The sequence below is a fragment of the Canis aureus genome, chromosome 5, assembly GCF_053574225.1.
Source record: "Canis aureus isolate CA01 chromosome 5, VMU_Caureus_v.1.0, whole genome shotgun sequence".
Lineage (NCBI taxonomy): Eukaryota > Metazoa > Chordata > Mammalia > Carnivora > Canidae > Canis > Canis aureus.
In genome coordinates, this window is record NC_135615.1 from 69,425,838 (window position 1) to 69,569,084 (window position 143,247).

General features: G+C 41.8%; 4 protein-coding genes, 2 long non-coding RNA genes and 3 pseudogenes across 25 annotated transcripts; 6 read left to right on the top strand and 3 right to left on the bottom strand.

Moving 5' to 3' along the window:
* The first annotated feature begins 1,153 nt into the window (after positions 1-1,153).
* Positions 1,154-19,836, top strand: SYNC (syncoilin, intermediate filament protein). Of its 6 annotated transcripts, none has more exons than XM_077898623.1 (6): positions 1,154-1,319; positions 6,859-8,002; positions 9,174-9,242; positions 16,679-16,803; positions 16,978-17,054; positions 18,481-19,836. In XM_077898623.1, the coding sequence occupies exons 1-6, from the start codon at positions 1,267-1,269 to the stop codon at positions 18,489-18,491; spliced, it is 1,479 nt and encodes a 492-aa protein (XP_077754749.1). In that variant the 5' UTR covers positions 1,154-1,266; the 3' UTR covers positions 18,492-19,836. The 6 variants fall into 6 exon arrangements, with proteins under 6 accessions (XP_077754749.1, XP_077754753.1, XP_077754750.1 ...); XM_077898627.1 differs by lacking the exon at positions 16,978-17,054 and adding an exon at positions 17,732-17,786 and having other exon boundaries at positions 1,155-1,319; XM_077898624.1 differs by lacking the exon at positions 16,978-17,054 and having other exon boundaries at positions 1,159-1,319.
* On the bottom strand, positions 19,647-42,134 carry RBBP4 (RB binding protein 4, chromatin remodeling factor). 2 transcript variants are annotated; one of them, XM_077898630.1, is made up of 12 exons: positions 41,967-42,134; positions 41,229-41,376; positions 36,403-36,548; positions 28,241-28,414; positions 27,757-27,872; positions 27,479-27,639; positions 27,251-27,377; positions 27,023-27,100; positions 25,377-25,453; positions 25,212-25,269; positions 25,009-25,119; positions 19,647-20,632 (listed from the first exon to the last, which is right to left on the bottom strand). In XM_077898630.1, the coding sequence occupies exons 1-12, from the start codon at positions 41,980-41,982 to the stop codon at positions 20,567-20,569; spliced, it is 1,278 nt and encodes a 425-aa protein (XP_077754756.1). In that variant the 5' UTR covers positions 41,983-42,134; the 3' UTR covers positions 19,647-20,566. The 2 variants fall into 2 exon arrangements, with proteins under 2 accessions (XP_077754756.1, XP_077754757.1); XM_077898631.1 differs by lacking the exons at positions 19,647-20,632; positions 25,009-25,119; positions 25,212-25,269; positions 25,377-25,453 and adding an exon at positions 26,657-26,758 and having other exon boundaries at positions 41,967-42,132.
* Positions 40,225-41,488, top strand: LOC144314484 (uncharacterized). The gene is made up of 2 exons (XR_013380393.1): positions 40,225-40,280; positions 41,100-41,488. It is a non-coding gene; the product is annotated as an uncharacterized LOC144314484 (long non-coding RNA).
* LOC144315045 (U4 spliceosomal RNA) lies at positions 40,284-40,367 on the bottom strand (annotated as a pseudogene).
* On the top strand, positions 41,571-65,538 carry ZBTB8OS (zinc finger and BTB domain containing 8 opposite strand). Of its 10 annotated transcripts, none has more exons than XM_077898652.1 (9): positions 41,571-41,676; positions 42,545-42,864; positions 47,633-47,743; positions 56,206-56,230; positions 56,504-56,625; positions 57,054-57,136; positions 58,094-58,146; positions 59,790-59,826; positions 64,635-65,538. In XM_077898652.1, the coding sequence occupies exons 2-9, from the start codon at positions 42,732-42,734 to the stop codon at positions 64,824-64,826; spliced, it is 756 nt and encodes a 251-aa protein (XP_077754778.1). In that variant the 5' UTR covers positions 41,571-41,676; positions 42,545-42,731; the 3' UTR covers positions 64,827-65,538. The 10 variants fall into 10 exon arrangements, with proteins under 10 accessions (XP_077754778.1, XP_077754777.1, XP_077754781.1 ...); XM_077898651.1 differs by lacking the exon at positions 41,571-41,676 and adding an exon at positions 42,084-42,220; XM_077898650.1 differs by lacking the exon at positions 41,571-41,676 and adding an exon at positions 42,245-42,441.
* A 10,539-nt stretch (positions 65,539-76,077) lies between these two features.
* ZBTB8A (zinc finger and BTB domain containing 8A) lies at positions 76,078-142,978 on the bottom strand. Of its 5 annotated transcripts, XM_077898661.1 has the most exons (6): positions 142,930-142,978; positions 142,569-142,669; positions 128,696-128,798; positions 90,289-91,109; positions 85,210-85,379; positions 76,078-80,165 (listed from the first exon to the last, which is right to left on the bottom strand). In XM_077898661.1, exons 4-6 carry the CDS (start codon positions 91,106-91,108, stop codon positions 79,833-79,835), a joined length of 1,323 nt encoding a protein of 440 aa, XP_077754787.1. In that variant the 5' UTR covers position 91,109; positions 128,696-128,798; positions 142,569-142,669; positions 142,930-142,978; the 3' UTR covers positions 76,078-79,832. The 5 variants fall into 5 exon arrangements, with proteins under 5 accessions (XP_077754787.1, XP_077754790.1, XP_077754786.1 ...); XM_077898664.1 differs by lacking the exon at positions 128,696-128,798 and having other exon boundaries at positions 142,930-142,973; XM_077898660.1 differs by lacking the exon at positions 142,930-142,978 and having other exon boundaries at positions 142,569-142,878.
* On the top strand, positions 88,486-100,870 carry LOC144314486 (uncharacterized). The gene is made up of 3 exons (XR_013380394.1): positions 88,486-88,678; positions 93,825-93,926; positions 99,641-100,870. It is a non-coding gene; the product is annotated as an uncharacterized LOC144314486 (long non-coding RNA).
* On the top strand, positions 131,446-131,780 carry LOC144313502 (SLC35A4 upstream open reading frame protein pseudogene; annotated as a pseudogene).
* On the top strand, positions 132,210-133,176 carry LOC144313501 (putative UDP-sugar transporter protein SLC35A4; annotated as a pseudogene).
* Positions 142,979-143,247: the final 269 nt, after the last annotated feature.

Sequence of the window (143,247 nt, forward strand, 5' to 3'; positions counted from 1 at the left end):
CCCACTTCCGTCTCAGAGGCACACAATTCTACACGCCACGCAACACACACAGTGCACCACCACCCATCATCACCTGTAATAACCACTCTCTACCCTCCCCCCGCCCCCTCAGATTATACAAGCACACAACCACAGGCCCACACACAGACATGGACCTACAGGCCTCACAGACTCGAGCACCGGCACACAATCCCACATTCCCCCCCTCCACACACCCAACCGCGTGGTGTTCACAGCCTGCAGCGGCACGCTGCTCGCCACACACAACCCACGCACACTCAACACAGCCACACCGTTACCCCACCCCGCCCCCTATCAAGGCCTCAAGGATTCAACACACAGTGGGCCCCTCGCTCTTTACAGCGCAGAGCATTCTTGGCCGATCGAGTCAAAGACCTTCCCAGACCGAGGGGTTAAGTTAAGGACAAAAGGCATCAGAGGGGAGAATGCCCCAGGCCGGGTCTGGGTTGGGGCCGCCAGCTCCTGGCTTCGGGAGAAAGACTCCAGTGTTGAAATTTGACCCTGACTCTAATGGGCTAAGGCCTTGGGGGGAGGGCAGGCCTGGGAGTGGACAAAGGAGGGCTGGGTCGGGGTGACAGGTGGAGCGAGCAGAGACACCCCAGGGAACCTCGCAGCGTGGGGGTGGACACTGGTGTTAAATCCGGACTCGACCTTAGAGGCTTCAAGCCCTCCCAACCGCCCTTCCGTAACCCCGGCAACAGGCTCCCGACTGTCCCCAAACGTACGGGGTGCGGCCGGCATCCCTCCTCCCCCAGCCCCTCAGGACAGCTGCGGGACCGGCGCTCGGGCCTCCCCGCCCCTCCGCGGCGCGGGTGGGGATCGCTGGCGAGCTGCGCGCGTCCGGGGGCTGGGACCCCTCACTCCCCCACCCCAAAGCCCTGCCCCATCCCCCCGCCGACCGGGGAGGGGACGTGCTCTTCTGGGGCTGCAGAGCCACCTCCTCCCCCGCCCCCCGCACCTAGGACCCCCCGAAAGGAAGGGTGGACAGAGAGAAGGTTCGGGAAGATCTCGGGGCGGGCCGGTTTGGGAGACGCCGATCGGCCACCCCCCGCCGCCCCCGCCCCCGCCCCCGCCCCCCTCCCTCCTCCCGCGGGCGGGAGCTGGGGCCAAGTGGGCGCGCCTGGCCCCGGGCGGGCGGGATCCGGTGTCGGCGGCAGCTGCCAGTGCGGCGGGCGCGGGCGCGGAGGAGCGGCCCGCGGGGCCGGCTATTAATAACGCGGCCGCGCAGCCCGGGGTCGCGCAGCCATGGCCAGCCCGGAGCCCCGGCACGGCGGGGACGGCGCCGCCCAGGCCGCGAGGTAGGACGTGCAGGGCCCGCGTCGCCGTCCTGTGGGGTGGGGACGCGGTCGAGCCCCCGCCAGCACCTCTCTCCCGGCGGGGGGTGGTGGGCCGGCCGGGGTGTGCCACTGGCGCCGGGAGGAGCCACGGGAGATGGGGGAGGCCCGGGATCCCCGCTGTGACTCCCGTCCGCTGTGACTCTTTATAGGGCGCCCCCCACCCCCAGTCCCGGGGCTGGGTGGGAATTAACCCTTTCAGACCGGTGTCATCAACCATCAAATGCCATTGGACCAGAGTGGCCAAGGACGCTCCTGGCTTCTTTTATGCCTCACCCCAAATGCAGCTGGAGGTGGAGGCCTCCAGTTGCTGAGTTCACCGTGCGAAAGAGACTTGGTGCAAGGCTGGGCGGCTGCCAGCCGGGAGTTAGGAGTCTGTTCTAGCAGCTTGCTTTCTCCTGTTTGGGGCCTGGGATGAAGGGTGGGGTGGGGAGGGTCCCCCGACCCAGACCAGTAGGGGGCCTTGGTTGCAGGAGCCATGCTCTGGAGTGGAGGCCCTCCCCCAGCCATCCACACTGTGGGCTTACCACCGGTTAGCGGAATAGGGTGGCTTGGGGATTTGGGGCCAGTAGGGAGGATTTCTGCCCCAGGTCAGACTATAGCCCTGAAGAGGTGGAGATGCAAATACACACACCCCATCCTCCTTCAGTGTCATACACAGCCCTAAGCTGAGCTTAGTTTTACACATACAGTCACCTGTACTGCCATATACACTTACAGGTACAGACACAGTCAGATACACACCAACTCATGCCTGCACCGGGTCACAGACACTCCTAGCCACTGCCCGGATGCAGAGTTGGGAGCTGCTGGAGTCCTCTAGGGCCAGGGACAGAGTGGCAGAGGCAGGCTGCTCAGAGTCCAAGGACGCCTGAGATCAGGGGCCCCAGCTGAGCTGGCCCCCCTGGCCCCTAGGCCTCCCATACTCTACATTTCCCCAGCTCCTTACAGAGAGGCAGTGGTATGAGGGCAGCATCCAAGAGAGGCCTGGCATCGTAGGAAATGACAGAGGCAACATCAATGTGTGGAGTAACAGCGCTGCCTGGGAATCAGGAGGACAGGGTTCTACTTCCAGCTTGGCCACTCGACCTTGGGCAAGTTTCCTCTTTGGATCCCAGTTGGCTTCTGCCTGCCTTCCTCCTACAAGCCCCACCCTAGGATCCACAGAGAATGAGAACTATACTTGTCCTTAGGAAACTGACTCTCAGGGGACACTGACACACTGCTATAATACAAAGCACTAAGTGCAAAGATGAGCTACACACAGAGTGCCTTGAGAATGCAATAATGGGTTTGTCTGCGAAACACTTCTCAGGAGAGATGAAGTTTGAACAGGGCTTGAAGGATGAGTAGAAATTTGGGAGTAGGCAAATAAGTATATTTTGTTTTTGCTTTTTTAAGATTTTATTTATTTATTTGAGAGAAAGAGAGCACGCACACAGGTAGGTCGAGGGGCAGAGAGAGAGGGAAAAACAGACTCTTCAGTGAGCAGGGAGCCTGATGCGGGGTTCCATCCAAGGATCCTGGGATCATGACCTGAACCGAAGGCAGCTGCCTAATTGACTGAGCCAGTCAGGACCCCATAGATAAATATATATAAAGATTTATTTACTTACTTACTTACTTATTCATGAGAGACACACAGAGAGAGGCAGACACAGGCAGAGGGAGAAGCAGCCTCCCCTGTAGGAAGCCTGATGCAGGACTTGATCCTAGAACCCTGGGATCACCACCTGAGCCAAAAGCAGACACTCAACCACTGAGCCACCCAGGCGCCCCATAGATAAGTATATTTTGAATGCTAAGCTCAGTTAGACCTGCTATAGCTGTTGTACCTGTTTCAGAACTCATGCCTATTCTGAGAACAGAGTGGGAGAAGGGAGCTCCGTCCAGCTTTGGAGCTGGATGCCATCTTCTCTGGGCTCCACCACTTACTTACAAGTCATGGAACTTTGACTGAGTTCTTTACTCAGTGCTTTGGTTTCCTCACCTACAAAATGGGGGTAAAAGATGAGCATCATATAAATGACTATTTGTGTAAAAGACTTGGAATAGTGCCTTGAACACAGTTATGTCATTCCAGGGAGCATGTGAGGGTTGTCTGCTGAGAAAGCAGGGGCTCTACTGAGGATCAGGATGGGTCTGGTTGGCGAAGCAGGTGCATCCTCCCTGACACTAGGAGCTCTAACCTTTCCAGGTAGTGTAGGATTGTTCTCTAATCAGATGTGGTACAATGAGCTGTATTTTCTCAGCTGGAACCTTTAGACAAAGTGGGCTAGGAGTAGGAGGTGTAAAAGTGTTAACGCATGTTCTGGATTGTCAAGCACTGGGTGGGTGGCAGGGTGTGAGATGAGGCTGAAAAGGTATGTTGGGACCACATCTTTAAGGGCTTTGAATCTATGCTAAGCAGTTGGCTGTCTGTGAGTGAAGTGGTGCAACACAGCTACGTTATAGCAAGCCATGGTGCTTAGAGAATAGACTGGCATGAGAAGGAAGAAAACCTGCTCAAAGGCTGCACACTTGTGCAGGTGTGCGGCAATGATTTGGAGGAGGGCCCTGGCAAGAGGATGAAGAGGGGGCGGAAACTGGAAACTTTCTGAGATAGGTCAGTTCTCAGCAACTTGGCTATGTGGGGGAGAGAAAGAGCTGCTTAAAGGTCATTTGCCTCAAGTGCCTGGATGGCTCAGTGGGTTGAGCGTCTGCCTTTGGCTCAAGTCATGATCTCGGGGTCCCTGGATCTGTCCTGCATTGGGCTCCCTCCTCAGTGGGGAATCTGTTTCTCCCTCTCCCTCTTCTCTTCCCCCTGCTCCTGCTGTCTCCTTCTCCCTCTTAATTAAATAAATAATTATTTAAAAAATATTTATTTATTTGAGAGAGAGAGACAGAGATAGTGACAGAGCACAAACAGGGAGGAGAAGGAGAAGCAGACTCCCTGCTGAGCTGGGAGCCTGATGTGGGGCTGGATCCCAGGACCCTGGAATCATGACCTGAGCCAAAGGCAGATGCTTAACTGACTGAGCCACCCAGGCGCCCCAATAAAAAAAAATCTTAAAAAAATAAAAAAAGATTATTTGCCTCATCAACCTGATGTATGGGGATGTACTTCTCTGAGCTGCAGAATACAGGTGTAGCAAGCCCAGGGAGGATGATTTGGGGGCAGTTGAGTTTGAAATGCCAGGTGACACCAGGTGAAGAGATCTAAACAACATCCTTACTGGTAGAGTGATGGGAATGAACCGGGTGACTGTTGAGGCTATATTCAAGTTTTAGGTTTCAGGGGGTTGCATGAGGCCAGTGATGTCCAGGGCCTGGTGAAGCCACACTTATAGTTTCCAGAGGGCCATCGTGAGACACAGAATGGAAAGCCAGGGATTCCTGGGGTGCTAAAGAGGAGGTCAGAATACACAGTGACTTAGAATAAAAATAATCCGAGGGCACCTGGTGGCTCAGTCAGTTAAGCGTCTGACTCTTGATTTTGGCTCAACTCATGATCTCAGGGTTGTGGGATCCAACCCCATGTCAGGTTCTGTACTCAGCATGGAGTCAGCTTGAGATTCTCTCTCTCTCCCTCTGCCTTTGCTCCTCCTACTGCTTATGCATGCTCCCTGTGTCTCTCTCTTTCAAAATAAATAAATAAAATTTAGAACAAAAATAATCTGTAGCGAGGACTTAGAACTAAGATATAGAGCTTAAAACCTGGACACAAGTAAATTCAAGACAGATAAATTCTTCGATACATGGGGCTTTTCATTTATACTTTATATCCAAAGTAAGTTTCTTGAAAACTCCACCCAAATTTAGACTGTTTTATAACTGGTGCCTGTGGAGTACCTGAGTTCCCTTGAGCAAATTAATCTCTTTTAACCTCAGTTTCTTGATCTGTGAAATGGGGATAATAAATATAACTACCTCATAAAATTGTTATGAGGATTAAATGAGTTGATCAACATTAATCATTCAGAGTAGAGCCTGGCACATATAAGACCTTTATAATTGTAATTTATTGTTATTATTTCCATGGTATTTTGTATTTTCAAAGAATTGCTCAGAGATCAAAGGTAGGTAAGATGCATTTGAAACAGGAACTGGTTAAACCAGCAGGCCACTGGCCTCTAGGTTAAGGAGTTTATCAGAATCACAGATTCTGAATTTAAGAGCCTTTGACAGGGGACACCTGGGTGGCTCAGTGGTTGAGTGTCTGCCTTCGACTCAGGTCATGATCCCGGGGTCCTTGGAGACCCCATCGGGTTCCCTGCATGGAGCCTGCTTCTCCCTCTGCCTGTGTCTCTGCCTCTCTCTGGGTGTCTCTCATGAATAAATAAGTAAAATCTTAAAAAAGAGAGAGAGAGAGAGAGAGAGAGAGAGACTGAGACTTGGACAGGCCAGAGGATGGGCCAATTCTAACAAGATGAATGAAGTTTTGTTTTATGTTTTGTTTTGGAGAAGGAGAGAGCGGGGGACAGGAAGGGACAGAGGGAGAGAGAGAGAGAATCTCAAGCCAACTCCACACCCAGCACAGAGCCCGATGTGGGGCACAGTCCCACAACTCTGAGATCATAACCTGAGCGGAAATCAAGATTCAGATGCCTCACCAACTGAGCCACCCAGGCACCCCAACAAGATGAATAGTTTTATAGAACAAGAGATGTGGTTTAAAAGCATTTGGTGCAACAAAGTCTTAAGGCTTTTAGTCATCTCAGCATTTGCAGACAATATGATAGAGCTGCCCTGAGTTGGCAATATTGACCTTCATCAATAAGAATATAGTGTCCAAAGATTCATTGCTCAGAACACACCTGGGTACCGCTTCCAGTACCCATCCCCAAGGAACAGTGGCAATCTGGAGCCTAGTCAGAAAGAGGTGACCCAAATGAGACTAGACACTGGCATGCATGGAATAATTGAAAGATGTTCGTTTTTTTCGGATGTCTAAAGAACTTTCATGAGCAAGTAGTTACATTTGTTTGATGCTAGGAAGAGGAATCAAGTCTAGGTAAAAATTGGAGACAAGGGGCACCTGGGTGGCACAGTCAAGCATCTGACGCTTGGTTTCAGCTCAGGTCGTGATCTCAGGGTCGTGAGATCAAGCTCCGAGTTGGGCTCTAGGCTCGGCTTGGTTGGAGGTCTCCTTGAGTTTCTCTCTCCTCCTCCTTCTGCTCCTCCCCCCATCCTCCCTCCCTCACTCTCTGAAATAAATAAATCTTTAAAAAAATTGCAGAGCAGATTTTACGTCAACACTAGAATTTTCTTATGACAGTGGAACAAATAGTGGTGGCTCAGGTGTGAGTTTCCTGGCCTCAAAGGTGTGTAAGCAGAGACTAGACAAAGATGTAATGTGGATGCTGTCAGGGGAACTGAGCAAAGGATGTACAGGGGTAGAGGGATGGAGTGGAGGGAGCAGACAAGTGCCGTCTGAAATGTGAGATCCAGGTGTGACCCTAATGGCTCGCAAACCATCCTGGGACCGTGGCTGTCCTCTCACTTTGAGACCTTTCTCTTGCAGGGAACCAAGAGCAGAAGCCAGTTCTCCTGTTGAAGAGGAGAGCTCTGAGTCCCTGCATGAGGTGGGGACTTTGGATCTAGATGCTACTCTGTCTTTGAAGGGGACTTTGAACTTAGATGACATTCTCTATCTGGGGGACACAGGTGACCTCGATGAGATACTCTATGTGGAAGAGTTGGAGAAGCCTGAGGAGACGCTGTACATTGAGGAGACCAGGCAGCCAGGTGAAGCCCTGGGCACGGATGAACCTGTGAACCCAGAGGAGATCCTGTATGTGGAAGAGCCCACGAAGCCAGAAAAGATCACAAGCCCAGAGCAGACCAGTGATGAGGGAGAGATGGTCACGAGCGAGGAGAAAGCTAGCCCTGAGGAAGGCCTCAGTGCCGGGCCTAGTCCCAGCACAGAGAGCCTGAGCATAGAGGACCTAGAGTTGCTAGAGGAGCGTTTCCAGCAATGCGTCCAAGCTGTGGCCCACCTGGAAGAGGAGAGGGATCAGCTCATCCACGAGCTCGTATTGCTCCGGGAACCGGCCCTCCAGGAGGTACAGCAAGTCCATCAGGACATCCTAGCTGCCTACAAACTGCATGCCCAGGCGGAGCTGGAGAGGGATGCACTAAGGGAGGAGATCCGGCTGGTCAAGCAGAAGCTGTTCAAGGTGACGAAGGAGTGTGTGGCCTACCAGTACCAGCTGGAGTGCCGCCGGCAGGACGTGGCCCAGTTTGCCGAGCTGCGGGAGGTGCTGACGACGCGGGCAGCTCAGCTCTCAGAGGAACTGGCCCAGCTCCGGGATGCCTATGAGAAGCAGAAGGAGCAGCTACGGCAACAGCTAGAAGCACCTCCGAGCCAGAGGGATGGGCACTTTCTTCAGGAGAGCAGACGGCTCTCTGCCCAGTTTGAGAACCTCATGGCCGAGAGCCGCCAGGGCCTGGAGGAAGAGTATGAGCCTCAGCTGCTGCGCCTCCTAGAGAGGAAAGAAGCTGCGGCCAAAGCGCTGCAGAAAACCCAGGCCGAAATCCAAGAGATGAAGGAAGCTCTGAGACCCCTGCAGGCAGAGGCCCGGCAGCTCCACCTGCAGAACAGGAACCTGGAGGACCAGATCACACTCGTGAGGCAAAAGCGAGATGAGGAGGTGCAGCAGTACAGGGTAGGCCCAATGGGCGTGGACAGGAGTGCAGCCTTTTAGCCTGGGGAAGGAAAAGGTGACCCGGCCTTCTGCGGGGGCCTCTCCTGTGTAGCAGGAACAGCTTATTACTTGGGGCGTCCACTCACTCCACTCTTCATTGCACTCAGTCAGGCCTGTGCCAGGGGCTGAAAAACGTCTGCACTCCTAGTGTACGCAGCCCTCCCAACACCATGGGTCATTGTATCCTCTCGTTGATCCTCCAAATCAAGTATTATCACTTTCATAGATGAGGAGAGTGAGCCGTGGAGTTTTGCACTCTGGTCTTACCAACCCTGAATATCTCAGTGCACTTTCCATGGTACAATTTTCCAATTCTACATGATTCCTGCTTGGGTACAGAGAGCCAGAGGGGCTGAGGCTAGGTGGGATGGTCCTTCTCTCCCTCTCTGCATATTCATCCTCAAATCCCACCTGTCTGATCTCTGCCTGAAGCTTCCCAGTTTTAAAACTGGGATGAGGGACACCTGGCTGGCTCTGTTCAGTAGAGTACACAACTCTTGATCTTGATCTAGAGATTGTGAGTTTGAGCCCCACACTGGGTGTAGAGACTTAAAAAAAAAAACAAAACAAAAGTGGGATGAAATCTATAAAGCTCTATTCATTTTCCTTTTTTTAAGAAAAAAATATATTTAAAGATTTTATTCATGAGAGACACAGAGAGAGAGAGAGAGAGAGAGAGAGAGGCATAGACACAAGCAGAGGGAGAAGCAGGCTCCATGAAGGGAGCCTGACATGGGACTCGATCTTGGGTCTCCAGTATCACACCTGGGGCCGAAGGCGGCACTAAACCACTGAGCCACCCGGGCTGCCCCAGAAAAAAATATTTTATTTGTTTGAGAGAGAGAGAGAGAGAGAACACATGAGCAGGGGGGAGAGGGAGAAACAGGCTCCACACTGAGCAGGGAACCCTACATAGGGCTCGATTCCAGGACCCCAGGGATCATGACCTGAGCCAGAGGCACTTAACTGACTGAGCCACCCAGGCACCCCTTTTTCCTTTTTTGTGCATTATCACCATTTCACTTATATTTGAGTTACTTCTGATTAAGTGTGAGCCAGTTCTAATCTCTTTATAAACAAAGTGGGATATAAATACTAAGTGAAAACAATATTTTGTCTCTCTCTCCCACAGACTGTGAGCTTTCAGAAGGGAGTATGGTTTACTTATTTCTGCCACTCCAGCTCGGAGTTAAATGCTGATGTAAGCAATGCTGACCACTGTGAGAGCCTTTTAGAGGAGTATTTTCATCTTTTGAAACACATAGTCCTTTGGACAAACTTAAAAAGCTTACACCCCTCCGCTTTTGATACATCCTTCAAGGAACAGACTTCTGTTGAAAATGGCTGCATTCACTTCACTCAAGATTATCAAGCTTTCTGGAGCTTGTATTATGAAAGCAATGGGGTTTTTTGGGCTTAATAATGAATGTACGTGGGTACTATCCTCAATCCTCTCTCCCACTGTGTTTTTATTGGTTCACAATCTAGTGAAAGAGCTCCCCTCCACCCCCAAATGAATACTATCCTCAATATCTTGTACTCAGACATTACATTAATAATTATAATGCAGGGGAGAAAATACCACATAATTTAAGAGAGGTGCAGGTAAGAATGCTATAGAAATTATTTTAGTTATCAGTTAAATTAGAGAACATTTCATGGAAGAACAGGTGTTATTTGAGCTGGGTATTGAAGTTTAGGTAAGATCTTGACCGGTGCTGTCCAAAAGAAATATGCACGCCACACGCGGAATTTTAAACTTCTTTGTAGCCACATTAAGAGTAAAAAGAGGGACACCTGGGTGGCTCAGCGGTTTAGCACCTGCCTTCGGCCCAGGGCGTGATCCCGGCATACCGGAATCGAGTCCCACATTGGGCTCCCTGCATGGAGCCTGCTTCTCCCTCTGCCTGTGTTTCTGCCTCTCTCTGTCTCTCATAAATAAATAAATAAAATCTTAAAAAAAAAAAAAAAAAAAAGAGTAAAAAGCAGGCAGCCTGGGTCGCTTGGCGGTTTGCTGCTGCCTTCAGCCCAGGACGTGATCCTGGAGACCCGGGATTGAGTACTGTGTCGGGCTCCCTGCATGGAAGCCTGCTTCTCCCTCTGCCTGTGTCTTTGTCTCTCTCTCTGTGTCTCTCTCATGAAAAAATAAAATCTAAAAAAAAAAAAAAAAAAAAAGGTAAAAAGAGGGGTGCCTGGCTGGCCCAGTCGGTTGCATCTACCTTCATTTGGCTCAGGTCGTGATCTTAGGCTCTTGGGATGGACCCCCTGCACCTGGCTCCCTGCTCAGCAGGGAGCCTGCTTCTCCCTCTTCCTCTACAGCTCCCCCTGTTTGTGCTCTAATAAATTAAAAAAAGAATCTTAAAAAAAAGTAAAAAGAAATAGGTGAAGGTAATGTATTTAACACAACATATGCAAAATATATAGTGACCTTGCTGCATGTGAGAGGTGAAAAACTGAAAGGTGATTTGAACTGTAAAGGTAGGTTGGGGCAGATTATATTGGACTCTGAAATCCAGGAGACTAGGGAATGTGGATTTCATTCAGTAGTCAGCTGTATCAGTAGAGGTATTTGATTCAAGGGAATAACATGATTGCCTCTCTTTTAGAAAAAGTAACTGGTGGCATTTTATAGAATGGGCTGGAGACCTAGAAGCTAGAGGACTAATCAGGAAGCTACAATAGGTAAGAGGAAGAAATGGTAGTGGGAATAGGAGGAAGGAGAGGGATGTGAAAACAAATGCAGGATAATTGTGGCCACTGAATGAAGGGGGCAGAGGTGAGAAGTCACAGAGGGTGCAGAGATCTCAGGCAAGGCTAACTGGGACAGTGGTGCCATCAACAGAGAATCCTCTGGGGGAGCTTTTTAATTTTTTCAAGATTTATTATTTATTTTTTAAGAGATGTTCTTTGTTTATTCATGATAGACACACACACAGAGAGAGAGAGAGAGAGAGGCAGAGACACAGGCAGAGGGAGGAGCAGGCTTCCTGCAGGGAGCCCAACAGGAGACTCCATCCTGGGACTCCAGGATCACACCCTGGGCGGAAGGCAGGTGCTTAAACCGCTGAGCCACCCAGGCTGCCTCTCTTTTTAGAGATTTAGCTCATTCATTTGAGAGAGAGTGCACGCAAGCAAGAGGAGGAGCAGTGGGAGAGGTTGACTCTCAGAAGCAGACTGTGGTGAGCGCCAAGCCCTATATGGGGCTCAATCCCACAATCTTGAGATCATGACCTGAGCCACTATCAAGAGTCAGACACCCAACCCAATCAACTGAGCCACCCAGGTGCCCCCTCTGGGGGAGTATTCTGACACAAAACTTGGTTGTAGAATTCCACCCTGCTCCTGTGTATTTTCATCACTGGATTTGTTTCAGATCTGATGATTGGTGCAGCTTTCCAAAGATCATTCTATTAAAAACACTCGATGAATGTCTCCTATTGCTATATATATCATAAAGTGAGAATCAAGGTCTAAGTGGGCAAATTCTTTTTTCTGAAATGGCTTCCCAATCTGCTTGCTAAAGGTCACTATGGCATCTACTTTTCAAGGGTACACTTCACTCTTGCAGTTGTATACTTTGTCTATCTGTTCATTCAACAGATACTTAGTGCCTACTTACCATGTGCCAGGCAGTGAGTTAGGTGCTGGCAGAAGAGATGAGAAATAGCAGGGGGAAGTAGTTCCTGCTCTCAAATACCTTATAGTCCAGAAAGGATACCAGATAAAATGAATACATTTCATAATATATAAGGCACTTGATTTTAAGATGCACTGTGACCTGAGATGTTAAAATGTGAAAGCCTTAGCATCAGTGAATTAATATTCTTAAAAAAAAAAATTTATTTACGCATGAGAGAGAGAGGCAGAGACACAGGCAGAGGGAGAAACAAGCTCCACGCAGGGAGCCTGATGTGGGACTCAATCCTGGGACTCCAGGATCATGCCCTGAGCCAAAGGCAGATGCTCAATCCCAGCATCCCAAGAATTAATATTCTTCAATGTGATAAGCACTGTAATACTTGTAGGAATAAGGCACAGTACCAGTGAAGTAGGTATAATTAGCCCTGCCTGGGGAAACACAGGGGAAATTTCATGATTAACAATAGCTAGCATGTATTTTTGGTTCTTTACATGTATTGATTCATTTAATCCCTACCCGTCATTAAGATAGGTACTGTGTGAAAAATAGAAAAGAGATGATACAGAGAAGTCATTTGTTCAAGGTTATATGGCTAGGAGGTGATGGAAGGAGGATTCTGACCCTGTGCAGTCTATCTCAAGTTCACATTCAATTTCCACAAGGTGTTTGAACTGAATCTTAAAGATTAAATTCATTGGGTAGACAAGAGAAAGGCATTCCAGGCAGAGGGGACAACTTACCCCAAAGCAGGAAAACAAAAAGACATTAAGGGAAGGGAGTTCCGTGTGGCTGAATCATAAGGAGCGTGAGCAGTAGACTATGTGGCTGGAAAGGTAGATTGGGACCAGACTTTAAAGGGTTTTATGTATTAAGTCAGTAGTTTAAAAAAAAAAAAAAAGTCTGGTTTTCAAACCAACCAACCAACCAACCAACCAACCAACCACCGGATTTCTCCAGAGCCACATACCCTTTTCCCCAAACAGAATTTTATATGGAATACCAATACATAAAACAGGTCAAACTGAGTAGCTACTTTCTAATTGTGGCAAAGGCACTTCAATATGGTCTCCTCTTGGTATTTCATGGAAAACCGTGAAGAGCCACTATCAGCTTTGCCCCTAAAGAGCTGATAGATATGACAGCAACAAAGCAGTTTTAGGGTATGAGCTCTAAGCCAGTGGCAAATCCTGACTACTTTTTTTTTTTTTTTTTTTTTTAAGTAATCTCTACACCCAACATGGGGCTTGAACTCACAACCTCGAGATCAAAAGCTGCTTGAGCAGCCCTTCAGATTCAGCCAGCTAGGCGCCCCTGGCTCTAACACTTCTAACTGGGAAGCTTTGGACAAATTACTTGACCAGTGACTCCACTCCCTTGCATGTAAAATGGGATTAGTAATAATACACATTATAGGGCTGTTGGAAGGTGAGTTAGGTAACATTTGTAAAGCACTTGCAATGGTGCCTGGCACATAGGTACATACTCTTAAAAGTAGCAGTGGGCAGGAGTTGAATGAATTGAAAGAGTCCAGGAAGACAACTTAAACCTCATGAGGGAGAGAGTGTAAGATATGTGAAGTAAAAGGGGTAGGATCTGGTGATTAGTGCAGAAGGTGGTATAAGGAATTGACCAAGAATGTTGTCCAAGTTTTTAAACTGAAATTGGTAGGTTGTTTATGCTAAACTATGGAATGTTTACTATCTACATATTTCACATCAAGGCATTATGCATAGGGTGCTGGGCAGGAACCTACAACCTGGGAGTGAGACATGAATAAAAAAGATAAATAGTAATGTAATATAGCAGATGCCTTCTCAGTGACAGACATGGAAGGAGTAAAGGCAGAGATCTGTGAATGTGTCAAGCTAGAGCAGTGCTGTCCAATAGAAGCATCATGCAAAACAGATGGCATTTAAAATTTTCTAGTAGCCACATTAAAATAACCAGGTGAAATATTTCACTTCATATATACAAATATTATTTCAATATGGAGTCAATATAAAAATGTGAGGTATTTTATTTTTTGGTGCCAAGTCTTAGAAATCTGCTGTGTATTTATACTTAGAAGTACATGTCAATCCAGACCAGCCATATTTCCAGTGCTTGATAGCCATGCGTTGCCAGTAGTGGCTTTTTTTTTTTTTTTAAGATATCATTTATTTAGGGATGCCTGGATGGCTCAGTGGTTGAGCGTCTGCCTTTGGCCCAGGACGTGATCCCAGAGTCTCAGGATTGAGTCTCACATCGGGCTTTCTGCATGGAGCCTGCTTCTCCCTCTGCCTATGTCTCCACTTCTGTGTCTCTCATGAATAAATAAAATCTTTAAAAAACAGAAATAACAAGTGACAAATCCCAAATGAAGGAAATGTCAGACTTTAAAATATCACAAGAGACTTCTTTTTATGACAAGATGCAAATCTTTTTAAAACCTAGGTGAACTGGAACGTTTCCAATATAAATATAACAAAAACAACAACAACAACAAAAAAAAAACTTACCCATTTTGGCCTAAACGGAAAAAGAAAATCCAAACTGAAAACGTACAATAGAAATATAAAAAGTATTTAAAGAGTGTTACTAAGGTTTAAAACAACCCAACAACAAAATCTTTTTTTTTAAGATTTTATTTATTCATGAGAGGCACAGAAAGGCAGAGGGAGAAACAGGCTCCCCGCAGTGAGCCTGATGCAGAACTCGATCCCAGGACTCCGGGATCAGGACCTGAGCCAAAGGCAGGTGCTCAACCACTGAGCCACCCAGGTGTCCCCTAGTAGTGGCTTCCATACCACACAGTGCAGTCTAGAGGAAAGTGTTCACATGAAAGAGTAACGGAGGTTGTAGTGAGAGGTAGGGGTCAAACTAGAGGGGGTCTGAATGCCAGACTCAAGAGGTGGAAAGCCTTTGAAAGACTGAGAAGATAAAGCAATTTTTAGAAAGTTAATCTAGTGGAGCTACACAATATTAGGACTGGAGATTGTCTTTAATGCAGGTCACTCTAGCAATATTTACTTCATTCTTTGTTCCTGTCAATTTATCACTGATGGTACAAACACCCTTCCCCTTGCTGGATTATCTAAGGAAGGCTTGGGAAATTAGGGCACAGACACATGCAGACGCTTCCCTTCAGAAGACAGGCTTAGATGGTAAGGCTGCATCTCTGTGTGGTGCCGAAATGTGGCTAAGGCACTAAAAAAAAGGCCTTTTGACAAGGTTGATGAAAGTTGAGATTCAGACAGAGTATCAAACACTGCAGACTGATGGGCCACAGGTATATCAAGGATGACTCAGAGAACAAATTATTTAGATCCTTCTAATAACAGCATGTACCCAAACTGGATTCCTGTCTTATTATTCTTCAAAATCTGAGGTGAAGTCATTACCCCTTTAAATAGGCCTTCCAACTTCAATCTTCCCTTCCTTCTCCTTCATGCTTCCTAAGGATCCACGCCAACTAGCAACTATGCCAGAACTGATTTGCAGACATCTTCCTTACCTCACTCCTCAGGCATTAATCCTAGGCAGAGACAGTTTACAGAATGTATCCTGTCTGGTTTTGGGAGAATGGGAAGCGGACAGTTATCTGAAGGTGCCTGAGGGCCTCCAGGGCATAGCTTCTTCATCTTCCAACTTAGCACTTTGGAATGCATTCAGTCTTTTAGTGTAATGAGTACAGGATATAGAAAATTAACAATTACGACAGCCAACATCCTAATAAAGCACCTATTTGCATAGGATGTTACAGTTAAGTACTAGGTAGAGCTATCTTGGACTTCAAGGAGGTTTAAATACAAAACTCATTATTTACTGTTTTTCCTGTTAACAACTGGACTTCTAGTTGAACTCTCCTAGAATTACAGTTAATAATGGCTTATAAAGAACTGTTTTTTTTTTTTTTAAGCAGGCTCCACACCCACCATGGGGCTCGGACTCAGAACCCTGAGATCAAGAATGGCATGTGCCACCCACTGAGCCAGTCAGGAGCCCGAAGACTTAGCTTCTTTTTTTATTTTATTTTAAATTTATTTTTTTTTAATTTTTACTTATTTATGATAGAGAGAGAGAGAGAGAGAGGCAGAGACATAGGCAGAGGGAGAAGCAGGCTCCATGCACCAGGGGCCCGACGTGGGATTCGATCCTGGGTCTCCAGGATCGCACCCTGGGCCAAAGGCAGGCGCTAAACCACGCGCCACCCAGGGATCCCTAGCTTCTTTTTTTAAAAAAATATTTATTGGGGCGCCCAGGTGACCCAGCGGTTAAGCGTCTGCCTTCGGCCCAGGGTGTGATCCTGGAGACCTGAGATCAAGTCCCACGTCGGGCTTCCTGCATGGAGCCTGCTTCTCTGTCTGCCTGTGTCTCTCTGCCTCTCTCCCTGTGTCTCTCATGAATAAATAAAATCTCAAAAAAAAAAAAATTAAAAAAAAAATTTATTCATGAGAGACAGAGAGAGAGAGAGGCAGACACAGAGGGAGAAACAGGCTCCATGCAGGGAGCCCGATGTGGGACTCGATCCCAGGTCCCCAGGATCAGGCCCTGGACTAAAGGTTGCGCTAAATCGCTGAGCCACCCGGGGTGCCCACTTAGTTTCTTTTACCTTAAATTGTTTAAGTTGCAGGATGATACAAAAACGGATTATCCTAACAGAAACAAACTTGTACAGAGCCAGAGGTCCAAAAAACTCAGCACACCAACTAAAAGACCAAAATCCTCCCCCACACTTAAAACTGCAAAACAAATTCAAGTCCCTCTGAGCATCCACCCACCCTTTGTAGGATTCTGTTAAACAGTAGTCATCCAAGGGAACAGACAAGACTTCTTTCAGGGAAGTCACCATTTGCAAAAGCAGGATCGCTTTGTTCAAACACCTCTTTGAACCTTTCTCAATCTCCATACCAGTGTGAAGATTAAACCATGTGTAAGAAAGAGCTTCATCAACTTTAACGGACAGTTTGTTTTTATTGTTCTGCTCATTAGAGATGTTCTTGGCCCTCTCACTGCAGGAACAGCTGGAGGAAATGGAAGAACGACAGAGGCAGTTAAGGAGCAGTGTGCAACTCCAGCAGCAGAAGAACAAAGAGATGGAGCAACTGAGGATCAGCCTTGCTGAAGAGCTCTCCACTTATAAGTCAGTTTTTGCTGCTCCTCAGATCTTAACTGACACTGGCTGAGGGGATGGTGGGAAGGGTAGATGTTGCTCAGGGGAAATTCCATTTAACAGGGAAAAGTGAAAAAATGACTTGGAAATGATTCTCAACTTGTGCTCATCCATGACAGATGGAAAATGGTTCTTTTTTAAAAGGGCTATGCTACCCAAGAGCCTGGGACAGGCTGACGTTCTCACTTCTCAGGCAGGTGGAATGGAGACCCAATCTCAAGGTGATCCTTGAGGGTTCAAGAGTGGTGTTTGCATTGTTGCTGCTCCTAACTTAATACTAATGCCTTTAGGAATAACACACGCCTCCACATTTTGCCAGGTTTAAGCATTTGGGGGTCACTTGGAATGTTTCAGTTTCTAGCAGGACCCAAATAAGCTCTAGCTATCACCAGGAATTCTGTAATGGGATGACACACCTGGCCTCTGTACATTCCTTTTCCTTGGCCTATCCTACCCCATCTGCTATTCATAAACGGTTTCCTTAGAATAGCAGAGAAGGCAGTTATGCTACCTAATTCAGACTATGACAAAGAGGCCAAAAGGCTAAATTAATCTAAGTCATAAAAAGGCTCAAGTGGGTGTTGTTTATAGCCTGAGGGACAGGCTATATTATTGGTCAATATATGAAACAATACATCTATCCATTAATTTCTTTGTATACTAATGTTCTTATATTCTTATAAAGTCCTAGATTCTCTTGGATAAAGAAACTAAGGATAAAAAAAGGTCTGGGTCTAAAAAAAAAAAAAGGTCTGGGTCAAGTTGCATTACTAGACAGACAGATGCCCATAAATTTTATTCTTAGTTTCATTAACCTTGTGTCTTGGATACAAACTCACAAATAACACTTATATTTTTCCTAACTTACTAGCATTTTCTTTAACTGTGTTTTATCCAGGCATGACTGATTTGTTTTGTGGGGAGCTTAGAGAACCTTTTAATTGAGGAAAATGGTATGTTAAACCCCTTTGTGTGGATCAGAGGAAAAGTCCAATAGGGAAAGGGCAACAACTCATCTTAAGAAAGCAAACTACAGAATCCTAGTTATTATTAATACCCATGTAAAAAAAAAAAAAAAAAAAAAAGAAAAAAGAAAAGAAAAAAGGAAAAAAAAATACCCATGTAAGATTATCCCGGGCAGAGAAAACCTCTAGTTAGTCCCTCCCATCACCACCACATAGTTTACCATTCATTGTTTTGCAGATAGGAGGCACTCCAATAGGCATTTGGTGAGGGGAAATGCATCCCTTATTATATGTAAACCACACTCCAACAATCTCTCCCCAACTGAGCCAGCACTAATCAAACTTCAGAAGTTCGCTGTGATAGGGACACCTGGGTGGCACAGTGGTTGAGCGGCTGCCTTCAGCTCAGGGTGTCTACTTTTGGCTCAGGGTGAGGTCCCAGGTCCTGGGATCCCGACATTGGTTCCCTGTGGGGAGCCTGTTTCTCCCTCTGCCTATGTCTCTCATGAAAAAAATAAAATCTAAAAAAAAAAAAAAAAAAAAAAAGATATAGTAACCTATATTAAAAAAGAAGAAAAATACTTGTTAAAAAAAAAAAGTTCATTGTGATAAACTTTATACTGTATTGTTTCAAGTTGCACAACGTATAAACTTATTCTTTTTTCTTTTCTCAACCTTACAGGGGCTGTTTAGAAACATATGGCCGAATCTGTAACCCAGAAACAAGAACAAAAAACTTCTTAGCAAAGGATCACTAAGTACCCTTTGGACATACTTTTTTCCAGAGAAGGGAGTGCCAGGGACTTGGCAAGCAATTCACCCTGGGAAAGTTACAAATACTGGCTGACTTGTTTAAAAAGATTCAAAGGCTGGCTGGAGGTAGAACATCATCAGTCACAGATTTAGGTGGAGTCTATTTCATAGGCTGCTGGTACCAATCTCGATGTGCATAGGGATGGAAAAATGACACTTCTGTTCTCTGGCAGTAATCCCCACATGCCCAGACTAAAGGATGGATATATGCACACACTTTAGTGTTGTAAAGAATGTATCTTGGCTTGTGTTGACCCAAAACAAAAATCTTTTTTTTGGAGCACAGGTAGGGTCAAAAAGGCAGCCAATTTTCATTATATGATTTACAATTTGAATTCTTTTGTGCCATGAGCATTGGACTTTAAAATGAATCCTTTTACAAAGTTTAAGTCTGTGTGGGCTCATATGGCTTATTCCTAATTGTGTTGAGATAATTTTCACTGCACTCTTTTAGGACTACAGACTTGGAAAGAGAAACCAATCTGGATTTGAACCTAAAGGTTTAAGGATTTTCCCAAAGATTGTGCTTCATGAAAATGATTTTGGGTCAGGGTGACTGGCAAAAAAACAGGCATTTTATTTGGTTATGGCACTTGGTGATAAAAGCTTGTATTAGGAGCCTATTATATGTAACCTCTAAATACAGGCCCCAGTGAAAAACATACTGGGGGGATTCAACCTCTATGGGAAAAGGTTCAAACACCTTTTCCCCATTTAAAGTTTGCCTTAAATGCTCTCTGCCACATTGCCTTTGACAGTCTTGAAAGTCCAAGTAGTTCTCTAGGGAGAGAAATTTCAAAAAGATGTTATATTAGCAAAGACTAATCCATGTATCTCTGGTTCAGTGTTTTATGTCTGGCACTTTCCCTGGGAAGGAGTAAAGCTCTTTTCTATATAGCTCTGGATCTATCATATTTAATTCTGCTCTTGATAGTCAAAGACCATACACAGTAACTGCCCTCTGAACAACTCTTCAGGAAGCCAGACAGGTGTTTGATGAATGTTATATACCCAATAAAACCCACTGGCATGGGGTTACGTAGAAAAGCAATTTATTCCATTATAAGCACTTACACAGTTAGTCATGGAGAGTAACAGGCCTGCTGGTGAAACAGGTCACCCAAAATAGAGATGGTACCAAACTAGTGGTCAAGGACTAACTCCTAAAAAAAAAAAAAAAAGCAACTCTTATCCAGGATTAATTTAATTTTAAAAACAAATACAAGCTATCAATTCACTCTTCTCAACTCAACTGGACAGTCTACCTGTGGTATAACTGTCAGGTAAAAACATACATCTTTACAACTTGGTGGTCCCAAGTTTTTAAAAAAAACCATTTCACAGAAAGGAAAGAAATATGAAAACAGCTCAAGAAATACACTAACAAGCAAAAATATATGGGGAAAGAGGAACACATAGTTTTGACTTAACTGAAGAAACTGAGAGGAGACTGGTCTACATAGGAAAATGTGCATCCTGGAAAGTCAGGTGTGAAGTTTTTAGAATAGGAATTTATATGACTTGAATCTCCCCTATTTCCTGAATAAAAACGACATCTTGTGGTATTTATACTTCATGGCTCAGACACCTACCTCACTTGGCTCTATTCCTTCCTCACTTTAGCCTTTACTTAAAGGAGTCTGAAAAACTTGGGGATATGGCCTAAGAAGAAAAATAACCACACACAATATTCCCCTTTCTGTGGCTACTTTAGACCTTTGTTACTAGAAAATTCCTGAAGAAAATTTAAATATAAGTCTGTGGCTTTAGTGAATCAAGTCCCCCAGTTAATATTTAGAAAACACCCTCTGTTTGGGCTAATAACATTGTTGATGGTACCTATCACAGAGGGATAGCCAAACAAAGTCTGTGTCTCAAAACCAGTGTTAAATCAATCTCAGGGTTGAGAGGAAAAAAAAAAGGGGAGTCTAAAATCACAAGAAGTGCAGACATATCTAGGACCCTTGTCCTTCTGGATCCACGCTTCCTTCAGGGTCTTCATCATTATAAATGTTCTCTGCCTGCCCAAAAACAAGAAACAGAGAAAAGGGTATTTAGTAAACATGAAGAATCATTCTTGAAGTTAAAGTTTCAAAAACAGACTAGGCCAGGGAGACAGATTGTGAGCCATAATCTCTGTATCAACTATTCAACTCTGCAGTTGCTGTATGAAAGCAGCCATGGACCATCTGAAAAAGAATGGGTATGGATGGCTGTGTTCCAGTAAAAGCAGGCAGCTGGCCCACAGGCCAACTAGATTAGGACATTCCCACAAAACTGAAGTATGGTTACTATTTGTCTTGATACTTAACCTTCAGGTGTCCTTCTACTAGATATTATTCACAAGAGTCAAGAAGTAAAAACAAACACATGTCCATCAAATGACCAATGAATAAAAATGTTACGTGGCAATAACAAAAAGCTAGTCATGTATTGCATTATTTCATTTCTAATAAATGTCCAGAACAGACAAATCCACAAAGTAGACTGGGGGGAAAGCATTCATTAAGAGCCCTCCCAACCATAGGTTTCAAAACTCAATTTATAAATATCTTAAAAAGAAAATTGCTCTAGCATAAAATAAACTATTTCTGTTATTTGATGAAAAACTTGCATCCAAAGGCATAATCTTAATATAGAGAAAATACTTTTACTTGGGCCGAGTTAACTGTTCTTACTTACCATCTACTGTGCACAAATCACGAGGCTATGTGCTACAAAGGATGGGAGAATCTTATCTTTAAAGAGCTTGTGATCTGACTGCAGGAACAGGAAGGAATAAAACCGTGTAATGTTTTTTTTTTCTTTTTTTTTTCTGTGTAATGTTTCTTTCTTTTTTTTTAAGAAAAGTTTTTTTTAAAATTTTTATTTATTTATGATAGTCACACACACACACACAGAGAGAGAGAGAGAGAGAGAGGCAGAGACACAGGCAGAGAGAGAAGCAGGCTTCATGCACCGGGAGCCCAATGTGGGATTCGATCCCAGGTCTCCAGGATTGCGCCCTGGGCCAAAGGCAGGCGCCAAACCGCTGTGCCACCCAGGGATCCCCTGTGTAATGTTTCTTGATGACACTGTCCTTTTCACCCAACTGGGTGTCTAAAATTTTAATTCAACCCTGATACTAACTACACCTGAAAGTAATGTCAGACTCCACAGGTTTAAGGGCCTAGTCCCACAAGACTGTTATCCTCACTTCAGAGGCCTGTGTCAAGCCCTGAGTGTCCAGACTATCCATGCATTTCTGTCCAACTTGGCTATATAAACTCAGGGGTTTCAACATCAGGCCACCCCCCACCCTGCCAGTGTAGGTTTGATAATTTGCTGGAATGACTCTCAGAATCATGAAAATGCTTTACTTACTATTACCAGTTTACTATATAGCTTCCAATTCGGAAACAGTCAAATGGCAGTGATGCAAAGGGCAAGGTGATGAATACGGAGCTTCTCTATCTCCATAAATTCATTGAATCAAGAGATTAAAGAGAGCCTTTTCAAGAGTTTTTACAGCTCAATACCTTCTGTGAAGGGGGCGGGGGTGGGGGTGGGGTGACACGACTGAAGAGTTCTCCCAACTGTTTTTTTCAGGAGACCAATCCCATCCTGAGGCCTTCCAGAGGCCCCAAAGTTACCTCCTTAGCTTAAACTCAGGTATGGCCAAAAGGGGCTCCTTAAAAACAGACTCCTACCACTTAGACAACCTTAAGGGTTTTAGGATCTTGGACAAACACTGAATATTCACTTGTTTAACAATTCTATTGTTCTTTTACCACTATTCTAAAAACACGGAGCAAAAGAACAAACTGGCCTGAAGATGATGTAGTTCAATATCCTGCAACATTCCACAGCAACTAAAATAGGTTTAATTGACAGGCTATCCCAAGGCAGCACATATCACCCTCCTGTCAGAACTCTTAACTTTAGGGGCACCTGTGTAGCTCAGTTGGTTAAAAGACTGCCTTTGGCTCAGGATATGATCTCAGGGTCCTGGGATTGAGGCCCATCTGAGGACATTGGTCTCGCTGCTCAGTGGGGAGCCCACTTCTCTTCTCCCTTTGCCCCCCACCCCACACATGTGTGCATAAATAAAATCTTAAAAAATGTTTAAAGAGCTCTTAACTTTTTATATTAATTATCTATGCATATATTACAAGGAAAAAGGTGAGGTAGATTTTCTGTTTATATGTGTAATACGTATTTATTATTACAAATCGTAATAGTGATAGGTATATAAAGAAATCCAAAGGGCAGCCTGGGTGGCTCAGCAGTTTAGCGCTGCCTTCAGCCCAGAGCATGATCCTGGAGATCCAGGATCGAGTCCCATGTCGGGTTCCCTGCATGGAGCCTGTTTCTCCTGCCTGTGTCTCTGCCTCTCTCTCTGTGTATCTCATGAATAAATAAATAAAATCTTAAAAAAAAAAAAAGAAATAAAAAAACTCCCTAAATATACCAATCTTATGGCAAAGAGCCTCCTAAATAATTACATATAATTAAATTCAAGACTAGCTATAATAATATGAGGGATTATAAAATGCTATTTATTGTCCAACGATCTGCTTTTTTCCCTACTTCATGTCATGAATATCTTATGAAAACGAAGCATATTTCTTTTGGATATATAACATTTCAAAGTATGGATATACTATGTAACTTGTTAATCTCATAAGCCACAAAAACTCATTTTTTTTCTTTTTTTTTTCAAGATTTTATTTATTTATTTATTTATGAGTGACACACAGAGAGAGGCAGAGACACAGGCAGAGGGAGAAGCAGGCTCCATGCAGGGAGCCAGATGCGGGACTTGATCCCTGGACTCCAGGACCATGCCCCGGGCAGAAGGCAGCACTAAACCGGTGAGCCACTCAGGGATCCCCTTTCTTTTCATTTCTTTAACTTTGATTAATAGTGCTATTCTTCAAGAGAGTGCTGATTATTTAAAGTATTTTTCCTTACACTGAACCAAAAATTTTCCCCTGGAGCTTATTCCTACCTCTACATCTACTTTAAAACACCAAAAGCTTTTTTTCCAAATATTTTCATTCATCAGGCCACGATCATTCAAAAGTTATGCAATTAAAAAATGGTGGTAAAAATAAAAATTTAAAATTATAAAAATAATTTAAAAATTATTATATAAAAATTTGCCATCTTAATCATTTTTAAGTGTTCAGTTCAGTGGCATTCACCTGTCTGCAACTATCACCACCATTCATCTCCAGAAGGCCAATGTTTCTTATATTGCTATATATTAGACAATTTAATAAAGATATCTTATTAAATTCCAAGCACTCGGGAAATTCAAAAACGGGTAATCAATTCCCAATTGGGGTAAAAGGGGCAGGAGTATTTTGGGAATCTAGTAACACTTCATGGAGAAATGGCAGTATGTGATTCTGTGCCATTGTGGTAGAAACTGTGCTAGGGGGATGCCTGGGTGGTTGAGCGTTTTGCCTTTGGCCCAGGGTATGATCTCGGAGTCCTGGGATCAAGCCCCACATCGGGCTTCCTGCCTGGAGCCTGCTTCTGTGCATCTCTGCCTCTCTCTCTCTGTGGGTCTCTCATGAATAAATAAAAAAAATCTTAAAAAAAAAAAAAAAAAAAAAAAAAGAAACTGTGCTAGGCATGTTCACAAACCACATCAAAGGAATGATCATTCCCAAAGATTCAACAGCTAGCAAAGCAGGGAAAGCAGGAGGCCAGCAAGGAGGCTATTGCAAGAGTCTAGCAAGTAGTAATGAGAACATGACCAAAAAATCAGGGTGTGTAGTAGAAATAGGAAAGTGGGGTATGTAAGTGGTTTATCTGTAAGGTGAGTACAGATACAAGAAACAATGCAGACAATGTAAAATCTGTTAAGTAAACTAGACTTAGAGGTGAATAAATAATGAAGAACTCGGGCAGCCCCGGTGGCGTAGCAGTTTGGCGCCGCCTGCAGCCTGGGGTGTGATCCTGGGGCCCTGGGATCGAGTCCCACATCAGGCTCCCTGCATGGAGCCTGCTTCTCCCTCTGCCTCTCTGTCTCTATGAATAAATAAATAAAATCTTTAAAAAAAAATTAATGAAGAACTCTTGAATTTTCAAGTTGGATGCGCTGGGGGGGGGGGGGGGGGGCGGGCGGGACACTACACTGGAGCCATATAGGAAACAGGAAAATCGGGAGAAAGGGGGAATGAGGAGGAGGAGAGAAGTGTGGTTTCCTTAAGTCTGAGATAAGCAGTGTGATAAGCAGCTAAAAGCAATGAGCAGGCACTTGAAAATGATAATGTGCAGCAAATGCTAAAATCATACTTAGGAGTAAACTAACCAGAGATGCCAGCTGTATTTGTAAAGTCGATAAATATGAAGTGATACTACATCTCATTTATTTAACTTCCCCCAAATAAATGACACCACTTACCATTTGCCACACTTGCATGATATTATCTTCTGATACAGAACAAATCACCCAAGGTTCATTGGGATTCCAGGAGAAATCAGATATCTTGGCAGTGTGACCACCGTGAATAAACTGGAAGAGAAAGGAAAACAAGACATGAAAAGCAGGTAGATGGCAATAAATTACAGATTATTTCAATACTACTCAACGTGCAAATAACATACCAACAATTCTGGTGGCCCATCTTCTGCGTCTTCTGGGGATTGTTCCTCTCCGATTTTACTAGCACAAAAAGATTTTTAAAGTTAAAAACAGATTTATCCTAAGTAACTAATTTGGAAAAGCATAAATAAAAATACTCCACAAAGAGTAACCAATACAAGACTTACCTTAAATCCCAGACATTCAGTCTGCGATCAGTACCACTGGAAGCCAAAATAGTCTCATTGTGAGGAGACCACTGAACCTATAGGAAGAATGAAGAAAATAGAAAAGTTGTTATTTAGAAAATTGAGGGGAAATTAGCTAAATTTTATTTAACAATTAAAAAAATTTTGTAAAAAAAAAAAAAAAAAATTTTGTAAATAAGAGAGAAGAATTCAAGGTATTTTAGACTTTTTTTTTTTTAAATATTTTATTTATTCATGAGAGAGACAAAGAGAGAGAAAGGCAGAGACACAGGCAGAGGGAGAAGTAGGCCCCATGCAGGGAGCCCAATGCAGGATTCAATTCTGGGACTACTGCAGGATCAGGCCCTTTGCCAAAGGCAGGCGCTAAACTGCTGAGCCACCCAGGGATCCCTATTTTAGGCATTATAATTAAAACTGACAGCTGGAGGTGGCGCCTCATTGGCTCAGTTGGTGGAGCATGCAACTCTTTGATTTTGGGATTGTAAATTCAAGCCCCAGTTTTGGTGTTGAGATTACTTTAAAAAAAAAAAAAAGAACATTAAAATACAACAACAACACAAAACCCCTTGACAGCTAAATAAGATGATTTCTTGTATGAAGTTAACCTATCACTAAATGAAGGCTGTCATCTTTTGTTCTATTTCATCATATATATATTTAAAAAAAATTTTTTTAAAAGATTTTATTTATCCATGGGAGACACAGAGAGAGAGAGAGAGAGAGAGAGAGAGAGAGGCAGAGACACAGGCAGAGGGAGAAGCAGGCTCCATGCAGGGAGCCCGATGTGGGACTCGATCCTGGGTCTCAAGGATCAGGCCCTGTACTGAAGGTGGCGCTAAATCGCTGAGCCATCCAGGGATCCCTATTTTTGAAGATCTGGTCTTAATCTAGTTTTACAAATACTGGCTTCTGGCCAAATGTAATCCAATTCTGACCTTAGAACTAAAGAACAAAACATATACAGTATCTATTCTTTCAAGTACTTACGAACCCAGTATTATATATAAAACTGTTAAGTGACAGGAGTATGGCTCACCTAGAGCTGAATTCAGAGGTCATCCTTACAACACCAAAATGAACTTTGACCACCCTGAAGTTCTTAACACTTAATCTTCTATTATGGTGAATCTGAATGGGCCTCTCCTTGCTATAAATCTGTAAACTCTCTGATAGCAAAGTATATATCTATATATCATATTCTTCACAGCGTCCTGGCAATAAGCATTGAATATAGTGCCACATTTCTTGAATTGAGTCAGAGAGCTTTTTGCATGTTAAGAAAGGAGCTTAAACTGATGAGGCAGAAAACACAGAGCTAGTACTTTAGGCTTCAACTGCAAAATCAATAGACATAGCAAGTTCTGGAAATAAGGGAAGAGACAAGTGTCAAGAACTAGAATAAAATTATCCAAGCACTGATTTTCTTAATACCTCAAGAGTATAAGGGGCCAATGACCAGTTTGAGGAAGTACAGAAATAACAATCCCAATACCTACGGAAATTAACACAGCTATGTAGAAGATTTCCATTACTGATAATAATGGGATAAAACACTAGTGTGCATCCAGGTTTTCCTTTATAATAAGTAGATAGATAAATAAATGTTCGTAGCATTAGTTTCTTACCTGGAATATTTCATCCTTATGTGATTCAAAGGAATGCAACTTAAGTTTCAGATTTCTTAGATCCCACAAGGCAACAGTCTATATACAAAAAGCAAAAAAAAAAAAAAGGAAGAAAGCAATAACAATAATTTTTTATGAGACAAAAACCCTCAACTGAAAGATCTGTGCATTCAAAGGAAGCAAGAAAAATTCACCCTTTGTTTTTTCCTTAAAATAAATCAAACTGACCTTGTCGGCTGATCCTGTGGCAAGAATGAACTCACTATAAGGATTGAAAGATAGGCAGTTCACTTCAGCAGTGTGAGCATCAACTGAGTGGCTTGGTTTGGAAGTATTGTTTGAACGAGTATCCCAGCTTTAAAAAAAAAGGAAAAATAGGAGAAAAGCTTGAAATGGGTAACAATATAAAACTTAGACAACATGGAAAAAATTAGAACATGGTTGGTTTCTACTCACATCATAAGTTTCTGATCATCAGCAACTGACCCAAACAGAGACTCATGAAGCAGATGCCAGGAAACATCTTCTACTACTGCTGTATGCCCTGTAAAGATGGTCTTCGCATCCACAACTTTTCCTTCCTTTGGAACAGCACTGATGTCCCAGAGGCAGATGGTCTTAAATGTAAAATTAACTATTATATAAATGGAAGATTCTCACTTCCCCACATACCCCAGAAAAGAAACCAAATGATAACCAGTCCAGATTTGCTTCAAAATGGGAAGGATACCCACGTGGTCATCTGAAGCACTAAGTAAGTGCCCACTGAGATTTGGGTTCCAAGAAAGTCCATAGCCTTCCTTCTGATGTCCACGGAGACGCAAGTCTGGGTTGCACTCTCCAGAAGGGTCTGCAAAGTAACAGACATATAAAATCTATCCAGAGTCCACTGCCTCTTTGGGTCTACAAAGCATAACGGAATTTTGATGAAGTAGTCTAAAGCTCTTCATATTTATAGCAATACAGACCTATTATGATCAAATATATAGTACTTAAAACATACCATATCATTCTGTTCTGTGTAAAAAAAAAAAAAAAAAAAAAGCATTTTTGGTTTTAACATAGATACAAAGAACAGAGGAAGGATACCCACACATACCAGTATATATCACAAGATGTTAAAATATACAAATAACAAGCAATTAAACTCAGATTGAGCAGAGGGATGTATTCCCAGAGTGACTCATTATCTGTATTTGAACTGAAGAGGGCAGGTACCTGGTTTGGAAGGATGTTTTGTATAGTCAAAAACAAGAACATCACTGGATGGAGTCTTTGTTGCAATGATGCAAGGGTTCTGGGGCATATAACGTGCCCGGTTCACTTCTCCTTCATGGTTGATTTTGATTTCTATTTCAATTTTTCCACTAACTGAGCCAAAACCTCCAAATTCTGTAGATAAGAAATTGTAAATGAGGACAAAGTAAGAGCTACGCTGTCACTTAAATTATGACACAAGCAAGGCTTTTTATCAGCAAACTAGAATACTGAAGTAATTTATACATGTGTTAGTAGTATAAAGTGTTTTCATATCTCTTATTTCATTTGATTTTTACCACAACCCTACATAGTAGGGAAAGGAACACAGGTAACATCCCCAAAAATTCTTGCCAAGAAAAAAAATTTGTGGAGTACCTACATTAATTTGTTCCCAGTGATAGGACTATGGCTGAAAATAATGCGAATTCTCATTTTTTTTCTGATTCCTAGACTCTTTCAGCCATACCAATTCTAGATAATTATATAAATAATAAATCTTATCCTACTATCCAAGAATAAGGAACACTATCAATTCCACTTCAAAAGAAGATTCTCAATAAGCAGTTTTCAGATTTTTATTTTTTAAATTTATTTATTTATTCATGAGAGAGACACAGAGGCAGAGACATAGGCAGAGAGAGAAGCAGGCTCCAGGCAGGGAGCCCCATGTGGGACTTGATCCCTGGACCCTGGGATCACACCCTGAGCCAAAGGCAAACCCTCAACCACTGAGCCACCCAGGCATCAGACTCCTCACTAGGCCCAACACAGGGCCCCATAGGGCCCAATCCCAAGACCCCTGAGGATTAGGACCTGAGCCAAAACTAAGATTTGGATGCTCAACCCTCTATGTCACTCACATGCCCCCTAAGTTACTGCTTTAATGAATTTTAAAGTATACAGTGTGCCAGGTACTAAAGAGAACCCTTTACACCATTTATTTGAAGCTGAGGTTTGGAATAACCTTCCTGAAATAACATCACACTATTGTCTATTCCCTCTACCATTTATCTTAGTACAGTGAGGAAAAACAGAGCCACAACAGGTAGTTCCATTTTCCTTAACCTCCCACTTATACATGCCAACCATAATCCTTAGTTGAAATAAACCAGGCAGGCAAGGACTAGATAAAAACATTTATTCACATTTGACTACTGTATGCACTTAATTCTCCCAAGTACCATTATAAAATGTGTAACAATATAATTTGTGATTATGTAAATCTTGGCAAAGCAACATATAAACAAAGGTGGTTAATGATTAGTCGAATAATTACAGAAGGCAGCATGATAAGATATAAGAGTTGGACCTTGCCCTGATTGCCACTTATTAGAATTTTGTGATTTGGGGAAGGTCTTCAATTTCGGAGTCTCAAATATCTTTCTCTATTAAGGAAAGTTGGGACAGAAACTTGTAAATGAAAATGCTATCAACAGCACTGTTATACAAGTGTTACACTTCGAAGGACAAAAATCTTTTAAAAAAGCAAGGACATAGATGGGTAATATGGCTGGCAGATTAGTCAACTTTCAATTTCCAAGTAACTTTTAAAAGTTGAAATGCAAATGTTTCATACAGGCTAAATATCTAAAAACTCAAAATAGACTCTAAAGGAGAAAAAAAACCATTAAACAACTTTCCCCCAAAACTCTAGACTACAATCATCTACAATGTAAAAAAAATAAGACATAAGATAGGTGATTGCAAGGAACTTTCAGTCCAAACACAGAGAGATAAAATATAACTACAGATGACCGTGACAAAAAAGCCTGATATCCCAGTAACAAGGGAAGAGCAACAGCTGGCACTGAGCCCACAGAGCAAGGGTATTAATTACATAATGTGCAGTATCTTGGTATTGGATACACACTAAGCAGAGGGTCTCCCTAACTGCAGTTCAAATACAGTAATAAGTCAGTTTAGAGGATTCACAATGGAGTTTTATTGAAAATGAAGATTTATCTATTTAAAAAATAATTAGGGGTTCCCAAGTTGAAGTTGATCTATGAAAAGCCAAATCTGAAATAGGAAAAACTGAGGTACTGGGGTGCCTGGGTATTGGCTCAGTTGGTTGTGCATCTGCCTTAGGCTAAGGTTGTGATCTCAGGGTCATGGTATTGAACCCGGCAGAGTCCCACGTGGGCCCTGCAATGGCCCTCTACTGCCCCCCCCCCCCCCCGCCCAGCAGGGAGTCTGTTTCTCCCTCTCTCTCCGCCCCTCCTCCCTGCTTATACTCACTCTCAAGTACATAAAATCTTAAAAAAAAAAAAAAAAAAAAAGAGGTATCAATGCACAATAAATTAATTAAATGACTATCAAGGTCCTGTTGTATTCCTATTTTGTTTGCTTCTCTCCTTATGAAAGTATTAAGAAAACTTGGGGGGGGGGCTTGAGCTATAATGTATTCAAAGTACCTAGCTTGACAAATTTTTACAAATGTATATATACATTAGTGGGACGCCTGGGTGGCTTAGCGGTTGAGCATCTGCCTTCAGTTCAGGGTGTGATCACAGGATCCGGGATCGAGTCCCACATTGGGCTCCCTTCAAGGAGCCTGCTTCTCCCTTTGCCTATGTCTCTGCCTCTCTGTCTTGCTCATGAATAAATAAATCTTTAAAACAAACGTATACACCAGGAAAACCAACACCCAGATCAAAATATAGAACATCTCCACTTTCTCAGAAGGTACTATCATGTCCTTCCCAACCAATACCTGCCCGCCACCAAAACTAGGTAACCAGCGCTGATTTTTTTTTTCTTTAAAAGATTTTAATTTATTTGAGAGAAAGAGCAAGATAGCACAAGTGGGGTGAGGAGCAGAGGGAGAAGCAGACTCCCTGTTGAGCAGGGAGCCCAATGTGGGACTCGATCTCGGAACTCTGGGATCATGACTGACTGATCCACCCAGGTGCCTCCAGCATTGATTTAAAAAAAAAAATTTTTTTTTAAAAAAGATTTTATTTATTCATGAGAGACACAGAGAGAGAGGCAGAGACCTAGGCAGAGGGAGGAGCAGGCTCTACACAGGAAGCCCAATATGGGACTCTATCCCAAGACTCCAGGATTGCGCCCTGAGCCAAAAGCAGATGCTTAACCACTGAGCCACCCAGGCATCCCACCAGCATTGATTTCTATCTCAAGGCCACTCTATGAGCCATAAACACCTTTTTACTAAAAAGAGTAAGCTCTAACAACAAATACTCAATTATCTCATGATTTAATAGGTTTATTTTATACAATTCAGACAAAAGACAGAAGAGTTTTAAAAAAATAGTCTCCAGAAAATTGCTAAAAATAAACTAGATATTGGAAGATCTCAGTAACAGAGTCATAAGTAAAATGTTACACCTAATCTATTTCACAAGGACTTAAAATGTGACTATAGCCAGGCTGACCCTAATATAAACACACAAATTCTTTTTAATGTCAAAACAGGACAAATTCAGTTTTTAGTTTTCACTTGGAAAGTTCAATGATCTTTTGAAGCTGCCATCAATTACCAAAAACCAAATGGAGTCAAGCAGATGGTAACTAATTATCTAGTTCAAATTAGAGTCCAGGACATTTTGAGAGCAAGACAAAACTAGCAAGCCATCTAACAACCACCCCAGAGACATTAGGCTGTTATCTACTTCTTTCATTGTTAAGACCATTCAGAAGAGATTAAGGCACCATTATCCAACGCTCTGAAGATGATGGGTGGGGGGAAGAGGAAGAGAAGTGAGTAAAAGGAAGAGAAAGAGAGAAATGGGAGATAAGCTATATAACCTCAGGGCAAATTAAGAAACTACTGAATATCAGTTTCCCTATGAGAATTAAATTGGGTGATAGTGGTACAAATAAATCACGCATTATTACTGGCATTTTAATTGTTCCTCTATAACTAGGCATTAAGGGGGATAAAGCAAAAATTGGTTAGATGTTGTTCAAAAAATTCAATTAGCAGAAAAAGAGGAGCATATATGTTAGGAAACACCACTCCCATCAACCAGGAAAGAAAACAATTTGCCAACAAATGATACTTTTTTTTTTTTAAAGTAGGCTCCATGCCCAGCATGGAACCCAACATAGAGCTTGAACTCAACAACTCTGACATCAAGACCTGAGCTGAGGGCAGCCCGGGTGGCTCAACCATTTAGCGCTGCCTTCAGCCCAGGGCCTGATCCTGGAGATCCAGGATTGAGTCCCATGTCAGGCTTCCTGCACGGAGCCTGCTTCTTCCTCTGCCTGTGTCTCTTCCTCTGTCTCTCATGAATAAATAAAATCTTAAAAAAAAAAAAAAACAACAAAAAAAAAACAAGACCTGAGCTGACATCAAGAGTCCTGCTTTAAGCTTAACGGACTAAGCCACTCAGGCACCCCCAGCAAACACTGTTTTATTTTTTTATTTTAAAGATTTATTTACTTATGATATATGTGTGTGTGTGTGTGTATATATATATATATATATATATATATATATATATATATAGAGAGAGAGAGAGAGAGAGAGAGAGAGAGAGAGGGGGGCAGAGACACAGGAGGAGGGAGAAGCAGACTCCATGCCAGGAGCCCGACGTGGGACTCGACCCCGTGTCTCCAGGATTGCGCCCTGGGCCAAAGGCAGGTGCCAAACCGCTGAGCCACCCAGGGATCCCCACAGTGTTTTAAAACAATTGCTAACCACTTGTAGGATTGGGAATTTTTTCTGGAGGGCAACTTAGCAGTATTAATTTTACCTGAAAATGTTTTGCCCTTTGATCAGCATTCAACTTAGAGAAAATTATTCTAGAACAAAACTATGCAAGACAAATGATAACAAGAACTGTTATTCTTTTCTTTTTCTTCTTCTTCTTTTTTTTTTTTAAAGATTTTACTTATTCGGGCAGCTCCAGTGGCTCAGCAGTTTAGCGCCGCCTTATGCCTGGGGTGAATCTGGGGACCTGGGATCGAGTCCCACGTCAGGCTGAATGAATAAATAAATGAATAATGAATAAATAAATAAAAATCTTAAAAAATTTTTTTTACTTATTCATGAGAGACACAGGGAGAGGCATAGGCAGAGGGAGAAGCTGGTTCCCTGTGGGAAACCTGATGCGGGACTTGATCTCAGGCCCTCGGGATCACAACCCGAGCCAAAGGCAGAGGCTCAACTACTGAGCCATCTAGGTGCCCCAAGAACTGTTTTTCAAGACAGAAAATTCGAAACCACTTAAATGTCAAAGAAGGGATGGTTAATTTTGACATAGTATACAACCATCAAAAGGAGATACATCTTAACACAAAAAGATGTCCAAGATTCATCAGGCCAGAAAAGCACTTCAGGGATCCCTGGGTGGCGCAGCGGTTTGGCGCCTGCCTTTGGCCCAGGGCGCGATCCTGGAGACCTGGGATCAAATCCCATATCAGGCTCCCGATGCATGGAGCCTGCTTCTCCCTCTGCCTGTGTCTCTGTGCCTCTCTCTCTCTCTCTGTGACTATCATAAATAAATAAAAATTAAAAAAAAAAAAAAAAAAAAAAAAGAGCACTTCAATGCTATATCCCCAGTACCAAGAAAAAAAGCCTGGCGTACAATAAGTACTCAACATATATGCTGAATGAGTAAGCCAAAAAATGGTATAGACAGATAAATCATTCAAAAAACAATTTAACAGCGATACATATATATATATAGAGAGAGAGAGAGAGAGAGAATAGGCTTATAGCAGTGGCAGGGGGCCATAGTTTTCTATTTTTTTTTTTTTAAGATTTTTATTTATTTTTTTGAGAGAGATAGCAAGAAAAACCATGGGTAGGAGGTAGGGAGGTGAGAGAGAAAAGCAGGCTCCCCACTGAGCAGGGAGCTGGATGTGGGGCTTGATGCCAGGTCCCTGGGATCACGAACTGAGCCTGACAGATGCTTAATTGACTGAGCCCCTATTTGTTTCGAATAAAAAAAAAAACAAAAAAAAAACCTTAGGGGATCCCTGGGTGGCTCAGTGGTTTACCACCTGCCTTTGGCCCAGGGCACGATCCTGGAGTCCTGGGATTGAGTCCCGCGTCGGGCTCCCGGCATGGAGCCTGCTTCTCCCTCTGCCTGTGTCTCTGCCTCTCTCTCTTTCTGTCTATCATGAATAAATAAATAAAATCTTAAAAAAAAAAAAAAAAAAAACTTATTACCAGAGTATTTGCTTTGTCACTAAATAACCAAAAATCCTATTTATCTTCATTTAATAGAAAGGAAATTGACGCTCAGAGAGGTTAAATGATTTATCCAAAACCACACAGAGAGTGGCGTAACAGGCTATCAAACCTAAGTCTTTGGATCCTTAAGTTCAGGGTCCCTGCCCTACACTAATGCTCACCCAGAGAATAACTTCCCAATAATTTTATCACACACAGTTAGGTGACACAAAATCATGTCTGTGGACCTTTATCTTTAGAACTTACTACTTTGCATTCTGTATTACCCTAAGGCAAATATGGAGTGATCAAAAGATTAACTGTATACATAATCCTGGCAAGTAACAGGAGCTCAAAAGAACTTAGATAAAAGAATGGGGGATGCCTGGGTGGCTCAGCAGTTGAGTGTCTGTCTTTGGCTCAGGGCATGATCCCAGGGTCCTGGGATTGAGTCCCACATTGGACTCCCTGCATGGAGCCTGCTTCTCCCTCTGCCTATCTCTCTGTGTCTCTGAACAACAACAAATAGGTAATTCACCCATTTCTACCTCTATTAAGAGAGAAAGAGTTAAATATTTCATCAATAGTTAAGCCCTTAAGGTTATCTCCTAAAAATAGGATATAATTAAATGGCTCATTTAATTTTTATATACATACTATGCACCACGTTTAAGTCATTTCTACCACTTCAAAATGGAAAGGGTAATTTAAACCCAGTGTTTCTCAATCTTTTTCTCCCTCTAAAAAACTTTGTAAGATATCATTTCTGACAGTCTTGATGAAATTTTAATACTACAGATATCCTGTGTATACACATTATCTGTGCTTTATACATTTATTTTTTTTTTAAAAGATTTTATTTATTCATGAGAGATCAGAGAGAGAGAAGCAGAGACATAGGCAGAGGGAGAAGCAGGTTCCATGCAGGGAGCCCAATATGGGACTTGATCCTGGGACTCGAGGATCACGCACTGGACCAAAGGCAGACACCAAACCCGTGAACCACCCAGGGATTCCCTGCACTTTATACATTTAAGGACTTTCACACCCTGGGCTGAAGGCAGGCACCAAACCGCTGAGCCACCCAGGGATTCCCACATTTTTTTTTTTTTTTAATTTTTATTTATTCATGATAGTCACAGATAGAGAGAGAGAAAGAGGCAGACACACAGGCAGAGGGAGAGGCAGGCTCCATGCACCGGGAGCCCGATGTGGGATTCGATCCCGGGTCTCTAGCATCGCGCCCTGGGCCAAAGGCAGGCGCCAAACTGCTGCGCCACCCAGGGATCCCCGGATTCCCACATTTAAAGACTTGTTCTCATACATCCCCCTCTCCAAGAACCAATTTTAACCCCCCATAGGGGCAATTATCTCCCATGCTGAGAAAGAATGCATGCATGCACAGCAATAATAAATGGTGGACTTTGGGGGCACCTGGCTGGCTCAGTTGGTAGAGAACATGACTCTTCATCTTGGGGTTGCAAGTTCAAGCCCTATGTTGGGTACAGAGATTACTCAGAAATAAAATCTTAAAAATAAACAAAAATAAAGGGGCACCTGGCTGGCTCAGTCAGAAGAGCACATGACTCTTGATCTCAGGGTTGAGTTCAAGCCATACATTGGGCATTGGGCATTGGGTGTAGAGATTACATAAATAAAACTTAAAACAAAAAAAAAAAAAAAAAAAAGAAAGGAACAAATGGTGGATTTTGTCTTCTTTCAATTCTAGAAACTACCCTCCCCCCCAATTTAGGAGAGGAAGGTTTCTAGAAAAGGCATAGAACCAAGTATGCTTTAACTATGTCTTCTGACATCTCAGTTTGCACCTGTATTACAAACTCGGGTTTTCCAGAGCTCAAAATATTACTACTAACTTAACAAACTAATTTATCAAACTTTACGCCCTTTTCAAGTAAATTCAAAGATATGAAAGATACTACCCATACATCATTCCTTCTTTCACTTTTAAGATTCCTACCTCCTTTCTCACTGTCGTAGTGTGAAGCATCAAACTGAGCATCATCGTTAGGGAGCTGCACACTGGCTATCACAAGATGGTTTTGTTCATCCGACGTGTGTGTTCCCAGGACAAGTCGATGAATGCTGAAGTCTTTCCCTTCTGGTCTGTAATAGCAGTATATGATCACTATTCAAATTATTAACACTAAGAGAGACAATGAGGTCAGTGATACACATGTATGGAAAAAGCACTATTACAACCAGGTTTCGAGAAGAAAATCTTATTAGAGGAAAGAAAATAATGTCAGGTAAACTAAATGTTCAAATATTTACTGAGTGCCTAATCAGTGGACAAACTGCACCAAATACTATGAAGTACAAAAATGATTAAGACGTGATTCATGCACTCAAAAAACCGGGGCAATTAGATAGTCATGTCCATAAATAACAAAAATATAAGCCAATAAATACATTAAAGGTACACAAGATGGGAATTTAGATAAGAAAGATTACTTCTGGAATTAAGGAAGCATCCGTGAAAGAGGCAGATGTCAAAATGAGATATAAAACCCAGAAGAGACAAGGGCTCTGGAAGAGAATTCCAAGGAAAGGGAATTGAGCAAGGGTAGGCCCACAAAATGTCAGATACCTAAGTACTTTACAAACTACGTATCACTTAAAGATGAATATATTTGAGGTTTATGAAAATGAGGCAACCTGCCTAAATAAGATCACATAACTACTAAGACTGACACCTCAATCTGACTTTGGATGTGGGAAATGAAGTCAGAGAGAAGGCTAGAAAATAGATTCTAGTATACTGAATGCCATCTTAAGGCATTCACAACTCTACTGTAGGGAAAACAAACAATCATGGAAAATTTCTAAGGGATCTAGCACCATCTGAATTACCACAGAAGAATTAACCCAACAGTGTAAAGCAGAGGTTCTTCAAGTGTGGTATCAGGACCGACAGCATTAGCATCATCTAGGAACTTCAGCTAGAAAGGCAAATTAAATTTTCAGATTCATCCCAGACATAATAAATTAGGAACTTGGGATTCGGGGTACAATGATCCATCTTATAATCCCTCCAGCTGATTATGATTCATGTTCAAGTTTAAGAACCTCTGTTCTAGGGGATCCCTGGGTGGCTCAGAGGTTTAGTGCCTGCCTTCGGTCTAGGGTGTGATCCTGGAGTCCCGGGATTGAGTCCCACATCGGGTTCCCTGCATGGAGCCTGCTTCTCCCTCTGCCTGTGTCTCTGCCTCTCTCTCTGTCTGTCTCCCATGAATTAAAACAAAACAAAACAAAACAAAACAAAACAAAAAACAAAAAAAACCTCTGTTCTAGAAACGATATTACCCAAATAGAATTCATTGGAGTTATCTATGCACTGTCAAGTGGAAAAAAGAGAAAAACTTAGGAAACATCAAACCAAAGTCAAGTATGATAAAGAGAAATAGGAATGATAGGCGAAAGCTAGGGCGGGACCTCTATGCAAAGAATATACTCAGTTTGGAACATGTGATGTTGGGGAAAACAGATACTCCAAAGAAGATACCAGTAGGCAGCTGTAAATTCAGGAAAAGCTCAGAGGTTGGGTCTAGAGATAACCAATAGGAATTCCTCTGTACAGAGGCAATATACATCTATATCCTACATAGAAAAATAGAGGAAAGAGAGCCATCAATGTAAAACTGAGAATGCCTGCATTTAGAAGGTTAAACAAAGAACCAGAGGAAATGAGCAAAGAAGGTTATAGAATTGTAATTGTATTTTTTAAAAAAAAGATATGAATACCACTACCGTCACTACCACAGACAAAAATTTAAACACTTGACATTAGGTATGCTTGTTTCTAAATAATCTTCATCTTAGAAAAAACAAATTAAAGAAATGTCTGGGTGGCTCAGTTGGTTAAGGGTCTGCCTTTGGCTCAGGTCATGATCTCAGGGTCCTGGGATGGATCCTCTCCCTGCTAAGCGGGGCGTCCGCTTCTCCCTCTCCCTCTGCCCCTTCCCCCTGTTCGTGCAAATGAAATGAGCTCTCTCTCTCACAAACAAATAAATAAAAGTCTTTATAAAAAAATTAGTATCATTGGGGTGCCTGGGTGGCTCAGTTGGTTAAGCATCCAACTGGTGATTTCTGCTCAGATCATTACCTCATGGGTCATGGGATTCAGCCTTGCATGGGGCTTCACACTCAACAGGAATCTCCCCCTCAAAATAAAAAAATAAATCTTCATTATGTATAAGGTACAAAAAACAGAAGATAAAGAACAGGAATTTGGACCAAGGTCAGACCCTGCAAAAAGGTTTATTTACCTAGTTCCACTAAATGAGAAAACTACTAAGATAGATTTCAACGTTGGTGAATTTAGTTAATTCACTGCTTTCTAGGTTGAGATCATTACAGAATTATATAGGAAGATTTTTAAAAATACTGGCTCCCAAATGACTTAGTAGGTGGCCAATATATTTGGGATCCACTGATCCAGTATGATATAGCTCATGACCATGGAATCATCATTCAACTATTTTTCATCAAATACGCTGCCATCAGTTTCTTTTTTTAAAAGATTTTATTTATTCATAAGAGACACAGAGGCAGAGACACAGAGGGAGAAGCAGGCTCCCCTTAGGGAGCCCAATGCAGGACTCAATCCTGGATCTCGCCCTGAGCCAAAGGCAGATGCTCAACCACTGAGCCTCCCAGGCATCCCTGCCACCAGTTTCTTTCTTTCTTTTTTTTAAGAGTAATTTTTTTTGAGGATTTATTTATTTATGATAGACGGGGGGAGGGGCGCAGAGACACAGGAGGAGGGAGAAGCAGGCTCCATGCCAGGAGCCCGACGTGAGTGAGAGCCGGACACGTGGGACTTGATCCTGGGACTCCAGGGTCGCGCCCTGGGCCAAAGGCAGGTGTTAAACCGCTGAGCCACCCAGGGATCCCCCCTGCTACCAGTTTCTAAATGATTTTACTATCACTGAGAACTCCTGACAGAAATGACTCCACTTAACCTGAACTCAAATAAAATAAATGTATTTTCTTAAAAAAAAGAGAGAGTGCAAGTGAGTGCAAGCCCAAGGGAGTAGAGTGTGTGGGGAGGGGTAGAAGTCTTCTGTACAGAGTGACAGGCTCGATCTCCTGACCCTGAGACCACCACCTGAGCTGAAACCAAGAGTCAGCCACTTAACAGACTGCCACCCAGGCTCCTCGAGCTCAAGCAATTCTGATGACCCATAGGTGAACATGGATCATGATAAAGCTTCCAACTCTACTTCTTCATTTTTTAATGCCACTGTGAAGGTAGCAACCTGTTTAAGTAATTAATAAAATTTCTATTACTTGTTGAGCTGAAACATAGCCTAATAACCATATTTTGAACTCGAAAGAGATGAATTTCGAAGGAATTTAGTTATTCAGCACACAATATAATTTTTAAATGTTACTCTGAATGGTGAAGCAATTTTATAAAAGAAAACCCATTATTCCAACAGGCACTTTGGTCTTGATAAACCTTTAATTATTTAAATTCACCTTCATCTTTGCATTGTCACTTTCTCCTGGAAGCCTTTCATGATACCCTAAGTTGAGGTGATTTTTCCTTCCCTTGATCATTTTAACTGTGCTACTCTTATGATACTTTTTACTGTAATACAGTAGAAAACCCCCATCCATGGTTTCAGTTACCCACAGTCAACCACGATGCCCTCCAGAAGTAGATGATCTCCCTTCTGATTTATCAGGTAAATAAGTAGCTTAATACTTCATCACAATGCCCATGTCATTCACCTCACTTCATCACACAGGCATTTTCTCAACAATATTACTTGAAGGGTGATTACAGTGAAACATTTTGACAGCAAGAGATCACACTCAGCTTTTATTATGGTATGTTGTTATAACCATTGTTTTATTAGCAATAATCGTGCCTCGGATAAACCTCATTGGCTACGATACTGCCCCCTGCACAAAGCTATATAACCATTGTTCTATTAATCTTTTACCGTTTCTAATTTATAAATTAAGCTTTATCACAATTATGTATGTTCAGAAACATAACAGAGTTCAGTACCATCCGTGGTTTCAGACACCCACTGGGGATCTTTGGCCATACTCCCTACAAATAAGGGGGGTGGTAATCTACCATACTATATACACAAGAAATCAAGGCAGGGAAGGTGTCCATCTAAACTTGTACACCCTAATTTATAGCACCTAGCAGACTAAACAAATGGAAAGTAAATTAAGTACTATTAAGCTTACCTTCTTAGAGGTAAGCTTGTCACATTTAAGACCTTCCCTACATGTGATTTCTCTCTCACTATGCATAATTCCCTTATATAAAACCCCCAAACCACCCCATCTTCAGTTCTTAGTTCTAAATATCCTAAGTATCTCTGTAAAACTGCTTTTAGCATAGGTTACTGTAATTATTAATTTACATGGGCCTCAATTACACTTGTGCTCCTTGAAGGCAGGTACCATGTCATATACCTCTTTATATTAACCAGCTACTACCTACAATTCAAATATTTTGCTGAAAGAACTGAAATCATAGCTTTTTTTGAAAACTGACACATTTTACATTATTTTCCAACTGTAATTATAACAGGCTATTCAATTCGTTATCAGGAAAAGAAAACAAGTTTTCTCTTATCAGGTACATTGCAAAACTATTTTTACATTTTGTATTATTTTTTGGCCTAGGAAAAAAACATCACCCATAGGTTATCATTACGTGCCCTCTTCGGGTGACTGGGGGAAGACAGGGAAAAATCAACGTGAGAAATCAACGCTGAGGAGGACACAAGATAACGTTCAAGAGATTCACATCACCTGGTTACATCTGGAAGCCACTGTGCAGTTAGGCTAGGCCACTCCAGAGCATGGGTCATCACCAAATCGTAAAGAAAAGGGGTGTTCTTTTTCCATATTTTGTACTCTTCGTTGATCACACGTTCCTCTACTGCGTCATCAAAGGCTGCTAAAAAGTTAAAAAACAAATTAAGTTAGCGAACACAAATGGAAACCGAGCCAACGCTTCCAAAGCTACCGGCACTGCTTATTAAGTCAAGATTCTGAAATGGAGCAGATATGTCTAAATGTCCCCGAGGCGGAGCGACCTGCACCCCTCCCCGCCTCGCGGGCCCGCAATTACTCTCGGGCTAGCGGGGCGCGTCACTCCCGTTAGCGGTTCGGGCGCCGGCGCCGGGCCTCGGGAGCACGCTCGCGTTCCCGCTGAATCGACGGAACCCGCGCGGAGGCCCGCGCACCGGCCCCCGGGGTAGGGAGCAGCGCACGCAGAACGCGAGAGGCGGGCAGGCCGACAGCGAGCGCGGGGAGGGCCCAAACACCCGCCGGGGCCCCCCCACCAGCTCCACACCGCGGCCACCGGCCTCCGTGTCGGAGGAACTGGCGCGCCGTTAGCCCGCCCCGCGGGGCGATTTCTCCTCACGCCTTCGATGGTGGGGACAGCACTCAAGAGTCGGGCTTGCCTTCACTGCTAGGCCCTGTCGAGGCCGCGGCGCCAGCCCGGCACCCCCCGCCCTCCCGGGGCGGCCCCGGCACCCTTACCTTCCTTGTCGGCCATGGCGGGCAGGCGAGCCGGGGGGATCCCGGGGTCGAGCGCTGCGGGAGGGGCGGGGAGGCTACAGGCGCTCGCTCTGCGCGCGCGGCCTCTATTGTTTCCTGCTGCCCCTGCGTGAGGGCCTACTCGCGCACCTTCGCGCCAACACCGGCCAATCGCAGCGTCCCGAACGGCGGGGTGGGCGGGGAAGCCGCGTTTGCAGCCTATCCAGACGCGCAGAGTCGCTTTCTGCGGTGCCGAGGTGCGCGCCCCTCCCCTGCCCCGACACGGCCGGGAGCCGACTTCCTACGATTGCGCGCGCGCGGACCCGGTGGGAGTGCGCGCGTCGGGTCACGTGAGAGGTTTAGTCCGCACTCTCCAGGGGGCAGCCATTTTCTTAAAAGCTGTGCAGCTCCCGACACTTTAAAAGTACTCAGATGAGAAATCTAGGGTGGCTTCGGGTGTAGTTATCGACTCTGTGAGGTAAAAAGAAAAGGCTTCTCACCACCCAGACAAGCGGGTATTTAGTTCTAAAGTGTCTCCCTCCTCCCACGTCCTCCAGTGTGTATGTTTCCTTTGTTCTTAGAACGGATGAAGAAACGCAGAAATAGGGCCGAAGCCTATTAAAGATGTGCTTCCGGCAGCGAGTCCTAGGACAGAAGTGTTAACCATATAAAGTCTATCTGCGAGAATGGGGTCCTGGTCCTTTAAGGGCGCGTGCCAAGGGGCGGAGTCTAGAGCGGAAGTTGTAAATCAGGGCTGAAGTCCAGCTAATGAAGGGCGGAAGTAGAGTGTCCAGTGCGGCAATTATGGCGCAGGAAGAGGAAGATATTCGAGATTACAATTTGACTGAAGAGCAGAAGGCGATCAAGGCCAAGTATCCTCCAGCCATTCGGAAGTACGAGTGTGAGTAGATGGCTCACTTCTCTCATGCCCTTTCGCCTTGCCCAGGTCTTCCGGTCTCGCCTTCCGCTTTGCCCCTGAGGTGCTTCAGCCGGGAGTGCTGAAGGGAACAGCCACCTGGCCTGAGAGTCAGAAAACTGGGCTGCCACTTTTATGGTTCCTTGAATTCTTTCTACATTTACCTAGTCCCATTACCTCGTGGGAATTTTACCAGTGTCTTCATTCTAAAGATAAACGTATTTTCAAGCATTTGCCGGGTGGTCGCCCGTATGTGTTTCCCAACAGTGGGGTGGTTAGAGTATCATTAGGTTAGAGGACTTAGCTGAGTAGGGGACATGTAATTTGGTGTTTTACCTGGATCGTGCTTTTAGTAAAAAGACCTGGTTTGGGGATGCCTGGGTGGCTCAGCGGTTGGGCGTCTGCCTTCAACTCAGGGCATGATCCCGGGATTCGGGATTAAGCCCCGCCTCCGGCTCCTGCGAGGAGTCGCTTCTCTTCTGTGTCTCTCGTGAAGAAATAAATAAAATCTTTAAAAAAAAAAAAAAAAAGACCTGGTTTTGCCATGAACAGCTTCATAACTTGTGGCAAGTTATATAATCTCTCATGGCACCATAGTTCCTTAACTGGGGAGTAAATGAGATAATAGTAAACACAAAAGTATAGTACATATTCTGATCTTCTATTTAAACATTTAGCTATCATCCCTAAAGATTGCTATGGTTTGCGGAGCACAAATCTGACTTCTATTTTTCTACTCTAAAATCTTATTAATTTTCCATTGTTCTCTGTAGTTTATTTACTATGGCATACTAGGTTATGAATGAACCCTTTTATTTTTCTCATAAAAGCAAATTTTTAAAAAGATTTTATTTGGAACAGAAAGAGCACGTGGATGGGGAGAAGAGAATGGGGGAGGGGTAGATGGAGAGGGAGAAGCAGACTCCCCACTGAGCAGGAAGGCCTAGGCAAGCATGAGAGGACCCCTAGATCATGACTTGAGCCAAAGGCAGATGCCCCTTAACAACAATTTTTTAAAATTATTTTTATTTTTTAAATTTTTTTAAAGATTTATTTATTTATTTATGATGGACATAGAGAGAGAGAGAGAGAGGCAGAGATACAGGAGGAGGGAGAAGCAGGCTCCATGCCGGGAGCCTGACGCGGGACTCGATCCCGGGACTCCAGGATTGCGCCCTGGGCCAAAGGCAGGCGCCAAACCGCTGAGCCACCCAGGGATCCCCTAAAAATTATTTTTAATAAGGCTTGTATCTGATATATCTGAATAAAAAAGTACAACAGGTGGGATCCCTGTTCCGCATTCATTGTTTTGCACACGTACAGGTGTATCTATAAATTTACAGAAGTTAAACTGCTTTGTCAAAGGATATGTGCATTGTTAATCTTTTTTTTTTTAAGATTTTATTTATTTATTCATAGAGACACAGAGAGAGAATGAGAGGCAGCAGAGACACAGGCAGAGGGAGAAGCAGGCTCCATGAAGAGAGCCTGACTTGGGACTCGATCCAGGGTCTCCAGGATCACACCCTGGGCTGCAGGCGGCGCTAAACCGCTGCGCCACCAGGGCTGCCCTGCATTGTTAATCTTAGCAGTTATTGCTAAATTGATCTCCAATGAGGTTGTGCCAGTTTATACTCTGACTAGCATTGTATGAGTGTGCCTCTTTCCGCACATTTCTACCTATTTGCTGCATAACCATACTTTTGGGTCTCTTCCCTTTTTTTTTTTTTTAAGATTTATTTATTTACTTATTTATGATAGACATAGAGAAAGAGAGAGAGAGGCAGAGATACAGGAGGAGGGAGAAGCAGGCTCCATGCCAGGAGCCCGACATGGGACTCGATCCCGGAACTCCAGGATCACGCTCTGGGCCAAAGGCAGGCACTAAACCGCTGAACCACCCAGGGATCCCCTTTTGGGTCTCTTCCAATTTAAATATCTTGTCATATTAGTTGCTTTCTTTTTATTATAAGTGAGGTTGAACATATTTCCGTATGTGTGGAGCTATTTGTATGTGCCCTTCTAGGATGTGTATGTTCATATTCTTAACCCATTTTTCTGTTGGGTTTTTTGTTTTGTTTTTTACTTTGTAGAAATTTAGTTTTACATAGTGAAATTTATTAACCCTTTAAAGGCTTCTGGGAATTTATACTTAGGAAGGCGTTGCCCACTCTGATATAAAATAACTCTCCTGTTTTCTTGTAGTACATTTGGAAAAGAAGAGGGTTTTTTTTGCTTTTTTTTTTTTTTTTTAAGTAAGCGCTACACCCACTGTGGAGCTTGAACCCACCGTCCCAAGATCAAGCGTTCCACACTCCGCCAACTGAGCCAGCCAGGAGCCCCCCATTAGCCTGACTTTCAACATCATAGATAAGCTTTGCCTGCTTTTGTACATTATAAAAATGGAATTAATACAGTATGCCTGCATGCCTTCCTTTCCCTTCCTTTTTTTCTTTGTTCTTTCCTCCCTGTAGGCTCCATACCCAGTGTGGGACTGGAACTCCTAACCCAGAGATCAAGAGGCGTATGCTCTACTGATTGAGCCAGGCAGGCACCTCTAGCATGTCCTTTGTGTTTGGCTTTTTCTTGCTCCTATTTGTGAGAACTATATTTTTGTTGATAGTTTTAGATTGTTCTTATTTCTAATATTTTTTTGATGTTTTAATCTTGAATACATCAGGATTGGAGTAGGGTAGAAATTAAGTATCTGATTTAATTATTTTCCAGATGATTTACCAGATTTTTAAAAAATTTTTACATTTTTTTCTTTTTTTTTACATTTTTTTTTCTTACCAGATGTTCTGACTTCATTTCTTCAGCAGTCTGTCTTTTCCCCTGTGATTGAAATGTGATGCCTTTAATCAAATACAGAATTTCCCTACCTATATTTAGGTCTGTAGCTGGACTTAACTGTTCTGTTCCTTTATTCTACTTCTCTTTTTGTGTACTTTTAATTATTGGGGCTTTATTCTATATTTTAATATCTTGTAGGACATTCTCCCCTCACTACTTGCCTCTTTCTTGCCATTTTTTCCCTTTTTTTTTTTTTTTTTGAGAGAGAGAGAGAGAGTGGGAGTGGGGAGGGGCAGAGGGAGAGAATCTTCAGTAGGCTGCATGCCCAGGGTAGAGCCTGACTTGGGCTCGATCCCATGTCCTGAGATCATGACCTGAAATCGACAGGGACTACCCCACCACCAGCACCACCACCACTTTTCCTGCCACTCTAGCTTTTTTTTTTCCTGTATGTAGATAAATACCAGCTATATATAAATATATACAAAACTAGGGGGATAGTATGATGACTTCCATGGACACATCACTGAGCTTCAACCATGAAGAATTTGAGCTTACATAGCATCTTGACAGGAACAGTAATTTTATAGTAAAATGACAAGACAAAATAAAAGCACTTTGTACTTGTAGGGTAGCCAGTTGTGGGAAGATCAATATATGGAGGAACTAATGGAAGATGAGGGTTAGTTAGGAAACTTTATTTTTTTTTTTAAGATTTTATTTATTTATTCATGAGAGACAGAGAGAGAGAGAGGCAGAGGGAGAAACAGGCTTCATGCAGGGAGCACGACAGGGGACTCGATCCCAGAACTCCAGGACCACACCCTGGACTGAAGGCGGCACCAAACCACTGAGCCACCGGGGCTGCCCAGGAAACTTTATTATGTAAATTCCACCTGACTCCTGGTGGATAAGGGTTTAGAGTTTTCGCTGGTGATTAATTTCTGTCCTTCCTGATGGGCAGTCCTTTACAAATTTATGTTTTAGGAATAGAGTGGGGAAGATAGGAAGCTTTACTTATATCTTCTCTCACTTGTCTTCAGCTCAAAATAATCTTTATGCGAGAGTGACATATATTTGACCACTTTTCACCTCCTTTCCTATTTATTTATTTATTTTTAATTAGGCTCCACACTGGGCCCTACATTGGGTGTGGAGAGTACTTAAATAAAAATTAGAAAAAATAAAACACTACAGATTAAAAAATTACTGTTGGTATTTTTTTCATTCTTATCAATTATGAATTTAAAGAGAATTAAAGCTTTAATATTTATGTTTTTTTTTTCCAGGAATAAGGTATTCAAATCCCACTCGTGTATCCTGAGGTTATTTTTAAATATTTCATATATATATATATTTTTTGAGTAATCTTTATGCCCAGTGTGGGGCTCAAGCTCATGACCTTGAGATCAAGAGTTGCATGCTGTACTGAGCCAGATAGGCACCCCACATCTTTGTTGTTTCTGATGTAAGTGTAAAGGATTTTTTTTTTTTAAGATTTATTTATTTCAGAGAGAGCAAGCAGGGGGTAGGAGCAGAGGGAGAGAGAGAGAAACTCAGGCAGACTCCACATCGAGCACCAAGCCTGATGAGCTCAGTCCCATGACCTATGAGAACACAACCTGAGCCAAAACCAAGAGTAGGACGCTCAATTGATTGTGCCACCCAGGTCCTCAGCAAATAATCTTTTCTTCCATGATATCTATCAGCCCTGTTACTATAATTGTGAAAGCTATTGAGTTGTGTAATTTTTTACACTGACTTTTTATGAAATTCTCTTTTTTTTATGAAATTCTCTTAGAGTTAGTATAATTTTCAGTAAATATTTTTAGGTAATCATCCCCAAATGTTTTTCCTTGCATACTTTGAATATTGTATACTCTACTGTATTATCATAATATTGTATTATAAAACGGTTTTCTTTCCTCCGGCACCACTTTTTTTTTTTTTTTTTTTTAAGATTTTAGTATTAGAGAGCATAGCAGAGGAAAAGGGAGAGTGAGAATCTGGAGAGCATGGCCTGAGCTGAATGAAATCAAGACCCAGATATTGAACCAACTGAGCCATCCAGGTGCGCCCCCCTCCGACACCACTTCTAACATCAAATGTGTGGTTTTTCCACATCAAGCAGTTTTCCAGTTCTGTGACACCAAGTAGGTGTCCCATCAATTCAGTTCTGACACAGACTCCCTGGAATTAGCACATACCCCACCTGTTAAGGGCTCAGTTCCACAAGACTGCTCCCACTTCAGACACGAGCCCCAAATGGGGCACCCAGGCTACCTATACTTCTGCCTAGCCAGTTGCAGTTTCTGGCGGTCCCACACATCCCTCTCCAGCCCCCCTTGGGCTCAAGTTTAATAATTTCTAGAACAAAAAAAAAAAAAAAAAAAATTTCTAGAACAATTCACAGAACACAGGTAAAAGCTTTATTTAGGTTTATCCATTTATTATAGGGGGATGTAACCAAGGAACAATCAAATGAAGACTGTGCATTGGGCAGGGTATGGGGAGAGAGGGTTTTAGCTTCTGTACCCGCTCTGGACTTGTCATCCTCCTAGCACCTTGATGAGTCCACCAATGAGATGGTCTCCCAAGTCTCTTTAAGAGTCTATAGATCAGTTTTCTGCTCCACCCTCCACAGGCTGGACACACACCCATGGGTGGTGAGAGGGTGGAGCTAAAAGTTCCCATTCTTTAATCATGTGTTTGATCATGGTGACTGCCCTGTTCTAAGGCTATTGGGGAGCCCTACCCTGAGTAACCTTTAATAGCAGAGACTCAAAAAAAAAAAAAAATAGCAGAGACTCAGTGTGGACAGAAGAGGATAATTAATGAATAACAAGACACTCCTATCACTTAGGAAAATCCAAGGGTTTTAGGAGCTTTTCCAGAAACCAGGGACAAAGACCAAATATATATATTCTATTATACTACAAAAACATTCAGTAAATACAGCAATTAAGAATGAGAGAAGAGGGATCCCTGGGTGGCGCAGCGGTTTGGCGCCTGCCTTTGGCCCAGGGCACAATCCTGGAGACCCGGGATCGAATCCCACGTCGGGCTCCCGGTGCACGGAGCCTGCTTCTCCCTCTGCCTATGTCTCTGCCTCTCTCTCTCTCTCTGTGTGACTATCATAAATAAATAAAAAAATTAAAAAAAAAAAAAAAAAGAATGAGAGAAGAAATAAAATTAAACTTTAATTTGTTGTACAGAAAAAAACTTTTGCTCAAAAGTCCTGTTAATGTTTTTATATTTCATGATTATATCTATAAAGATATATTTATATGGGTTACATTAATCTGTTTCCTAATAATTGGATCTTAACATTCCAGGAGTAAATCCCACTTGGTCATACTGGATTCTACCTGCCAACATTTTGTACAGTCTTTGAATTTATTTAATATGAGATTAGTCTGTATTTTCTGCTGGTTTCATTTCTTTCCACAAACAGCCCCCAGACTTCCCCCCAGGCTTCTCTTGTAGTTGTTTTTCCTTTTAGACTCAGCATAGTTGTCATCTCACTTATTCATTCAGCAGTATGATTGAATACCTGTTGTGGGGACGCATGGGTGGTTCCATGTTTGAGCGTCTGCCTTTGGCTCAGGTCTTGATCCTGGTTCCTATATCAGGCTTCCCACACGGAGCCTACTTCTCCCTCTGCTTATATCTCTGCCTCTTTGTGTGTCTCATGAATAAATAAGTAAAATCTTTTTTTTTTTTTTTAAGAACACCTGTTGTGTATTGGGCACTTAGCAGAAATTGGGAGCAAGGGAATGAACAGACAGATTGAGGTTACCCTTAGTCTCTTGGCTCTTACAGTGTTAAGTCTTGATTCCTTTGGGAATTCTTACCTGAACCCCTCAGTCCAACTTAAATTTATTTTATTTCCTGTTTTGTCCTATATTTTTCACTTCTCAAAGTGTGGTCTTTGGACCCCTGGGGTTTCCCAGATCTTTTCAGAGGATCTGTAATATCAAAACTACTTTCATAATAATACTGAGGTATTGGGCAGCTCGAGTGGCTCAGCAGTTTAGCGTCGCCTTCAGCCTAGGTCCTGATCCTGGAGACCCTGCTTCTCCCTCTGCCTGTGTCTTTGCCCCCTGCCCTCTCTCTCTGTGTGTCTCTCATGAGTAAAAATAATAAAAAAAAAAATAAATAAATAAATAAATAAATAAATCTTAAAAAAAAATAATACTGAGGTATATGCTCTTTCTCTATGTTGACATTTGTGTCAATGGTGCAAAAGCACTGGTAGGGGAAAGAAAGCTGCTGTCCCCTTAGCACAGGTTGAGGTGGCCGCCCCAAACTCTGCTGGTAGTCCCTTTGTGCAGTACCACTGTGCACTTAAAAGAAAAAGTCATTTTGAATTGAAGATGTCTTTGATGAATCAGTAAAGCCTGTCCATTTTACTGAATCTTGACCACCAAGTACATGTCTTTTTAATATTCTGTGAAACAAAATGGAAAGTATGCATAAAGTGTTTCTACTGCTTGTCAAAGTATTGATGATTACCTTGAGGAAAAGAACTTGTGTAATTGAGTTATGAGCTGGGTTTTTGTTTTGTTTTTATTTTTCATGAAACCCTTTTTTTCCCCCTCCAAAGAATGACTGTGAAAGATGTAGTATTGTTATTCAAACAGGGGTATTTGGCAGATAATTTCTTTAAAGTGCCTTTATATCAAGGAAAATAATACATTTGTTGGCAATGATTAAATTCAAGCTTTTGAGTAAAATTCAAATTTTGGAAAACTTATATCTGCCTGCCATCATGAGCTTGACAGTTTCCTAGTGCTTAAAGACCTTTCTTTTTTTTTTTTTTTTTTTAAGATTTTTATTTATTTATTTATGAGAGACACATAGAGGGAGAGAGGCAGAGACACAGGCAGAGGGAGAATCAGGCTCCATACAGGGAGCCCAACGTAGGACTCGATCCCAGGATCATGCCCTGGGCTGAAGACGGCACTAAACCACTGAGCCACCCAGGCTGCCCCACTTAAAGACCTTTCTGATGAGATTGGTGATGATATTTACAAGTATATCTGTATGTAATTTCATTCTGTATAACTAAATATGTCAACATTATCTGTATAAATCAATGAATTGGTATTTTTGACTTGTTATGCAATCAGGCACAGATAAGATCTATTCTAGGCACAGGATAGAGCAATGGATTTCAATGTCACAGAGTATGAAAAATTCATTTTTACAGCTTCAAATTCCACATTGCAACTAACCTTTAAAAAATTAGTGTTTCAGGGGCACCTAGGTGATGCAGTTAAGGGTCAGACTCTTGGTTTTGGCTCAGTTTGTGAGTTGGAGCCCCTAGTCAGGGTCCATGCTCAGCGTTGAGTCTGCTTAAGACTCTCTTCCTCTCCCTCTCCCCCTCCCCACTGCACACTCTCACACCTTCTCTCTCTCAAATAAATAAATCTTTTTCTTTTTTTAAAAGATTTTATTTATTTATTCACAAGAGACACAAAGAGAGAAAGGCAGAGACACAGGTAGAGGGAGAAGCAGGCTCCATGCTGGAAGCCCGATGCGGGATTCAATTCCAGGACTCCAGAATCACACCCTGAGTCAAAGGCAGATGCTCAACCGCCGAGCCACCCAGGCATCCCAAATAAATAAATCTTTAAAAGAAATTTAAAAAACCTAGCATGTTTCTAGTTTTGGTTGTAGCATCAAGGAAGACTATAAAGTTTTTTCAAAAGCAATTAAGATACTCCTTTTCCTCCTATGAGGTTGATTTTATATATGTACTTCAGCTAAATCAACATATTATATGTAACACGTTGAAAGTCAGACATTAAAAGTATTTGTGGGTGCCTCGGTGACTCAGTCGGTTAAGTGTCTGCCTTTGGCTCAGGTCGTAGTCTTGGGGTCTTGGGATCAAGCCCCACATTAGGCTCTAGGCTCAATTTAGAGTCTGCATGTCTTTCTCCTTCTGTTCTTCCTTTCACTCTCTCTCTCAAACAACTAAGATCTTTAAAAAAATACTTCCATGAAAAGTGCCACTCTTCTCACTAAAGTTTTGGGGGAAATATGGTTATTTTCTTATAAAGCTATGCAATATGTTATTTTTTTAAAGATTTTATTTATTCACGAGAGATACAGAGAGATAGGCAGAGACATAGGCAGAGGGAGAAACAGGCTCCCTGCAGGGAGCCCGATGCGGAACTTGATCCCCGGACCCTGGGATCATGCCCTGAGCCAACGGCAGACCCTCAACCACTAAGCCACCCAGGCGTCCTGCAGTTTATGTTAAGTGTTTTTTTTTTTTTTAAGATTTTATTTATTTATTCATAGAGACGCAGAGAGAGAGAGAGAGAGAGAGAGAGGGAGGCAGAGACACAGGCAGAGGGAGAAGCAGGCACCATGCAGAAAGCCTGCCGTGGGACTCGATCCAGGGTCTCCAGGATCACGCCCTGGGCTGCAGGTGGCGCTAAACCGCTGGTTTTATTATTATTTTTAAAATTTTGTTTTTAAGTAATATCTTCCCCCAACATGGGGCTTGAACTTAAAACAAGTTGCATGCTCTACTTACTGAGCCAGCAAGGTACCCCAGTTTTGTTTGTTTGTTTTATTTGTTTATTTATTTAATTTATTTATTTGTTATGTTTTTATTGGAGTTCAATTTGCCAACATATAGCATAACACCCAGTGCTCATCCTGCCCAGGTGTCCCCCTCAGTGCCCATCACCCAGTCACCCCAACCCCCTCACCCACCTCCCCTTCCAGTACCCCTTGTTCATTTCCCAGAGTTTGGTGTCTCTCATGTTTTGTCACCCTCACTGATATTTTCACTCATTTTCTCTCCTTTCCCTTTATTCCCTTTCACTAATTTTTATATTTCCCAAATGAATGAGATGATATAATGTTTGTTCTCCTCTGATTGACTTATTTCACTCAGCATAATACCCTCCAGGTCCATCCACCTCGAAGCAAATGTTGGGTATTTGTCGTTTCTAATGGCTGAGTAATATTCCATTGTATACATATACTACATCTTATTTTTCCTTTTTTTTTTTTAAAGATATTTTATTTATTTATTCATGAGAGACACAGAGTGAGAGAGGCAGAGACACAGGCAGGGAGCCTGACGTGGGACTCGATCCCGGGTCTCCAGGATCATGCCCTGGGCTGAAGGCGGCGCTAAACCACTGGGTCACCTGGGCTGCCCTATCCATTCATTTTTTTTTGATGGACACTGAGGCTCCTGCCTTAGTTTGGCTATGGTAGACATTGCTGCTATAAACATCGGGGTGCAGGTGTTCCGGCATTTCACTGCATCTATCTTTGGGGCAAATCCCCAGCAGTGCAATTGCTGGGTCGTAGGGCAGATCTATTTTTAACTCTTTGAGGAACCTCCACACAGTTTTCCAGAGTGGCTGTACCAGTTCACATTCCCACCAACAGTGCAAGAGGGTTCCCCTTTCTCCACATCCTTTCCAACATTTGTTGTTTCTTGTCTTGTTAATTTTCACCATTCTCACTGGTGTGAGGTATGGTATCTCATTGTGGTTTTGATTTGTATTTCCTTGATGGCCAGTGATGCGGAGGATTTTCTCATGTGCTTGTTGTTATTTTTAAATGAATTAATAAGTATTTTTAAATTTTTGGGTTAAAATTTCTAGAATGGAGGCAGCCCAGGTGGCTCAGCGGTTTAGTGCCGCCTTCAGCCCAGGGCCTGATTCTGGAGACCCGAGATCGAGTCCCATGTCAGGCTGCTTACATAGAGCCTGCTTCTCCCTCTGCCTGTGTCTCTGCCTCTCTCTCGCTCTGTGTGTCTCTCATGAATAAATAAATAAAATCTTAAAAAAAAAATTTCTAGAATGGTTAATACTGACACATACAACCCATATAAACCAAACCTTTTTGGGGTCTTCAAAAATATTTGAGTAAAGAGTTCTTTTTATTCTTTTAATTTATTTATTCATGATAGACATAGAGAGAGAGAGGCAGAGACACAGGCAGAGGGAGAAGCAGGCTCCATGCCGGGAGCCCCACACAGGACTCGATCCTGGGACTCCAGGATTGCACCCTGGGCCAAAGGCAGGCGCTAAACTGCCGAGCCACCCAGGGATCCCCCGAGTAAAGAGTTCTTGAGACCAAAAACTGAGAACTACTGCCTGTAACAGTCTGTCATTGTCCGTTTAAATTGTTTTTTAAAGATTTGTTTATTTATATTTAGAAAGTGAGGGAGTTCGCAAGTGCAGAGGGGCAGAGGGAGAGGGAAGGATTCTCAAGCCAACTCCACACTGAGGCTGGAGCTGACACAGGACTCAATCTCACACCTCAGATCACCACCTGCGCTGAAACCAAGAGTTGGATGTTCAACCAACTGAACCACCCAGGAGCCCCCTTTTAACTTGTTTTTATTTAAATCAAGGTATGATTTACATGTATAGTAAAAGTGCTCAGATCTTAAGTGTAAAGTTCAATAAGTTTGATAAACAGAGGGGCGCCAGGCTGGCTTAGTTGGCAGAGCATACAACTCTTGATCTCAAGGTTTTTAAGTTCGAATCCCATGTTGAGTGTTGGGTGTAGAGATTACTTAAAAATAAAATGTTTTTTAAAAACCTCGGTAAACAGATACATACATGTATTTATCATTGGAGTGTGTCATACATTGGATTGTAACCAAACTCCAATCAGACCATAGAACATTTCCATCACCCTAGAAAGTCCCCTTTTGCCTTTTTCCTGTCAGCCTTCACATCCTTACTCTGAGACAGTTTGGATTTCTATCACCAGAGCTTAATTTTGCCTGTTTTTCAGAGTTTCACGCAAGCGGAACTACCCAGTATAGATTCTTTCATGCCTGGCTTCTTCACTGAGTATCAAAAATAAACACAGCTGGATATTAAAGTGGTGAATGGGATTTTATTCAGTAACTACAGTAGGAGAAAGAGCTGAGCCCATTCCAAATTGCACAGAGGTGATGGAGCCTTTCAAGGGCGAATGCAGAAGGGGGAGAGCAGGGGCTCAGGAGAGTCAGAGATGTGAAACATTACAAATGGTTAGTCTGTGTAAATTCAATTAGGCCTACAGCATTTGGTAGCAGGCACTATCCTCCCACAGGGACTGGGGGTCCTTCCTGATGATTACATTTCAAAGGAGTCCTTGAGAAGGACCCTGCTGAGTTGTAAGAGATAAATATTCACTGTGGTAAGCCCTTTTTAGTAAATGCTCTGAGAAAGGGAGGTTAAAGGCCTATTGTCAGATTTTGGCTGTAGCGAACAGTAAATTCTGGTGGTTGTAGCGCTTTCTCCAGCAGGCAGTCTAGCTTGGGCTGGGGTGATCCTAGGAACAAGGCTTATGCTGTTGGAAGCCCAGCTGTGCTAAAGTTTCACTCTTGGCACAGGGGTTTTGGATAGAGGGGTTACGTGCTGAGAGTTCTGCAGTTTTCATTTAATATTTTTGAGATTCATGTTAATGAGTGAGTCATTAGGTCACACGGTTTTATCACTGAGCAGTATTGCATTGTGTCTTTATCTGTTTTCTTATTGGTGGATACTCAGTTTTTAATTTTGGGGGAAAAGTTGCTGTGAGCATTCCAGACATATGCTTTCATTTTTCTAGGGTTAATGCCTGTCATTTTCTTTTAACTTGCTTATCATCTCTTCTGGTCCTTTCCTAGTGCCTAAAACATATTAAGTCTATGGAAATATTTTCGAGTGAATTAGAGAAGAATTTGAACTTTGAATACCACCGAAAGTCTATTATGGTGCAAAGTCTACTAACTTGGTGCCCAGGACTTCTCAATTCTAGGCCCAGCTTTGCCTCTAATCAACAGTAGTCTTTAACAAGTCACACGATCTCTCTGGATTTCAGATTTTTTTCCTTTTTAAAAAAATTTTATAAAAATAATCTTTACACCCAACATGGGGCTCGAACTCATGACTCCAAGATCAAGTGTCCCATGTTCTACAGACCAAGCCAGCCAGGCACCCCAGGTTTTTTCTTGTGAGGGAATTACAATAAATGAGCTACATGGCTTCCTTCTAGCTTGAATATTCTATGAGCCTAAGTGGGAAGGACTGATGGAAGTCCTGATACCAGTGAAGAATATACTGTGAATTGTTGAGATAACAGGACCAGGGACGCCTGGGTGGCTTAGCAATTAAGTGCCTGCCTTCAGCCCAGGTGTGATCTGGAGTTCTGGATCGAGTCCCACATCAGGCTTCCTGTATGGAACCTGTTTCTCTCTCTGCCTCTCTCTCTCTCTCTCTCTGTGTCTCTCATGAATAAATAAATAAAATCTTAAAAAAAAAAAAAGATTTTATTTATTTGAGAGAAAGAGGAAAAAGCAAGGAGGGTTTGGGGGGCAGTGGAGGATGGAGAAGCAGACTCCCTGCTGAGCCAGGATCTCGACACAGGGCTCAATCCTAGGACTCTGAGATTATAACCTGAGCCGAAGGCGGACACCCAGGTGCTCCAAAGGATAATGTTCTTAATTATGAACTAGAGTTTTCTTGTGATTTGCAAGTCACATTTAATGACCTATATATTTTTCCCTCTCCCCCTCAGATTTGGATCATACAGCAGATGTCCAGTGAGTACACCTGCAATTTATGCCTTTGAAATCATGTTCTTAAGTAGGAAGTCTGATGTTTTAATCTTGATGTCCCTAGTTTTAATTCTCTCTTCCTGTTTTGGTTCCTTTACAACATGAAAATGATGGTTCGAAAGAACTCGGTTTCTGTGCCATTAAATTGATTGAGGCCTTTGGATTTGTATTATCATGCTGATCTTATTTTGACTTTGCTGTCAAGTTTTCTGTCTTGCTGTAGATTTTATTATACAGGGCATGAATGTATTTCTTTAGGTTACATGCATGGGGAGATACTCTGGAGGAAGCATTTGAGCAATGTGCAATGGCCATGTTTGGTTACATGACAGATACTGGGACTGTGGAGCCTCTGCAAACAGTAGAAGTAGAAACCCAAGGTAAACCAATTTATTCACTGGGGAAGACATTGTCATGCAAATGTGCAGGGTTCTACCAAATTTCAGTACATTTTCATAGTAAGAACAACAAAATTAATTATTAGCCTGTTCATCCTCTTTCAGCTAGCCTAAGAAATTCCATGCACTTTTAAATTCAAATAAATTTTCAGAGATAAGAGTTATTAAACATGGGACGCCTGGGTGGCTCAGTGGTTGAGCATCTGCCTTTGGCTCAGGGCGTGATCCTGGGGTCCAGGGATCAAGTCCCACATCGGGCTCCCTATATGGAGCCTGCTTCTCCCTCTGCCTGTGTCTCTGCCTCTCTCTCTCTCTCTGTGCCTTTCATGAATAAATAAAATCTTTAAAAATAATTTAAAAAAAGAATTACTAAACATCATACTATCATAATTCTTCTTGATCCTATGTAGGAGATGACTTACAGTCTCTTCTGTTTCACTTTTTGGATGAATGGCTTTATAAGTTCAGTGCTGATGAATTCTTCATACCCCGGGTAAGCAAGGATTTTTCTTTTTTACTGAGCAAATGGGTTCTTAGTTCAGATTTTAAAAGGACAAGTGATTGAGAGTAGAACACATGAGGCAAAACCAAGCCATACAGATACATAAGGTGATACTGATTTGCAGAAAACAGGGACTTCTTGGTTAACCTGACTTTGCCTGTGTATATGCATTTTGTAATATTACCATATATTTGTCACTAATCAGGATTGTTTTATAAGAATGCACCTGCTATCTTCACCCAAACTTTTTATGTCTCCCAAGTTTGAGCTATATTTATGACCACCCATATGTTCCTTTGTCCCATGTGAAGTTTAGTAGCTCTGCCATGTTGGCCTAAATTTAAAAATTCCTCTCAGTTTTCCTTAACATGAAAAAGGAAAAGCAAAATGGAGATTGCTTGTTGCCAGCCTTGAGAAGGGAACCGCTCTCCAACATCATTGTTAACCTAACACACAGGGGCCCTCCTGGCTTCTACAACCTCTACATTCTCTCCCTTCCCAGCTCCACTACATACACTCTTCTAACTGGTCACTTGTCCTACAGAGTTCAGGAGCCTACAATGTTATATTGAAATGGGCTGTGAATGATTAAAATCGTTTATCATCCTATTCTATTTTACAGAGAAATTTCTTGACTTGTGTTTTTAGATTGTATGTTTTTCAAGAATATTTCCCTTGAATATGTAAGAAAAAAACCTTATTTCCTTGGAATATATTTAGTTTGTTATTCTACTTAACATTTTAGTTTTCTTTGCTTCAGAGAAGTTGTATGCTGTGATTTTCTAGAAAAGGGGATAACCTAGATATATTTTTTTGTAAATTATATTTGACTTACAATATATTAGTTCAGGTGTACAACATAGAGTTTTGACAATTATTAGATATGTTTTAATAGATGGTCTGTTATGAACACTTTTTAAAATTAAATGTTTTTTTTTTCCTTTTTAGGAAGTGAAGGTACTTCAAATTGATCAAAGAAATTTCAAATTACGGTCAATTGGGTATGTTTTGAAAATCTTTTAAGTAGCAAGTCATAGAAGTCAGGAAAGTTGTTAAAATTCTTCACTGAACCTAGTAGGAAGACAGAAATGTTAAGTCAGAGGTCCAGTGGCATCTTCAGGTTAAGCTCTAAGAGCAAGGGCTTTGGTCCTCAGCTTTGGAGGATTAGAAATTTGTTAGAATGAAGTTGATAATTGGTTCTTGGACCTGATTCCCATCTTATTGATTTTTAGCGTAAAAATTTTTTTCATGAAGCCTGGCTTGGTGACAGGAAGCATTGATGATGCATCCTTCTCCTCACACCTGGACTCTGTTCAAACTGGCTCTTTCTCTTAACAAATTACACTTTTCCTTCCAGAGTTTGCAAACACTCGGTTAGATCTCTTTGATAGGGCTTGGTGTTTCCCAATTCTTTTCAGTCACTTAAAGCTATCTTTTAGTTATTTCTACATAAAGCCTATTTTTTCCCACTTTATGTTGAAGTTCTTTCTTTTTGTAAAGCAAGGTCTTTTATTCTTTCCCTCTCCTTTTTTCTTTATTTTTTAATGGGTAAGGAATCTGGCTTCTCCAACCATTTACTTAGCTAATAAATGGTTGAACAGAATTTTAAAGCTTTGTTCTTTTTTTTTTTTTTTTTAAAGCTTTGTTCTTTTGGGGCACCTCAGTGACATAGTGGCTTGAGTGTCCTGACTTGTTTTCAGCTCAGGTCATGAGCTCAGGGTCATGGGATCCAGCCCTGTTTTGGGTTCCGCGCTTGGTACAGAGTCTGTGTGGGATTCTGTCTCCCTCTCCCTCTGTACCCCCCCATCCCCCTGCTTTCTCCCTCTTCTCTCAAGTTTCTAAATTAAAAAAAGTGCTGTTCGTTCTGCTACCACTACTGCTTCTCCTACATGATCTCTAGTCACATTCATGTTGAAAGAAGAGAAGATACTTATCCCAGGTTCTAGGAGAGTACTTTTCTAGGGCCTTCTATATACAGGCCATGGACATTTCCTGAAAAGTTATAAAATGCAAACCAATTTAAGATCATATTATAGTATGTAGTATTTTGCATCTGCAGTACTCAGACCTGCTTTCTCCAATGCCTTGAGTACAGTGAAAATTTTGGACGTGTTACTCTATAATGAAACAATAGTCATTAAGCAACATTTATTGAGAATCTACCACATGCACACTATACTAGGGCTTTTTTTTTTTTTTTAATGGCAACCATCAACCTTGTTGAAATAGCTATAGCATATAAATCCCTGAACAGCTGTATTCACTGACAATCAAACTGAAATTTATAGCTTCCTTATACCCCTCCCATCTCTTTGGGCTTTTTCATATCTTAACCACGTTTACAAAGCTCATTTTAAAATATGGAAAGGAGGGCAGGCTAGGTGGCTCAGCTGGGCAGCCTGGGTGGCTCAGCGGTTTAGCGCCACCTTCAGCTCATGGTGTGATCCTGGAGACCCAGGATTGAGTCCCACGTCAGGCTCCCTGCATGGAGCCTGCTTCTGCCTGTGTCTGTGCCTCTGTGTGTGTGCGTGTGTCTCCCATGAATAAATAAAATCTTAAAATAAATAAATAAATAAAATATGTAAAGGGTAAATAAATATTAAATCTTAGAAGTCTTAATCATTTTCTAATTTTCCTTCTCAAGGTGGGGAGAAGAATTTTCATTGTCCAAGCACCCTCAGGTATGTTTTTAAATCCAGCCATTAAAAATATTTTATACTTTCTTATCAAAAAGTCAGTACATGATAGTAAACTTCAGTGAGTTCTAATAAATTGATGTAAAGCCGTAAGTTTCCTCAGACTTCTCTGACCATATTATGTTTAAACACTGATTTCACACATCTGATTTGATGGATTAGGTATCAGTACTTGAGTTCTAGGGTCAAGTTTGTTACAGATTTTTTTTTTAAAGATTTTATTTATTTATTCATGAGAGACAGAGAGAGAAAGAGAGAGAGGCAAAGACACAGGGAGAGGGAGAAGCAGGCTCCATGCAGGAGCCCGACATGGGACTTGATCCCGGGTCTCCTGGATCACGCCCTGGACTGAAAGCGGCCCTAAACCGCTGAGTCACCCGGGCTGCCCTGTTACAGATATTTTGTGGGACTTAAAAGTCCCATTGCCTTTGTGAGCTTCCGTATCTCCTCGTGTATTAAAGGTGTTGGACTAGGGAAACCTGGGTGGCTCAGTGGTTGAGCGCACAGGTGTGATCCTGGAGTCCCAGGATCAAGTCCCACGGGCTCCCTGCACGGAGCCTGCTTCTCTCTCTGCCTGTGTCTCTGCCTCTCTCTGTGTGTCTCTCATGAATAAATAATTAAAATATTTTTAAAAAATAAAGGTGTTGGATTGGATGTTCTCTAAAGTACCTTCTGCTTTCTGTGCCATTTCCAGATTCTGTGTTTGCTACCCTGTGTGGCTTTATTCTATACCAGTTGAATCTGCGGAAGAGGGGCAGGCACATTTTTTTTTTCTGTAAAGGGCTGGATAATGTCTGAAGCTTTGTGGGACAAGAGTGACATGTGCAATATTCAGCTCCTCTATTGTATGTAGCTCTACAGCCACCACAGACAATACATAAATGAATGAATGTGGCTGTATTCCAGTAAAACTTCATGGACGTTGAAATTTGAGTTTCATGCCATTTTCAAATGTCATGAGAGTCTTTAGTGCCCCTCCCCCCCATTTAGAAATGTAAAAACCATTCTTAGTGTGCAGGGCTGTACAAAACTAGGTGTCAGGCTGGATTTGGCCATGATTTGTAGTTTGCTGACCCCTGTGTTTAGGCCAAGGAGACCTAAATTAGTTGAGGGTGACTGGGGGGTCCTGGATGCTTCTAGTAGCTGCAGTATGATTTCTCTAAGCACAACATAATGAAATGAAGCCTGATGAGGGAACCTTGGAAGAGAAGCATAAATAGAAGAGAAACCAGCAGAAGGGGCCATGTGAATTTTAATAGAAAAGACATAGTGAAGTTTGCTTTTGAACCTATTATGTTTGAAGTGTATATTAGACATCTACATGGAGATGTCACATACGAGGCACTTGTCTGTAGGATGACATTCAGGAGATAGGTAGATCTGTAAATTTCAGTCTGGAAGCCAACCCGGAATAGGACGATATTTATAGCCATAGGGACTAGGTATGATTATCAAGGAGGGGGGAGGTGTAGATAAGAGAGAATATAGAGAGGACTGAGCTTTGGGGCACCAACTTTGGAAGGGATGGAGCCAAAAAGGAATAGAGAAGGAAAGCCTCATGAGGGGGTGCAAAAGAACAGGGGTGCCCTAAACCCAGATATCTCATGCTCTTGAGACTGCTCAAAGGCTGAGTGAGATGAGAATTGACAATTGACTATGGATTTACCTAATCAGTAGAAGGATGTATGGGTCAAAGAGCAAATGAATGAGAGATAGGGAAGTGGAGGTACTATATTGAGACAGTTCTTTCAAAGAGTTTGCAGAAAAGGGGAATGTATGGATAGAACACTAATAGCCAGGGGCACCTGGGTGGCTTAGTTGGTTAAGCTTCTGCCTTTGGCTCAGGTCATGATCCCATGATTGAGCTGTGGATCCAGTTCCCTGCTCAGCAGGGAGCCTGCTTCTCCTCCCTCTGCCTCTCCCCCAGCTTGTACCTCTCTCTCTTCTCACTCACTCTTGTCTCTCAGATAAGTAAATAAATCTTAAAACAACAACAACAACAAAACCAGTAATAGCCAGAGGGGAACGTGGTTGGGAAAGGAGAAGTTTTTTGTTTTGTCTTGTTTTACCTAGGAGGTTTTGTAGTACCAGTGTATGCTCTGTGGAAGTGATCTAGGAACTTGGGGCAAATTGATCATGCTGGAGAGGGAGAGAATAATTTCAGAGCAGAGACCTTAAGTTGGCCAGGGGGGTGTGGGGTAGTGTGTTCAGGTTCAGGGGTCAGCCTTCTGATTGGAGCGGGGACGGACCATTCATTATAACAAGAGGTGAGAAAAAAAAATAACAAGAGGTGAGGCTAGTGTGAGTACAGATGCAGGAGATGGTAGATTTGATGGGGGAAGGTGAGCCAGTTTTTGCCCATTGCTTCTGTTTTCTCTAGGAGGCACAGCCAGAAGGTGAGAATGAGAGAGGGATGCTAGAGGTGAAGATGGAAAGTAATTGTTTCAGGGATACCCTGGTGGCTCACTGTGGAGTGCCTGCTTTTGGCTCAGGGGGTGGGATCCTGGAGTCCCGGGATCGAGTCCCATGTTGAGCTCCCTGCATGGAGCCTGTTTCTCTCTCTGTCTATGTCTCTGCCTCTCTCTCTGTGTCTCTCATGAATAAATAAAATTAAAAAAAAAAAAAAGGAAAGTAATTGTTTCAGAGAGCGAGAAAGTGAATTTAGCGGCAAGTGTAGGATGATTGGTCAGTGCAGAGTACCCCTTTGAGACTGTGGATGTAATGTAAGGTGCTACCCCTTAGCATTGTGTGCCGCCATAGGCAGAAAGTTGAATTTGATTTAGGTTGTGGTTTCACCAGGTAATTATGGCAGAGAGCAAAAAAGCAGAGGTGAGTGCCTTTCAAATCTGTTTGTGAAGTCTTCAGATTTCTTTTGTGCCACAGAGCTAGCAAGTGCTAGTCACCTATTGCCTGATACATTTTACGCTGCATGGAATTATTATAGATTCTCTTCTAGAAGGAAGGAACCGAGAGAACATCTAGTCCTGTAGTTCTTTCTAAACCTGGGCTTAGGAAGGGGATTGTGATGTATCAGACATGTGGAGAGAGAGCCCCATGAGGTGAAGTGAGTAGGCAGCTGAGGAGGAGAGAGGAGTCTGTGCTCCTAGGGCCCAGGTCACACTGTAAGTGGGAGGTCTCAAGAAGGAGGCCTAACCCAGACAGTAGGAAAACCTTGGCCTCCTCTGCTCACCCCATTTGGTAAATGGAAAAGGATGCTGGAGGGGTCAGCCAGCCTCTGTAGCCAGGTGGAAACAAAGCCAGGCTCAGAGCTCCAGCTCCTACCACGCACCAGTGCACGGGTTGCATCATTATCAGGTGAGTGTGGCACGCTGTACAAGTAACTACTTGTTTCATGTGGGTTTTTAGTTTTTCAGAATAATAGCAAAATTTGGCCTGCCAATTGTTGCTAGAGTTAATGATTCTGATTTTGATGTTCACCTTTTCTTGTTTTTTCTCTCACCCTATCTTTAGGGAACTGAAGTCAAGGCAATAACCTACTCAGCAATGCAGGTCTATGATGAAGAGAAGCCAGAAGTTTTTGTGATCATTGACATTTAAGATACCAAAAAACAAAACCAAAAATCCCCTCTGAGACCCCTTTCTGATGAAGAACTGTTTTTTCTCTTCCTTTTTAGAAGATCCCATGGTAGAAACTTTACAGTGTCTGTTGATGTATGGAGATTTGCAGAACAAAACTTTTAAAGTGTGACTGTCAGAAATGGAACATCAAGTTGTGGCCTTGGTCCATGCTACCCAAATACTCAGACTTTAAAGAATTCTTCAGGTGGCAATTATGGCTTCTCATCTCTTAGTCTGTAGCAGCAGGTGCTCAGACCCTTCCAGTGGAATGCCTGGTCCCAAAAGGGACCAGTAATCTAAGTAGCAGCCCAAGAGACTCTGAATCTGCTACACTCTTAGGGAATCTAGTTTGAGAAAAATAATAATTTGAGAAATCCTACTACCAAGACTTGGCTTTTTTCCCAAATTGGTTAACACATTTTCTTTCTTTCTTTCTTTCCTTCTTTTCTTTTCTTTTCTTCTCTTTTCTTTTCTTCTCTTTTCTTTTCTTTTTTCTTTTCTTTTCTTTTCTTTTCTTTTCTTTTCTTTTCTTTTCTTTTCTTTTCTTTTCTTTTCTTTCTTTTCTTTCTTTCTTTCTTTTTTTTTAAATGTGGGGCCTGAATTCACAACCCTAAGCTGAGATGGAATCAGATGCTTAGCCAAGTAAGTCACCCAGGTGCCCCAACACATATATTTTCAATATATGCACTAAGAGAGGTTGTGTTTTAGATCGCTGTCGGATAGAGCCATCCTGTATTCCACTTGATTTTTTTTTTCTTCTTTTTAAGATTTTATTTATTTATTTGAGAGAAAGAGCGCACAAGCATGGGGAGCTGCAGAGGCTGAGGGAGAAGCAGGTTCCCAGCTGAGCAGGGAACCTGACACTAGGGCTCAGTCCCAGGGCCCCAGGATCATGACCTGAGCCGATGGCAGACACTCAACCATCTGAGCCACCCAGGCACCCCACCACTTGATTTTCTGAGAAGAAATAATTGTAGTTGAACAATTGGAAGACTTCTCTAGAAAGAGTTCTGAGTTTTTCTCATTTTTAAAGCACTAATATATGGACACTATACTGTTTTCCCATAAGCAACCTTAAATACCCTTGCAGATGGGACCTTCCAACATGTAACTTTATATCAAAGCCAGTATATTTATATAGTTAAGGAAATAATTGTTCTACATTTCTTTGTTTTTTAAAAATTACCTAAGTTCTTTTTTTTTTTTTTTTTAAGATTTTATTCATTCATGATAGAGAGAAGCAGAGACACAGGCAGAGGGAGAAGCAGAAGCAGGCTCCACACTGGGAGCCCGATGCAGGACTAGATCCTGGGACTCCAGGATCGTGCCCTGGGCCAAAGGCAGGCGCCAAACCGCTGAGCCACCCAGGGATCCCTAAGTTCTTTGTTGTTGGAAAACCATGTTAAAGTGATCTGAATTTTTCAAAATAGGTAACTTTAAAAAAATGAAACTTCTTTTGTTTGATTTGCAACATTATTCTTTTCTCTGTTGGCTGTTGCTGCATTCTTTGTTGCTACTACAAGAGTTTGCAAAGTTGCTATTTATTCACACATAACATAGAAAAGATTGCCACTGGGTGGTGCCAGATATCATTATAGCCAGCTAAACTTGATCTAAAAGGAAGGGATGGTCTGTGAGCTTTACTAAGTGTTCTGAGCCCTGTGATACTTTTCTCTGGGTATTTAACAGAAAGTAGAGGTAATGGAGACTAGACCAAGAGCCATGGTTTAAATAGTAACTCTTTTTTTTTTTTTTTTTTTTTTTTTAAAATAGTAACTCTTAAAATGAATACATACCTTTTTTTAGGATGAATTCCCAGGCTGACATAGGGCTATCTTCATGAACCCCTTTGAACATCATGGACCATTTGGGGCATTGATTGTGAAGCTGAGCAGTGGGATATTGTGAGTCCAGTAGAAGAGCTGAAACCAGATAGGAAGAACTCTTGGGATGTATTAAGCCAAGTAGGACACAAACTTGACTACGAAAAAAAAAATAGCCACACCTCTTACCACCAGGGCTGTATAATGGGGTTCTAAAAGCAAGTCAAATGTAATTATGCAATACAAATTATATTCCTTTTCATTTATAATAAATTTGTAATTTTTAAAAATTTTATGTGAATTTTAAAATGCAGTTTGTATTTTTAAATATTGCCAAAATGAAGATAACTGAATAGAAGGAAAATGAGTGTTGCCCTCTGTGAAGGCATTTTTTTTTTTTTAAGATTTTATTTATTTATTCATGAGAGACACAGAGAGGCAGAGACATAGGCAGAGGGAGAAGCAGGCTCCATGCAGGAAGCCTGATGTGGGACTCAATCCTGGAACTCCAGGATCACGCCCTGAGCCAGAGGCAGAGACCTGAGCCAGAGGCAGAGATGCTCAACTGCTGAGCCACCCAGGCATCCCTCTGTGAAAGCATTCTTGACTTAACCAGCAGCAGGTGCTTTGTTTATTTTTGCTTATTTACTGAGATGGTTGCACCAGGCTCTCACCAGACTCTTCGGCTAGTTTCAGTTATGTGGCTTGGCCTCGGGAACACATTTTTCCCCTTTGCAAAGCAATTCCCCCACCCTGTAACATACCCACTCATCCTCACTTTGTCTCTTATTCTTCTGTCTGGGCTATCTTTTCCTTTTCCAAAAACATGAACAGCACATTCACTGCCCAGGGAGTCAGGGAGTAATGAATTAACGCATGTGTGGGTGTTTGGCTGGGGATTTATGCCGTGGCTAAGGGGGCAGCTACCTCTCAGCTTGCGTCCTTATTGCTAATGTGAATATAGGCCTACTGTTGGCAGTTTTTGTGACACTCCAAAATTGAGATATTCATATGAAAGCTCCCAAATTTGTTGGGGAAAAAATCCACCATGGGTCATCACAGAGTACAAATTCTGGGTGGGCTGAATCTCATCCACAGGTTGCTGGTCAGAAAGCTCTGCTTTAAAGCACAGCTTAAGGGCAGCCCTGGTGGTGCAGCGGTTTAGCGCCGCCTGCAGCCTGGGGTGTGATCCTGGAGGCCCAGGATTGAGTCCCACATCAGGCTTCTTGCATGGAACCTGCTTCTCCCTCTGCCTGTGTCTCTGCGCCTCTCTGTGTCTCTCATGAATAAATAAACAAAATCTTTAAAAAAAAATAAAGCATGGCTTAAGTCACATTTTCTTGAAACCTTCCTAACCATTCCAGCCCTCAGTGATCTTTAAACTATGCCTCCCTAGTTACCTCTAAAGATTTGAAGGCTTTATTTTATAATTGTTCAGTGTTTGCCAGCCTTGTCCCTCTGAATAGGATCGTTCCCAGATGGCATATAATAATAGATGGTCAGTCACTACCTAACAGCCCCTGGGCTAAGCATGTTGGAGCTACATCAAATTCAGGCAGAAGCTAGGGGCAGCTCCTTGAGTAGATCTACAAGGGCAGATCGGAAGTCACAAGCCTCAATTTCTAGCCCTCCATCTGCTCTCTGACGTTGGACCTACTTCCTTGTCTATGTATTAGAAATGCGAGGGATTCCTTTTTTAAAAAATATTTATTTGACAGCACAAGCAAGGGGAGGGGCAGAGGGAGAAGCAGGCTCTTTGTAGGGCAGGGAGCCTGATGTGGGACTTGATCCCAGGACCCTGGGATCATGACCTGAGCCCAAGGCAGACGCATAACTAATTGAGCCACCCAGGTGCCCACCAGTAATTCTTTAATTCATTTCTGGTTCTAAGTTTCTATTATCCTGTAATACTGTATTTTAAACAACTGAGCTGAGAAGTTTCTGTTACTGAAATAGCTTTTCGTTGAGCCTGAAATGTCCAAATCATACCATCAGCATTTTCTCATTCACATCAATCAGATGGCCTTTGTCATGAGTACAGTGGTGTGTCTCATGGCAGTGGCTTTCCAGGAAAGTCATTGTGGCATCGTGACCTTTTCTCTCTGATGCTTCTTCCTCCAAGCGGGAGAGGTGGTTATGTGTCCCTATGGCTCACTCTTGCTAATTTTGTTTCCACCTTGCTATTACCACTTGGACTTTGGAAGAGAATGCTCAAAAAGGGTGGGAAAAGAACAATTTAATACCCTCTTCAAAGTGGGGCATGTGCACCAAGTGAACTATAGTTCTGACCCCTCCCTGCTTCTGAAGCCTGAGCTTCAGAAGGCTGGAGGGTTCCCAGATGATTTATTTCTTCACCTAAGAAACCAGAAAACAGTTCATTAAATGGTTGGGAGATGTTATGCCCATTTTAGAGATGGTGTGACTGAGGTCCAGAGAGAAGGTCTAAAGGGACAGTGCCCCCAGTCCCAGAGCCCAGAACTTTTCGAAGGATCTCCTCCAAAACTTTTTCCAGAGCAAACACCACAGAATTTAGTGACTATGGCACTTTATCAGTGTTGTTTCCCATCTAATGTACTATGAATCGTTTTTATTTTCTTACCTATAAAATGAATAATGTCAAATTCTGGAAGTACAAGAAAGTACTCTTAGAAAGAAGGACAACATATTTTGTCATAAACACATATCCAGGATTCATCTGTACAAAATACTTTCCCATGTGCTTTCAGTATGTTGCCCATTTGTCCTTCCAGTATTTCTGTATGTGGTACACTTATCCTGCATTTTACAAATAAGGAAATTAGTAACATCTTAAGCTACTTGGCTCTTAAGGACAGATTTGGGATTTTGTTCATTGTCTTTATACAGTATCCTTTAATACATAACAAGTCACATTTATGTTCTTTTGATTCAGGTAATAATTCTGTAAGGTTAGTATAGCAGCTATTACTCCTTTTATATATAAGGAGACAATGTTTGGGTGATATTTGGAAGATACAACCCAAGAAAAGATGACTGACAAAGATTGTGCCATTTTCTCTGGCACTTACCCTAAAAGTTCAAAAGCTAATGCTCTTTAGCAAAAACATTCTTTTTTACTTTTTTTTTTAATATTTTTAATTTTTATTTATTTATGATAGTCACAGAGAGAGAGAGGCAGAGACACAGGCAGAGGGAGAAGCAGGCTCCATGCACCGGGAGCCCGATGTGGGATTCGATCCCGGGTCTCCAGGATCATGCCCTGGGCCAAAGGCAGGCGCCAAACCACTGCGACACCCAGGGACCCCTCTTTTTTACTTTTTTTAAAGACCTATATATTCAAAGGGAGGAGGAGCAGAGAGGCAGGCAGAGGGACAAGCAGACTGCACTCAGTGCAGATCCTGACCTAAGGCTTGATTGATGTTCATGATTCTCAGGTCATTACCTGAGACGAAATCAAGAGTTGGATGCTTATGGGACACCTGGGTGGCTCAGCAGTTGAGCTGATGCTTAACCGACTGAGCCACCCAAACACCCCAGAAACAATTGAACTGTAGAAAACATTTGTTTTGTGTAGGACAAGACAGTAAAGAATAGTGGATATTATTTCCTCTCCCTGCCAAATAAATACACAACTGTGTGTGTGGTGTGTTTGTTGTTAGGTAGGCTCCATGCTGGGTGTGGAACCCAATATGGGGCTTGAATTCACAACCCGGAGATCAGGACCTGACCTAAGAACAAGAGTCCTATGCTTAACCAACTGAGCCACCCAGGTGCCCCAATGTGTGTCCTTTTAAAACTGCTTCTCAGTATAAACGTTAAGGACATTATAGAGTTAGATTCCAATGTGATCCCTGTCATTCATGAACTGTATGACTTTGGGAAATGTCCTCAACCTCTCCGAGGCTTAGTCTTCTCAACTGTAAAATGAGGAGGATGACTACTGTCACAACCAGGATGCTGTGCAATGGTCCCGCATTGATAGAGTAGTTAACAACTTTATTTTGTAAATGAAGAAAAAGGATTGTCATTTTGGAATACTTGGAGCTGTGTAATTTAAACAACGGTGCTAATGTTATTTTGAGGATATGGGGTATGTAGTTTAATAGCACAAACTGGAGCCAGATCACTGGGGGTTGAGTCCTGGTTCTGCCATTTACTAATGTCCACTTTGAACACCTTGCTTTACCACTCTGTGCCTTAATTTTAAGTGATAATGATAGTACTTGTAGGGTTGTTGAGAGGATTAAACAAATATACACATAAAGCTCTTAGGATAACACCTGACCAAAGTAAATGCTCTATAAGTGAGGGCTAGTATTACTTTGACAAGCATAAATGCCAACAGCTCCCTACTCTTTCTCCTTATTAAATCAAAAGAAAAAAAACACGTCCACAGAGTTTGGTTAGGGGCCACAGCCAGCCTAGAGACAATCCTGGTAAACAGTGCTATTCTGCTAAGGTCTGTATTTATGAAGAAGGGCAGAAAAGCCACTTCTTTTTGCTGCTTCCTCTTCAGTTTTCTCTTTAGACCTCTTTTCCTTTCATGCTTCTCTGCTCCAGGTTTTTCCTGTTTAATGTTTTCTTTCTTCCACATACGAATTGAACAAACATCTTCAAAAACTGTCCACATATCTTTATGCCAAACCAGCTGCCCTTTTTCTAAGGAGCTCCCTCCTATGTGTCCCTTCCTGATCCCCTTGTAGCTCACAGTATTACGTATTCAAGGGTGTAATGGGAAGAGAGATGAACAAGTTATAGGGCAATTTTGTTTCTGCCTTTACCTTTGTTCCCCCTGGCGCCTTCAGAGCCCTCTTGGGACCAGTGCAGCCCACTGTGACCCACTAGCTAATTTCACTTAATTAACCAGTTCCTACCTTTGATTTTTTTTTTTACCCTGATTGTTTTTATAACATTAGTGAGATATAATTCACATACTATACAATTCGCCTACTGAAAATGTACCATTCAGTGGTTTTTAGTATATATCCACAGTTGTGCAATTGTCATCGCAATCAATTTCAGAACATTTTTGCCCCAAAAGAAACTCACTACTATTTTAAGCACTCCCCACCTCTGCTGCCTCCCAGCCCTAGGCAACCACAAATCTACTTTATGTTCTTTAGATCTGTCTATTCTGTCGCCCAGATTCTTACTTGCCAACCCTGTCCTTTTTTTTTTTTTAAGGTTTTATTTATTTGAGAGAGAGTACAAGTGGGGGTGTGGGGGGAGTGGCAGGGAGAGGGAGAAGCAGGCTCCCACTGAACACAGAGCCGGATCACGACCTGAGCTGAAGACAGATGTCCAGCTGAGCCACCCAGGTACCCTGGTCCTGTCTTTTTTCAAAATAACTGGAAATTCACATTTCAGAAGCTATTTGGACTCATCCCACCTGCTTGATCCCAGCTTTACTGGGTTCTTTTAATTCCAAAGATACTGGGATCCCTGGGTGGCTTGGCGGTTTGGCGCCTGCCTTTGGCCCAGGGCGCGATCCTGGAGTCCTGGGATCGAGTCCCGTGTCGGGCTCCAGGCATGGAGCCTGCTTGTCCCTCTGCCTGAGTCTCTGCCTCTCTCTCTCTGTCTATCATAAATAAATAAATAAATCTTTAAAAAAAATTCCAAAGATACTTAGACCATGTTCTAAAAATTCGGATACATTGCTGCATAAATCTCTGAAGTCAATATATGAAGTCACAACTCCCCTTTAAATTGTTCCTTAAGCAAGGGAACTGGCTTCTGGTTCTATTATATACCTTATTTCAACCTTCTATCTTTAGTGGTCTGTTTCAGTGACACTTAATCCAGGTCTCCTGGATTCCAAAGCTCTTGGCGCCATGCTCCTTAGGAAGAGATCCTTAATGTCATATTCTCATATCCAAATTCCATATTCCTTATTGCTATCTATAGCGCCCTTAGCCTCCCACTCCCCAGACTGCAGCTGTCTTGGATTCCTCTTAGACTCCCATTCCCTGCACTCATTCCTTAGTTATATTGATCAACCCCCTTTTCCCTTCCTTGTGTCTCTTAATTGTGTCTCTTGTGTCCTTTCCATTTGAAGCATAGCTCAAAATCATCTTTATCTTTTCTTTTTCTTTTTAAATCAGCAGATGTGGGGCACCTGGGTAACTCAGTCTGTTAGGCCTCTGCCTTCAGCTTGGGTCATGATCCCGGTGTCCTGGCATGGAGCCCCACATTCGGGCTCTCTGCTTGACAGGGAATCTGCTTTTCCCTCTCCCTCTGCTGCTCCCCCTGCTTATGTTCTCTTTCTGTGTCAAATAAATAAAGTCTTAAAAAAAAATCAGCAGATGTTATTTGTATGTTGGGATAAATGACGATTTTTGTTTTCTGTATTTGTTTCTGTGTAAAATCAAACATGATACTATTTGAATTCCATCTAGGGATCTTTGTGCTTGGAGGAGGCTGCAAATGGTAGATATTAAAATAGCTGTTGAGGGAAGCCTGGGTGGCTCAGCGATTGAGTGTCTGCCTCTGGCCCAGGGCCTGATCCTGGGGTCCCGGGATCGAGTCCCACGTTGGGCTCCCTGCATAGAGCCTGCTTCTCCCTCTGCCTGTGTCTCTGCCTGTGTGTGTGTCTTTCGTGAATAAATAAAATCTTTTTATATATATTTTTTTTATTTCTTTATTCATGAGAGACACAGAGAAAGAGGCAGAGACACAGGCAGGAGATGTGGGACTCGATCCTGGGTCTCCAGGATCACACCCTGGGCTGCAGGCGGTGCTAAACCGCTGCGCCACCGGGGCTGCCCGAATAAATAAAATCTTTAAAAAAACCAAACTGGTTTTAAAACCAAAAAGACAGCTGTTGAATGAACAAATGGATAAACTTCCAGCACTTGGTACTTTCCACCTCACATTGTTACTGGCCCTGCGTACATCTCCCTACCTGCAATGTCAAGTTCCTCCACTCATTTCATTCGCCTGCTCTGCACGTCACAAGGTTCCCCAAGTCATTTAAAATGCCTAACCTTCCAATGTGTACCTAAAGGTAGGAGCCAGGGGCTCTGCTTCCAGTTTTCTTCTGGAAACTTCCCGATTCGGGTGTTGGCCAAGTCTTTTCACTCTAAGGCTGTTTTTTTATCTGCCATTATAGCACCTACCTCACGGCTGGCACGTTAAAAATATTTGTCGCTCAAGTGTTTCTCTTAGGGAGTCATGACCCCCTAAAAAGAAAGGGAGTGAGGGAGGAGGAGCAAAGAACAAGAGGAAGGGCAGGCACGCTCGAGGAACTGCAGCAGGAGAGGGCAGCAAGGTCCTGGCCGAGTCCGACGGCGGGCGTTCTGGAGTGGCAGGAGTTCTGGCCAATAGAGGGCTCCGGCCCCGCCCCAGGTGCCCTTGCCCGGCTCCTATTGGCTCGGCTGCGGACGCCCGGAGCACCCAAGGCTCTCATTGGCCGCTAGGGCCCGCCTCTCCGAGCCGCCTGGCTGGCTGAGCGCTGCGGCTGAGTCCCGGCGTCCTCTGTACGTGAGTGTCGGGGACGCCGAGGCAGTGAAACGCTTTGTCGCAGACGCCGCAGGATGGGAACCGGGAGTCGGGATATACTAGACTAGCCGTTCTGGCCTGGCCACGATTTTCGGCACCCGGGGGTGTCCCATCGCATGGGCTCACATCGCTGCCCCGCCGTCTGTCAGGGAGACTTGGGGTCATTCAACTTCCCAAGCCCGTTTGCTCCTTCCGAGTCAGGAAAACTGAAGCACTCCATAAAGTCTGCTTTTTGTTCCTTTTCTAATTCCATTCTTGCTGGGACGTGCACCCCCATTTTACACATGCTTCATCATGCAGATAGTGTGTCCTTCTAAGGGTTAGGAATTGGTTTCATTAGAGCAGGTAACATCTGAGGAGCAGAAAATGACCTGCGGAAGTTATCAGCTGCGCATTCCTGACTGGCGCTGGACTGCTCCAGGCCAAGACCCCCGGCTCTAAGGGATACCACCTGCGCCCTCGCCGTCTTGCAATGGTTCCCGGACGCCTGGGAGGACCGTGCACCAGAGCACAGTCCTCAATAAAAACCCCAGACCCCAAGCAAAGACGAGGGCTCTCTTCTCCGGAGTTTCCCAGACACTCTGTACCGGCACCCTCTCTCTACCTTCAATAAAGTCGGCTGTCACCTCCTGCTGGCTTGAGTTTGATTTCTAGATTGCACGCAGGCAGGGACCCTCTTGGCTGGTTCCTCGAAAATGGGGCCCGCGCAAATGCCTACCTCAGGGGACTGGGATCCAGTAGACACTCGGCAAATGTGGTTTTTTTTTTTTTTTTTTAAGATTTTTTATTTATTCATGATAGACATAGAGAGAGGCAGAGAGACACAGGCAGAGGGAGAAGCGGGCTCCACGCAGGGAACCCGAGGTCAGACTCCATCCCGGGTCTCCAGGATCACGCCCTGGGCCAAAGGCAGGCGCTAAACAGCTGAGCCACCCAGGGATCCCCCAAATGTGGGCTCTTTAATTGGGCACCCACGTGGCAGGGCAGACTTTTCTGTTCCCCCCAAAAATCTAGCCTCGGGGTGTTTGGTAGGTCGGGGCCTCTCCCAGGGTCTAGCTGGGGACTCTGATAACTTTCCAGAAAAAGTAGTTGTAGAGGAAAACAGGACTGTAAAGGAAAAGGGAGGTTCCTACTACTCACTGCTGTAGTCTTCCCTGAAAAGAAGATAGAAAGCCAGGCGGGTCACCCACCTAAGCTCAAATAAATGTTCCTGATGGTTAGGGGGGATATGGAGAAACTAGTGCCAGTACTTCTAGGCGCCGCTTCCACTGTTGTGTTCCTCATGGATTTTTTTTTTTTTTCCTCTAGAGGTAAAAAAAGTTAAGCCAACTCAAAATACCTAACAAAAGCACAGTATCTCCATTTTCCTTCAGCATTTAATCTTTTTGAACTATGCACAAGAAGTGCCACTTCGCTGTTGGATGATTTGGAGGAGACTGAGCCATGGAGTCTGTGTATACAGTACTGTGAAGGGATATACCTATCGTGTTTGAATTGCAAGCACAACCTTAAAGATGGGAATGAGGATTGTACTCTACTCAAAAGCCACTTTATTAAAAAGCAAAAAAAAAAATTTAAAGATTTTATTTATTCATGACAGACAGAGAGAGAGGGAGAGGCAGGCTCCATGCAGGGAGCTGGATGTGGGACTCAATCCTGACACTCTAGGATCACCCCCTGAGCCAAAGGCGGATGCCCAACTGCTGAGCCACCCAGGCGTCCCCAAAACAAAACTTTTTAATGGCAATATTTGAAGAAGGAAGGAAGAAATTTACTTTTGTTTCCAAATTTGTCCTCAGCCTTCTTTTCTTTAACACATCTCAGTATTGAGTCCTACCTCTCCAGTATGACATTTAACTTGAATAAAAAATGATTTAATTTGGGGCCTCTGGGTGGCTCAGTTGGTTAATCATCAGTCTCTAGCTCCGGTCATGATCCTGGGGGCCTGGGATCCCCTGTTCAGCAGGGAGCCTGCTTCTCCCTCTCCCTTTGCCTTCCACTCCCCCTGCTTCTACTCTCTCTCAAATAAATAAAATCTTTTAAAAAATGATTTAATTCAATTCACTGATGGAATTCTAATGTGTAGCAATTAAGTTCCATCGTATTTAGAGAGTGTTCTGGTTCCTTCTTCAGAAACAAAGAAAACATTAAAGCTTGTAAAATTTCAGGATATAGTATTTCAGGCACATATTCCTAATGCAGGTTTTTATTACTTTGCAATTTTGTGTGAATTCCCAGAATGCAATACCCGTAATCAAATAAAATCCAAATGCATCCCAAAGTAAAACTGGACTAGTTTAAAACTACCAATAATTTAGTGTCATTATTTATCCTAATAAGAACTTTAAATAAGGGAACATATACAGTATCTTGACATTTCACAAAAGCTAATATGTTCCTAAGGTTGAGAACCAGTAAACTGGATGGTCAAATGGTCTGAATGTCCCTCACGGCATCTATATGAGGAGGACAGAGGGAAACCTTGAGTAGGAGACCTATTTTGAACAAAAACACCAGGAAGATTTTAAAAAATACTTCGTCCAGGCCCCATCTGCCAAAGATTGTGATTTGCCTAGGCATCCGCATTTTTTAAAGCTCTGCAAGTGATTCCAATGTGCAGCCAAGGCTGGAACTATGGTCTAGGCAGAAATGTTCCATTTCCTCTGAATAAAAATAAGTTACTCTTTAATGAAGAAATTAAGCAGTTGTAAATAATACCAACAAGGAATTAAAAGATTTTTCCCAATGGGAAAATCAAGACACTATATAAGGAATTAATGTATTTAGAAATCTGGAAGAGCAAAGCAAAGTATGATACATTCTTAGATGTATTTTATAAGCTGTATTCCATTTGTAATGGAGTAATGCTTGTAAATGATCTAATCAAGACCAAAGGAAGAGGTGACCGGCATCACCATGGTCACGGATTTCCAATTTAAAGGTGGTAAGTTTCCAATGGCTTTTGAAACGGGAGTGAAAAAAAAAAAAAAAAAAAAAGAGATGGAGAAAAGTGTTTATCATGCTATTTTAGTATTTAAAAGCCTTGAAAAGTTAAGAGGCCTTGGCTTCTCTGGTGTGTGGTTATTGCTTATTAACATATTTGACCTATTATCGGCATGAATACAAATTCTGCAGGGAAAAGACTAACATGTTAGAAGATGAAGTTTATAGATCCTCTGTGGTTTCATTTTTCTGATCTATTCATGGCTCCATTAGCATGAATAGTTAAGAAACTCCTAAATCAAAATAAAATATTAATTATACTCCACAATATATATAGCTGCTGGCTATTAAGTGTTGTTTAAATGCTGTTTCTGTGATAACCTCAATTTTACCATTAAAACTCTTATAATTAAAGTCACATCCTTTACATAATATTTATTCTGTATAGGATTTACTCACATACAATGACGTCAACTTTAAGACAATTGACTATTATTTGTATAAAGGCATCTTATAAAATAGGGTAATACACAATGCACCTCAATGAATTAAGCTGATATGCTAGGATTCAGAAAATATGATCATTCTAACTCCTATTTTTGCCATTTTTTCATTGGGTTGCCTTAGGGAGGTTGCTTTACCATTCTGTGCCTCAATTTCTTTACCTTTCATGTGAGATAACTGTCCTATTTCATAGATATGTAAAGAATAACATAAAAATTATTAAATACTTTGCAAATATAAAATGCTATATAAGTGATAAATAGTAATACTGATCCACTTTAATATAACATAACATAGAACTTTCCATTTATAATCTAAAGTTTGGTCCTCCAACACCTATTATCACCCTTGCCAGTTAAATACATCTTATACTATATTGCTTTTAGTGATTTTTCCATAGTATGACATTTCCACAGTATTACTTAATTTAGGAGATTATACATATGTATCTCCAATAGTGGAAATTTCAATATATCTTAGTCTCACTTTGCACAGTAACTCTAATGAATTCAATTCTGAGCTCCTAACTAATTGACACACCAAACTTTCTTCATCCATTACGCAGTTGAAAAATTTGTTTTTCAAAAGTTTTGAGACATGGTAACTATAGAAGGAACATTGTACAGACCAAGGATGTGATCTGTTGCTCTATGTGACACTCTGATTACCAGCCTGTAAGCACAGTGAGTAATAGAGGTAATGAAGTGAGACCCCCAATGCTCAAAGGGAATTCAAAAAGCTCCCCAGTTTCAAGGTTTTGAGTGCTGCACTCCTGAGCTCTGCAGGAGTGTCTGGTGAAAGGCTCATAGGGGGTAATAAGAGTACCTCTGATTTTAGAGTTTCTTAAATGGTGAGCTTCTCTACAATTCATTTGAAGAAAGAGTTTCTTGGGTCAAAAAGAAAAAAATCTCTTAAACCACTGATCTACTCCATTTTGCTTCCTCCAGCCACTAGGCATGACTGCAATGTTGCTTTATTTTGTAAAACTTCTTCCCATCACCACACACTCTTGAGGACCACAGAGTTAGAAGGGTTTTCAGAAGCCGATAAACAGCATTTACTATTAAAAGCAAACTTTGTTCTGACCAACTCCCACTATCTTGCTAATATTAAAAAAAAAAAATCCTTGGCATAAAGCTTATCGTAACAGATTATATACTTATCCCCCTATTTAACATTTCCTCATATTTAAAAGCCAAAGAATTTTTTGTTTTCTCAGAAACCATTAGTGGACAGTCTCACTCTAGGAAATAATTGGTCTCTAATGTCTTAGATACATATGATAACTGGGGTTATTATTTACAACTTACAAACATGTCACAAAGGTTCTTTTATGATATGAAAATGGTAGAACAGATATGCTGTCTAGTTTGATGAACTTGATAGCTGTTTTGTGGGGAATAGCTTGATGTTTGTTATAAACAATGAGGAAGCATTATTTCAGGTAACTGTACAGGTGCTGGTGGCACTGTGTTCAGTGGACTTTGCTGACATTCATGCTGATGTTTGCATGCAGAAGCATAAGAGAACATTTAGATACAGACTAAAGTGCGTTAGAGCATACACATGCAAGCACTACTTCATTCTCATGAATAAAGCTCCAATCACTCATTTTTCCTATTGGCTCCATGGACTAAAATTCATATAATAATTTTAAAAGATGTTACCATCTGGCGAGACTAAAGAACAACACGTGTTCCCTCCCTTATTTGGATATGACTTAATTGTTAAGAGTCTTGATTCAGGAACAGTCATGCTGGGAAAACAATGAACTTGGTTCATACCATCCAGTCTTGAAGCAACTGGAAATTTACCATCAGGGGAATCTTGAAAAGGTCTCAGCATTAAGTACCATGAAACAAAAACAAACGGTTATTCATCTATTTGTAAAAAATGTTTTAGAAATTAACCATTTTAGTCCTCCAATCGGTATCAAGGACAATCATTAATTAAAGAATAAGAGAAAAAAATAAAATGAAAAGTATCATCTTGAGGGATGTCATGATATTTAGAAATACGGTATAATACATGGAGCCTCTATCAAAATTAAATTATATCAAGCCTAACTGTAATAATCTGTAGCAACCCTCAGTAAGGACAGTTCTTCCAGGATTCAGATTTTATCTTCTGAACTAAAATAATGCTTCTCTGATTTAACTGTACTTTTAGAATACTTAATAATTCAAACAGAGGAGGAGTTTATTTAACTTTAAAGATTTTTTAAAAGTAATCTCTACACCCAACTTGGGCTCAAACTTACAACCCCCAAGATGAAGAGTCGCAGCCAGGCGCCCCTTACAGGGAGGTAGTTTCAATTCACCTTTGTATCCTAGGAGAAAAGTTTGTTTTGAAAAATTATATAAACAAGATTAAAAAAATGTTTAAAGCATGTAAGAGAGTAACTTGTTCAAAGAGTGTTATAATAACATTTACACATAAATAATCTGACATTAAAAACATGTCAGTAGACTCTGTAGGGACATCACTGCGCACTCTTGGATAACTCTAGTCCAAGTTATTATGTGTTCTTGAAGATTATGAAGTTCCTCCTTCATACTTTCTAATGCTAATAGGCTTTTTTCTAATTACTGCAGATTGGTGAGGTTTGACTTCAATTCTTTGCCACTTCAGAAGACAATATGGAGAGAGGGCTGTTTAAAGTCAAAACCTGTCTATCATCAGTCCCATCACTTAAACTTTCTTATTAATTTCCTCATTTGTAAATTAGAGACAATAATATTTACCTTGCTGATTAGGTGAGAAAATGTGTGAGAGTACTTTAGAAATAATAAAGAAGAACAATAAATGTTAGAAATTCCTCTCAAGAACTGGTAACCTCCAATTTTCTTGTTTATCATTTTTGGGTTTTTTTTGTTGTTTGTTTTTCCTTTAGAGAGAATTAATTATATTGACAGATCTTCACAAACTGCCTTGACTTTTAGGCAGTACTTGTTTCCTGCTTTAGAAAATGATGTCCGTATGTAATCTGCCATCTGCCACTACATTAGGTTTTTGTGTGTGTGTGTTTTAAAACAATACTGACTAGAAAAGAGTCATCTTTAACTTAATGACAAAAAAAAATCAAACTATGAATGGTTTCAAATATTTTAGATTTGCCACCTACCATAATCCTAAAACAATATCTAGGATATTGGGATACTGAAGGTGGTTTTAGAACTGAAATTAATAGAAAGACTTATTAGTTCAGTCAGGTAGGGTGCCAGACCCTTAAATGTGCTCTTACCTGGTTCCCTGTGAAAATTCAGTATTGGTAGTTTGTGTTTTTGGAACACCTTGAAATTATCTTACATAAAGTTTGGTTGTGGTAAATTTATTTAAAATATTTTCTTTGAGAAACATTTGCTAAGTAGATCGTTCAATATTAAAAGAAAAAAGGTAACTCTGTAATAAAAGGAAGAGGATTAATTGTTCATCCATCATGCCAACTTAAGCTAGGTCTTTCTTTCCAGTGCAGCAACATATTTTAGGGCAACAAAGTTCAGAATGGATAAAATGACCTGTTTAGAAAGCATGCAAGTTATATTAGGTCATTACCGTTAAATCAGTCTGATAAATTTGTGAACCAGACTCTGACCACGGAAAGAGAAAGATACAGGAAGTCAGTGTAAGTTGCAGACATGCCAGCTCTGTTGGTTCATATGTCAGCTACCTAATGTTGGGCTTTATTTCCTTCTCATCTTCTTCTTCACTATCATCAACTTGTTGTATGACCAGATCTGCAGACCCATCCTCTACAATCTCCACGTATGATCTATTCTCGTCTTCACTCAAGTGCCACCTGGAATCCTTATCTCCATCTGATGGGGACATAAGATGCTGTTCAGCTTCCAAATCGATGGGGAGGCTGTCTATGCCCACTTCAGCAAGGCACTCATTACAGAGTCTGTAGCGCCTGGTTCCTTCCTGGACCACTTGCCCTGTTAGATCGGTCACATGGCGTTTGCATTTTCTGCAGATTAATTTGCATGCCTGGTGAATCTGTGTAGAGATTGAGACAGTGATAAAAATGGATTTTTCAAAAGCAGCACAGTTGGATATCTAGGTACCAGTTTATAAACTTAAGATGTCCAAAGCCAAGCACTAATATTAAGTTAACATCTAATTATTAGAAAAAGATCACAGGTTTTGGTGATAAATCTACATCACAAATAAATAACACCTTTCTCTAAATGATGGCTGTAACATTTTTATGATTAATAAAACATATTAATGTCACACATCCCTTAATCCAACAGTATTTTGATATCCGAGGTAACAAGGGACACCTTCTCAGAATAATAATAATTGCAAATACTAAGTTTATCACATGTACTATTTTAAGGACTTTATATACCTTAATTTTGAGAAGGGAGAAACCTCATTTCATATGTTAGTTTATTGTTATCAGCTAGAGAAAGAAAAATATATTATCCCAAATTTAAATTTATCAAAACATATTTTTGGATAGAAGGCTTACTTGTCACTTCTATTAATGAACTATCTTGTGGAAAGAGGACTAGACTAGCAACAGGAAGGCTTGGGTTCTAGCCCTGCTTTTGTCATCTACTAGCCATGTACCTTGAAGCAAGTAGTTGAAAACAATATAAACCTGCTTCCAGGGTGATAGTCAAAATATTTAACAATTAGTAAGGTATGGACACCACCGAAACAGAATAGAAGCCTGACAATCAAAATGGACATTGGTCATGACAACAAGTGTGGTGGTTCTGCTATGGATCAGCCTATTATTATCCCTGCCTACTTCCTTATTACTAATGAGAATACAAAAAAAAAAAAAAAAGAGGGAGAGAGAGAGAATACAACTCGGGTTGTGAGGACCAAATGAGTTAATGTGTGTGAAGTGCTTTGGAAAAAAATTATAACTGATGAATAATTACATAATTATAGTTACTAATAAACATCTTTAATTGTTGTCAGAGCAGACTATGGGTTGTACTCTAAAAGCCATTACAATTAATTTTATAATGTCAAATTAATATTTATGGCATATTCATTTAGATAAAATCAGAACAGTATGGAAGTAGCCACAAAAAAACAAAACAAAACAAAAAAAACCCAAGTAGCCACCAAAACAAAAACAAAAACAAAGACAAACTAATGCATGCAGTCTCGTAAAATATCTAGGAAAATGTATGAGACTACAGTTCAGTATAGTAATTTTCTGCTTAACTATTGACATATTAATCAGTAAACAACTTGAATGTACTCTCATTGTTCCCCAGATAGTAATGTTATGGGTATAATATGTGATAGTTTTTGTTAGAAAGTTCTGGCACAGATATGTGTTTATCCCCATCCCATCAATTCCAATACAATTATGCAATCAAAGAAATTAAGCAACACACTATGTTAAAATTGAAAATGTCATCACAAACTCATTATTTAGAAAATATATATCTTCTACCTCTAACCATTGAATAACCTAAGGAGACAAGAACCAACATCAAATTATCCTCACTGAACAAAACTGAAAATCTGAGTTCCTTTTTTTTTTTTAAGATTATTTATTTATTTATTCATAGAGACACACAAAGAGAGAGAGAGAGAGGCAGAGACACAGGCAGAGGGAGAAGCAGGCTCCATGCAGAGAGCCTGATGTGGGACTCGATCCAGGGTCTCCAGGATCATGCCCTAGGCTGCAGGCGGTGCTAAACCGCTGCGCCACTGGGGCTGCCCCAAATCTGAGTTCCTAAAAGAGCAATAATTGTTATAGATCAAACACAATGAACCAGTGAAAATTCATGAGTCTGTATGCTACTTAAAAAATACAAAGCCAGAAAAAATTCATATTACCATTTAAAACTGCTATTAAATCAACTCTTTATTTTGATAATCGATAAAGGGAAAGAATTAAATATTTATCTGGTTTCTCCTGTAGTAACTGTATTTCAAAGTAACTGAATAGTCCCAATAGAAGATAGTTTTGTTTTGTTTTGTTTTTAAAGATTTTATTTATCTATTCATGAAACACACACACAGAGAGAGAGAGAGAGAGAGGCAGAAACACAGGCAGAAGAAGAACCAGCTCCATGAGGGAGCCCCACACGGGACTCAATCCTGGGTCTCCAGGATCATGCTCTGAGCCAAAGGCAGGCACTAAATCGCTGAGCCACCTGGGCTGTCCAGAAGATAGTTTTACTTTATAGAATTCTAACTAATAATATAGAAGAAATGATAAAATTAGTAAATCATTCTACAACTCAAGTAAAATCAGTAATTTGGACAGAGTTTATCAAATGACAATTAATACCATAAAATGAACAGTTGATGGGGAAATGTATAGTAACATACGTAATACCAAAATAGTTCCACAGATTCCTTTCTGATCATAAGGTGGCACCTAAAACTGAATAATGGTGGGATCACGGTATCATTACCCTAGTTTAGTGACCAATCTTAATATGAATGGGTCTAGTAGATATTACATGTCTCCTAATGTGACACATTATGAGACAAACGATTTCACCCTTGATGTGTTCTAGCTGAAAGTATTTACCTTGAATCCATTAAGCCTTTATTTTATTTTATTATTTTTTTTAAAGATTTTATTTATTCATTCATGATAGACACACACACACACACACACACACACACACACACAGAGGCAGAGACACAGGCAGAGGGAGAAGCAGGCCCCATGCAGGGAGCCTGATGTGGACCTTGATCCAGGGTCCCCAGGATCACGACCTGGGCCAAAGGTGGCGCTAAACCGCTGAGCCACCCAGGCCGCCTCCATTAAGCCTTTAGATAAAATATCTGGTTTCTAGAAAATGCAGGGGTGGGGAGGTATAGAGGAAAAAGCTAAATGACACCAAAGAAAGCAAGCAGAGAAATCAAGAAGTAGGGTATTTTGTAAAACAATTGTCTTGATATCTTCAGTAAGTCAGTGTTATGGAAATAAAAAGAGGGCTGGGAGACTATGCTCTCTTAAAAACATATTTAAGGGACTTAACAATGAGGGGTAATAAAGGATACTGCATTGAATATTGGTTTGAACAAACCAGTTATAAAAGATATTGGGGGATTACAGGGAAACTTGAAATTGAACTACTGGATGTTAGATAAAATTTTATTGAGATGGAAAGGTAGATAGAGACTGTTCACTAAAGAGAGGAGGCACAAACAATATGACTTAATTTGGTTTTATTTATTTATTTATGCATGAGAGACATAGAGAGAGAGGTAGAGACACAGGCAGAGAGAGAAGCAGGCTCCATGCAAAGAGCTGGACATGGGATTCCATCCCGGGTCTCCAGGATCCCACCCTGGGCTGAAAGCAGCGCTAAACCTCTGAGCCACCCGGGCTGCCCTCTAATTTTTTTTTTTTAAGATTTTATTTATTTATTCATGAGACATACACAGAGAGAGAGGCAGAGCCACAGGCAGAGGGAGAAGCAGGCTCCATGTAGGGAGCTCGATGTGGGACTCGATCCCGGGTCTCTAGGATCATGCCCTGGGCTGAAGGCGGCGCTAAACCGCTGAGCCACTCGGGCTGCCCTCTAATTTGGTTTAAAAAAAAAAATCCATATATATGTATGTGATAGAATTTTAAGAGTGGTAGTCTTTGGGTGGTGAAAATAAAGTATTTTTATTTTTTTATTAATTTTTATTATTATTATTATTTTTTTTTATGATAGTCACAGAGAGAGAGAGGCAGAGACACAGGCAGAGGGAGAAGCAGGCTCCATGCACCGGGAGTCCGACGTGGGATTCAATCCCGGGTCTCCAGGATCGCTCCCTGGGCCAAAGGCAGGTGCTAAACCGCTGTGCCACCCAGGGATCCCCTATTTTTATTTCCTTATTTTTAGTTTTTATAGTGCATATTCATTGCTTCCATAATAATAAAAGGTTTTTTTTCAATTAAAAAAAAAAAACTAGCTTCATTAGGTTAATGAAGGCAGAGATTTTGTCTGTTTTGCTCACTGCTGGATACCTAGCACTGAGAAAAGGAGCTGGCACATAGATGCTCAGTATATATTTGCTAAATAGCTAACTAAAAAGCAATGCATGAAGAAATCACTTTCACTGGAGAAGGTGAATTATGTACACCTTCACTGAAGAAGGTGATTTCTGTTCTTCTTCAGTGACCCACTGTCCTTTAAAGTCAAAAAGTGCTGATATAAATGGAATAGACGTATAAGTAATAGAACGCAGATTTCAGAAAACATTCTTGTCTCAAGATGAACAGTAGAGTAATTCCAAAAGTCCTTACCTTAGTAGCCCATCAGAGCACTGAACAGCAAATTCCCTGAGATTTTTCTGACTGCTGACAGTCCAATTTCTGGAATGGGCTCTATGGGCCACCTTGCTCCCTTTCTTGAGGAGACTATGTAGGACTAGAAATAGGGTAATGTAGACAGAGGACGGAAAGTAGAAACTGGACAGAGATCCTACCAGATAAGCAATCAAGAATCACTAGTAGATGCTGAGTATCTGAAGTGGTGACTCTAACCTAGAGATTCAGTTGTCTTTTTTTTTTTTTTAAAGATTTTATTTATTTACTCATGAGAAACACAAAGAGAGAGAGAGAGAGAGAGAGAGAGGGAGAGAGGGAGGCAGAGACACAGGCAGAGGGAGAAGCAGGCTCCATGCAGGGAGCCCCACGTGGGACTCGATACCGGGTCTCCAGGATCACGCCCTGGGCTAAAGGTGGCGCTAAACCGCTGAGCCACCAGGGCTGCCCGAGATTCAGGTATCTTTATCTTACATTGTCTTTGGCTCTTGAAAAGACCAGTATATAAAAAGATGTTCAATTTTAATTACAATGGGTATTTTTTAAAATTTTTAAATAAAATGGATATTCAAAAGAGTATCACCTAATTCAAGGCTTCAAAGGTGAATAAAAAGTATATATATATGTATTAAAGTATAAATTATGTACAAAGTAAAACCATGAAGTTGGAAGAAATTCTAATATGGTAGAGTTGTATGAAAAGATTTCTCTCAGTAAATTAGATGATCTGAAAGCATATAAATGCACACATTTCTTAAGAAGTAAAATGATGAGAAATCATGTACATACTGTTCGAAAATGGCTACTGAGGTGGTCTAGCCTGCTAAATCTTTTCCCACAGGCTTGACATGGATAGGGCCTTTCTCCTGTATGGCAGCGAAGGTGGCGCTTGAGGTCTGCCTTTCGCTTCACCACGTGTGTGCAGTATGGGCACTTGAACCGCATCCTGGGCAGATCATCTGTCAGGAGATAGTTCGATTAAATCACTGGAAAGTTCATCATTACAATTCTATTCTATTCTATTCTATTTATTTATTTATTTATTTATTTATAAATATTTTATCTATTTATTTGAGAGAGAGAATGAGCTGGGAGAGGGGCAGAAGGACAAGCAGACTCCCTGCTGAGCAGAAAGCCTGATGCAGGACTGGATCCTTGGACCCTGGGATCATGACCCGAGCTAAAGGCAGTCGCTTAACTGACTGAGCCACCAGGCGTCCTATTTATTTATTTATGTTTAATATTTTATTTATTTATTTGACAGAGAGAGAGAGAGCACAAGTAGGGGGAGAAGCAAACTCCCTGCTGAGCAGGGAGCCCGAGGAGGAATTAGATCCCAGGACCCCAAGATCATGACTCGAGCTGAAGGCTCACCCTTAGTGACTGAGCCACCCAGGTGCCCCCAATCATAACAATTCTAGTAACATAAAGAATCCCAAAGGATTTGGTGAGTCCAATTTTGGAAAGGCAGGAGAAAAAGAGACGGAAGAAGACTTGATTGTTCATGCAATCCTGGCCAGAACTGTAACTGCAGCATTTGATACATTTACAAAGTTGGGGTAAATTTCGGCTCTCCGGATCCCTGGGTGGCTCAGCGATTTAGTGCTGCCTTCGGCCCAGGGCACAATCCTGGAGACCCGGGATCGAATCCCACGTCGGGCTCCCGGTGCATGGAGCCTGCTTCTCCCTCTGCCTATGTCTGCCTCTCTCTCTCTCTCTGTGTGACTATCATAAATAAATAAATAAATAAATAAATAAATAAATAAATAAATAAATATTAAAAAAAAGAAAAAATTTCAACTTTTGCACTCACCTTGTCATTCAGTGTTTCAGAGTCACTGGATTTGAAACGTAAAAAGGCAGTGCTGGATTTTAAAACTGGATATACAGAAAACCCCCACAAAAACAAAAACTAAAGAACTGTTGGTACAATACAAAAGTATTTCATATTAGAGCTTTTAAGTAATTTGTTTTATTACATATTTGTATCTCCTTGCCTTTTCTTTTCATATACTCATAATACTTTTAAAGGTGAAAAATGTCAAATATATTTAATTTTTTATTTTATTTTATTTTATTTATTTATTTATTTTTATTTTTATTTTTTTTATTTTAAAACTCAAGTATTCAAGGGGTGCCTGGCTGGCTCAGTTATAAGAGCCTGTGATTCATGATCTCGGGGCTGTGAATTTGAGCCCCATGTTGGGTGCACAGATTACTAAAATATATATATAAACTTTAAAAAATAAATAAAACTCATGTATTCAAGATGTTAGTTATGAGTGGAGGCAAACTTCATCAATTTAATAGCTGTTAAATTCAGCTGTTCATTATTGAAATTAGGTTCACATAACCTAGAATTATAAAAGCACAGAGTCCATCTAGAGAAAAGATCACTCTTTTGGTGTTTAAAAATGCAACGGAGATTTCTTACTTTTGATTTGCTTTTTTCCGTATGCTTTGGTCAATGGTGAGAGCTCAGCGGGACTTTCAATAAGCTCTATAACAGGATACAATTTCATGCATTCCCAGGTTATTACTACAGGAAAATGCAATTAATAAAAATCTAGCTGGTTGCCTATTATTTTAAAATATGTTATCTACAACGAACTTATTTTTAAAAATTTATGTGACAACTCAGGAATGTGAATAGATTGGCTATTTACTGATGTTAAGGAACTCTTATTTTTGTTTAGGTATAATTTTTTTTTAATTTTTATTTATGATAGTCACACAGAGAGAGAGAGAGAGAGGCAGAGACATAGGCAGAGGGAGAAGTAGGCTCCATGCACGGGGAGCCCGACGTGGGATTCGATCCCGGGTCTCCAGGATTACACCCTGCGCCAAAGGCAGGCGCTAAACTGCTACGCCACCCAAGGTTCCCATTTTGTTTAGGTATAATTATGGTATTGTAGGTTTTTTTTTAAAGACACCTTTTTAAATTTTTTTTTTTTAAGTAGGCTACATGCCCAATGGGACTTGAATTCACAGCCCTGGGATCAAGAGTCACATGTCTCAGTTTTGCTTTGTTTTTTAGGGGAGGGGAGGGGCAGAGAGAGGGAGAGATCTTTTTTTTTTTTAAGATGTATTTATTTATTTTTTTTTAATTTTATTTATTTATTTTTTGATGTATTTATTTATTAATGAGAGACACAGAGAGAGAGAGAGAGAGAAAGAGAGAGGGAGAGAGAGAGAGAAAGAGAGAGGGAGAGAGAGAGAGAGAGGCAGAGACACAGGCAGAGGGAGAAGCAGGCTCCACACAGGGAGCCCGACGTGGGACTCGATCCCGGGTCTCCATGATCACGCCTGGGCCGAAGGCGGCGCTAAACCTCTTAGCCATCTGGGCTACCCGAGCATCTTAAGCAGGCTCCATGCCTAGCACGGAGTCAGGCAGGGTTTGATCTCACAACCCTGAGATCATGACCTGAGCTGAAATCAAGAGTTGGATGCCTGGGTCACCCAGGCACCATCACTTTTTTTAACGACTACATTTTAGGGACACATTTTGAAATATTTACAGATGAAAACTTATGATGTCTGGTATTTGCTTAAAAATAATAAAGAGAGGAGTAAGAAGTAATGATACTGATGAAACAAGATTGGCATGTATAGGAAGTTGTTCAAACTGGGTATGGGGTACCTGGAGGTGAATTATACTATTCTCTTTCCTTTTGTGTATGTTTGAAATTTTCCTAAAATAAAAACAATTTTAAAAGTATAATTTGAATCTTATAATCTGTAGCAGTTTCATCTTATAATTCTCCTTTAAACTCACATGTAAAGTACTAAGCAAGTTTGCTACCTGATTAATTGGGGCAGAACTGTATGCCATGTATTTCTTCTTTTTTTTAAAGATTTTTAAAAAATTATTTATCTTTTTTTTTTTTTTTTAATAATTTTTATTTATTTATGATAGTCACACAGAGAGAGAGAGAGAGAGAGGCAGAGACAGAGGCAGAGGGAGAAGCAGGCTCCATGCACCGGGAGCCCGACGTGGGATTCGATCCCAGGTCTCCAGGATCGCGCCCTGGGCCAAAGGCAGGCGCCAAACCGCTGCGCCACCCAGGGATCCCCAAAAAATTATTTATCTTGAGAGAGAGAGTGTGAGCAGCACTGGGAGGGGCAGAGAGAGGAAGAGAGAGATTCTCAAGCAAACTCCATGCTGAGTGCAGAGTCTGATGCATGGGTCAATCCCACAACTGTGGATCATGGCCTGAGCCAAAACTGAGTTGGACAATTAATGGACTGCGCCACCCAGGTACTCCTGGTAAAGCATGCATTTCTAATCCCTGTTCTCTACGACAGTCTTATGACAGTGTGGGGTGTACTGCTGAAACCAACAACCTATATAATCTTTTTACATTTCACTACTATCATAAAAATGAAATGTCTCAGGTTGTTGTTGCACATAGGATTACCAGGTCAATGTTATGGGCTGTGTGTTAAATGTTTTTTTTTTTTTAATTATCTATTTATTTTATTTTTTTAAAGATTTTATTTATTTATTAATGAGAGACATACAGAGAGAGAGGCAGAGACACAGGCAGAGGAAGAAGCAGGCTCCATGTAGGGAGCCCAACATGGGACACAATCCTGGGTCTCCAAGATCAGGCCCTGGGCTAAAGGCGGCGCTAAACCACTGAGCCACCCGGGCTGCCCTAAATTATGTATTTATATCTCAATAAAATCAGATATAGTCTCATTTCTTTTAGGTCTTAGGCCTGTGAACCTTTGTAAATATGCATGGTTACTCTGTTTAACTTTTCTGTATAAAAATACTCCTCCTGAGGGAATACTGAGAAAAAAATACAATAGAAAATGAAAATACGCATCTTAGGGATTGAACCATTTAGAAAGAGCTATAGGAGATCCCTGGGTAGCTCAGCGGTTTAGCACCTGCTTTTGGCCCAGGGCACGATCCTGGAGTCCTGGGATCCAGTCCCACTTCGGGCTCCCGGCATGGAGCCCGCTTCTCCCTCCTCCTGTGTCTCTGCCACTCTCACTCTTTCTCTCTCTCTATCATAAATAAATAAATAAATAAATAAATAAATAAATAAATAAATCTTTTAAAAAAACGAGCTATAAAGGCTTAACAGTAATCTAATCATCTGCTGACACAAGTTTGGAAAATCTTGGGCTTTGAAATTCAGAACTCTATTGTTTTGACTGTTATTAAATTTATCCTTTTTTTTTTTTTTTTTTAAAGTAGGCTCCATTCCCAGTGTGGGGCTTGAACTCATGATTCTATGATCAAGAGTTGTATGTTCTACCAACTGAGCCAGTCAGGTACCCCTAACCAATATTTTCTTTTTTTAAAGATTTTATTTATTTATTCATGAGAGATTGAGAGAGAGAGGCAGAGACATAGGCAGAGGGAGAAGCAGGCTCCATGCAGGGAGCCCGATGTGGGACTTGATCCCGGGTCTCTAGGATCAGGCCCTGGGCTGAAGGCGGAGCTAAACCACTGAGCCAACCGGGCTGCCCTCCCCTAGCCAATATTATTTTTAATTAGAAATTTAAATTTGGGGAACCCTGGATGGCTCAGCAGTTTAGCTCCTGCCTTTGGTTCAGGGAGTGATCCTGGACTCCTGGGATCGAGTCCCACATTGGGCTCCCTGAATGGAGCCTGCTTCTCCCTCCCTCTCTCTCTCATAAATAAATAAATAATCTTTAAAAAAAAGAAATTTATTATTTTTTTAAAGAAATTTAAATTTATGTTTTAGGAAATAAATTTCATTAGAGGACTATGACTTTTTAAAAAATCACTTGGTTCAACTGCCCATAACACTTCAAAGTAAGGACATGTTGAGATAAGACTGATTTATATAGGAGCCTTAGAACCTCACTGAGGGGACTGTTTTTAGATACCTGGAAAGCTTCTGGATGTGACATCAGATCCTGGACCATATGGATAGCCAACAGGAGTTGAGTCCATATCAGCATCAATTTGTGCTTGTTCTTCAGATTGGGAAATGTGGCTGGAAGAATCTGATGCTCGTGCTTCTCGTTTGCTTGGCTTATAATGAGCAACTTCAGAAGGCTGTGACAACCTCAAATGTTTGGACTTTTTGATGGAATCTTTCCTTTGTTCATGCTTGGCCAAAGGCTGTTGAGTATTCCTTTGGGGGGCTGGGTGGTAATTATACTTACTCCAAGATTTTCCACTTATTATACCTGTCCCTTGATCTGAGCTTAGGTGAGAATGTGGAGAACTGCCTTCTTGCCAGCCACTGCTATAAAAGGAGGAACGTTCTATACCATTAGAATTGGCATCTTTATCAGAGAGACTGAAATAGCGATCTTTTTCCTTCTCACTAATGTCTAGTGAAGACTTAATAAAGGTCTTACATACACTAATGACATCAGTCATCTGAAGGAAGCTAGCAGCTGACATCACTTCTATGACGTTCTGACCAGTAAGAGAGAGTTTGCCGGAATAGACAAAGTCCAGGATAACCGTAAAAGTGTCTGGGGAGAAAGCCTGAAATGTAGCCGTGGTTGGCTGACTTGTCTCCTTCGAATTCTGAGAAAGGAGCATTTTGAAGTAGCCACTGCTAGCGAATAGTACATTTCGATGTGCTTTGAAGACCTTCCCTTCAACCAGAATGCTGCAATCACAAAAGACATCTTGCCTGCGTTGCTCATTCAGTTGTTGCAGGAGGTGGGACTGGTGAGAGGAGATCTCCATTCTGGAGAGGAAAAAACACGTGGTTACCAACCCGAAATGACACGGCTTTTCCGAGCAGAGTCAACTGAAATGACCATCAGAAACCTTTCCTTGTTTCCACTAAAACCACTTTCTTAGAGAACATCATCTCCAAGACACAGAAAACCACTTAGTACTGTTATTAATTGTGTGATTTTCAGACAATGATGTGTTCAGTCATAAAACTTTACTGGACATCTTTTTTTTTAAGATTTTATTTATTTATTCATGAGAGGCACAGAGAATGAAGCAGAGACACAGGCAGAGGGAGAAGCAGGCTCCCCATGGGGGGCCGGACACGGGACTCAATCCCAGGACTCTGGAATCACAAGCTGAGCGGAAGGCAGACCCTCAACCACTGACCCACCCATGTGCTCCTACTGAGCATCTTCTATGAATCAGGCTTTCTGCTACGTGCTGGACTGAACAGACTTGCTTCCTGCATTCAGGTAGTGTTCAGTCTAGAGGGGCATCAGGCACTCAACACTCACATGAAGTCATAAAGGACTTGTTAATACAAAAAACAGAAAGACGCTGCTGTTGGTATAAGAGAAGGGTAGGCCAGCTTAGACTGGGGTGGAGAGGGTTAGGGATACCTCTTTGAGAAGTAACATTTAAACTGGGACATCAAAGGCGAACAGGAATTAGCTGGGTGAGGAATGAGGGAAAGACTACAGATTCCAACAAAATGATGATCTAGAAAGGGCTGAAACTCTCCTGCCACAAATCTCTAGAGATGCTGGCTAAAATATAACCGAACGTTTTATTATTTTTTAAAATTTTACTTAGTTAACATACAGTGCAGTAGAGTTTCTGGAGTAGAATTTAGTGCTGCATCACTTACAAACAACACCCAGTGCTTATCATATTGCATGCCCTCCTAATCCCCATCACCCATCCTGCCCATCCCCCACCCACATCCCTCCACATTTTTTTTTCTTTTACCCCTTAAAATATAACCAAACTGTGTTTTAAATGTATGGTCTTGTAAGAAAATGAGAAATCCCTAGGTGCCAGCAGTGAAGGAGCAGAGCCAGAGCAGCAATATGGGACTTGGATTTTCATCAGTAACAAGTTGGAATCCTCTAAAGGCTAAAACCTTAAAGAAGAAAGATAGGAAGAAAGGAAGATAGGAAGAAAGGAAGAAAGGAAGAAAAAGAGAAGAAGAAGAAGAAGAAGAAGAAGAAGAAGAAGAAGAAGAAGAAGAAGAAGAAGGAGAAGGAGAAGAAGAAGGAGAAGAAGAAAGGAGGAGGAGGAGGAGGAGGAGAAAGTAAACTTTGCCTAATAAATCCTGGGAAAAACAGTTAATCTTGCGAGGCTTCTGTTGGGAAAAGGAAAAAAAAAGTACCTAGGTGAGATATCAAACCCAAGGTTGTGCTTTTTGAGGTTCTGGAATCCAAATTTATTTTACCTGTTTGATGTGGGAAACCTCAAAGTGAAAATTTAATGTGGAAATTAGTCCTGGGCTTCTGTGGGTTCCACAGAAGCAAATGCAAAACTGCTCAGGAGGAGTGCTCTAAGGACCTAAGGCAGGTGGGGGAAAAAAATCTCTGCTTACACTGAACTCCAAATCATTCCTCTTTATAAAAATGGATCATTTTCAATATCATACCATCATTATGTCTACTATCTTCTAACTTTAAAAAAAATTATTTATATATTATTTAAAAGATTTTATTTATTTGACAAAGAGAGAAAGAGCACAAGCAGGGGGAGTAACAGCCCAATGTGGGGGTCGATCTCACAATCCTGAGATCATGACCTGAGCCAACAGATTAGAAAGAGTTTTGGTTTGTTCTTTTCATTTCCTGTCTTTGCTTCTCCCGTTCTCTTTATATCGGTTTCATCCCCATCCATCAAAATAATTTTCTTTTTTTTTTTTTTCAAAATAATTTTCAAAAAATATCATTAGTGGAGTGCCTGGGTGGCTCAGTCAGTTAAATGTCTGCCTTTGGCTCAGGTCGTGATCCCTGGGTCCTGCTTCTCCTTCTCCCTCTGCTTGCTGCTCCCCCTGCTTATGCTCACGCTCTCTGTCAAATAAATAAAATCTTAAAAAAAAAATCATTAGTAACTTGCATGTCAAATCCAACAGTCATTTCTTTGTCTTCATTTTACTGATGCAGTGGGTCATTCTCTTGATCCTAAAACACTTTCTTCATTTGGTGCTAGGACACCACTCCTCCATGTTCTTCTCCCATTGGCTGGCCGCTCCTTCTCAGTCCTTTGCCGGTTTTTCATTTTCCTAAGCTCTAAGTGCTAGGGGATTCATGGTATCCTACCCCAAAATATGGCACCTTGGCACACTGAATATTTTGAACTGAAGAACTTTGAGAAAACAGCAGAAAGGTAACTTTGATACTCCCCTCCTTTTCCCCCTACAACTAAAATAACCCCCAACTGTCCTTATACCCAGAGGAAAGAGCATCCTTATCTCAGGAGACAAAGGGACGCTAAAAAGAATCTGAACAAACTGGCTGAGCTGAGCTTCCCTGTTTACTAAATTTATCTCCTACTCCTTAACCTACCTTACTCCTCCACGACTGCTGGCGCTTCGAACCTAGCATAGAAATATCCTTAGGTCTATTTCTTCCTCGGATCTTCATTTCCTTATGAAGGCTTCTGTGTTGTGTAGAACTTATGTTAAGTAAATTTGTATGCATGTCTCATGTCAATTTGTCTTTGTTGGTTTAATTTCCAGACCCAGCCAGGAAGAAGGTCAAGGAACAATTTTCTTCCCCTACAGCTGGAATGCCCCAGGCCTCAGGGCTGGGACCTCTTCTCTACTTACACCATTCCCTAGGTGAGTCCATCTGGTCTCATAGTTTCAAATACCATCTTTGAGCTTATGACCCACAAAAAAAGCTTCCAAAGGCTCCCCATCCAACCTCAAAGTTCTTACGATCTCAAAGGCCCTACATGATGTACATCCTCACCATCCAGGTATCTCTCTGCCCTCGTCTCTTCTGCTCGATCCCTCCAACACTGCATTCTAGCTACAAAGACCTCTGCTCATTCCTGAACATTCAAGGCCTGTTCCTACTGTGCAACCTTTATCCTTGCTACTCCTTCTGCTTTGGAATTCTTCTCCCAGATATTCACATAGCTCACATTCTCACATTTTCAGGTCCCTGTTCAAATGTCACCTTATCAGAGAACTTTCCTTTACCATCCTATCTAATCACACCCTCCCATTCTTTATCCTCTTATTTGTTTGCCATTTTCTCCTACTAGAATTTAAAGTAGGAGAGCTGAGACTGCCTACTTATGTATTCCCAGCTCCTTGAGCAGCACTTGAGCACATGATAATGCTCAATCGGTATTGTTGAACGTGCATCAAAAACATTTTTTTAAAAGATTTTATTTATTTATTCATGAGAGACACAGAGAGAGACAGAGAGAGGCAGAGGCAAAGGCAGAGGGAGAAGCAGGCTCCATGCAGGGAGCCTGACATGGGACTCGATCCTGGGTCTCCAGGATCATGCCCTGGGCTGAAGGCGGCGCTAAACCACTGAGCCACCCAGGCTGCCCTGCATCAAACATATTAAAACATACAAGGACACTGTTGTTGTTGTTTTTTGACACTGTTCTTTATAAAGAAGAATCAGCATGTAGAATAGGAGAATCAGAACACCAACAGTTTTAGAAAATAGAATAAAGGGATCCCTGGGTGGCGCAGTGGTTTGGCGCCTGCCTTTGGCCCAGGGCGTGATCCTGGAGACCCAGGATCGAATCCCACGTCAGGCTCCCGGTGCATGGAGCCTGCTTCTCCCTCTGCCTATGTCTCTGCCTCTCTCTCTCTCTCCCTGTGTGACTATCATAAATAAATTAATTAATTAATTAAAAAAAAAAAGAAAATAGAATAAAAATCTAATAGACCATGAAGTAAGTATGTTTAAGATGGCCGAAGAGATAAAAGATATAAAGAGTAGCATATGGTTATAAGTATAAATGCTAGAGCCAGGTAGCTGGATTTGGAATTATGGCTCTACCACTTAATAGCTGTGTGAACCTGGGCAATTTATTTAACTTATGTATTCATTTCCTTATCTGTAAAATGGAACAGAAAATAGCTCTTATTTCATAGGATTATTGTGAGGACTGAATGAGCTGATGTACACATAACACTCAAAACTAGATGTTGGGCATGCAATAAGTATTTCATAAATGTTAGCCATTCTCCTTTTACTTTGTTTTATTATTATCCACAAGAAAAGAAACTAGGGGGGAAAAGAGAAGAGGTAGGTTTGAGGAGGAACCAAATGGACTTAATATATGAAAGATATAATTAGTGAAATTAAAACACTTCGTGTTGTAAGATGGCTACCTCATCTCCAGCCTGATAGCCACATTCCTGGCAGGAAGAATTGAAAAGACAAAAGACAATTACCAACCCAGCTTGTCTTCTTCTTCTTTTTTTTTTTTTAAGATTTTTATTTATTTATTCATGAGAGACACCGAGAGAGAGAGAGAGAGAAAGAGAGAGAGAGGGGGAGAGAAAGAGAGGCAGAGACACAGGCAGAGGGAGGGAGAAACGGGCTCCCTCGGGACTCGATCCCGGATCCCGAGATCACACCCAAGACAAAGGCAGACGCTCAAACGCTAAGCCACCCAGGCGTCCCTTGTCTTCTTTTTTGATCAGGGGAAAAAGAAAAGTTTTCCTGGATGCCTCACCCAGGGGACTTACACTTGCAACAGAATGACCAGACCATGTTACCCGATATTTAAGTGTATGCTGCCACTAATGGTATGTATCGATTACCACTTCTCATTTTTGTCAGTACTTACTATTATTAGGCTTTTTAATTTTGCCAATCTTGCAAGTATACAATGGTATATCATTTTTTATTTGTGTGGGTTAAACAATTAATGTCTATTGACCGTTATCAGCAAGTTGCTTGCTCATTACAATGTTGCTAACCAATACTGTACAAAAATGAACTACAAAAAATAATGTGATACAGTAAGTATTTATCTCACAAGCCTGTGGGTTGGCTGATTTAGGCTGGACTTGTTAGGACAGCTCTGCTGATCTTGCCTGGGCCCACATACATACCTAGGAGTTACCTGATGGAGGCAGCTTGTCCGGGGTGGTTGTGTTTCTACATGATCTCATATCTTCCTCGTGGGACCAGTTGGCTGGCCTGGCCAATTTCTTCCCATGACAATACCAAAAAGCACAAAAGACCAAGTGGAAATACATGAAGCCTCTTAGGCTTAGGCTTATGACTGGTACACCGTCACATCTACCCTACTATAATAGTCTTAAGCAAATCACATGGCCAAATGTGAAGTCAAGAAAGAAGAAACACCTGTTCTGTTAGTGGGAAGAACTGTGATGTCACACAACAAAGGGTGTGATATTGGCAGGGGGTGATGAATAGGGGCAATTCTGTTATCCTTTCTTATTTTTTTTTTAAAGATTTTATTTATTTATTCATGAGAGACAGAGAGAGAGAGAGAGAGAGAGAGAGAGAGAGAGAGAGATTGGCAGAGACATAGGCAGAGGGAGAAGCAAGTTCCATGCAGGAAGCCCGATGTGGAACTCGATCCCAGACCCCGGGATCATGCCCTGAGCTAAAGGCAGATGCTCACCTGCTGAGCCACCCAGGGTCCCTGTAAGTATCCTTTAAATATCCAACAAATAGGGCAGTCCGGATGGCTCCGCGATTTAGGGCCGCCTTTGGCTCAGGGCACGATCCTGGATCATGGATTCCAGGATGGAATCCCGCATTGGGCGTCCTGCATGGAGCCTGTTTCTCCCTCTGCCTGTGTTTCTGCCTCTCTCTCTCTGTGTCTTTCATGAATAAATAAATAAAATATTTTAAAAAATAAAAACAAAGTTGTTCCTCACTTTTAGAGCTTTAATCCACTGTTTTGCATGGTATTCTAATTTTTTTATGTGGATAGTCAATTTTTCTGGCACTGTTTATTGAACAATGTATCCTTTCCCCACTAATCTGTAATGCTATCTGTTATACATCCAGCTTACATAAATTCATGGATCTATCCCTTCAATTCAGTCAGTCAATTTGTCTATCTCTGCATCAATACTTCATAGTATTAATTACCAAACTTTAAAATGTATTCCTACACCTAGTTCTTCAAGTAACATTAAAAAAATCTAATTATCTCCTTCTTCTTCCATATAAATATATTAGGATAAGCTTATCAAGCTTCACTAAAGAGAAAAAAATATACCCTATAGGTATTTATTTTGGAATTGAATGTATAGATTTATTTATGGGAAGATTCATATCTTTAGATATTGAATCTTACCATCCATGAACATGGTATAATTCTCCCTTTATTTAGGCATTCCTGCATATTATTCAGTAATGTTTCCTTATTTTCTTTATTAAGATCTTGCATAATTTTGTCAAATTTATTTCCAACTGCTCATTGGCTGAATAGAAATGCTCCTAAAATGCCACCATGAAGAATGATGTCTAGGACAGGTGTTTGATGGGTATCCTTTTGTTTCCAATTTGCTAAAAGTATTTATCATAAATGAGTGCTAAATTTTTTAAAATGCTTATTTGGTATTTATGTTTTTTCCTTCTTAATCTGTATATTTGTTTCCTGGCTCTACTGTAATAAAGTATATAAACTGGGTGACAACACAATTAAAATTTATTGTCTCAGGGTCTGGACACTAGATATCTGAAATCATGGTGTCAACAGGGCCATGCTTTCTTTGAGACCTGCGGGAGAGGAATCCTTTGCTTCCTGCATCTGGTGGCTCCAGGCATTCTTTGGTTTGTGCAGCAAAACCCCAATCTTTGTCTCCGTCTTCACATGGCTGCCTTCTCTGTGTGTCTGTGTCTTCATAAGGAGCTCTCTACTTGTATCTTCACAATGTCTTCTTATAAGGACACTAGTCATTTTGCACAGCCATTTTTTTTTTTTTTAAGTAAGCTCTAGACCTGATGTGGGGCTTAAACTCACGATCTGAGATCAGGAGTCACATGCTCTACTGACTGAGCCAGCCAGGAGCCCCAGGACACTAGTAACTTTGACTTAAGGGTCCACCCTACTCCAATATGACCTCATCTTAACTAATTACATCTTCAACAACCCTATTTCCAAATAAGTACTACAGGTTAGCACTTCAACATATCTTTTGGGGGGGGAACACAATTCAACCCACAACAGTCTGTTAAAATAATACGTTACATATTTTGGGTGTTGAATGATCTCTGCATTCCTAGAATACTCTTTACCTTTGTTTTTATACTTACTCAGAGACTGAAAAGACAAATGTTCTGCTTTTTCAATTCTCCAATAATGTGAGGTTGAAGTAATAGTGGATTGAATCTTGTTCCCTCAAAATTCATGTTTACCTAGAATCTCAGAATGTAACCTTATTTGGAAACAGGGTCTTTGCAGAAAGAATTAGTTAAGATGAGGTCACTGGACTACATCCAGTGAGCCCTACAGCCAATGGTTGGTGTCTTTATAAGAAAAAGAGAGGAGGGATCCCTGGGTGGCGCAGCGGTTTAGCGCCTGCCTTTGGCCCGGGGCGCGATCCTGGAGACCCGGGATCAAATCCCACGTCGGGCTCCCGGTGCATGGAGCCTGCTCCTCCCTCTGCCTGTGTCTCTGCCTCTCTCTCTCTCTCTCTCTCTGTGTGACTATCATAAATAAATAAAAATTTAAAAAAAAAAAAAAGAAAAAGAGAGGAAAAAAAAAAAGAAAAGAAAAGAAAAGAAAAGAAAAGGAGAGGAAAGAAGAAAAAAATCCTGGTGAAATTACAGTTGGGAGACTGCAGTCACACAACTGCTGGTCAAAAAATACCTGGAGTCCCCAGAAGCTAGAAGGTTTCTCCTCTAGAGCCTTCAGAGGGGACATGGCCCTGCCAACACCTTAATTTCTGACTTCTAGCCTCCAGAACTGAGAGAATAAATTCCAGTTGTTTCAAGCAACCCAGGTTAAGGTACTTTGTTATAACAGCCCTAGAGAGCAAATACAAGCTGCATAAAACTGCCAATATTAAAAAAAAAAAAGAAAAAAAAACTGCCAATATTTAACAGTTTTGACCAATAAAAATAGTAAATTTATATGGTTGACCTAAAATCTTGATTCAAAATGAATTGGTAAAAGGGAAAAATATTTATTTCTGTATTAACAGAAGCTGTAGCTATTTAAAAACTCTTGTTGTTTTTTTTTTAAAGATTTTATTTATTTATTCATGAGAGACACACAGAGAGATGCAGACATAGGCAGAGGGAGAAGTAGGCTTCCTGCAGGGACCCTGATATGGAACTTGATCCCAGGACCCAGGATCATGACCTGAGCCAAAGGTAGATGCTCAACCACTGAGCCACCCAGGTGCCCCTATTTAAAAGCTGTTATTTTCATTCTTTTGGTGGATGTTTTAGTTTATCAGCCTGTTATACAATTTCCCTTTTGTTGACTATTCTATTCTGACTCCCCTCTCTTCACACTCAATACTTTTTTTTTCTGGTAATTGGTCCACAACTTTTCTTAAGAGGATCATCCCTTCACCTCTTTCAGGTCCTATGGTTTGGGAGATACTGAATTGACTCATCCCTCCAAAGGCCAACCTGTGATCTAGACCTGACAAATCAGAGCAATGCATTCCCACAGCCAGCTATTGGCTTGGGGATGGATGGACTGAACAAGGCAAACAAAAGAGGTTCAGTCGACATGAACCTAGCATTTTTACTGGAGCAACTGGAAAAGAGCACTTCTCTGAGGATGAAAGCCGGGAACTAGACATTGTGGATGTACTGCCACCATGACAGCACCTACATGAGAAAGGACCAACCCTGAGGAAAGAAGAGCAGAGAAAGAGAAAGGCCTGATTCTCCTGACATCATTTTGTTCCCTAGGCTAGTGATTTTTTTTTTTTTTTTCTTCTGTAAAAGGCCAGGCAGGAAATATTTTAGGGCTTGGAGCTATGAGATTATTAGTTGTAATAAATATTTATTTTGGACTTCACCTATGGTTCCTGGCTCAGAGTTCCCCAAATGCCTTGTAATTTCCTAAGCAGTAAGAGCAATAGGAGCATCTTTTGTTCTAATGTTTAGTCTTTCATCCATAGTTCCTGAAATCACTTCAGAGCCATAAAGTTGCCATGGGTGTCTTGTTATTCACAGTAAGTCCCATTCAACCACAGCTGAATTTTTATTAATGTCCTTAAGATGCAGGGGCGGGGGTGGGGCGTGCCAGGGAAACCAACCATTAGACTCAATTTATTAGAATAGAGGGTTGGAACTTTCAGCTCCTCCCCACAACCTCTGAAGGGAGGAGGAGCTGGAGGTTGAATCAGTCACCAGTGGCCAATGATTTAATCAATCATGCGTATGTAATGAAGCCCCCCAAAAAACCCCAAAAGGGGATGCCTGGGTGGCTTAGCAGTTGAGTGTCTGCCTTTGGCTCGGGGAGTGATCCCGGGGCCCCAGGATTGAGTCCCGAGTCAGACTTCCTGCATGGAGCCTGCTTCTCCTTCTGCCTATGTCTCTGCCTCTCTCTTTCTGTGTCTCTCATGAATAAATAAATAAAATATAAAACAAAACAAAACAAAACAAAACAAAAAAGGACAGAGTTCTGAGAGCTTCCAGCCTGGTAAACTAGAACGCATCCACTTTTATGGCCCTGGCCTCATACTCCATGGGTCTGGAGTTCCCACATTTGGGACCTTACCCTATGTATCTCTTCATCTGGCTGTTCATTTGTATCTTTTAATATCCTTCATAATAAACTGGTGATCTAGTGAGTAAATTGGTTTCCTTAGTTCTGTGAGCCACTCAAGCAAACTAATCGAACCCAAGGCAGGGGGGGTCCTCTGATTTATGGTCAGTCAGAAGCACAGGTGACAACCTGGACCAGTGATGGGCATATCCAGTGGAGGCAGGCTTGTAGGACTGAGCCCTTAACCTGTGAATCTGATGCCATCTCGATGTAGATAGTGTCAGAAGTAAGTTGAATTTGTGTTGGAGAATTGCTTGATTTTGCAGGAAAAATACACATCACAGTGGGCCAGATGTCTCTCTCACCTCCTCAGCTTCACCACTATATTACTCAATTCTCCACAGTAGCATGAAAGCAGCCACAGACAATAGGAGAAGCAATGGGTATGATAGTGTCCCAATAGAGCTTTATTCACAAAAACAGCCACAGGCTGCCTTTTACCAACCCCAGCCCTAGTCCCAGCCATGCCTTCAGCTGTATCCATCCTTGGACTTTTCACTTACCTGACCCAATAAATGTCATTTTTCTTAAGCCAATATGAGTTGGCTTTCCTTTTACTTGTAGCCAGAGAATCCCAGTTTATAAGTTATTTCTAAAGATTCTGAATTTTTTGATAATTTTCATCTAATTATTAGTGTAACTTTTCTTTAAAATTTACTCCTAACTATGAAAGGAATCAAAGTTGGTTTCATAGAGGAATGATGAATTGATGCCCAAGACATTGCCAGTGCTTTTTCAGACATGAGAGTGCTATAAAAACATATAAAAACACTAACTCTATTCTTAAAAATTCTAGTGAAAAGTTAATTCCTTGGGGGAGGGGGGGAATGGAACTTTTTTTTTTATTTTAAATTTCAATAAGAATTTGCTTTCCAGGCAATTAAGTGAGCATCAGTATTGTTAAGTGTTGCCAACAGTAGTCACTGTGTGCAAATTTAAGCAGCCTCCTAACTGAGAGTTGATAGGGAGTGAGATGATACGTTTAATCGTGAAAACAAAGTGGGAAATTGTCTCCTGACTGGAGAGACCTGAGCACCATCTTTGGGAAGCAGAAGGAGAAACAGAGGGCCTCTGAAGGAGAAGGTTGAGGCTTGGGAAAATGGCCAACGGCAGACCGTGTCAAAGGGCAGTCACAAGACTACTCCCTAAAGTAAAATACCCACTGGCAGCTGGATCCTCAGTGTCAGATACTCCAGACACTCCATCCTCAGTGTCAGATAGTCCAGCAAGCTATAATTCCAAGATAGGATTAAGAATAAGTTTAAGAGGCTGAATGAAAAGACTTCGATAGATAAAAGGGAAAAGGTAAATCCCATGCATGTGGACACACACAGAGAACCACGATGACCAGGTAACAGACACATGGCAAGGAGAGCAAGACAACAAACGAAAGTGGCCTCATGGTATGCAGCAGGAGTACTGGCTGAGTGGAGGTCCTGTTTGCCAAAATGGAAAAGTCTAAGGGAGGAACCCATGGGGACTGGTCTCTGCCCCTCAAGTTTGGACAAGTTTCACGTGTCCTGTTATCCATCCAACAAGAGATAGAGGGTGGGAGGCTGGATATATGAGTAGAGTTGAGGAGATAGGTCCAGCCTGGGGATGTGAGACTGGGAATCAGCATTTGGATGGTATTTAAAGTCATGAGACTAGATGTGATTATCAAAGGAGGCAGGCCACAAAGAATAGAGGTGAGCTCCTGGCCTTCTGACATTGAGGGAACAGAGGGATGAGGATCATGCAAAGATACCAGGGGAAAACCAGAAAGCCAGGAAGACATCCTGGAAGTGAAGAAAGCATTTCAAGGAGAAGGGGTGATCAGCTGTGTTTGCTTTGGTAAGACAGGGACTAGGAATCAACCACTGGATACATCAGTGGTGTGTGTGTTGGGGGGGGCGGTGCATGTGTGCACCCGCGTTCTGTGTGGGTTTCAGGGAGAATGGGATGAGAAGAACAAAGACACACAACTCTTCACAGAATTCTGCTGTAAAGGGAAAGAATAAGGAGGACAGTGTTGTGGTCAGCGCTGAAGAAGAATTTGAATATTCTGGAAAGAAAAAAGTTCCTGAAGAAATAAATTTCCAGGTAAAGCAGGGAGGAATGAGATTTGAGAAGACACTAAAATGGTTAGCATCGGAAAGGATTAGTGAGGGGTAGGAGGAGAGGGGACCTTTTTCTTTGCAAAAGGAAGAGAGAACAAAGAAGTGTACCTATCTCTAAGGAGATGATATCAGAGTTCATTTCAGATGCCTTTGATACTCTAAGTAAAATAGCATTATTTGTGAAAATGATGAGGATCTGGGAAATACAGTAGAATTACAGTAGTTAATATAAAACTGTGTATCTGATGGGGTAGCTCAGTCTGCCTCTTGATTTCAGCCCAGGTCGTGATCTCAGGGTCATGAAATTGAGCCCCAAGTTGGGTCCACGCTCAGTGTGGAGTCTGCTTGAGATTCTCTGTCTCCCTCTGCCCCTCCCTGCTGTGCTCTCTCTCTCCAAAATAAAAAAAAATAAATAAAATCTTTAAAAGAAATTGTGCATCTGATTTTTGGTCCACTCTAATTTATACTTTGCACCTAAATCACAAGATTAAAGTGTAACAGCATGAGCTCAGCTTACAGCATAGTGATACCCAGTAAATATTTAAGGGATTTCTCGTGGGAAACTGCTTCATTGGTAGACTACAGCCATTGACAGGCAGGACAAGCTGCCATTTTTCTTTAACCTCCCCATCTATGGCTGAAGAAGTTTGTTCTTTGCCCTTGTAAAAAAGCAGGGCCCTCATAACTAAGGCAATTGATTTTGGTTTCTGTACAGGTCATTCACCTATTGTTTTTAAGCCCTCAAACTGTGTTTTGAGACTCTGTTCTGCTCTGATGGGGCTGAGAGGCTGCAAACTACATTACCCAGGATCTCTCATGAGCTGGCTTCCTGTAGGATATGGAATATGGGATGCAGAGGACCAGAACAAGAGGGAAACTTGCTGCTCTAGCTCTTTTACTTGCTGGTGGTTGCTGTAGTAGCAGCAGGGTGGCATGATTTTGGACACAGCAGCTCAGACAGATGCAGAATCTTTCTGGTGGTCCCAGCTCTGGTCAGAGTGGTACCTCTTCCACAGATCCAGGACTGACTGTCTCCAAAAGTGCAACAGGAGGTACATGCTCATTGGCTCCAGCTTCCAGGGGCATTAGCAGTCTATGATCTCTGAGTATCATTCCCTTCTTTTTGTTCCTCCAGCCCCCATCCTCATCTGTGCTTTTCCACATCTTCCCACACCTGTATCATTTCCAGTACTAAATTATCTTTGTCTGGAATATCCAGAATGGCTTTTGTTTTCTGGATAGGACTCTTACTATATAATCTTAGTAACAGAAAAGGTCTCAGGAAATGGACTTTTCCAAATAGGGTTCTGGGATTGGTCTGCTGACTGTTTTGAGCTCAAAGAGAATGATGGCCTTACTGTCACCGAAGAATGGAAATGTTGGCAATACAGGTCATGTGGTAGCATTATGGTTACTTATCAACATTTGCTTAAGGTGAAGTCCTACTGAAAGCAACAGCAACACTCTGGGTGATGCGGGGAAGGAGCTGCTGTATTTTACCACGATATTAGTAATGATGATTACAAGGACTCATCCTCATCAGATGAGTTGCTTCTGTCTGTACTAGGGAACTTACAGGAAGGCAATGATAAACTCCAAGTTTTAAAGTCAGCTCAAGTCACCATTAGAAAACCAGAGAACCTTAACAGTAGCCCTAAAGGAAACTCTGTGAAGCCAAAGGATAGCTAGAGCTAAAACCTAGATACTAATTATAATTGTGTGGGTTGTAAAATTCCAACATGAGTTTATTTTACATCTGACCAAGTGTCTTATGTGATGGGCATTGATTGTGAAAGAGAGCCTGAGATTGGGAATGGGAACATTTGAATAGATTCGGATGATCTGAGAAACTCAAGCCCTACAATCCCACGAGTCTCCTCCTTGCCAGGGAGCAGTATCTCCTTTGTCTGAGAAGACTAGCCTTCCCTCGCTTGAAGACTCTTTAATAACACACCTGAGGCAATGACCTTGCAAGGGGATGCCAATTTTCCTCCAGACACAATTTACCACCCCTCATTGCCACCAGACCATAGCCAGAATCAGCATTTCCTAGGGGGATAATGAAAAAGTATCACGTGGGAGGAGATAATTTATACATAAAATATTGCAAGACTTCCTAATTCACCTTGGCACAAACATGGGAATATGTTTTGTAATGGATTCTGAGGTATACAATGTTGCAACAGGCTGGATTTATTCATACAGGTATACTTACCAGAGATTGTGGATTTTATGTGTTACTTCAAATACTTGGGAATGGTTCTAAAAATCTGTTTCGGGATCCCTGGGTGGCGCAGCGGTTTGGCGCCTGCCTTTGGCCCAGGGCACGATCCTGGAGACCCGGGATCGAATCCCACTTCGGGCTCCCAGTGCATGGAGCCTGCTTCTCCCTCTGCCTATGTCTCTGTCTCTCTCTCTCTCTCTCTCTGTGACTATCATAAAATAAAAATAAAAAATTAAAAAAAAATAAAAATAAAAAAATAAAAATCTGTTTCATGGGCAGACCACAACTTGAACTCAAGGGTGGACTATATTCAGTGAAGTTGGGAAGCTAGAACTTCTGGCCTAATGTGGAGGAAGAAACCCAGATGTCCAGAGAATACTTCCTTCACTAAGATATTGTGGCTGTCACCTATAGGATGGAAATGACACAAAGGGAGATGTCTTCACTGAAATGGGGATGATGAGGTCCCAGAGTGACAAAGGCCAAGTGACAGTAGTTAAATGCCAGAGACAATGTGTATGCAATTACCATATACACAGCAGGGGTAGATCTTTGGTGATGGCTAGTTGATCATGTTGTCTCTAGGAATTATCTAGATGAACAGCTTACTAACACATTAAATTGATCTATATAACCAAAACATCCAACCAACCAACAACAACAACAAAAAAAAACTTTAGGTCTCTTGAGCAAGACTATGACCTGGTTTACCAATTTTGGAGCAAGATAGCCTGTCATATATACTTCAGACCTAAACTAATTTACAGAACTGGATTGACTGATTGATTATTATTTTTAAAAGATTGTATTTATTTATTTATTTGAGAGAGAGTGTGTGTGGGTGGGTGAGAAGGAGAGGGAGAGAAAATCTAAAGCAGACTCTGTACTGAGCACAGAGCCCAATGTGGCGTTCAATCCCACAACTGGTAGATCATGACCTGAGCCAAAACCAAAAGTCAGACACTTAGCTGACTGAGCCACCTAGGTGCCCGCAGACCTGGATTTATTGAACCTTTAATTGAAGAAGGATACTATACTACCACAAGTATATACTAGAACATTTTCTTCATGTCTTCCTCAAAGAGACTTGAAATACTGTCCTAGTAAGTCATTACTAAATTAATGTAAATGAAAGCATGTACTTAGATGGCTGAAGACTAGGAAAGTAAAAATATCTAGATTTTCCAGGGATTGCCAGATATTAGTTCTGAGTTGGTGTTAATCCCTGGGTACCTTAACACCACTGTGACCCACCAGTCAAGGGAGGGGCTTATTCAGGTCAATTGATAAATGGGGTTCTGGCCTGAGTTGATCTGACCTATGGTTATTTCTACACTTTCTAAAGTACAGTTCCCAGAAGCCCCACATTTACTCCCTGATCATGGTGTGAGGGCTATTACAGTAAGAAGGAACAAATATAAATTCTTCACTTCCTCTCCCTACCAGTATAAACTAAAACCAATATTGCATCTCTGAGGGATATGCAGAGATTAGTGCCACCAGCAAAGGCCTCAAAGATGTTACAGTGGTGATTCCTATCACTTCTGCATTTAATTCCCCATTTGGCCTCTACAGAAAGTAGAAGGGTCTTGGAGACTGACTGTAGATCACAGTGTCCTTAATCAATGAATAATTCTAATTATAGCAGTTTTCTAGATGTGATCTTTACATTGGAACAAATCAACATAGTAGCCAACATCTGGAATACAGCCATTGGCTTGGAGAGATGTTTTTGTCTCTATATGAATTAGCAAGAAACATGAGCAGCAGTTTGCTTTTACCCATCATGGACATCACACATTGATGATATCATGCTGACTGGACATATTGAGCAGAATGCAGAAGCTATCCTAAATACTTAGTAAGATCAATGCATGGCAGAAGGTAGGAGACAAAGACCATGAAGATTGAGGGTCCTCCCTCCTTGTTGAAATTTTTAGAGGGGGGGTTGTCACACGATCTGGGACAAGTTGAGATTAGCCCATGATAAAGTGAAAGACAAACTGTTGTACTTTATGCCACTCACCATAAAAAGTAAGTTGTAGGAATCTTTTGGTTCAGAAGCAACACTACAGGGACTCCTGGTTGGCTCAGCAGTTAAGCATCTGCCTTTGGCCCCAGGCATGATTCTGGAGTCCTGGGATCGAGTCCCGCATTGGGCTCCCTGCATGGAGCCTGCTTCTCCCTCTGCCTATCTCTCTGTGTCTCTCATGAATAAATGAAGAAGAAGCAGAAGAAGAAGAAGAAGAAGGAGGAGGAGGAGGAGGAGGAGGAGGAGGGAGGAGGGAGGAAGGAGGAAGGAGGAAGGAAGAAGGAAGAAGGAAGAAGGAAGAAGGAAGAGAAGAAGAAGGAGGAGGAGGAAGAAGAAGAAGAAGAAGGAGGAGGAGGAGGAGGGGGAGGAGGAGAAGAAGAAGAACTATACCTCATTTGGGTGCTATTCCAACCTATATACTGAGGAACTCATAAGATGGTGAGTTTTAATTGTGGCCCAGAGCAAGAAAAGATTCTGCAGAAGGTTTTAGATGTGCAAGTTGCTCTGCTACAGTGCAAGTTGTTCTGCTACACTGGCCTTAGGAGTGGTGTTAGAGGTCTGTGATAAACAGGGGATGCTGTATGGAGCCTATGATCAGCCCCAATAGGAGAATTATAGCCCTTAGAGAAAATCTGAGAGAAAATTCAGTACTTCTTGTATTAGGGTTCTCCAGAGAAACAGAACCAATGGAAGGCATATATATATGTATATATATATATATATATATATATATATGATTTATTCTAAGGAATTGGTTCAAATGATTCTGGAGGAAAATAAGTCCAAAAATCTGCAGTTGGCAAGTTGGAGACCCAGGGGAGCTGACAGTGTAGTTTCAGTCCAAGACTGAAGGTCTGAGAATTGGGAGAACCAATGGAGTGAGTTCCAGTTCAAAGACTGGCAGGCTTGAGACCCAGAAAGAGCCAATGTTTCAGTTTGATCCAAAGGTAGGAAAAAAATAATGTCCCAGCTCAAGGCAGTCAGGAAGGAGGAAATACTCTTACTTGGTGGGAGGATCAGCCTTTTGTTCTATTTGGGTCTTCAACTGATTGGATGAGCCCACCCATATTAGGGAAGGCAATCTGCTTTACTATCAGTTGAAACTTAAATGCATTCAAAATCATTCTCAGAAACACGCAGAATAACATTTGATCAAATTACTGAGTACACTGTAGATCAGCCAAGCTGACACATAAAATTAACCATCATACCTCTCTAACAGATAACTATTCTCCTTTTGCAAAAGAGTTTTTGGCATGCCACCAGGTCCTCTTATGCCTGACCAGGGACATCAGGTGGCTATGCCTGAGTTGCCTATCATGGGTGTTACTGATGCACCAAATTGTACGTGTGGGCATGTGCAGCAGCATTCCATCATCAAGGTGAAATGTTATGTACAAGGTTGGACCGAACAGGTCCTGAACCTACAAGTAAGTTCATGAGCAGGGGGCACATGCCACAGCTCCTACTCCTAGTATACTGCTGCCTTTCCTCCTCTCACACATATGGTTGTTGAGTTCTCTAAACTAGCTGACTGAGGAAGAAGAAATTAAAGTCTGATTTACAGATGGTTCTGCACAATATACTGGCAGCAGCTGGGAGTGGATGGCAGAAGCATCACAGCTCCAATCAGGAGTGTCCCCAAAAGATACTGGTAAAGGAAATCTCCCCAGGGAGCATCTGATTGTCCACTCTGCATGGACAAAGAGATAGAAGAAATAGACAACAGGCAGAAATTTTACCTTGATCCGTGGACAATGGCTAACAAGTTGGCCAAACAATCAAGGATTTAGGAAGAACTGGATAGAAGGACTGGTGGCCATGTGAGGAAGAGGTATGTGCAGAAAAGGCAGGGGAATATACCTCTTGGAGTGGCCACAGCGTATAAAGTCTTAGTGCTCAAGTGAATATTTAATAAAGGGTACCCACTACAGAGGAGTCTTTCAGAAATCAGGTGGACAAGATGACCTGTTCTGTGGCTGTCAGCCAGCCTCTTCCCTGGCTACCATGAAGCCTGCCATCTACTCTGGCACCTAGAAGCAGCTCACCTGATAAAATGGTAGAATAACCAATGGAATACTCCGATATGACCCCATTTGAGAGATGATACCCCGAGAAATAGGGGTGCTATATGCTTGTAACCACAGACCAATATATAATGCTATTTTTTCCATAGTTACAATATTTAATTTTAGAAATCAAGGATTGGGGCAGCCCGGTGGCGCAGCGGTTTAGCGCCCACGGCAGCCCGGAGTTTGATCCTGGGGACCTAGATCGAGTCCCACATCGGGCTCCCTGCATGGAGCCTGCTTCTCCCTCTGCCTGTGCCTCTGCCCACACCCCCCCTTGAATAAATAAATAAAATCTTTCAAAAAAATAGAAATCAAGGATTGGAAGTGTTTTCACTTTGGCCTCTAATAACTCACTTACAGAATTTTTACTTCTGGTACCTGACAAGGTCTTAGCTCCCAAGATAGGAATACTTCTCACAAAGAAACATCACATAATTCCACTTAAAAAGTCTTTTTAAGGGAGACAGGGGCAGAGGGAGAGAGAAACAGAATCTTAAGCAAGCTCCATGCCCAGTGTGGAGCCTGACTCAGGGATCCATCTCACAACCCTGACATTATGACCCAAACAGAAATCAAGAGTTGGATGCTTAAGCAACTGAGCCACCTAGGTGTCCTGATTCCATTAATTTTTTTAAAAAGATTTTATTTATTTATTCATGAGAGACACAGAAAGAGAGGCAGAGACAGAAGTAGGCTCCCTGCAGGGAGCCTGATGTGGGACTCAATCTCAGGACTCCAGGATCACAACCTGAACTGAAGGCAGATGCTCAACCCCTGAGCCACCCAGGTGTCCCCCAATTCCATTAAATTTGATTATAACTGACCTAAAAGTGGAATTAACATCTCCCATTTTGGGAGAGGCTAAGGGTTTTTTTGGGGGAAGGGGGTACCAAGGATAGTTACATATTGTAAAGCAGATTCGTGAATTTGTTTAGAATTTTAAAAATGGTGGGGTGGTGCCTTGATGGTGCAGTGGGTTGTGGTCTCAGGGTTGTGAGATTGAGCCCCATGTCAGGCTCTGTGCTCAGCAAGGAATCTGCTTAACATGTTCTCTCTCTCACTCTCTGCCCCTCCCACTCATGTATGCACACACTCTCTCTCTAAAAATAAATAAGTAAATCTTATTAAAAAAAAGGAATTTTAAATATGGGAAGAGTGATGTATATAGCTGCCCAGAGGGTAGACTATGCTGGATATTTACATGTCTCTCCGCTCAATGCCTGCCATGCTCTACTCTCTACTGATGGAATTGGAATTCTGCAAATGACATTTCCCAGGCTTCCTTCCTTGCAGCTGGGTTCCTGTTTGATCCTATCAATAGGAAGCACTGATAGGAAATCAGTAGAAGGAAAAGAAGTTTCCTGTTTTGGGCGGTGGAAATTCAGCAATTGTCAGTGGCTGCTGGCTGTTGGATATAGTGGCATAGGGGTGGGTGGTTCTGGACTCCATAGCCTTTCTATCATTTGGACTTTCCATCTCTGATAAAAGTGGCACCTCTTTGGCAGACCCAGAACTGACCACAACAGCAGCTCAACTGCCCAGCAGCCAGCACAGACTTGTGGGCTCCAGGTGAGGGGCACAGCAGCTTCTGAGGTATAATTAAAATCCTTCTTGCTTTCTCTGGGCCTTCTTTTCCATTTTGCTGTTCTAGCTTTTCTTAGACTTTTGGAACTGACTTCATATACTAAATTCCCTCTCTTCGAAATATCCAGAATGGTTTCTGTTTTCCTGACTAAACCCTGACTGATAACATTTCTAGGACCAAAAATAGATAAATCAGCTGTCTAAGAAAAGGATCTATCCTGAAACTTCCCCTTCTGGACAAATGACATATTATCATTCCTCTCAGAGTCTCTCTTACCTTTAATTTCTTAGAAACAATCCTAGTTGATTAGAAACGGTGTTTATTTTTGCCCTTAACTTCTTTAGGCAAAATTTTAAACACTTACCAAAGCAGGGTAGGTAATATTAGGAATGCTTGCGTACTTAATAACTGGCTTTCACACTTAAAATTTTGCTAATTTTCTGTCTTCTCTCTGCTTCGATTTTTTCCCCCCAGAATATGTAAAAATCAGATCACAGGCATGAAGTCATGTTACCTATAACCTTTCAGGTATACTTCTACATGATCCTCCTTCCATTTCTGTTATTATACTTAGACCTCTATTGTTTTTGTGTGCACAGCACCCCCTTTCTCTTCCTCAGCACAGGATTCCTTCCACAACTTGGTGGTGCTGCTCATTCCTTGGCCTTGCTGACTCCATGGACACATGACCAGACTGGTCAGTCTGAGTCTTCCTTTAGGGTGTATCATGGAAGCTAGAGAATGAAGCTCTTACTGTAGGAGGGCATGGGCCTTAACAATCATAAAAGCCTAGGACTACAAAAAATTACCTTCCACAAGTGAGAAACCCACCTAAGAGTGATGTTAATACAGAGGAAAGCCAGACAAAACTGTTCTAGAGTCCTGATGACATTATCCTAATTCCTGGCCCCAGCAATGTCTAAAGCCGATGTTCCTTCTAGGTTTATAGTTACAAGAGCCAGTACATTTCCTTTTCTGTTGAAATTTGAGTTTCTATAATGTGTGAACACGAATTATTTATTCCTAATTTGTGACACCATCCACGGCTGCAACTGTAGCCCATTTAAGAATACTCTATTTAGGGATCCCTGCGTGGCGCAGCGGTTTGGCGCCTGCCTTTGGCCCAGGGCGGATCCTGGAGACCCGGGATCGAGTCCCACGTCGGGCTCCCGGTGCATGGAGCCTGCTTCTCCCTCTGCCTGTGTCTCTGCCTCTCTCTCTCTCTCTGTGACTATCATAAATAAATAAACATTTAAAAAAAAAAAAAAGAATACTCTATTTAGCAGAGAGAACACAATTCTATCAATGGAAACATTAATCTAATGTACTCAGAGCAATGCAGATTAAGATATCACTAAAGCATAGTCTCTGGTACGGCTATGTTGCAGTTGCTTTTTCCTTTGTATCCCCCAAAGTCCTAGCATACCTGTGGGCAAAGTTTCCTTTAGCTTCATTCATTTACATAGTTGTGAATCATTTCTCTGCAGGCTACAATAACTTTATGGTACTTTCCATGATGTCAGAAGTCTTCCACCAGTCTCTAATTAACAGTTGACAAGTTTTTTGAAGGTGTTTCCCTGGCTCAAGCCACTGTAAAATACCCATTTTAAAATCTAAGGTACTATCTATGTGTAACACTCTTATAGTAACTTTGGCCTTAACACTTGCATACCTGGGATAAGTCATTATGGGTTAAAATCATTCAGCAAACAGGTAATAATGACAGAAGGGGAGACCATGGCCTAGGAACACAAACAGATTAGAGCGCCCTCTCAAACTCAGGAACATACAATCTGCTAAATCAGCTCTCATTAGTGCTAACTATATTGAACTGCCTGGGCAGTTATTTTAAAAATGCATTAACTACAATTCAGTACTGTATCAAATTTATAAATATAAACATATTTAGAAGTGAAGAGCACTCTAGTAAATTAATGCTCAAGAAGCTATGTCTATAATGAAGTTTCGTCCATGTTTAATGTAATCCAGATTCTAGTTAATAGTAGGCTTCAAAATCCCATTTCAAAATCCAGAAATTATTATATAAAAAAGATTGAATCACATGGTTAGAGATTGAGGCCTTTGCATTCTTATTGTATGGACTCAGCTTTTTCTGAGTTCGTGTATGTCTCCAGAGCACAGAGAAACAAGAATACTATGCTAACAGAAAACATACTCAGGGCTGTGTCATATACTTGCCAAAACAAGACACCCGGGAATATTGCTAGAGAAGCATCAGATCAATACCCAATTTTTTACTATCATGTCCTGTCAGTTAAAATCTAATAATTCCTCTATTCTCATTTGAAACATGGTCATGGGTCATGACTTTACAACTTTTTGCTATTATAAATGATGCTGCAATGAATACCTTTGCACACAGATCTTTGAGCACTTGTGAAATAACCTGATTCCTAGAAATGGAGTTGCTGAGTGAGTACAATTTACCTTCCCAAAATATTATATCAATTTATATCTTCACCAATACTGAAGAGTATCTTTTTTTTCCTCCAACACTTTCATTAACTCCAGGTGTTCTCTCTTTATTTATTACTATTTTTTAAGACCTTATTTATTTATTCATGAGAGACACACAGAGAGAGGCAGAGACATAGACAGAGGGAGAAGCAGACTCCTCACAGGTAGCCCAATGTGGGACTCGATCCTTAGACCCTAGGAACAGGCCCTGAGCTGAAGGCAGACACTCAACGTCTGAGCCACCCAGGTGTCGAGAGATGTTATCTCTTTAAAGTGCTTTAGCAGGGGATCCCTGGGTGGCTCAGCAGTTTAGCGCCTGCCTGCCTTTGATCCAAGGCGTGATCCTGGAGTCCCGGGATCAAGTCCCACATCAGGCTCCCTGCATGGAGCCTGCTTCTCCCTCTGCCTGTGTCTCTACCTCTCTCAATCTCTGTGTCTCTCATGAATAAATAAATAAAATCTTTATTTAAAAAAAGTGCTTTCCATCTACCCTTAGGGAAAAATACCAGAAAAATATCCATACTATTATTTAACATTGTCCTGGAAGCACTAGCCAATGACTTAGGCAAGATAATTTAATATAAAGTATGAATGTTGGAAATTGGAAAGGATGAAAGTTATTGTTATCACAGGTGATAGGTATCTTTAAAATGCAAAAGTTAAGGGATGCCTGGGTGGCTTAGCGGTTAAGCGTCTGCCTTCTGGCTCAGGGCATGATCGTGGAGTCCCAGGATCAAGTCCCACATCGGGCTCCCTGCATGGAGCCTGCTTCTCCCTCTGCCTATGTCTCTGCCTTTCTCTCTCTCTGTCTCTCATAATAAATAAAATATTTTTTAAAATGCAAAAGTAGGGGCACCTGGGTAGCTCAGTCAGATGTCCGACTCTTGGTCTCAGCTGAGGTCTTGATCTCGGTCATGAGTTCAAGCCCCATACTGGGCTCCATGCTGGGCATGAAGACTACTTAAAAAAATGCAAAAGTTAGAAAACTATTTCCTAAAGTAAAATTCTTAGGTTTTTGTCATGTTGGAGTAACTGGTACTAGACTTGGCATACTGCTATAAATAATTAGAAAACTGTATAAAATATGTGAAAATAATGTTCTTGACAATAAAAAAAAAAAAAAACAGGAAAAGTGGGACTATGATCTCTGAGGATCAAATGAAGTAAGCCAACCACTTTAGTCTTCTGGATTATGATACTGGATGTGGAAATCAAAAGGGGACTGAACAGGGGCACCTGATTGGCTGGCTCAGTCCAAGGAGAATGTGACTCTTGATCTCTGGGTTGGGAGTTCAAGCCCCACCATGTTGGGTGTGGAGCCTATATAAAGAGCAGAAGGGAGCGGGAGCTAAGTTCACAAGGGCTGAGGTACCTGGAAGTTGTAGGTTAATATGTACCAGAGGGAAAAAAAAGAAAAGAAAAAGAAAAAAATTTAAAAATTAAAAAAATATATATACCAGAGGAGACAACTACACAGGCAAGAGGGTCAATAAATCTGTTTAGGAGTATCCTAAATCTGAAAAAAAAAAAAAAAAAAAAAAAAAGGAGTATCCTAAATCTGTGCTAAACACTAATCTCCACGTGTGGTGTGACACTTCGAGTCTGAGTAAAGAGACTAAGCAGAAAAATTCTCAGAGCTCACAGAGAATTAAGAGGAAAGTTTTGACCAGCCACAGTAAGAACTCTTCACTGAACACTCAGGGCATTAAATAGAGACCCCAGAATAGTAATACCTTAGTAGGACTAACCTAACAGTAAAGATCATTCTAGAACTGTCCCCCAAACTAAAAAACAAGCCTTAAATCATCAACTAACTTTTTTTTTTTTAAAGATTTTATTTATTTATTCATGAGAGACACGGAGACAGAGGCTGAGACACAGGCAGAGGGAGAAGCAGGCTCCATGTAGGGAGTTCGGTGCAGGACTCAATCCCAGGAATCCAGGATCACACCATGGGCCGAAGGCAGGCACTAAACCACTGAGTCACCCAGGAATCCCCAAATCATCAACTAACTTAGCAACTTAACTAACAAACCAAAAATTCAAGTTTTTTTTTTTTTTTTTAAAGATTTTTATTTATTTATTCATGATAGTCACAGAGAGAGAGAGAGAGGCAGAGACACAGGCAGAGGGAGAAGCAGGCTCCATGCACCGGGGGCCCGATGTGGGATTCGATCCCGGGTCTCCAGGATCGCGCCCTGGGCCAAAGGCAGGCGCCAAACCGCTGCGCCACCCAGGGATCCCCAAAAATTCAAGTCTTAAAGACATGAAATTCAGACACTCAAAAACACATTTACTTTGTCCATCATTCAATCAAAAATTACTTAGACATGTGTAAAAAGTCCTGTTTAGGATCAGAAGAAAAATTAATCAATAGACCCAGAAATGAATGCTAGACTTAGCAAAGATGTAAAAACAATTATACATACATTCAAAATTTAAAGAAAAATATGAATAATATAGAGAAATAGAAGATATAAAAAATAATAAAGTAAAATTCCTAGAAACAAAAAATACAATATCTGAAATAAAAAATTCATTAGATGGGCTTAAGAATAGCAGGTTACGAAATATAGAAGAATAATCCATGAATGTGAAGACATAAAAATGGATTATTTGGTATAAAAAAAGGTCTGATAAAAAATGAGAAGAGCCTTAGTGACATGTGGAACAATATCAAATGATTTAATATGTTTGTAGTTGAGGTTCTGGAAAAGATGGAAGCAGAAAAATATTTGAAGAAAAGATGAGAAACAGAAATATACTATACATCAGAGGAGAAACAGAAATACACTATACATCAGAGGTTTGCAAACTTGCTGTAAAAGGCAAGATGGTAAATATATTAGGTTTTACAAGCTAACAGTCTCTTGCACTCAACTCTGCCACTGTAGCACAAAATATACCATAAACAACATGTAAATGAATGGCTGTGGTTTTATTTATAAAAGCAGGTAGGGAACCAGACTTGACCTGAAGACTGCAGTTTGCCAGACTCTGTTATATAAGAAATGGTGTGATGTGATGAGTTATAAGTAAAAGGCATACTGTGATGAGGGAAATGTATATTGTAACCCCTAGAATAACCATCAAATGTAAAAGAGATTAAAGTAATAAGCCCAACAGTGGAGATAAAATGGACATAAAGTGGAGAATACAAAAATTACTCAACATTCTTTACTGAGGCAGAATAAGGAAATGCAGGAAAAGAGGAACAAAAACAGATGACATAAATAAAAAACAAACAGGAAGATGTTACATTTAAATCCAATTATACTGATAATTATATTAAATGCAAATATTCAGAACTCCACTTAAAAGGATTATCAGACTGGATGAAAAATGATCAAATATATGCCCATCTATAAGAAATTCACCTTAACTATAAAGATATAGATGTTAAGAGTAAATAAATGTAAAAAGGACACCATGAAAACACTAATTGTAAGAGAGATAGTTATATTAATACTTGACAAAGTAGACAGTTAAAAAGATTTTATAATTATAAAAATATTAATTCACTGAAAAAATATAACCAACAATATCTATGTACCAAATAACAGAGGTTCAAAATACAGAAAGCAAAATCTGGCAGAAGTGAAGAGAAATACTAAAATTCATATTTATTATTGTATATTTCAACAGTCCTCTCTTAGGAAACAGATAGAAGGAACAGATGGAAAAATCTATAAGTATATAAAACACTCAACCAACACTATCAACCATGTGTCCAAATTGACATTTACAGAACACTCTATACATAACAGCAGCAAAATACACATTCTTTTAAAGTACATTTCAAACATTTACCAAGACAGACCACAGACTTGGCCATAAAACAACTTTTAATATAGCTAAAGAATTGCAATCATATAAAGTATATTCTCTGATCGTATGGAATCACATTAGACATCAATAGCAAATGAAGATACCCCCAAATTTGGAAATTGAAGACTAAACTTCTAAATAACCTACATGTAAAGGAAATCACAAGCAATATTAGAAAATATTTTGAAGTGCATGAAAAGACAATATATCAAAACTTGTTTGCAGTTAAAGCAGTGTTTAGAGGAAAAGTATAGCTTCAAATGCTTATATTAAAAAAGAAAAAAGTTCTAAAACTCAGTGAAGTTTCTACATAAGAAGCTAGAAAAAGGAGATCAAATTAAACCCAACATAAGGAGAAGGAAAAAAATTAAATAAAGACAAGATTAGAAATAAATGAAATAGAAACTGAGCAAATGAGGGACGCCTGGGTGGCTTAGCAGTAGAGCGCCTGCCTTTGGCGGGGGAGTGACCCTAGAGTCCCAGGATCAAGTCCCACATCGTTGGGGTCCCTGCATGGGGCCTGCTCCTCCCTCTGCCTGCCTCTGCCTCTCTCTCTCTCTCTCTCTCATAAATAAATAAAATCTTAAAAAAAAAAAAAAAGAAACTGAGCAAATGAGAGAAGAAAATCAATGAAACCAAAAGCTAGTTCTCTATACCAATATCAATAAATTGATCAACAGCAATAAAACATATCAATATCAATGAAATTTATCAACATCTAACATGACCAATTAATAAAAAAAGAAAAAATTCAAAATTACCAATATCAGGAATAAAAGAGGGAATACATTATTATAGATCCTACAGATATTTAAAAAAACAAAAAATAGGGACGCCTGGGTGGCTGAGCAGTTGAGCATCTGCCTTTGGCTCAGGGAGTGATCCTGGAATCCCGGATCAAGTTCTGCATCTGGCTTCCTGCTGGGAGCCTGCTTCTCCCTCTGCCTGTGTCTCTGCCTCTCTCTCTCTGTGTCTCTCATGAACAAATAAATAAATCTTAATAAAAAAAATTTATGAATGACTCTTTGCCAATAAATTCAGCAATTTAGATAAAATGAATACTTTTTAAATTAAATTAAAAACAATTTTTAGAGAGGGAGGGGAGGACAGAGGAAGAGGGAGAGAGAGAGAATCTTAAGCACGTTCCATGCCCAGCACAGAGCCCAATGTAGGGCTCAATCTCACCACCCTGAGATCATGACCTAAGCCGAAATCAAGAGTCAGATACTTAACCAACTGAGTCACCCAGGGAGTCCGATGAACTCATTTCTTAAGAGATATAAATGGTCAAAACTGATAAAAGAGAAAATAAAAAGTCTGACTAGCCATGTCAATTAAAGAAACATAATACTAAAGAAATCGAAAATGTAATTTAAAATCTGCCCACAGCCCGGGGTGTGATCCTGGAGACCCTGGATCGGGTCCCGCGTCGGGCTCTCTGTGTGATGCCTGCTTCTCCCTCTGCCTGTGTCTCTGCCTCTCTCTCTCTGTCTCTATGAATAAATAAATAAAATCTTAAAAATAAATAAATAAATAAATAAATAAATAAATAAATAAATAAATAAATAAATAAATAAATAAAATCTGTCCACAGGGGATCCCTGGGTGGCTCAGCGGTTTGGCGCCTGCCTTTGGCCCAGGGCGCGATCCTGGAGTCTCGGGATCGAGTCCCGCAGTCGGGCTCCCTGCATGGAGCCTGCTTCTCCCTCCTCCTGTGTCTCTGCCTCTCTGTCTCTTTCTCTCTCTATCATAAACGAATAAATAAATCTTAAAAAATAAAATAAAATAAAATAAAATAAAATAAAATAAAATAAAATAAAATAAAATAAAATAAAATAAAATAAAAATAAATAAATAAAATCTGCCCACAAAAAGACTCCAATCCCAAATGGCTTCAATATTAAATTCTATTAGACATTTAAGACATAATACATATCCCATACAAACACCGGGAAACAGGAAAGGAGGAAAATTTCCCAACTCTTTCTACGGGACCAGTATTACTATCTAAACCAAAGACACTCTAAGAAAAGAAAACTACATAATTATATCCTTTGTAAACACAGACACAAAAAATGTGTAACTTTATATTAGCAAATCAAAATTTTACTCCAAGAATGCAAGATAGTTTAACAGTTTAAAATCAATCAGCACAATTTACCATGTTAACAGAATAAATAAGAAAAAAATGATTATCAATAGATGCAGAAGAAGCATTTGAAAAGTTAAACACACATTCATAAAAAAAATAAATAAACACATATTCATGATAAAAACTCTAGGAGTAGAAGGGAACTTCCTCAGCCTGATAAAGAGCATCTACAAAAAGCAAAAGATTGCTTTCCCCTCTAAGTAGGGAACAGGGCAAAGATTTGAGTTCTCAACACTTCTATTCAACATTGACCTGGAGGTTTTGGTTAATGTAATAAGAAATGAAAACGAAATAAAAGAAAGTGAAAAGGAAGGGAAAAAGTCTGTCATTGTTTACTCACTGTACAAATAAATAAATCCCAGGAGAAATCACGTACATAGAAAATCCCCAGATATCTACAAAGACTCTTCTAGAACTAGTAACTGAAGTTAACACGGTCACAGGATATAAACATATAAACATATAAAAATTATTTCTAGGGCAGCCCCGGTGGCTCAGCAGTTTAGCGCCGCCTTCAGCCCAGGGCATGATCCTGGAGACCCAGGATCGAGTCCCACGTCAGGCTCCCAGCATGGAGCCTGCTTCTCCCTCTCCCTCTGCCTGTGTCGCCGCCTCTCTTTCTCTCTGTGTCTCTCATGAATAATAAAATCTTAAAAAAAAAGATTTATTTATTTATTCATGAGAGAGAGAGAGAGAGAGAGAGAGAGGCAGAGACATAGGCAGAGGGAGAAGCAGGCTCCATGCAGTGAGCCCGACATGGGATTTGATCCTGGGTCTCCAGGATCATGCCCTGGGCTGAAGGCAGGCACTTAACCGCTGAGCCACCCAGGAATCTCTAAATAAATAAGTATTTTAAAAAATTATTTCTACTTATATAAGTTAGTAATGAACAATTAGAAAATGAAATTAAAAATGCATTCATAAGAACATTAAGAAACATGAAACCCAGGGATCAATTTAATAAAATATATGAAAACTCTGCATACTGAAAACTACAAAATGGCTGAGAGAAATGTCAAAGATCTAAATAAATGGAGAGAGGCCATATACATGAATTAGAAGACCAAAATAGTAAATATGTCAGTTCTATTCAAATTATCCTATGGAATCCATTTAATCTCAATCAAAATCCAAAAAGCTTCTTTTTGTAGAAATTACCAAGCTGATTCTAAAATTTGTAGGATATGTAATGGACCTAGAATAGCCAAAACAATGTTGAAAAGAATAAAAGGGACTTGCCTTACCAGGTTTTAAGATTTAATATAACTACAGTTACCAAAACAAAACAAAAACCTACAGTGACCAACACAGTGTAGTATTTTTTTTAAAGATTTTTTTATTTATTAATTTTAGAGATGGATGGCAGGGAGAAATGGAGGGAGAGGGACAAGCAGACTCTGTGCTGAGTGCAAAGCACACCTGGGGGCTCGATCCTACAACCCTGAGATCATGGCCTAAACCAAGAGTCGGGACACTCAACTGACTGAGCCACCCAGGCACCTTGACAATGTAGTATTAACATTAGGAAAGACACATAGATCAATGGAATAGAAGAGAGTCCAGAAATATACAAATATATTATCAATTTTATCAAATTTCTTAAAAGGTGCCACAATAACTGAATTTTCAGACAAATGGTGCCAGAACAGCTGGGTAACCATTATAGGGAAAAAATGAACCTTGACCCTTATTTCACACCACGGACAAATTTTAACTCAAAATGGATCACAAGACTAAGTGTAAAAGTTAAATTTCTAGAAGAAAACAGGCGAAAATCTACAGGACTTTGGGGTAAGCAGACTTTCTTTCTTTCTTTCTTTCTTTCTTTCTTTCTTTCTTTCTTTCTTTCTTTCTTTCCTTCCTTCCTTCCTTCCTTCCTTCCTTCCTTCTTTCCTTCTTTCAAGAGAATGCATGAGCAGGGGGAGGGACAGCAGGAGAGGGAGAGAGAGAGAATCTCAAGCAGGTTCAGTGCAGAGCCTAACACAGGGCTCAATCTCACGACCCTGAGATCATTAAGTGAGCTGAAATCAAGAGTTGGTCCTTAACTGACTAAACCACCCAAGAACCCTTTTCTGTTTTTTGTTTTTTAAGATTTATGTATTTATTTGAGAAAGTGGGGGAGGGGGCAGGGGTAGAAGGAGACGGAGAGACAATCCCAAGGAAATTCCACACTCAGCACAGAGCCTGAGGCAGGACTCAGTCTCACAACCTTGAGATCATGTCCTGAGTAGAATCAAGAGTATGAAACTTAACAGACTGTGCCACACAGGCACCCTTCTTCTTTTTTATTTTTTTTTAAGTGTATTTACTTTAGCAATCTTTACACCCAACGTGGGGCTCAAATCCATGACTCCAAGACCAAGAATGACACACTCTTCCAACCAAGCCAGCCAGGTGCCCCTAGACAAAGACTTATTGCACACAAAAATCTTGGGCATAAAGAAAAATCTGACAAATTCTGCACTTTGAACCATACTGTTAAGGAAATGAGAAGCCAAGCCATGAATTAGAATAAGTATTTGCAACACATATACCTGACAAAAGACTTGTATCCAGAATATATAAAGACATCAAACAACTAAATAATAGGACAAACTATATGACATTGGTAAATGAACAATTAGAAAATGATTGAAATGATTTGAACATTTCCCAAAAGAAGATATACAAATTAGCACATTAAAAGATGTTTAACATAATTCTTTTCTTTTTTTTATTTTTATTTTTATTTTTTTTAAAGATTTTTTTATTTTATTTATTCATAGAGACAGAGAGAGAGGCAGAGACACAGGCAGAGGGAGAAGCAGGCACCACAAAGAGAGCCTGACGTGGGACTCGATCCCGGGTCTCCAGGATCACGCCCCAAGCTGCAGGCGGCGCTAAACCGCTGCACCACCAGGGTTGCCCTCTTTTCTTTTTTTTAAAGAGAGAGAGAAAAAAAAAAAAGAGAGAGAGAGAGAGAGAGAGCTTGTGTGGGCACAAGTTCATGCACAAACATGGGGAGGAAAGGCAGGCAGAGAGAAAATCTTAAGCAGGCTTCATGCCCAGTCCAGAGCCTGACCAGGGGCTCCATCACATGACCCTAAGATCATGACCTGAACGCAAATCAAGAGTCCCATGCTTAACCAACTGAGCCACCCAGGTATCTCTAACATTCTTCATATAGCAAATGCAAATTAAAACCACAATTAGGGATCCCTGGGTGGCTCAGCAGTTTAGCGCCTGGCTTTGGCCCAGGGCCTGATCCTGGAGTCCCAGGATCGAGTCCCGTGTCAGGTTCCCTGCATGGAGCCTGCTTCTCCCTTTGCCTGTGTCTCTGCCTCTTTGTCTCTCTCTCTGTCTCTCATGAATAAATAAATAAAATCTTAAAAAAAAAAAACAATTAAATTTCATTGTCACAGGGGCACCCGGGTGGCTCAGTTGGTTAAGCTTCCAACTCTGGTCATGATCTCAGGGTCATAGGATCAAGCCCCACCTCAGGCTCTGTGCCCAGCATGGAGTCTGCTTGTCTCTCTCTCCCCTCCCCAAATAAATAAATTAATTAAATCTTTAGAAAAAAAGTCATTAAATACATACTATTAGGGCTAAAACTAAAAAGATGGACAATATTAAGTATTGACAAGAATGTGGAGAAATTGGATCTCACTACTGGCAGGAATATGAAATGAAAAAAAAGGAATATGAAATGAGACAGTCACTCTGGAAAACTGCTTAGCAGTTCTAATAAAGTTATATCTACTTTTGAGCCAACAATTTCATTCCTAAGTTTTTACCCAAGAGAAATGAAAACATATGTCCACATTGAGACCTGCACGAGAATTTTCATAGCAGCTTCATTCATACTGGCCCCAAACTGGAAAGAAAACATTCATAAATTGGTGAATAGCTACACTGTGGTACATCTGTACCATGGAATAGTACTGAGCAATAGCAGGGAACAAACCTCTAATATACACCAGGATCTGAATGAATCTCAAAAGCATTAGCCTCAACAAAAGAAGCCAGACACAAAAGAGTACATACTGGGTGATTCTCATTACAAGAAATTCTAGAACAGGCGAAACTAATCCAGAGTGACAGAATTAGGAGATTAATAGCTGCCTGGGGCTGTGAGTGAGACAGGAGGATTTAACTACAAAAAGGCATAAGGGGATAAAAGGACAGGAGGGAAATTTTAGGTGATGGAAATGTCCTGTATCTTACTTATGGTGACTGTTACACATGAATATATGTCAAAACTCACTGAATTGTACACTTCAAATGGGTGCACTTTATTTTACGTAAATTATACCTTAATAAAGTCAATTAAATAAAAACTTCTAGAAACAAAAGAATCTGGTAAGACAGCCACTTACAAAATTAATACATAGGTAATTAGCAGATATAGTGGAAGATTCCTTTCACAAAAATAGTTGAAACTAAATATTTTAATAAGAAGCATGCAGGAAGTTTATGACAAAAATGGCAAAACCCTCCTAAGGATCATAAAAGAATATCTGATTAGGAAGACTACTGTATTAGCTTCCTGGCTGGTCTCTGCTTTTTCCAGAGGGATCTACTCAAACCTAAGTCAGAGCATAGCATTCCTCTACTCAGAACCACCACTTAGAAAGAAATCCAAGATCTTTACCCTTGTCTAAAAGGGTTGCAAGATCTCCTTTCCTCCCATCCTCTGCCCACCCCCAGTGCTAACCTCATTGGTCTTGATGTTCCCCAAAGGGCCAGTTCACTCCCCATGGCCCTTGTTTCAGGAACACTCCTCACTCACATCTTCACACAACCTGTTCCCCAACATTATACAAGTCTTTGCTTTGGTGCCACATCATCAGAGGTTATCTGGACAAGCCCATCTGCAGGGTGGGGAGGAGTGTCATTGTATCACTACAGTTAACTATAGCTCACTGGCTAGTGTCAGAGAAACTGTCACAGGAGACATGGTTTAGAAACTAGCAGAAAGGATTCAAAGGAGACATGAGAGTTATCTTCTAATACTGAAGGGCAGTTATGTAGAAGAAACAGAATTCTTTCAAGTCATTCCAATAGACAAGTCCTCTAGACTGATGGCTAGCACGTAAGCCCCCAAAGGGCAAGGACTCTGTTTTGTTCACCTCAGTGTCCCTAGCACAGAGTATATGGTGCTAAATGGCATATGGCTCAATCAGTATTTATTGAATGAATATTCAGAGTGGCTCTGAAAAGCAAAGCAGACCAATAGATGAGACTTTAGGAAGCCAGATTTTAGCTCAATATAAAAAACAGTTTTTTAGGGGTGCCTAGGTGGCTCAGTCAGTTAAGCATATGACTTCAGCTAAGGTCATGATCTCAGAATCCTGGGATTGAGCCCCAGGTCAGGCTCCCTGCTCAGTGGGGAGTCTGCTTCTCCCTCTCCCTCTGCCTGCTACTCTGCCTGCTTGTTTTTTGTTTTGTTTTTTAAAATTTTATTTATTTATTTGTTTGTTTGTTTGTTTATTTATTTATTTATTCATTCATGAGAGACACAGAGAGAGAGAGAGGCAGAGACACAGGCAGAGGGAGAAGCAGGCTCCCTATAAGGAGCCTGACATGGGACTCGATTCCGGGTCTCCCGCGTCACATCCTGGGCTGAAGGCGGAGCTAAAGCGCTGAGCCACCCAGGCTGCCCTGCTCTGCCTGCTTGTGATCTCTCTCTTTCTGTTGAAAGAGGAAAGAAGAAAAGAAAAAAAGAAAAAGAAAAAGAAAAAGAGAGAGGAGAGGAGAGGAGAGGAGAGGAGAGGAGAGGAGAGGAGAGGAGAGGAGAGAAAGAAGAGAAGAGAAGAGAAGAGAAGAGAAGAGAAGAGAAGAGAAGAGAAGAGAAGAGAAGAGAAGAGAAGAGAGGGAAGGGAAGGGAAGGGAAGGGAAGGGAAGGGAAGGGAAGGGAAGGGAAGGGAAGGGAAAAAGAAAGGAAGGAAGAAAGAAAGGAAAGAAGAAAGAAAGAAAGAAAGAAAGAAAGAAAGAAAGAAAGAAAGAAAGAAAGAAAGAAAGAAAGAAAGAAAAAGAAGAAAGAAAGAAAGAAAACCAAGGATGTAAGAGAAGACTATGGAAAGGCAAGACTTTTGAATTGGAAGATTCAACATATTGGGTGTCAGTTCTTCCTAAGATATGTTATCATAACTTGACCATATAAAAACACCAGCAGGTTATTTTAAGATCAATACAAGTTGCTACCAAGGTTTTATGGAAAAATAAATAAACAAGAATAGCTAGTTGAATTATGAAAAAGAAGAACAAAGAGAAGGAATTAGCACCAACATCTATCTAATTATACTTCCACAGTACTTAAAACCGTGATGCTGGTGATAAAGAAAAAGACCAATGGAGTATATTGAAAATCCAGACATACACTCTAGTATTGGTGGGAATTTAATAGATGATGAACTTATGGTGAAAAAAATGAGCAGTTTAATAAGTGGCACTGGGGCAATTTTAGCTTTCAAAAAAAAAAAAAAAAAAAAAGCTGGATTTGCACTTCCCATCTCAAACCAGAATAAATTCCATATGGATCAAAGATTTAAGTGTTACCACAAAGCCTTAGAAGTTCTAAGAGAAAATATGGGAGACTCTATAAACTCTGAGTGGGAAGGGTCTGTGACTCAATATGCAGAAGCCATTAAAAAACAAACAAACATTTGATTATATAAAAATTAAATAAAATCCTGCATGGCCAAAAAATAACCACAAGCAAAGGCAAAAGACATATGATGCAGCAAAAAAGTCTATCAGAGAAAAGGGTCATCTCTACTGAGCTTCTAAGAAATTGGCAAGTAAAAGAACAATAATCCTAAGACAAAATGAGACAAAGGACAGTTCCCAGGAAAAGAAACATAAATGTCCCTTATCATATGAAAGGTATGTTTAACCTTGGTCATAAAAATATAAACACACATTAAAGCCACACTGATGTATTGTTGAGCATCCAACTTGTACTTTCGGCTCAGGTTACGATCTCATGGGTTGTAAGATCAAGCCCCACATGGAACCTCTGCTTAAGCTTCTCTCTCTCCCTCTCCCTCTGCCCCTCCCCCATTCACATGCTCACTTTCTCTCTAATAAATATATAAAATCTTTTAAAAAAAAGAATGTGGGAAAACAGGTACCCTCAATCATTACTGGTAGGAATATAAATTAGTACGACTCCATGGAGGCCAAATCAGCAACTGTTCTCAAAATTACAAATACATATATTTTCTGACCAAGATATTTCACTTCTGGAAATTTATCCTACAGGTGTGCTGGTACATGATCAAAATGACACACATGGCCATCTGGGTGGCTCAGCGGTTGAGCATCTGTCTTTGGCTCAGGGCATGATCCCCGGTCTGGGGATTGAGTCCTGCATTGGGCTCCCTGTGAGGAGCCTGCTTCTCCCTCTGTCTCTGCCTCTCTCTGTGTGTCTCTCATGAATAAATAAATAAAATGTTTTTTTTTAAATGACACATGTACATGGTTATTCACTGAAGAACCCTCTGTGATAGTGAAGGATCAGAAAAATGTCATGAACAGGGGAGAGTTATCTGGAAAGATGGCTATGATGCACAGTTAAATTTTTTAAAAAGCAAGAAATAGAGCTTGCATGTGTGTGTGTGTGTGTGTGTGTATGCAAAGGAAAAATAAGCAGAAAGTCTGAGCCAGACTAACAAGAAACAGAACAGTGGTTTTGAGTTGTGAGATGGAATCTAGGGGACAGGAAACAAGAATGGGATAAAGGCTTTAGATGGTATACTTTCTTTTTTTTTTTTTTTTTTTTTTTTTAATTTATTTATGATAGTCACAGAGAGAGAGAGAGAGAGAGGCAGAGACACAGGCAGAGGGAGAAGCAGGCTCCATGCACCGGGAGCCCGACGTGGGATTCGATCCCGGGTCTCCAGGATCGCGCCCTGGGCCAAAGGCAGGCGCCAAACCGCTGCGCCACCCAGGGATCCCTAGATGGTATACTTTCAAATATTTTGAGCTCTGAATAATAAAAATATATTCAAAAACAAAAATTTTTAAAGTTTGTCAAACAAGTGGGTAAATATTAACGAGTCTCACATTTAACCAAACCTGGGTTGTAATTCACGATTAAGGCATTTTGGAAGCTCTCGGAGTAATGATATTCTGCTTCTTTCCTTAAATCAAGATTCATGTGCTAAGTGAACAAGGGACAAGTTGACATTCCATTATGAAAAGTCGAGAAGTGGTATTTCTTGGGGGAGAGAGAGAAAAGGAACCCAGCCACTTCCAGGTAAATGAACAGTTACTCTATTGCAAGCTCATCTGGTTAATGGCCTGAACACCATGATGATGGCAGGAAAGGGAAGGAAGGAAAAGATGCAAAATACATAAATGGGAAATAAATCCATGGGTCTTGATGGCCAGCTGAAAAATCCTGCCATGTATGTTCAGAAGGCCCCACTGCATTCACTAAGTTTGGTAGTATCACTAACAGAAATTAGGAAGTCAGGAGAAAAGAACTGGTTTAGGGGAAAAAGAATGGCTTTGGTTTTAGCACATCATGTGAGAGTTGAGTGGAAAATTGGGAAGCAATGGCCATAGGGCCACTGGAAACACTGATCTGAAGTTCAAAGGGTAAGTCAGATCTGAAGACAGAGAAGTAGAAGATATCTTCAAAGACAGACGGAGGAACTCATAGGAAGCATGACTGAGATGAGAACCTACAGGACCTGGACTCGACTGTGGAGCAAGATGGGGAAAAGAAGCCAGTGTTACAGAGACTTACAGGGAGAATCTGGAGAGAGTGTATGGTGACCGTTATCCACGGTGGGCAGTTTCAAGAAGCAGTGAGGTCAACCCAATGAGAAATAACAAGAGCCACTGAAAATAATAACAGTAGCAAAATATATTGTCTTCTTTAATCCTCACACAGGATAAACCTATCCAGTAGGTGGTATGGTTCTCCCCATTGGACAGAAAAGGGTATTAACCCAGACGTGTGATTCCAAAGCTTCAGGATGTAACTGCTGAGCTGTACCTCTGCACAACTGTCAGAAGAAGAGCTGGAACATCTGACACTAGCTCTACCACTCAATTAACTCTATGTCCACAGACTTTACCTTTCTAGGTTTCATTTCCTTCTCTGCCAATTGAGTGAACTGGTTTGGATCATCTGTAGCTCTTATGTTATAGGAATCTTTGAACGAGGTAGAATGGAAGAGATACATACACAAGACACGCAATGAGTTAAAAATTTAGCAAAAAGTGAACAGGGAGATCTGGCCAAGAAAATCAGAATGTTGAATGTTTTATACAATAACTTTTCAAGCAATAAATCCATATGCTAATATATAAAAATCTATCATTGCAAAACTTGACTTTCTACTATCTGTATATTTAAGTTAGGTATAATATCAAGAATTAAAATTGCTCATACCTGAAAATTTATGAACGCTGCTCTTGAAACCCTGCTATGTCAATTGAGTGGAGTAAAAAAGGGAAGATTCCAAGTCAAACACACTCTGTATGTGAAGGATGTCCTGCAGAGAGAGCAAATAGCTATTTATAATGTATTTTTGTAATAAGAGACAGCAGCATCTGCTAAGGTACTTACTAGATACTTACTTAAACTACATGGCAGCCTATATCAGGTACCACTTTTTAGCAGGTAAAAATAGATAATTGGCAGAGATGATGAATTAACAGAAATAAAAATAAATTTGCTTATTTTTTAGTGAAATCTTAATATTAAAGTCTGCGAGAAGTGATTTCTGATATTAAGATGGGGTATGGCAAATTGCAAGCAGACATACTTTTTAACTTTGACAATAAAATAAATTTCTTAAGATGTCAGATGTTCAAAGGCAGACCAGTAGATGAGGTACCACAACAGCAAGACATGTCATATTACCCTTTTCCTGCAAGTGGCATTAATACAATTTGCAAGAAAACCAAACAGAAGAGCTTTAAAGACTCAACTTGAAAAATTCGACATTTCTTAAAAACTGTATGGTTGCGGGAAGTGGGGAAAAAAAAATCCTACCACATATGTTCAGAAAGCCCTACTGTAGTCATCCAGATCTTTTTTTTTTTTCATCCAGATCTTTTATAACTTATTCAGTTTGCCAGATTGTACCAGAATGTACCACAAATTGTGATATCAGCTGTAACAACTTGTTAAAAATTTTTCAGTTTTCCAACCGTTTTTAATTACCAAAAAAAAAAAATCTGTTTGATATTTTCTTCATTGACCATGAAGTTCTGTTAATCAAAGACAGTGTTAGGCTTTATGCCCAGAGGCAGTGGAAAATGAATTTGATGCTTTTTAAACCAATCAGTTAAGCTCAGAATTCTCGCCAAAAATTTCTGGACTAAAGTAATGGAATCACTTTTTAAGGTAATGTGTATTTTTTTCTGATTATAAGAGTATTATATACTTACAGAAAATCTAGATAATACAGGCCAGTAGAAGGAAAAAACAAACTGACATAATTTTTAAATGAGTATCCTGAAAACAGCACCAAGGAGAGGAGAACTGTTCAAATATATTTAATCTAGTAAAACAGGGACGCCTGGGTGGCTTAGTGGTTAAGCATCTGCCTTTGACTCAGGGCCTGATCCCAGGGTTGGGGATCAAGTCAGGCTCCTGCAGAGAGCCTGCTTCTTCCTCTGCCTGTGTCTCTGCCTCTCTCTCCGTCTCTCATGAATAAATAAATAAAATCTTTTAAAAAATAAAAATAAAAAAAATAAACTAGTAAAACAATTGCATCAACTACCCACTCATGAGGAGGTCTGAATTCTGGCAACTTGAACCATTCAAAACATTGTTGCTGGAGGCATACAAAGATTTTTGAGCAGAAAACTGTAGTTGGGGGAATAAAATAAATAATTTTTGAGAACAGCTCCTTACTATACTAAAAGCTCATCCATTACCTAGCCCCACTGAGCTAGGAGGGCACTCAGCAAAGGGTACTTACTGTGATAGCTTTAGCTTCACTATTTCAACAATGGTACTTTAACAGCACACTAACTAGTACTGGGTCTGTACAGTGGCAAGCAAAAGTTAATTCTGTGGCTGTTTAAGAAAAGTGATTTCTGAACATAGTCTGTGCCGGAAGTAGTTTTTAGATACCGATGACATGTCATTTTTAGGGATAACCACCACGTTCTACCCTAGCAGATATTTTTTTTAAACAAAATTTTTAAAGTAGGTTCCACACTCAACATGGGACTTGAACTTGCCACCCTGAGATCAGGAGTCGCATGCTCTACTGACCGAGCCAGCCAGGCGCTCCTACCCTAGCAGATGCTAGTTTGTGTATTAACCTCCCTTTTGGAAAATTAAAGAATACATTTCCCAGACTCCTTTACGGTTAAGTTTCCCTATGTGAAATAGGGTCCATCCATCAAATGTTCTTCTGTGAGATTTGGAAGACCAAAATGAGGCAGAGACCATCGTTCTGCTGCTTAGGCATTAATGCCGGCAAGTACATTTATGGAAACAATGGATTTTCCTACAGCAGCCTTCCAGTGTCCAGAGCTTCATGGCTATTCAGAGACAAATTTGGTGGAGACAACCATCACCAGTTGGTGGGTGTTGAGGGGCAGTTTCAGGGTAGCAATTTCTTGACCTTTGAACTAGCCATGTCATGTGGAACGCAACAGTGCCAGTGGTAGCCTCCTGATTCCCTCCCTTGGGGGGCCTGTTTGGCAGTCTGGTTCTGGGAATGATTCTTCCTGGCCCTTCCAGTGATTCTGTAAGCACTCAATTCCCTTTAGTAAACGAATGAAAACACTAGAGTGGTGTCTTCTTCTGGCAACGAGGCCTGGATGACATATTAAACATCATTTGCCTCAAAATTTAAGCAGACGTGTGAGTAGTCTGTCTGTGAGCAGCAGAACTGGTCAGTGTGCAGGCATACAGGCTCTGGAATCAGACTATCCAGGTGCAAATTCTGGCTGTGCCACACACTAACTAGATAACATGGGAAATTAACCTTCTAGAGCCTCAGTTTCCCCATCTATAAAACGGAATAATAGAAATACCTCCTAGAGCTACAGGACAGAGTAAATGAGAAAATTGTCTAGGTAAAGTGCTGACAACAGTGCCTGACTTATAACAAGCCCCTTATTACGGTAATAATAATACTTATCATCACTATTATTAATTGCACAGACCACTTTAAAACACGTCTTTAGGTTCGCCGGGGAAGATGGTGGATGACAAGGATTCTCTGCCCAAGCTTAAGGACCTGTCATTCCTCAAGAACCAGCTGGAACACCTGCAGCAGTGTGTGGAAGAAGTCAGCAGCGGGATGTGCCAGGATGGCTCGCTCTTGTCCTCCCCATTCCTCAAGGGCTTCTTAGCCGGCTATGTGGTGGCCAAACTGAGGGCATCAGCAGTATTGGGCTTTGCTGTGGGTACCTGCACTGGCATCTATGCAGCCCAGGCATATGCCGTGCCCAATGTGAAGAAGACATTGAGGGACTATCTTCAGTCATTGCAAAAGGGGCCTGACTAGCTCTGGATCCCATGGGGGAGAAAGGATGAGCACCGCTGGCCTGCAGGTAGAGGCCTTTCAACCACAGACACCATATTTGGCTTCCCGACCTATCACCCACCCTTTTGCTATCTCCAACTTGCCCACAGCCTTCATCCTTGCTTTCCTTCCTACAGAGAGTAAACGGCAGCTTATCAGCCAGCAGTTTGGATGCCCCTCCTTAACCCCATGGGACTGACCCCAAAACTGTGGCTTCTAGAGCCACCAGCCCCTTTCTTTTCCATCCCTGACTGGAGTTTGCTGCTGACTGTGATTCTCAGTATACTCTCTAGCAGTGTGCCACAGCTCCTCCCTCCGGGGAGCTGGCTCCATACGGATTTTCCCCAAACTTGATACAATTCCCACTGCCCCCTTGCTAGCTACACAGGCCACCCAGGGTCTGGTTTGGGCATGAGTGTAGAGGGCGGGGGTATGTCAGGGCTGGGCCATCCCAGGTAGGCCTGCTGGACCCTGATGCTACTCATATCCACTGCCTTGTATGGTACCCACACCCCATTGCTGGTACTGTGCCATGTGAACGGCAAAGTGCCCTTCCGGCCCTCCTTGGCTGTGCTGCTGACCGAGTTGACCAAACTACTGTTGTGCACCTTCTTCCTATTGGTGGGCTGGCAGGCACGGCCCCAGGGGGCCCCACCATGGCGCCAGGATGCCCCATTTGCACTATCAGCCCTACTCTACGGAGCTACAACAACCTAGGGATCTATCTTCAACGTTATATGGACCCCAGCACCTACCAGATGCTGAGCAATCTCAAGATTGGAAGCATGGCCCTGTTCTACTGCCTCTGTCTCCGGCACCGCCTCTCTGCACGTCAGGGCTTAGCACTGCTGCTGCTGATGGTGGCAGGGGCTTGTTATGCAACTGGTGGCCTCCGGGACCCTGGGAACACCCTTCCTGGATCCCCGTTAGCAGTTGCTGCTGGCCCCATGCCCCTGCATATCACTCCACTGGGACTGCTGCTTCTCATCCTGTACTGCCTCATCTCCGGCCTCTCGTCCGTGTACACAGAACTGCTCATGAAGCGACAGCCCCTAGCACTTCAGAACCTCTTCCTCTACACTTTTGGTGTGCTCCTAAATCTAGGTCTGCATGCAGGTGGCGGCCCTGGCCTGGGCCTCCTGGAGGGTTTCACAGGATGGGCAGCGCTTTGGTACTGAGCCAAGCAGTAAATGGACTGCTCATGTCAGCTGTCATGAAGCACAGCAGCAGCATCACACGCCTGTTTGTTGTGTCCTGCTCACTTGTGGTCAATGCCATGTTCTCAGCAGCCCTGCTGCGGCTGTAGCTCACAGCTGCCTTCTTCCTGGCCACACTGCTCATTGGTCTGGTTGTGCACCTGTATTATGGCAGCTGCTAGCCCCTGACCACCTCCACCTGGACTCCTGACCCTGAAGATTGGCCACCATCAGAGCCACCTCCCAGGCCTTCCAACCCTTCCTCAGCAGCCAGCCCTGTAACAAGTGCCTTGTGACAAAAGGTGGGGAAGTGAGAGCAGCCAGTTAGTCTCTGGAAGTAGGTAAATGAAGGGTTACCTCAGGAGACTGAGTTTAATTAAAGAAATTTAACTTCCAAATGTTCGTTCACACTAAGGAATTGGGGGAGCATCCATACCTCAGCCTAAAAATGACCCCATCCCCATTGGAGGAAACTCCCTGCCTCATCTTGCATCAATGCAGTTGTTTCAAGTGGGGTGTGGGCAACAGTTGGCTCCTTGCCTCCTGTGGTCACCCCAGCAGACCCACTGCCCCCAGGCCTGGTGACAGCTATTCCACCCCAGCTTTGGTACACCCCATTAGAGACATTCACCCCCGCACCATAATGCAAAAAAACCCTATTGCTACCCAGGCCTCTCTTCCAAGCTCCCTTGGCTCCAGCAGCACCCGGAGACAATGCCCCCTGCTCCCTCCACAGTGCTGTTCTCCATATCCACTCAGCTTTGTTCTGGAAACTCCAAAGAGGGCTGGAGCTTGACTCATCTCAGGGAATGCTGCCCCTGGGCCCTGACTTAAGGTTATACTCCTGGTCTCTCTGCTCACCCCAAGGGCCCTCTCAAAGCCCACTGCCCCCTCTACAACTCCTAGGAGGTACCATTCTTCTCACTCTGGGTCCTGCCCCTGCCAGCAGTGTCCTAGCTCTCAACAGCTTAGGGAAGCTCTACACAGAGTAACCTGGAACCAGGCACAGGGAAATTTGATATAATTCAATGAGTGTCTCTAACTATGTAAGCAATAAGTTCTTAACAAAGTATTCTGGGGTGCAGGTTGTTCCTGCAATTGAAAAAAAAAGTCTTTGTGTAGAAAATGTAAACATTTTATAATTTTACTACCACACATTTTCTTGTAGCCAGTAAAATGCTAACTTATACAAAAGTGGATGCAGAAGAAAATCTGACTGGGCCCATCATATTTGTATGCTCAGAGAGAGTGATCTTTTCAAAACCACAGTATACATGAAGATAGCAAAGCTCCATTTCAGCTGGCCAACTAGTTAAGGTTACTCTAACTAGCTATTATAGACCTCACCCTAAGAAAGAGTTACCCTTTAGAAACAGATATTGCCATATTCCCATTTCATTTTCTTTTTTTTTTTTTTTTAAATTTTTATTTATTTGTGATAGTCACAGAGAGAGAGAGAGAGAGAGAGGCAGAGACACAGGCAGAGGGAGAAGCAGGCTCCATGTACCGGGAGCCCGACGTGGGATTCGATCCCGGGTCTCCAGGATCGCGCCCTGGGCCAAAGGCAGGTGCCAAACCGCTGCACCACTCAGGGATCCCCATATTCCCATTTCAAATGCTACTCCGTTAATTATCCTCTAGGAACCAGGGTGTTTGCTATTCGGATTTTTTTTCAGCTTCATTAAGCTATAACTAACAAAACTGTAAGATACTTAAAGTGTACATCATGATGATCTGATACACGTATACACTGTGAAAGGGGTCCCTCCATCTAGTTAATTAACATATCTGTCACCTCACTCACATATTTATCGTTGGTTTGGGTTTTGGTGTGGTTTTTTTGTTGGTTGTTTTGTTTCTGTGAGAACATTTAAGTTCTACTCTCTTAGCAAATTTCAATTACACAGTACAGTGCTATCAACTATAGTTACCATGTTATACATTAGATCTTCAGACCTTATTCACCTTACAGCTGAAAGTTAGTGCACTTTTACCAACCTCTATTTCCTCCACCCTCCAGCCCTTCACAACTTTTCTAGTCAGTTTCTATGAATTTCACTTTGTTTTTGAAATTCCACATATAAGTGATAACAGGTAGTATCTGTCTCTCTCTCACTGGCTTACTTTACTTAGCATAACGCCCTCAGGGTCTGTCCATGTTGTTGCAAATCAAAGGATTTCTTTCTTTCTCATGGCTGAATATTATTCCATTATATACATCTCTCTCATATCTTCTTTACCCATCCATCCCTTAACAGACACACAGGCTGTTTTTTGTTACTCAGATTTTTTTAGTGTTATCACTGAGACACCTGGGTGGCTCAGTTGGTTAAGTGTCCAAACCCTTAGTTTCCACTCATGTCATGATCTCAGGATCCTGAGATAGAGCCCAATGTTGGGCTCTGCGTTCAGCAGAGAATCTGCTTGAGATTCTCTCTCTCTCTCTCTCTCTTTCTCCCTCTTCCTCTGCCCCTCCCACTTGTGCTTTCTCCCAAATAAAAAAATAAATCTCTTTATTAATAAATAAATAAATAAATATTTTTAAAAATGTTATCAAAGAGGACATTTTATGAGAATAAGATCTGTACTCTCCATAAGATTTGCAATCTGAAAGTTAAAATGTTAGTGTCTAGGCTTAGAATATTATTCTAGTGCACATATTAAGAAAGTCTTAGAGAAACTTATGGCCTTGTTTGGTTTGGTGGTATCTTCTGATGATGGCAAATACACTGTAGATTTTGAAATAAAGCTTCTCCCAAATATTCTGAAACCATAAGGACCTTATATTGCACCTTATCCAATGGAAGCAAGTGAGAAAGGAAACCAAAGAGGATACAACCAAAGAGAATCCTTGTCAGGATCCCTGGGTGGCTCAGAGGTTTGGCACCTGCCCTCAGCCCAGGGCATGATCCTGGAGTCCCGGGATCGGGTCCCACATCAGGTTCCCTGCATGGAGCCTGCTTCTCCCTCTGCCTGTGGCTCTGCCTCCCTCTCTCTCTCTCTGTGTTTCTCATGAATAAATAAATAAAATCTTGAAAACAAAAAACAAAGGTACTTATCATACCCTCGATGGCTCCAATGCTGCTGAAAGCCAAGGACTCAATAGCAATAGAGGCTGTCTGAAGGGTTAGAAAAACAATGGAAAGAGAGCAACTTCAACCTCTGATTCAATAATTGCTTTTACACTGTTCTGAACTCCATATAGCTATACATGCTTTCTTTGCCTATCTTTTTACAACAATAATCTTTTATTCTATTTTTATGAGAAGGGCAGATACTCAAACCAAAAGGTAAAACATATTCATTCGATACATAATTATTGAGCACCAACTTTGTGCCAGGCTCTGTGTGGCTCTGGGAAAGGTCAGTGCTCTGAAACACCTCAGTGTCTGTAAGGAAAGAGAAAGAGTCAGAGAAAGAGAGAGAGGAAGAGAGAAGCTTTTAAAGAAAGTTACACTACAATGAAGAAAATACTCCTAGCATAAGAGAACTCTGAAACCAAGGAAGCAAATGACTGTGTCTAGAAGTGTCCAGAACTTTCCAAAGGCAGTAACAATTGAGTGGGTCTTATAGCATGAGTAAAAAGTTCATTCAGGAAAAAAGAGGACAAAAGGGCATACCCCGGTGGCCCAGCGGTTTAGCACCGCCTTCAGCCCAGGGCGTGATCCTGGAGACCCGGGATCCAGTCCCATGTCACGCTCCTTGCATGGAGCCTGCTTCTCCCTCTGCCTGTGTCTCTGCCTCTCTCCCTCTGTGTCTCTCATGAATAAATAAATAAAATCTTAAAAAAAAAAAAAAAAAAAAAGAGGACAAAGGGCATTCCAAGATACAGCACCAAGAGCAAAGGCACAGGTGGGTCTAAGGCAGCATGACTTCTTCAGGGATGATAAAGAGTTTGCTGTGGCTAGAGACATGAGGCCTATGGAAGGTTATGAGAAGAGAAAAAGGAAAAAAGTATGTAGGCACCAGACCCTGAAGTCCCACCACTTTTGCAGGTTTGGGGCACTTTTAAGGATTTCTTTTTTTTTTAAGATTTTATTTATTTATTCATAAGACACACACACATACAGAGAGAGAGAGAGAGAGAGGCAGAGATAGGCAGAGGGAGCAGTGGGCTCCGTGCAGGGAGCCCGACGTGGGACTCGATCCTGGGTCTCCAGGATCAGGCCCTGGGCTAAAGGCGGCGCTAAACCGCTGAGCCACCCGGGCTGCCCGCTTTTAAGAATTTTAAGAGTGATACTATTATAGATCTACCAGTGACTGCGTGACTTAGTCAAGTTACTTAACTCTCCGCATCAGTTTCTTCCTTGTAAAATGAGGATACTGACTGCTAAGAGGCTCTAAGGAAGTCTGTTAAAAAGATTAAATAAGAGAATAGCTAAAATAAGTAAGATTAATAGCAATTAAGAAATAAATTAAGATAAATAGCAATAAGCACATAAAGATGTGTTTAACATCATTGGTCATTAGGGAAATGCCAATCAAAATCACAGTAAGATACCACTTCACATCCAGTAGGATCACTACGACAAACATACACACAAATAAGAAGAGTTGGATCTGAACAAATCAGAACCTTCATATAGTGCTGGTGAAAAATGTGAAATGATGCAGCCATTTTGGAAAACAATCTGGCAGGTTCCTCAAATGATTAAACATAGAATTACCAGTGACCCTGCAATTCCATGCCTAGGTATATATCCAAGAGAAATGAAAGTAAATGTCCCCACAGAAATCTGTATACAAATGTTTGTAGCAGCATTACTCATAATAGCTAAAAGATGGAAACAACCCAAATGTCCACCAACGGGAAAATGGAACATCCATACGATGGACTGTTATTTAACCTTTTTTTTTTTTTTTTTTTTTTAAGATTGTATTTATTTACTCATGAGAGACACACACAGAGAGGCAGAAACACAGGCAGAGAGAGAAGCAGGCTCCATGCAGGGAGTCTGATGTGGGACTCAATCCCGGGTTTCCAGGATCATGCCCTGGGCCGAAGGCAGGTGCTAAACAGCTGAGCCACCCAGGGATCCCCTGTTATTCAACCTTAAAAAGGCATGAATTACTGGCACATGCTAAAGCACGTGAACTTTGAAATGTTGCACTAAGTGAAAGCCGCGAGGCACAAAAGACCATAGATTTTATGACTGTATTTAGATGAAATGTCCACCATGGGCAGATGACAGAGACAGAGTAGGTTAATGGTTGTCATGGGTCTAGGGAGATTTGGAATGGGGAGTGACTACTAATGGGTAAGAGGTTTCTTCTTTTTTTTTTTTTTTTTAATGAGTCATCGTGAGAGTTTATTTTATTTATTTATTTATTTATTTATTTTTATGATAGTCACACACAGAAAGAGAGAGAGAGAGAGGCAGAGACATAGGCAGAGGGAGAAACAGGCTCCATGCACGGGGAGCCTGACGTGGGATTCGATCCCGGGACTCCAGGATCTCGCCCTGGGCCAAAGGCAGGCGCCAAACCGCTGTGCCACCCAGGGATCCCCAAGGTTTCTTTATACTATGGTGAAAATGTTCTGGAATCAGAGGGCGGTAATGGTTGTGCAGCTCTATGAATACACTAAAAAACACTGAATTGTACACTTTGTTTTTTAAATTTTTATTTATCAATTTATTTGAGAGAGAGAGAGAGAGAGCAAGTGTGTGTGTCTGTGCAGGGGTGGAGGGAGGGGAGGTGGGATAGAGGAGAGGGAGGAGAGAATCCCAAGTAGATTCCCCGCTGAGTGCAGAGCCCCAAGCAGGGCTCAAACCCACGTCCCTGAGATCATGACCTGAGCTGAAACCAAGAGTCAGCCATTTAACAAACTGAGCTACTCAGGCGCCCCCTGAATTTACACTCTAAAAGGGTGAATTTTATGACATGTGAGTTACATCTCCATGAAAATAGCCACTATTTAAATGTTCACTTGGCACTGTGGTAAACATTGTACACTCATTGTTGTCCTCCCAACAGCTTCATCAAGGAGGGAGGAGCTGCTGTGATCCACATCATATAAAGAAACTGAGGCATAGAGAAATTTTTCAAAAATTTCCAAGATTAGGGACACCTGGGTGGCTCAGCAGCTGAGTGTCTGCCTTCGGCTCAGAGCATGATCCTGGAATCCCGGGATCAAGTCCCGCATCGGGCTCCCTTGCATGGAGCCTGCCGCTCCCTCTGCCTATGTTTCTACCTCTCTCTCTCATTCATGAATAAATAAAACAAAATTTCCAAAATTGCACAGGATCAAGTGAACAGAGATGAATTCTGGCTGGCTGACCCAAAACCCAAGTCTTGCATTCTTCTAACCATAGCGTGTGCACAATGCCTGGCGCGCAGCTAGGGCTCAATTAAATATTAGGTATCATCATTACAATTAACCAATTCATGTATCCAGAGGAAAACTTGAGACAGCATGGAGGAAGAGAAACAGTGGGAAAGACAGGGCCAGAGAGACCAATTTAAAGCTTGATGTAATTGTCAAAGCAAGATGCAGTGAGGAACTGAACTAAGGCAGTAGAGATGTAGGAAGGAGCACAAATAGGAACTACACACAAAGAAAGAATTGTCCTAGAAGTTGGGTCGGTTACAATGTGGTAATATTTACATCCACAGTACATTAACATAACTTGCGTTCATACCAGTACTCAAGTCATTAGGAAAAGTTTAAGTTGGAGTGCCTGGTGGCTCAGTTGCTGATGTGCCCAACTCTTGATTTCAGCTCAGGCCATGTGATCTCAGGGTTATGAGATCAAGCCCAGGGTAGGGCTCTCTGCTGGGTGTGGAGCCTGCTTGGGATTCTTTTTCTCTCTCCCTCAGCCCCTCCCCATCCTCTCTTAAAAAAAAAAAAAAAAAAAAAAGGCTGTGGGTTGCAATACCATCCCTTTTAAGATATATAGTCATTAAACTAGAATTTACTGTGTCCCATCAGGGTCACCAAAACAATCTCATTAGCCTCCTTAGCAAAAATCCCTGAGTCATAAAGAACTTGCGCTATTAGCATGGTAATTGTATTCTTCGGTGGATGAACATCTTTTAACCTTGGAAATATTTAGAATTAAGTATTAAAACATTTAAGAGAATCAAAACCATAGCTAGGACAACCCTCACTGAGAAGTTGGCATTTAAGTCAAGTCCAAAGGAGGTGAGATAGTCATGTGGTATCAAGGGGAAGAGTGTTCCAGGAAGATGGAATGGCAAAGGCTTTAAGGTGCAGCAGGCTAGGACTGAGAGAACAATGAGAAACGGAGTCAGAAAGGAGGGGCAGACTGTGTGGTAGATAGGACATCACAGAGTCAGCTTTTCTAAGGCCTTCGCTTTTAATATGAACAAGATGGAACCAATGAACATGGAGAGGCACTGACATTCCTGAGCAAAGAAGTGACAAAAACTTCACTCAAAGGGGTCAAAAAACCTTACAGCAAATCCTTTAAATATTATAAACATGTAATTATGTCACTGAAAGGGTTAAGCCTATTAAACAGAAACCCAGTTTTCAATAGAAAATAAGACTTAAATTATAGAAGATGAATCAAGTATTTGAAGTTCTAGAAATCTACATGATCTGGAAGGAGCCCAGGTACTCAGGATGCCTTCTGCTGACATCTTGTAGCCTAATCCGTGTGTGCCCATTTGGCCAAGGGGTGCAGGTTAGATTATCACTTCCCATTTATCACTGGTGTAGCCAGGGAGGTTCCCAGGAATAAAGATATCTGATCTGCCCTTATCAGTGAGGAGCTCGTGCTCCAGGGGTCCCCACAAACCCACCCATACTTGAGGCTTGTGGAAGGTAGGACTAGAGAGGAAATTTGAGCCTTCATTCTCCCATTGCGCATTTTGGACGTTTTCTGACTAAAGATCAATGAAGATTTTTATTTATTTTTATTTTTTTAAAAGATTTTATTTATTTATTCACGAGAGACACAGAGAGAGAGAGGGGCAGAGACACAGGCAGAGGGAGAAGCAGGCTCCATGCAGGGAGCCCGATGTGGGACTCGATCCCGGGTCTCCAGGATCACAGCCTGGGCCAAAGGCAGGCGTTAAACCGCTGAGCCATCCAGGGATCCCCCTCAATGAAGAATTTTAGACCAGGAAAGCAAAGTGACCGACCTGCTTTCCAGAAGACTCTGGAGGTGACTTTAGGAGGAAATGAAGAACAAGAACAGGAGGCTTTGGGAGCCTGCCATGGCTCACCTTCTGGTTTAAGGGTTACATTCTGCACTTAATGCAATTCCTCATCTAGAAAGTCGAACAACCCATCGACCTGACTGTTTTATGTGAAATTAGGTGAGATAATTCATATAAGTGAAGACCCTCTATTTACTAAACAAAGTTCCGCAAACAGAAACGTGTATTGAGAACAGAATACGGACATGTGTAGCTTAAAGCCTACTAAGTGGGAATCTTCCAAAGATCCCTTAAACGAAAACTAACACAATGTTATATATCAATTATATCTCAATTTTTTTTTAAAGAGAGAGAAAAAGGAAAGACAGGGAAAAAAGAGAGAAAAGAGAAAAATGAGATCAAGAAAGGAAAGAAGGAAGGAAGGAAGAAAAGAGAAAGAAAAGCTAACACGTCTTGGAAAGATGTGGAGTCTGGCTATTGGCACAATCAATGCTAAATAAGCGCATTGGAAGGGGAAGGAGCCAAACCGCTAACTAACTTACAAAAGAGCCAGTCTACACGGGTAGAAGGTGCGTTTGTGCGGTTCCGTCATAAACCAAAAAAATTATGGCTCATTATGTGTTAGATGTAGCAAGTCAGCCTTCGGCTCCGAGTCCGGATCTGTTGCATCACGGTATGAAACCAAAGGATGGAGGATGGAGGAGCAACTCGGACCACTGCCCAAGGAGCCGCCCTCCCGAGGAAGCGCCGGGACGCCGGGGAGCAGCCCCGGGCCCCCGGGCCGCCCGGCCCCCGCCGCCCCCCGCCGCCCCCCGCCGCCCCATTGGGCGGGCCGCCCGTCACTCGCCGCGCAGCCCGGGCCCGCCGGCCGCCGACCCTCCGCCAGTCCGCCGCGCCCGACGGCTCCACACACGCCGGGCGCCGGCCCCGCGCCGCCTTCCCGCCTTCCCGCCGCCGCCGCCAGGAGGCTCCGCGCGCCTTCCCGCCTTTCCCCGCGCCGGGCTCGGGCCGGGCCGGGCGAGGCGGGCGCGGGCGGCGACGGCGCGGCCATTGTCCCGCAGCCCCTCCCGGGCGCGCAGGAGGCGCTGGCCGCGGGGAGGGGCGGCCGCGGGCTCCCGAGCCGGTGCGCCCCGGCGCCGCCCGCCCGGCCCCGCGGGCCCCCGCCGCCCGCCGCTCGCGCCCGCCTTTGTGGCCGTGCCCAGCCCCTCGGAGCCGGCGCGCCGCCGCCGCCTCTGCCGCCGCCTCTGCGCCCGGGGCTGCAAATGGCGCCCGGCCGCCTCTGCGCGTCCCGCCGCCTGCCCGGCCCGGGGACGTCTGGGGGCGCCGCGCCCGGGCCGCATCCCGCCGCCGCCCGCCGCCGCCCTCCGCCCGCAGCCAGGCTCGCGGCCCGTCCCGACAGCCCCGACGCCCCGCCCGCCCTCCGCCCGCGCCGCGCGCAGCCACTTACCGCGGGCCGCGGCGCACCGGCGGGTCGCGCGCGCGGGCTCGGGGAGGATTCCTGGCCCTCCGCAGGGGAAATACCCACTTTCGAAGCCGCTCCTTTGCGCCCTAAAACAAGTAGCCCCAACGTGAGAGAAACAAAAGGTATTTGCTGACGTGGGCGTTGGATAGAAACGCCCGAGGGCTGGGGACACAATTAAAGGGGCAACGCACAGATTTCAGGCACCAACCAGCAGCTTCGCCCACTCCCCCTGCCCTCGCCTACACCCCGCTGCACCCTCCAGAGGCTCCGGGGTGCCCGGGTTCCCTGGCAGTTGACTACGGAATCATTATTTAGTCAGGAGCTTAAATTTAAAATTGTACTTTACGTTGGGAAAGGCGCCTCCGGAGGGCAGAAGGGCTGGATTTCTAGGATCTGGGGAATTTGGTTTAGGAAAGAGGGAGGGACTTAGGCGTGCCCACAATTACTGTATAAATACATGTGACATTATTGTACTTAAGTTTAGCAACGTCAAATGTAAGCGATTTCCACACAATTTTTCCCTCGATTGAAGCACTTGTTTTGGTTGTGGGTAACCTTTTCTAAAACCTCTACAGGTCACAAGCGTTTTATCTGAAGAGGAAAACCCAGAAAATCTGAGATAAGGGAAAATAAGTCTTGCTTAAGTCGAGAGAAAATATAAAAC

Coding starts and splice junctions, on each gene's coding strand:
- ZBTB8OS (XM_077898652.1), top strand. CDS start 42,732: ATGAAGGGCGGAAGTAGAGTGTCCAGTGCGGCAATTATGGCGCAGGAA. Junction 42,865..47,632: donor AGCCATTCGGAAGTACGAGT/GTGAGTAGATGG, acceptor TTTTTTTTTAAG/ATTTTAGTATTAGAGAGCAT. Junction 47,744..56,205: donor GAACCAACTGAGCCATCCAG/GTGCGCCCCCCT, acceptor TCTCCCCCTCAG/ATTTGGATCATACAGCAGAT.
- RBBP4 (XM_077898630.1), bottom strand. Junction 27,101..27,250: donor CCACAGGATCAGCCGACAAG/GTCAGTTTGATT, acceptor TTTTGTATATAG/ACTGTTGCCTTGTGGGATCT. Junction 20,633..25,008: donor TCATGCAAGTGTGGCAAATG/GTAAGTGGTGTC, acceptor GTTTTTGGGCAG/GCAGAGAACATTTATAATGA.
- SYNC (XM_077898623.1), top strand. CDS start 1,267: ATGGCCAGCCCGGAGCCCCGGCACGGCGGGGACGGCGCCGCCCAGGCC. Junction 8,003..9,173: donor AGGAGGTGCAGCAGTACAGG/GTAGGCCCAATG, acceptor TCTCTCCCACAG/ACTGTGAGCTTTCAGAAGGG. Junction 16,804..16,977: donor GAAGAGCTCTCCACTTATAA/GTCAGTTTTTGC, acceptor CTTTTTTAAAAG/GGCTATGCTACCCAAGAGCC.
- ZBTB8A (XM_077898661.1), bottom strand. CDS start 91,108: ATGGAGATCTCCTCTCACCAGTCCCACCTCCTGCAACAACTGAATGAG. Junction 85,380..90,288: donor CACATCCAGAAGCTTTCCAG/GTATCTAAAAAC, acceptor ATCTCCTGACAG/ATGATCTGCCCAGGATGCGG. Junction 80,166..85,209: donor TCAGTAGCCATTTTCGAACA/GTATGTACATGA, acceptor ATCTCTACACAG/ATTCACCAGGCATGCAAATT.